Genomic DNA, 121,896 nt, shown 5'->3' on the forward strand with positions numbered 1-121,896 from the left:
TCCTCAGTTCCAAAACACTTACGAGTATTGATAAAAGAAGAGGTGATGCCATACAGTGCTAAGCATGTGCCAACTTTTTGAAATGTGTTGCTGGCATCAAATTCAAAATGGGCAAGTATTTCCTCCAAAACAATAAAATGTCTCAGTTTAAACATTTGATATGTTATCTTTGTACTACTTTCTATTAAATACAGGGATAAATTATTTGCATATCATTGCATTCTGTTTTTATTTGCATTTTATGCAGTATCCACATTTCTTTGGAAATGAGGTTGTATATCTATTTATCCATACATTTTAAAACAAGCTGAAGCGTGCGTACGTAGTACATCACCATGGTCCAGCACACACAAAAATGTAGCCTGAACAATTTGCTCTTCCTAAAAGCATGTATACCATTTGGTCTTAAATATAAACCCCTAGCCACCTATGAATGAATGACACTAATCAGCTTTTGAGAGTGTATATTCTCTTAAAATTAAGTTCAGAGACTCATTGGTTTGATGAATGTATAGTTATGGGTGAAGGAGTAAATACTGTATTAGTGGCTAATGAAGAACTGGATTACAACCAGTTATAATACAAATGTAAATACAATTGACTAAATACTATACAACAATTTAAATATGCACTTTAAATATACAGTATGTAAATGAGATAATGCCCATCTCTGTGCAAGTGGGTGCTGTTTGCAACATCAGCAGTTGTTACAGCAGGGATTATCAGTTTATTCAACCCATGACACTGAATAAAAAGACCCTTCGCCATGTGGGCAAAGGCATCATATCACCCTGACGGCTGTAACTGAAAACCCCTTTAAAAAGTTGGTTTCATATATTGTCTCCCAAGGGACGCCGAATATCTTGCTGTAGTTTGCTGCCTTGATGAAGCTGCGTTGAAAAATGATGCATGTCTATCTTAACATCTGACTAGGTTGAACTGCAATATGATGACACTCATCACCCGAGACATGGAGGCTGATTGTGTCTCTAACTGTATAGCTATACAAACCTAAAAATATATACAGTTATTTCAACAACACAGAAGGTTAACAATAAATAACTTTTCAACATCTGAAATGGACAGAGGTTACGTTTCTCCGCATATATTACACACAGTCCCCACCACCTTTCAGAATTCCCATTTCAAGTATCAGCTAAATAAAACGCGAATGTCGACAACAATGAGATAAACATGTCTACACAAAAGCAGACCATATAAACACTGCTCATCTATTTTTCAGGAAGAATATAGTAAATTTCTCAAATTTAATCACCAAGTTTGAATACTAAGAGCAGAAAACAATTATGAAGGTTCATGAACATTTCCACTGGAACTGATCAGTACAATTTGAGGAAACTTGTCACTGAAACAGAAAGTAACTCTGGCTTATGCTATGCTGTCCAAACTCACATGTACAAAGACAGACAGACAGACAGACAGACGGATATGAAATTCCTCAGAACAATTCCAGAATAAACATCCATATTATGTTTTTAACATAACTGTATGGAAGTGTATGTGTTTGAAGAGATGACCAATGTAGAGCCACTATAGGAGGATAATTGAACTTAAATGGACGGATGCATTTCAGCATGTGGGCAATAGACTTGGAAAGTGAGGGTTCGGAAGTAAAACATCCATTGTTTTGAGCCATAGAGATATTAAATATTAAGGATTCCTATATTACTGTACAATGTAGTCATTCTGTTCTTTGTCACAATGGTGAAACAATTTGTATGTCTATGTAGTGGCTGTGTTGAGAAATTTGTGTTTTACCTTTAGTTCTGTTTTTCTAAGAGAAAACCAAGATGGCAAAATATGGGCACTTCCAGTTTCCAAGTCTATGGCAACAGATCACATTGATGGCTATAACCAAAACGTATATTGCTTCCCAAGAGTGGCTGAAAATCACAAGATTAATATATTTTCTAAAATTCACAATTTGTGGAAAATGTGTGGAGACTACACCTAATAAGAAAACAGTTATTGGAGTATCCTTTATTTTGAAACTGTGGGGGAAACCTGTAAGTTCTTTAAGGAAAACTGTCAAATGGTATTGAAAAGAACCATTTATACTTGTTACTTAAATATCCAGATAAACAACATGGCTGCTCAAAAATCTACCCCAAAAGGTTTTTCAAAGCATACTTCCATTTTACATTTGTCCCTCTTTTAAGAACCTATATGGGTTCCCTCCAAGAACCTTGGCTTTTAGAGAGTTAGAGGACTTACCGATGACACTGAGGCTGACTGTGTTTTCATTTTGCCCACTGTCAGTTAGCACCTCGCATTCATACTCCCCCATGTCTGCCATCTTGGTGTTGGTCAACAACAGGGACACATTAGATGTCTTGTTCCAACCAGGTACAGCAAATTGGAATCCAGGGGACACATCTGTTGTGCCTTTATAGTAGTTCAACAAATCCTTTCCCATCTTCTTCCAGTTCACTCCTATGATGGTCACGTCATCTACCCTACATTTCACTATACATTCCAGCAATGACTGCTGGCCATTAACCCCATAGACTTCATGTTTACAGTCCAATTCTACAAATTCTGTGAGAAAAATCAGAGAGCAGAGGTGACATTTAAAAATATATTTACTAGTCCATTATATAATATCATAAAAGTAGTCAGTGTTTTCATAATTTTACAAATGTTATTATACTTCAAATAATTCCTAGTAAAAATATATTGTTATTTCAAGGTAAACAATAAGATGAAAACAATTAATATAGAACAAATATTATGGAAAACATACTCTCAGATTTGCTGTTACAGGCACAAGGGATCACCAAAAACAACATTGTCATAACTAAACTCATCTTTGGATTCCTAAGAATAAAGAGAGAAATATACAATGAAAAAAGATCTCACAACAGTGTGAAGTAAGTCTTAGAAAGAAAAAGGAAAACAGAAAAATTATTTCAATTGTATGAGACAATGTTTTGAGTTAGAGAAGGTATTGATGTATTCCAAATCTCCCAACTGGCTGGGTAAAATTCCAAACCCTGTTCCTGGTCACGTCTTTCCTTAATGGGATCTGGTTAGTTTGGGTTGACAAATTAAAACGCATATTATAGAGATTTAACTATGCTCGACATGGGGCACATATTGAAGCATTTAAATTAACGATGATATTTTGTAATCTCTGACCTGTTGGAATAAGAAAGTTATTTATGGGAAGGTTATAGGTTTTCCTCAGAAAATTAAAGGAGGCAAACATCGTTACTTAAGTGGTACGTAACATCGCTCGATAATTAATAATCAGTTAATTTTAAGGCAATAGAAAAATTATAAAAACGGTTTTAATTTAGACCAATTTATTTAGGCTAGACAAATTATATAAGACGGGCCTGGACATGCGCTGGCTTGAGCAGGGGGACTTGGCGTGCGCTGTAGGATTTTAATCCATGAGGGCGTAGTGTGTTACTACTGGTTTTCTTTGAGACTGTGGTCCCAGCTCTATTCAGGTCATTGACCAGGTCCTGCCATGTAGTTCTGGGCTGATTCCTCATGATCATTGATACCCCACGAGGTGAGATCTTGCATGGAGCCCCAGACCGAGGGTGATTGACCGTCATCTTGAACTTCTTCCATTTTCTAATAATTGCGCCAACAGTTGTTGCCTCCTCACCAAGCTGCTTGCCTATTGTCCTGTAGCCCATCCCAGCCTTGTGCAGGTCTATAATTTTATCACTGATGTCCTTACACAGCTCTCTGGTCTAGGCCATTGTGGAGAGGTTGGAGGCTGTTTGATTGAGTGTGTGGACAGGTGTCTTTTATGCAGGTAACAAGTTCAAACCATAGACTGTATAAATAATGGACGACGCCCTTTCGCTCTTTTCCATTGGTGAAAAATGAAGCCACCAGTGTCCTGATACGGCGCTGACATCTTGGACTTGCGTCTGCGCAGATAGCGATCTTGGCACCAGTTCTGCGCAGTAGTTATGCGCAGTAGCGAGAAGGAAGTAAAGCCGTAAAGCCGCGAAATCAACAGCCCCACCCCTGTGCCCCGCCCTCACTCTCCCTCGCAGAATGCGCATACCGTAATCAATCGCAAGTCCAAGTACAGTACAACCTTTGCTTGTTAAACCTAGACGATATGTTATAGCCTAACTTACATCATGTTTAACCTTAATTTAGAATAGGCCTAATACAAAAATAATTGGTAACTTCTAGCTAACGATCACCTGCTAGCTATTAACATGGCTATTAACGAGGCTTGTTGTCTTTTAGCTAACGTTAGCTAGCCCATTACATTTATTTACTAATTAAATAGCTTACAAATTTAACTTACCGAAAAAAATTCAAAGATCGATTGGAAATGCCAGATCGGTTAGCACAATGTACTGAAGAACAACCCATTATGTCCGTGTGAAATTATATCAATTATATAAATGTAGAGATTAAATGTAAAGTTCCAATCTCCTCAGTCCTCCGAAGATGGCTCCTCGGCTCAGATAGCTGTCAATCACAGCTGTGAATCACGACGTCACACCACCGTTTTTAGAGCATTAAATAACTAACTAAAAACAAACTTATTTTAAAAACAAACTCTTGAATTTACATTAGCGTGATACAAACTACAGTAAATGACAGAAACCAGCTTCGGAAAAAAGATATTTGAAGGGAAATTTAATTGTTTAGTTGGTCTCGCGTCCCATTGAATAACATGGGGAGGGCGGGGTTTATGACCTATACTGGGACCACTCACCAGGGGGGCGATCGAGACGTTTTGGCTTCACTTTTCAGGGCTTGTGCGGCACGCTTGGTTCAAACAGGTGCAGTTAATTCAGGTAATGAGTGGAGAACAGGAGGGCTTCTTAAAGAAAAACGAACACTGTCTGTGAGAGCCGGAATTCTTACTGGTTGGTAGGTGATGAAATACTTATGTCATGCAATAAAATGCAAATTAATATTTAAAAATCATACTATGTGATTTTCTGGATTTTTGTTTTAGATTCCGTCTCTCACAGTTGAAGAGTACATATGACAAAAATTACAGAACTCTACATGCAAGTAGGAAAACCTGCAAAATCGGCAATGTATCAAATACTTGTTCTCCCCACTGTAGCTCATGAAGGACTTGAATCAGGTATGAAGAGGTTCTCCAAAAGTAAACATGATCATATCATAGTGCTAATCTTCAGACCTCTTTTTTAGATGACACATGACCACTTCCGCTGTGACTGTAAATTAGTTAATTTTCCATATGGTTACAGGGCTCTTTATATTCTGCATGTGAAGCCAAATTAATACAATTTTAAAAAAATCTAAATTTCTGCTGTAGTATTTATAAACAAAAGTTATAATCCACCAACTTTGTTTACATCTCCTGTTTAGCCACATTTTGAAAATACAGTAGACTGCAATAATGAAGGACAGACAGGTGTTGATAAACATTGTTTTTCGTCACTGCTTGATGAAAGTTTTGACATCTTTAGCCAAACTCACCCCAGTATCAGAATCCCTGGCGTTAACTCGGAAATGGAAAGAAATAACACAACTTTGTCTCCCAAATACATTCAAGTAGCCCTTAGCACCAGTCTAAGCAGGCTAAAGAAATCCCAATAGCAATGGGTGTGTTAATGTTTGCGTGGGCGCGCGCATAGCCGCTGATGTTCCTCTCCAACCTATTTCTTTAGACCGTGCTCTCCCCACGCATTATATATTGGATTAGTGTCGCAAGCTTTGCCAAATAAACTGAAAACTGTTCTCCAGGTAATGTTGTGACGGTTCCCAGAAAGGGCGGAGTGCGGGACCGTGCAACATCGCCACCTGGTGTTTGAGTTTAGACAAATCAGACGCCAATAAAGAACACCATTCCAGAGCATTACCTTGCATTGTTCTCTATACAAGGTGTTCAGAGCTGCAGTCAGTTTCATCTCCATTGTTTGGAATAGAGCAATCTTATGGACATTGTGTTTCTGCTCATATTTTTTGTCATGCTGGAGTATGACTGGATTGTCACATTTGAATGTCTGGCCAATGTACAATCTGCAATTAACTTCACCGCAGTATGCAAAAGCTATTGTGATTTGAGGAGTAGATCTACCACTGCACCCCTAATATGCATGTAATATTGCATTTGATTACCCAGCACAACAAACAAATAAACAAGCACCAATCAGATTCCTACTACTTAGTACTACTTTTGTGTTAGAAACATTCTGTCAAAAAAATTAAATAATGCAATAAAATTCATTTCTGTCATAAAATGCTTTGTATGGATTACATTTTAAAAACAAGTACATTTGGTAATTATAGATGAGCAATGAGTTGGTTATCAATGAAAAACAAATATTTGGGAGTAATATGTAAATAGGCTGATGTAAACGTGTAGTAATATGTATGTTTATTGTTGCCCACTGATATTGAGTAGAACGAATTGTATTTCAATTGGCAACAATAAGCTTAAGATATTAAGAGGAAAAACTAAATAACTTACGGTAGAAAAGGCTGGCGTAAGGTTACGAGTCAATGTTTACAGACGGTGATATATTGACAGGCTGCCCTAAAACTGCCTAACAACCTGTATTTGGATAATGAGGTCCAGAAGACAAAAAAGACATACACTCAGCGCCAAGCAATTTATGGAGGAAAACAGCGACGTCTCGGCAGAAACAAGCGCTCTTCAGCTTTGTAACGCGACGGGGGAGGGGCTTGATCCTTATTGGATAGTTCAGAGTAGAGGAGGTGAAGGAGCTGAGGGTTTCTGATTACAATAGGCATGTGTTCTTAAGTGCAATAAGGAGGCGCAATTTAAGATAATTTTATATTGTAGGACAGGCATTAACTTGTTTCCCAACATGATTAAAACAAACGAATAAACTTAATGAAGAATAAATGACATGTTTCGAATTACGGGGGGATTGGGGGTTGAAAAGAGTTAAAAACTACAGGTCTGGGGTATAAACATTTATATATTGTTCATACCTGTAAATAATAGTAAATATCACAAAAGGCTATTGTCAGGTTCAAAACAACTAGTCAGAGGTTGTAAGGCTCTGACCTATTAGTCGTAAATTTAAAGAACCCAATGAAACACTGGAAACAGCGAACTGGTCTTAAGCGTTTATTCGGAGAGCTCTGATTGGAAAACACAAATTGTATACTCTTCCGGAGACAAATCTGAATACTTCCTTGTCCCGCCCTGTCCTATTTCTCCTCCTTCGTATTGGTTACACATGTGCTAAGACTGTTTTTATGTGACACCTGGGTTGCCCTTTGTTTGACCCTTTTCTACTGGCAACATACAGGTGCTGGTCATAGAATTAGAATATCATGAATAAGTTGATTTATTTCAGTAATTCCATTCAAAAAGTGAAACTTTTATATTATATTCATTCATTACACACAGACTGATATATTTCAAATGTTTATTTCTTTTAATTGTGATGTTTATAACTGACAACTAATGAAAATCCCAAATTCACTATCTCCGAAAATTTGAATATTACTCAAGACCAATACAAAAAAAGGGTTTTTAGAAATGTTCGCCAACTGAAAAGTATGAACATGGAAAGTATGAGCATGTACAGCACTCAATACTTAGTTGGGGCTCCTTTTGCCTGAATTACTGCAGCAATGCGGCGTGGCATGGAGTCGATCAGTCTGTGGCACTGCTCAGGTGTTATGAGAGCCCAGATTGCTCTGATAGTGGCCATCAGCTCTTCTGCATTGTTGGGTCTGGCATATCGCATCTTCCTCTTCACAATACCCCATATATTTTCTATAGGGTTAAGGTCAGGCGAGTTTTCTGGCCAATTAAGAACAGGGATACCATGGTCCTTATACCAGGTACTGGTAGCTTTGAAACTGTGTGCAGGTGCCAAGTCCTGTTGGAAAATGAAATCTGCATCTCCATAAAGTTGGTCAGCAGCAGGAAGCATGAAGTGCTCTAAAACTTCCTGGTAGACGCCTGTGTTGACCTTGGACCTCAAAAAACACAGTGGACCAACACCAGCAGATGACATGGCACCCCAAACCATCACTGACAGTGGAAACCTTACACTGGACTTGAAGCAACGTGGATTATGTGCCTCTTCCTCCAGACTCTGGGACCTTGATTTCCAAAGGAAATGCAAAATCTACTTTCATCAGAGAACATAACTCAGCAGCAGTCCAGTCCTTTTTGTCTTTAGCCCAGACGAGACGCTTCTGACGCTGTGTCTTGTTCAAGAGTGGCTTGACACAAGGAATGCGACAGCTGAAACCCATGTCTTGTATAAGTCTGTGCGTGGTGGTTCTTGAAGCACTGACTCCAGCTGTAGTCATCTCCCCCACATTTTTGAATGGCTTTTGTTTCACAATCCTCTCCAGGGTGCGGTTATCCCTATTGCTTGTACACTTTTTTCTACCACATCTTTCCCTTCCCTTCGCCTCTCTATTAATGTGCTTGGACACAGAGCTCTGTGAACAGCCAGAGCTGAACAGCCAAAAGTGTACAAGCAATAGGGATAACCGCACCCTGGAGAGGATTGTGAAACATAACCCATTCACAAATGTGGGGGAGATTCACAAAGAATGGTCTGCAGCTGGAGTCAGTGCTTCAGGAACCACCACAATATTCAAATTTTCTGAGATACTGAATTTGGGGTTTTCATTAGTTGTCAGTTATAGTCATCAAAACTGAAAGAAATAAACACTCAAAATATATCAGTCTGTGTGGAATGAATGTATACATTATACAAGTTTCCCTTTTTGAATGGAATTACTGAAATAAATCAACATTTTGATGAGCACCTGTATGCAACACTTGTCAAATGACCACCTGAACAGTGTTGTCGCTGAAATTCTTCAGTCAACCACAAATGCAGGTGAACGATACGTTCAGGGGAGCTTGAGGTCACGGGGGTTACGCATTCAAAGGTCAAGAAATTGATCCCATTGGGCGATCGCTCAGAAGACGCCCTGCAATACGCCGACGAAAAATTCATTATGGTGAGTAAAAACCCAACAGAAAAACTAAATGTAAATCAATAAGCAAAAAGTTAGTCACCCAGAATTTAGATTTTCTCCATATTTCAGGGAAATTCAAATAACCCCTCTGAGGAAAATATACTGACAACATATCTTAAAAAACCTCTACATATAATACCAATCTGGTAAACTGGCAGCCAAAATGTTTTTTTTAAAGACTCTTTGTTTAGGTCAGATCTTTTTAATTTGATCAATGTAAAACATTCATCAAAAGTAATTTATAAAATTCTATTCTATGTGGTGTGATGTCTTTTGTCTGAAATCTCAATCTGTGATAAAGTTTTAGGGGAAAACATTTGGATTTCTTGAGTGTTTTATCAGAAATTTCAACCCAACCCTCTGATAAGTTAAGAAAATTGATTACATTTATCTCCAATGGCTAGACATTTTAACAATTGTTGATGCACGATTTACAATTTATTTTCCCCTTTTCCTAATTTTCTTAGGCACATCGATGGAAACCACAAACTTGTGAGATGGAGGATGGTGTTACACGGCTGTGTAGATGGTGAAATCCATTTATGTCTTCATTATATTTATTTACCACAAATTCAAAGGGCTGCAACTGATTTTCAGAACCAGTGGAACAACCATGGTCTCTCAACACAAAGGGGTCAAACTCCACTTCAGCTGTGGTAAAGGGGCATAGTCAATAATGTTGGAATGCATAACCCTTGTCTGAATGGTGTTCATGGCATAGACAGTGACTTTGCTGTTGATGAGAGATCACTTTCACAGTTACAGACAAACAATGTTGTTGTTGTTCCATCAATGAACATTACCATCAGTGACACAACAATGGAGACACTTCAGCAGACCTTTGATCCATTGAAGATGATGGAAATCATGGTAATGGATTTATTTGCAACCTTGTGCATTTTCTTGAGAGGCATTCCTAATATTGTAACCATAATGCGGTCTTAAAAAAGAAACCAAACCCATCCAGGAGCTATACTGCATAACTTGACAAAGACTAAGATTATGTTAACATAAATAGTAGAAGCACACAGGATATTTACTTGCTATAGTTGTGTAATATAAAGCAAAACTGCCTTTCACTGCCTATGTGAAAGAACAACACTTTACTTAAAGATAGTTATAAGGTCATGGTATCATTGTATAGTTTATTTATGTTCAAAAAATTGTTACCAAAAAAGGTGAAACCTGAAATACTGTAAAAAACCAGGGTTTTTTCATGCTTTTGGATCTAGAGATCTCAATAAATTGAATTAAATTCTGACTTGTTTTAACATATGTCCTTTGTTGAACAGGATAAAAAAATCTAACAACGTACATTGGGAATCTGCAGAAATGGACATCAAGAGAAACAAAGTAGCACACGACAGAGCAGAAGATGAGAAAAGCAGAAATTTCTTTTGCATTGCACATACAGCAACCAAAAACCAAATAAATAATTAACTAGTTAATAAGAAAATTGACTTCACATGTCATTGTGTAAAATTGTATTAGTCAAAGTACAGGAGTAACAAGAGTCAAGTATAGGGCATCACTAATGAATTTGTCACTAATAAGAGGCCAAATTACAATCTGTCAACATAATGCCAGGGTGTAGATCATGTATGCATGTTATGGGTAGGCTCTGTTCACCCTGTCCCAGCCTGTTTTCCTCTTCCCCTGTTCCTTGTGTGTGTTGTCTGTGTTTGTCTCCACCTGCTGGGCAAGTGTCGCGCTCACAGAGGATCCTGGCCAAGGGGCGTGGCCACTCTCTCCTGCTCCGTTTCCAGCCAGCTGCAGCACATTTCCATTAATCAACCAGCAGATATCAACCTGGGCTGTTCACCTCATCAGCGCCAGTTCGTTACAACATTACCCGTAGTAACTGGGCTCTGCAAACCCTCAGACATCCTAGTCCCTATGCGTTCTAGACAACTTTATTTCAGTGTGCCCTTGTTAACCAGCATCTCCTCTGTCCAGATTCCGCTCTGACATTGCTGCCTGCTCACCTTGCCACACAGCTTCCATTGCTGTCTGCTCGCCTGCTGCCTGCTCACCTTGCCACTCAGTTTCCATTGCTGCCTGCTCACTTCGCCATTCAACTCTCCTCGCCGCTCGCCTTCTGGAACCACTCAACCCTGAACAATCCCTCTGTTTGATTCCGGTTGTGTGAATAAACACTTCAACTGCCTCCCCGAGTCTGTGTGTCTCCCTCAGCATCTGAGTCACAAACCAGAGCCTAACAATGCATGTGTGTGCACCAATGATGGGTTATTATTCTAACAGTACTCTGTAGGTCAATTCAAATGTGATATATCTTACCAAAATTGGCTTTGATGGTCTGAGGTTTAGAGCTTTCGATTTATATACTTTGTGAGTGAGATTTTCATCCAGTTCCTGTCCAGCACGCAGTTTGGGGGAAATCAATCTGTTGCCACATGCCATCAGAAACTCAAGGCTTCTTTTTGGGATCAACGCCAAAATGCATAACGCACATTGTTAGTGATGATTGGACATCAATAAAGCCAATAAAGTAAAAGTGCTTATCTCACTTCAGCAGACAGTTTTTCTCCAAAGGCATCCCTTATTAGTTCAGTGACAGTCTTCTGGTCCCAAGACTTCTGGAATTCAAACCCGTTCAGTGTGTGTCCGTGTTCATGTAACCGTTGTTAAGTACAATGCTTGACGACGACACTGCCTGATGCAAGTATTAAGTCATGTTTTGCAGAGGGGTCGAATACTTTTTTCACTTTTTTAAAATGCAAATCAATTTATAACTGTGATGGCTTTGAGGAAGGAGAAGCAGGAGGCCAAGGCGATGCGTATTGTTTGTTTAATTGTAGCAAAGCGTAACAGTGCTCTTACAAACGGAGAGCGACAATAACACACTAAGACGGGAAGCAGAGGGAACATATATACTGGGGGGGAGGATGAGGATGAGAACCAGGTGCGCTAAACAAGACACAGGTGAAATGCATGATTAGATGGACGGTGGTGTCAGAAGGCCGGTGACGTCGAACGCTGGAGCCTGTCTGCTGCAGGGGGAGGTGAGGCAGCAGAGGGCGCAGTTGTCACAATAACATTTTTGACATGTGTTTTTCTGGATTTTTTGATCTCTCACTGTTCAAACAAACCAACCATTAAAATTGTAGACTGATACATTTTTTGTCCAAATGTTTATGCCAAATACTGGCATACTAGCTTACTAAATACTAAACGGTAACTCCTTTATCATCCACGAAGTACCTACTGTACTTGTATGCAATTTGAGATTCATCCATAGTCTAGGCTTATGTCAATTAACTATTGGCTTTAGAAGACCGTGAAAGAGGTAAAACATGCTTTTCTTAAATTGTTTATTTTTATTGATACTTATCAAAATAAGCCTGGATTTTTCTTTATCTGCTTTGATGGAAAACCCCACAGGGCTGTTGTTGCAGAACAGTGTCTCCCAGCTCAACCGTGGAAGACTAACTTATTTTGAGGTGCCATAGGCCTCTTATTGTCCTACCTGACTAGTGCACGGCTCATCCACATACTCAGTTTTTGAGGATGGTCTGTTCTAGACAGATACACAATTGTACCATTTTCTCATTATTTCAAAATAATGCTCTGGGTGATATTAAATGCTTTTTGATTTATATTTGCAATTAATGATCTTTGACAATATGAACTTTGTGTTGATCAGTGGCAGAAATCCATTTTGATTTTCATGCAGTAACAATAAAATGTGGAAAAACTATGCAGTTTCCTCCTGGAGTAATATAGAGAACTTTGCAAGTGTTGTTTATTGAATACTTAGGCACATTTCTCTCGGTTCCATAGCTGCCACGTTTTCTGGAATAGAGAAAGAAGAAACATTATGTGTGGGATATATATGCTGCTCAAAAAAATTAAGGGAACACTTAAATCACACATTGGGTCTGGAACGAAATACAGTGGGGAGAACAAGTATTTGACACTGCCAATTTTCCAGGTTTTCCCACTTACAAAGCATGTAGAAATCTGTCATTTTTATCATAGGTAAACTTCAACTGTGAGTGACAGAATCTAAAACAAAAATCCAGAAAATCACACTGTATGATTTTTAAGTAATTAATTAGCATTTTATTGCATGACATAGGTATTTGATACCTCAGAAAAGCAGAACTAAATATTTGGTGCAGAAACCTTTGTTTGCAATTACAGAGATCATACATTTCCTGTAGTTCTTGACCAGGTTTGCACACACTGCAGCAGGGATTTTGGCCCACTCCTCCATACAGACCTTCTCCAGATCCTTCAGGTTTCGGGGCTGTCGCTGGGCAATACAGACTTTCAGCTCCCTCCAAAGATTTTCTATTGGGTTCAGGTCTGGAGACTGGCTAGGCCACTCCAGGACCTTGATATGCTTCTAAGCAACTCCATAGTTGCCCTGGCTGTGTCTTTTTTCTATGCACTTACTGAGGGAAGGAGGTTATTGGCCAAGATCTCGCCCCATTCATCCTCCCCTTAATACAGTGCAGTCGTCCTGTCCCTTTTGCAGAAAAGTATCCCCAAATAATGATATTTCCACCTCCATGCTTCAAAGTTGGGATGGTGTTCTTGGGGTTGTACTCATCCTTCTTCTTCCTCCAAACACGGCTAGTGGATTTTAGACCAAAAAGCTCTATTTTTGTCTCATCAGACCACATGACCTTCTCCCATTCCTCCTCTGGATCATCCAGATGGTCATTGGCAAACTTCAGACGGTCGTGGTCATGCGCTGGCTTGAGGAGGGGGACCTTGCGTGCACTGCAGGATTTTAATCCATGATGGCATAGTGTGTTACTAATGGTTTACTTTGAGACTGTGGTCCCAGCTCTCTTCAGGTCATTGACCAGGTCCTGCTGTGTAGTTCTGGGCTGATCCCTCACCTTCCTCATGATCATTGATGCCCCACGAGGTGAGATCTTGCATGGAGCCCCAGACCAAGGGAGATTGACCGTCATCTTTAACTTCTTCCATTTTCTAGTAATTGCGCCAACAGTTGTTGCCTTCTCACCAAGCTGCTTGCCTATTGTCCTGTAGCCCATCCCAGCCTTGCGCAGGTCTACAATTATATCCCTGATGTCCTTACACAGCTCTCTGGTCTTGGCCATTGTGGAGAGGTTGGAGTTGGTTTGATTGAGTGTGTGGACAGTGTCTTTTATACAGGTAACAAGTTCAAACAGGTGCAGCTAATACAGGTAATGAGTGGAGAACAGGAGGGCTTCTTAAAGAAAAACTAACAGTTCTATGAGAGACAAAACTGTTACTGGTTAGTAGGTGATCAAATACTTATGTCATGCAATAAAATGCAAATTATAAAAAAATCTTACAATGTGATTTTCTGGATTTTGGTTTTAGATTCCGTCTCTCACAGTTGAAGAGTACCTATGATAAAAATTACAGACCTCTACATGCTTTGTAAGTAGGAAAACCTGCAAAATCGGCAGTGTATCAAATACTTGTTCTCCCCACTGTAAGTGCCATTACATGATACATTACTCGCGACTTATATTAATGTATGGACCTCTTCGTTGTCTTTGGGACATGCGATTTTAATGGGAGCATCAGTTTAAAAAAAATGTAGCCAGTAATTGTAGAATCTTTAACATAACTACAACACTAAGTAGCCGTCACCAATACAAAGTGCTGGGAGTTTTCCTCCAGGAATTTGTGTGACTTTGAAAAGTACCAGGAAAGAGTATTGGGACACCATTTGAATATTTGCTGGCCCAATCTTCCAAACTTTGTAGGAATAGATTTCAAGGACAAAGTTCCAAAGTGTATCTGAAGTTTCAGTATAAAATGTTAAATATGCTTTAAAATAAATTTTTGTTATTGCTACAGTTCATTCTAAGGATAATCCCTTGTTTTTTGAGTTGAAATGCATTTTAAACATCGACACAAAATGGGTTTTGTGTGGGAAAATCCGGATTCCAGTATCATATCTTTCACACTTCCATGCATACCATGTTAAATTCGACAATGATTGGTCATTTTTTCTGCCAGGCCAAGAGATACATTATTTACCCCTTGATAGCTATACTGAGGATGACAGATTGTTGGTGAATATTTCAAAGTAATGAGTATTGTGAAGCATTTCTTTATTGATGGATTTGATGAATAGATTTATTGTGTATTGATAAAAATGTGTTATATTGGAATTTATATTGTACTGGTGAATATTTCAAAGCGATGTGTATTGTGAACCTTATTTTATTGTCATTTATGAATTTAATGTAAAATGTTATATTCAAGAAATTAAACTAAAGCAAATCTTGATAATATTTGCCTGTTTTTTCTGTAGCAAAAAAATAAACATTGTCCACTTTTAAAGGTACAATCAAGTGACACATTTGTACCTGAAAGGTACAAATAGGCTTGTCACTCATGTGGTACCCTAAAGAGACACATTTTGTCTCTTTAGGGTAAATGTAAAAGGTACATATTTGACCCCCTAGGTACATGAAAAGGTACAATGAACAAGGGTACAACTTTGTATCCATAGCTTTTGTACCTTTAGGGTACCACTCCAGTGACAAGCGCTTGCAGCTTCATAGGGCCTGTTTTGTACCTTTCTTTCTGAGAGTGTACTGAAAATGCACAGGCCAAAATAATATTGACTATCTACACGTGATGCACAACACATGATGCACACAACATAACCGGGAGCTATTATAATGAATTATAAAGTTATTATGAAGAATCAACATCAAATAAGCCTATAGTTAGCTAATAAGGCACATAAAATATGCACGGAAGTTAATACAGCCACAGGTCAGTACCCGTACAAAATAAAATCTATTTTCACATCTGATCCGTAGAGGAGTGACTTGGAAAAGCTCTTGCCAGTCACCTGACTACCTGTTTTATTTTTGTTCCAGACTACTTGTCCCTGACTATTCTTGTTCCTGACTATTCTTGTTCCTGACTATTCTTGTTTTATTTAAGTGGTGGAGCGCATATCTCACTAAAAACTTTCTCCAAAATCTCCATTGCAAGAATGCCAATATAAATTACGAAAAGACCCATTATTTCCATCAGCCTATCATCGGTCTCTTTCCGGAGGATGCGCAAGAATAAACGTCTTAGAACCACTTGAATGTGCTTCAGTGTCAGCAACGAAAGTGTCCTAATGTCAAGGTCTTCATGGGATCACAAAATATATATCTCTGCCGAACTGTATCCGTGACATTACTATCGTATACCCAAAATCTCCATCTGATTGGTTGTAAAATCAATACCCAGCCCGACTGATATCTAAAGTCGGTAATATCCAATCCGAAATATGCCAGGGATGAGGGATAATCAGATCTTTAATTTTTGTAAGATAATTAGGATACCAGACACAAATATGTCCTAAAGACAAAAAGGCTGCATTAAGTCCTATTTTAAAATGTGGAGCCAAGAAGAGTGTGTATTATAAATGTAGATCTCGCTCACCCTCTAATGTGTGGGTTTTCATGTATTTGCTGAATAGGAGCTTGAGCACGAATTAAGCCTACCTGGCCTGTGTACATGTGTAGTCCTACCTGGCCTGTGTACATGTGTAGTCCTACCTGGCCTGTGTACATGTGTAGTCCTACCTGGCCTGTGTACATGTGTAGTCCTACCTGGCCTGTGTACATGTGTTGTCCTACCTGGCCTGTGTACATGTGTTGTCCTACCTGGCCTGTGTACATGTGTAGGCTATAAAGGTGTGTGTGGGGTGTCTGATAGCAGTCTAATTAAAATGAACGTGCTTCAAGGAGTTATGGTGCTTCTACATTATCATCACCTCACACTCATAGTCAACAGTATTTTAGGCTATTCATTGCGATGGAGACTGATACAAAGAATAAACTAGTTTTCCAATTCCTTTACAACAGTAGGCTAGTATAACCACCACACTTAGTAGTTACAAAAAAAAAAGATTACGATCACGTCTTGGCTTCCCGCTATATGCAAATACCTGTCAATTCCTATACCGCGGAAATAAGCAGTTGAAACAATGTTGAGCTCAAACAAAGCAAAGATATTTGGTTTGTTTGAGATATTTGGTTTTGCTACGAGAGATGCATGCAGAAACAAAAACTGTTAACAAACGTCAAATTGTAGAAAATATGTTATTATACATATATCTCTAATTATAATTGTGTTTATATTGTAGGCTATTAATTAACGCTTTCCTATTGCAGAGGATGTTTAGTGGACTATGTACAAAGTGAGATGAGATGTGCGCTCCACTTAAAATAAAACAGTCAGGGAAACGTCAGCAACTGTCAGAACTTTTTCAAGTCACCCGTGAGGATTATCCCGATTCACAATTATCCCGATTATGGAATTTCTCTACAATTTCACGATTAGTACAAAAATCGTCTATCTTCCATCCCTAATCAGGGAATCAGTGAGCTCCTGGACAGTCTGTGACACTACTTGGCAGCGTCAGATGCGATGATACATGACTTACCACAGGTTTTCAAATGGATTCAGTTCTGGGGAACGTGAGGCCCAGTCAATGGCATCAATGCCTTCGTCATTCAGGAACTGCCTACATACTCTGGCCATATGAAGCCAGGCACTGGAGGAACCCAGGGCCCACTGCACCAGCGTAAGGTCTGACGATGGGTCTGAGGATTTCATCCTGGTACACAACAGCAGTCAGGGTACCATTGGATAGCATATGGAGTTCTGTGCGACCCTCCAAGGATATGTCTCCCCAGACCATCACCGACCCAACGCCAAACCAGTCAAGCTGGATGTTGTTGCAGGCAGCATAATGTTTACCACAGTGTCTCCAGACTCCTTCAGGTCTATCACATGCTCAGTGTGAACCTGCTCTCATCTGCTAAGTGTATGGGGCGCCGATGGCAGATCTGCCAATTCTTGTGTTCTCTGGCAATCTGCCAATCGAGCTGCACGGTGCTGTGCTGTGAGCACAGGTCCCACTAAAGGATGTCAGGCCCTCATGGAGTCTGTTTCTGACAGTTTGGTTAGAAACATTCACACCAGTAGCCCACTGGAGGTCATTTTGTAGGGCTCTGGCAGTGCAACTAAGAAATGTTTCTTGAAAAATACTGTTGAATTTGATGCCAGCAACACGTTTAAAAAAGCTGTGACATGAGACTGGACAAGATGTGTAATACAAAAATAATAAAAATGATGGACCATTTCACAACTAGTTATATTAATTGGCAACATGTCAGTAATATGACTAGCTATAAAAAGAGCATCTCAGAGAGGATGAGTCTTTCAGAAGTAAAGATGGGGAGGGGTTCACCACTCTGTGAAAGACTACGCGGGCAAATAGTGCAACAATGAAAGAATATGTAAAATGTAAAATTACAAAGAGTTTGGGGATCTCATCATCTGTTCGAACTGTTGAGTAGTTGCAATCCTGTATTAAATAAGAATGGAAAAACTTTTCACTTTTAAAACTACAGCAATGGGTCTCCTCAGTTCCAAAACACTTATGAGTATTGATAAAAGAGGAAGTGATGCCATATAGTGTTAAGCATGAAATGTGTTGCTGGCATCAAATTCAAAATGGGCATGTATTTCCCCCAAAACAATAAAATGTCTCAGTTTAAACATTTGATATGTTATCTTTGTACTACTTTCTATTAAATACAGGGATAAATGATTTGCATATCATTGCATTCTGTTTTTATTTGCATTTTATGCAGTATCCACATTTCTTTGGAAACTGGGTTGTACATCTACTTATCTAAAGACAGAGTCCATACTTTTTAAAACAAGCTGAGGCATGCATGGATAGTACCTCACCATGGTCCAGCACAGACAAATTTAGCCTTAACAATTTGCTCTTCCTAAAAGCATGTATACCATTTGGTCTTAAATATTAATCCCCTAGCCAGCTTATCAGCTTTTGAGAGTGTATATTCTTTTAAAATGAAGTTCAGAGCCTCATAGGTTTGATGAACGTATAGTTATGGGTGAAGGAGTAAATACTGTACCAGTGGCTAATGAAGAACTGGATATAATACAAATGTTAATGCAAATGACTAAATACTATAAAACAATTTAAATATGCACTTTAAATTTATGAGCCCACCCCTCATGGGAGGAACCGCTGGGGTCGGGTGCGCTGCCATATGGGTGGCAGTGAAGGCCAGGGGCCTCGACGGACCAGACCCGGGCGGCAGGGTCTGGCTCTGGGGACGTGGAACGTCATCTCTCTGTGGGGGAAGGAGCCGGAACTTGTGAGGGAGGTGGAGCGCAGTTAGATCTGGTGGGGCTTACATCCACACACAGTCTCGGTCCTGGAACTGTACTCCTGGATAGGGGATGGGGGAAGACTCTGGACAGACCGGGAAAACCCAAACGGGTAGTGCGAGTGAACTGGGAACGTCTGGAGGAGGCCCCCGTCCGAAAGGATGGGACACTGTTGACCTCAACTGAGGAGGTAATTGGGCGATGGAAGGAACACTTTGAGGAACTCCTAAATTCCACTAACACGCCCTCAATAGTGGAGACAGAGCTGTAGGCTGATGGGGAAGCATCGTCAATCTCTATGGCAGAAGTCACTGAGGTAGTCAAACAACTCCACAGTGGCAAAGCTCCGGGGATTGATGAGATCCGTCCAGAAATGTTGAAAGCTTTGGGTGTGGAGGGGATGTCTTGGATGACACGCCTCTTCAACATTGCGTGGGAGTCGGGGAAAGTGCTTAAGGAATGGCGGACCGGGGTGGTGGTTCCCCTGTTCAAAAAGGGGGACCAGAGGGTGTGTGCCAATTACAGGGGTATCACACTTCTCAGCCTCCCTGGGAAAGTCTAGTGGAAAGGAGGGTTTGGCAGATATTCAAACCTCAGATTGAAGAGGAACAATGCGGATTCCGTCCTGGTCGCGGAACAACTGACCAGCTCTTTACTCTTTCGAGGATCCTGGAGGGGACCTGGGAATATGCCCATCCAGTCTACATGTGTTTTGTGGATCTGGAGAAGGCGTATGACCGGGTCCCCTGGGAGATACTGTGGGAGGTGCTGCGGGAGTATGTGGTGAGGAGGTCCCTTCTGAGGGCTATCCAATCCCTGTACGTCCAAAGTGAGAGCTGTGTTCGGGTTCTCGGTAGTAAGTCGGACTCGTTCCAGGTGGGGGTTGGCCTCCGCCAGGGCTGCGCTTTGTCACTAATCCTGTTTGTAACTTGTAACTCTGGCTTATGCTATGCTGTCCAAACTCACTCATGTACAAAGACAGACAGACAGACAGACAGATAGGAAATTCCTCAGAACAATTCCAGAATAAACATCCATATTATGTTTTTAACTTAACTATATGGATGTGTTTGTGTTTGAATAGATGACCAATGTAGAGCCACTATTGGAGGATAATTGAACTTGAATGGACGGATGCATTTCGGCATGTGGGCAATAGACTTGGAAAGTGAGGGTCCGGAAGTAAAACATCCATTGTTTTGAGCCATAGAGATATTAAATATTGAGGATTCCTATATTACTGTACAACATAGTCTGTTCTTTGTCACGATGGTGAAACAATTAATATGTCTATGTAGTGGCAATTGGATGTAGATGTTTAACCTTTGTGTTGAGAAATTTGTGTTTTACCTTTAGTTCTGTTTTTCTAAGAGAAAATGAATGGGTCACGTGACCCATGGAACCAAGATGGCAAAATGTGGGCGCTTCCAGTATCCAAGTCTATGGCTACATATCACAGTGATGGCTATAACCAAAACGTATATTGCTTCTCAAGAGTGGCTGCAAATCATAAGGTTCATATATTTTCTTAAATTCTCAATTTGTGGAAACTTAATTGGCAGATTAGACTACACCTAACAAAAAAAACAGTTATTAGTGTATCCTTTATTTTGAAACTGTAGGGGAAACCTGTACGTTCTTTAAAGGAAAAATGTCAAATGGTATAGTAAAGAACCATTTATACTTGTTACTCAAAGAACCAGATAAACAACATAGCTGCTCAAAAATCTATCCCAAAAGGATTTTCAAAGCATACTTAGAACCCTTTAACCCTCTTGTAAGAACCTATAGGGGTTCCCTCCAAGAACCTTGGCTTTTAAGAGAGTTAGAGGACTTACCGGTGACACTGAGGCTGACTGTGTTTTTATCATGCCCCAAGTCAGTAAGCACCTTGCATTCATACTCCCCCATGTCTGCCATCTTGGTGTTGGTCAACAACAGGGACACATTAGATGTCTTGTTCCAACCAGGTACAGCAAACTGGAATCCAGGGGACACATTTGTTTTGCCTTTATAGTAGTTCAACAAATCCGTTCCCATCTTCTTCCAGTTCACTCCTATGATGGTCACGGTATCTTCCCTAGATTTCACTATACATTCCAGCAATGACTGCTGGCCATTTACCCCATAGACTTCATGTTTACAGTCCAATTCTACAAATTCTGTGAGAAAAATCAGAGAGAAGAGGTGACATTTATACATATATTTACTAGTCCATTTCATAATATCATAAAAGTAGTCAGTGTTTTCATAATGTTACAAATGTTATTATACTTCAATTTATTCCTAGCAAAAATATATAAAGTTATTTCAATAACACAGAAGGTTAACAATAAGCTGAAAAAAATAAATGTTATTATGGAAAACATACTCTCAGATTTGCTGTTACAGGCACAAGGGATCGCCAAAAACAACATTGTCATAACTAAACTCATCTTTGGATTCCTGAGAATAAAGAGAGAAATATGCAATGAAAACACATCTCACAACAGTGTGAAGCAAGTCTAAGAAGAAAGAAAAATACCATCCATCCATCCATTTTCTTCCGCTTATCCGGGGCCAGGTCGCGGGGGCAGCAGTCTAAGCAGAGATGCCCAGACTTCCCTCTCCCTAGACACTTCCTCTAGCTCTTCCGGGGGGACGCCGAGGCGTTCCCAGGCCAGCCGGGAGACATAGTCCCTCCAGCGTGTCCTAGGTCTTCCCCGAGGTCTCCTCCCGGTAAGATGGGCCCGGAACACCTTCCCGGGAAGTCGTCCAGGAGGCATCCGGAACAGATGCCCAAGCCACCTCAGCTGACCCCTCTCGATGTGGAGGAGCAGCGGCTCTACTCTTGAGCTCCTCCCGGGTGACCGAGCTTCTCACCCTAAGGGATCGACCAGCCACCCTGCAGAGAAAGCTCATTTCAGCCGCCTGTATCCGGGATCTTGTCCTTTCGGTCATGACCATAGGTGAGAGTAGGGACGTAGATTGACCGATACATCGACCGCATTACTGCAGAAGCTGCACCGATACGTCTGTCAATCTTCCGTTCCATCCTTCCCTCATGCGTGAACAAGACCCCTAGATACTTAAACTCCTCCACTTGATGCAGGAACTCTCCACCAACCTGAAGTGGGCAAGCCACCCTTTTCCGACTGAGGACCATGGCCTCGGATTTGGAGGTACTGATTTTCATCCCAAACGCTTCACACTCGGCTGCAAACCGTCCCAGTAAATGCTGAAGGTCCTGGTTTGAAGGGGCCAACACGACAACATCATCCGCAAAGAGCAGAGACGAAATCGTGTGGTCCCCAAACCTGACACCCTCTGGCCCCTGGCTGCGCCTAGAAATTCTGTCCATAAAAATTACGAACAGAACCGGCGACAAAGGGCAGCCCTGCCGGAGTCCAACATGCACTGGGAACAAGTCTGACTTACTGCTGGCAATGCAAACCAAGCTCCTGCTTCAGTCGTACAGGGACCTGACAGCCCTTAGCAAAGGACCCATGACCCCATACTCCCGAAGCACCCTCCACAGGATGCCGCGAGGGGACACAGTCAAATGCCTTCTCCATGGCCTCACCGAACTCCTCCCAGGCCCGAGTTTTTGCCTCCACATCCACCTGGGCTGCAGTCCGCTTGGCCTGCCGGTACCCGTCAGCTGCCTCAGGAGTCCCACAAGCCAACCAGGCCAGATAGGACTCCTTCTTCAGCTTGACGGCATCCCTTACTTCCGGTGTCCACCACCGGGTTCGGGGATTGCCGCCTCGACAGGCACCGGAGACCTTACGGCCACAGCTCAGAGCGGCCGCTTCGACAATGGAGGTGGAGAACATGGTCCACTCTGACTCAATATCTCCAGCCTCTCTCGAGATCCAGTCAAAGCTCTGCCAGAGGTGGGAGTTAAAGATCTCTCTGACAGGAGACTCGGCCAGACGTTCCCAGCAGACCCTTACAGTACGCTTGGGTCTGTCGAGTCTGTCCAGCTTCCTCCCCCGCCATCGGATCCAACTCACCACCAGGTGGTGATCAGTTGACAGCTCCGCCCCTCTCTTCACCCAAGTGTCTAAGACATACGGCCGCAGGTCAGATGAAACGACAACAAAGTCGATCATCGACTTACGGCCTAGGGTGTCCTGGTGCCACGTGCAATGATGGACACCCTTATGCTTGAACATGGTGTTCGTTATGGACAAACTGTGACTAGCACAGAAGTCCAATAACTGAACACCGCTCGGGTTCAGATCAGGGGGGCCGTTCCTCCCAATCACGGCCCTCCAGGTGTCACTGTCGTTGCCCACGTGGGCGTTGAAGTCCCCCAGTAGAACAATAGAGTCCCCAGTCGGAGCACTTTCCAGCACCCCTCCCAGAGACTCCAAGAAGGTCGGGTACTCTGCACTGCCGTTAGGCCCGTAGGCACAAACAACAGTGAGAGACCTATCCCCGACCTGTAGGCGCAGGGAAATGACCCTCTCTTTCACCGGGGTAAACTCCAACACATGGCAGCAGAGCTGGGGGGCTATAAGCAAACCCACACCAGCCCGCCGCCTCTTACCATGGGCAACTCCAGAGTGGTGAAGAGTCCATCCTCTCTCAAGGAGTGTGGTTCCAGAGCCCAAGCCGTGTGTAGAGGTGATTCCGACTACCTCCAGTCGGAACCTCTCAACCTCACGCACTATCTCAGGCTCCTTCCCCGCCAGCGAGGTGACGTTCCACGTCTCTAGAGCTAGTTTCCGTGTCCAGGGATCGGGTTGTCGAGGCCCCCGCCTTCGACTGCTGCCCGATCCTCTCCGCACCGACCCTTTATGGTCCCTCCTGTGGGTGGTGAGCCCACAGGAAGGCGGCCCCACGTCGCTCGTTCGGGCTGAGCCCGGCCGGGCCCCATGGGGGAAGGCCCGGCCACCAGGCGCTCGCATACGAGCCCCAACCCCGGGCCTGGCTCCAGGGTGGGGCCCCGGCTGCGCCATACCGGGCGACGTCACGGTGCTCGAAATGTAACTCATCATTAAAGGGTTTTGAACCGCTCTTAGTCTGACCCGTCGCCTAGGACCTGTTTGCCTTGGGAGACCCTACCAGGGGCATATAAGCCCAGACAACATAGCTCCTAGGGTCACTCGGGTACTCAAACCCCTCCACCATGTTAAGAAAGAAAAATGAAAACAGAAAAAAAAATGTAATTGTATGAGACAATGTTTTGAGTTAAAAAAGGTATTGAGGTACTCCAAATCTCCAAACTGGCTGGGTAAAATTCCAAACCCTGTTCCTCGTCCCATCTTTCCTTAATGGGATCTAGTGAGTTTGGGTGGACTAATTAAAAATGCATGCTATAAGGATTTAACTATGCTCAAATGATTGTTCAAAATGATCTTTGATGGATAAGTGCTGGTGCCTCTACCTCGTCAAGAATAACATTGATTTCTTCAGCTATGAATGCTTGTTTTCTCGTGTTCCATTTTTATTTAAAACAATTAGAATGGATTTTTCCAAGTATGCTTTCTATTCTAATTTAACCAATCATGTGTTGATTGCTATGTAAGTAGCAACCCCCCCCAGACATGTTTTTTATGCGGCGGTATATATGCTTTGTACAACGTTGTGGCGATCCTGCCACACATTAACAGCACAGCTGATGTCGCATTGCGATCTTCCCACTGAAACTCATGATAAAAGTGAAAATACAAATGATAAGTAATGAGGGAGTCACAGCACGGGCCCACTCGTCACCAAACACGGGGCCTCCACCCACCGCGGGCCCTGGTGCAACCGCACTCCATGCACCCCCCATAGCTATGCCAGGGAGGAACTGATGTTGTGCTCGATTTCAGGAGATATGATTGATTGGCTGAAGTCCATCCCATTGGTTGGATATAATGTTTCCTCAACACTAAATTTCACTACTTTTTAGAGTTTTACATTTTCCTATTGCCTAAGTTGTATTAGCATACATCGCCAGTGATATTATATGCATCTGAGAAGTAATCAAGCTCTATCGACATGCAGCAGGCTATAAAACATATTTATGGCCTTATTCCATTCCAAACACCAAAACATGGCCTAATTCCCTTCCAAACGGCACTTTATAAAGAGCAACGTACGTGGTGCTTTGGGAAACAGGCATAAATCCATCGTAACAAAGTCCATCTTAAGGCTACTTGCATCGTTAAACCGTCCTAAGTGCAACGTTATCGGGGAACAGGGTCCAGCTCATTATCAAGTCCTTCATGAGCTCCATCAGGTGTTAGGACAGGGAGAGATCTAAAACATGCAGGGCAGGGGGAAGTCCAGGATCAGGGTTAAGAAACACTGCACTAAGGTATGCTAAAAGGTATTGTCAAGTTTAAAGGGGACAAAAGACCGGAACCTCAATATCGAGCAGAAAGGATATTGGCCAAATGTAAAAAATTAACTAGTTCTTGAACGCAATAAGCTACTTTTCTATTAGTTGTGGATTGTGGTATAAATGGTGCCTGCGTAATGATAGGCTGCAACAGTTGTGGTTGCATTTTTAAGTAAGTGATTGGTCAAAACCACAAAGATGAGATGATTTCAGCCGCCTCCCATTTTTGACAGCGAAACGGCAAGCGATTTCACCGCTAATGTGTGTAAGGAGGTCAGACACCAAGTTCATTGCCTCCACCTGTGTTCAGCTGTACAGATCCACATGGTTTTAGGATACATTCTGCAGTTTTCGTAGGTTTGGTAGGCAACTGCAGAGAAAATCTTTAACCATGTAGACTAAGCAGCTTTCAAAAGATCTAAGCGACAACAGCATGGAAAGACAGATTGGAGGATGGGTATATAATATTTAAAGGCCTTATGTACAGTGGGAAGAACAAGTATTTGATACACAGCCGAATTTGCAGGTTTTCCTACTTACAAAGCATGTAGTCTGTAATTTTTATCATAGGTACTCTTCAACTGTGAGTGACGGAATCTAAAACAAAAATCCAGAAAATCACATTGTATGATTTTTAAGTAATTAATTAGCATTTTATTGCATGAAATAAGTATTTGATACATCAGAAAAGCAGAACTTAATATTTGGTACAGAAACCTTTGTTTGCAATTACAGAGATCATACGTTTCCTGTAGTTCTTGACCAGATTTGCATACACTGCAGCAGGGATTTTGGCCCACTCCTCCATATAGATCTTCTCCAGATCCTTCAGGTTTCCGGGCTGTCGCTAGGCAATACGGACTTTCAGCTCCTTCCAAAGATTTTCTATTGGGTTCAGGTCTGGAGACTGGCTAGGCCACTCCAGAACCTTGAGATGCTTCTTACTGAGCCACTCCTTAGTTGCCCTGGCTGTGTGTTTCGGGGTCGTTGTCGTGCTGGAAGACCCATCTTCAACGCTCTTACTGAGGGAAGGAGGTTGTTAGCCAAGATCTCGCGATACATGGCCCCATCCATCCTCCCCTCAATACGGTGCAGTCGTCCTGTCCCCTTTGCAGAAAAGCCCCAAAGATTATTATGTTTCCACCTCCATGCTTGGTTGGGATGGTGTTCTTGGGGTTGTACTCATCCTTCTTCTTCCTCCAAACACAGCGAGTGGAGTTTAGACCAAAAAGCTCCATTTTGGTCTCATCAGACCACATGACCTTCTCCCATTCTTCCTCTGGATCATCAAGATGGTCATTGGCAAACTTCCGATGGGCCTGGACATGCGCTGGCTTGAGCAGGGGGACCTTCGTGGGCTGCAGGATTTCTTTCCATAACGGCATAGTGTGTTACTAATGATTTTCTTTGAGAATGTGGTCCCAGCTCTCTTCAGGTCATGGACCAGGTCCTGCCGTGTAGTTCTGGGCTGATCCCTCACCTTCCTCATGATCATTGATGCCCCACGAGGTGAGATCTTGCATGGAGCCCCAGACTGATGGAGATTGACCGTCATCTTGAACTTCTTCCATTTTCTAATAATTGCGCCAACATTTGTTGCCTTCTCACCAAGCTGCTTGCCTATTGTCCTGTAGCCCATCCCAGCCTTGTGCAGGTCTACAATTGTATCCCTGATGTCCTTACACAGCTCTCTGGTCTTGGCCATTGTGGAGAGGTTGGAGTCTGTTTGATTGAGTGTGTGGACAGGTGTCTTTTATACAGGTAATGAATTCAAACAGGTTCATACAGGTAATGACTGGAGAACAGGAGGGCTTCTTAAAGAAAAATTGACAGGTCTGTGAGAGCCAGAATTCTTACTGGTTGGTAGGTGATCAAATACTTATGTCATGCAATAAAATGCAAAGTAATTATTTAAAAAATCATACAATGTGATTTTCTGGATTTTTGTTTTAGATTCTGTCTGTCACAGTTGAAGTGTACCTATGATAAAAATTACAGACCTCTACATGCTTTGTAAGTAGGAAAACCTGCAAAATCGGCAGTGTATCAAATACTTGTTCTCCCCACTGTATGTAACAGATCCTACTCAGACTCAAACCCGGGTGAGTCTCATTGCACAGCTCGGTACTCAATGGCCTGTTTCATGTATACATCCTTGGAGCAACGTCAAGATGATTATCAACAAGCAGAAAGTGTATGGAGCAAAAAAACAACATGCCTACATCAGACTGTTCCATTCAAATTGGATGAAACTTTACCAAGAGGCCAATCGCAACTTTGACAGAGATACAGGTTTTCATGGCCAAGACTGGTCAGTGTGCATGTACAAAGAATATCGCCAACACATCAGAAATCTGGTGGAATCAATTAGTCAAGAAAACCATTCCTGAACCCTGTTTAAAATATGCCAATAATCAACAGGAACTCTGTAGCCATGTAGGAAAATGTTTTCTGGTCTGACAAATGTAAAATGGAACTTCTGAGCCTACATGCATATTTTTACATTTGGGACAAATCAAACATGCTACATAAGCCAAAGAACAACATCCGTACTGTAAAGCATGATGGCGGCAGCATCATGTTATGAGGGGGTTTCTTATTGTCAAGGACTGGGGCACGTGTCTGGATATTAGGGAAGTTAATAAAGCAATTTACAGAAAAGTCCTTAGAAAAACCTGCTGCCTGATGCAAGAAAGCTAGAACTAGGCAGAAAGCTTTCATTGCAAGTGCAACAGCCAAAGCTACAGTACAGTGGCTTAGGAAAAAAGAGGTAAATGCTTTTATAAATAAATCCAATCAAGAATTTGTTGCATGATTCTGAGATTGCTGTCCATCAACACAAAGTAGGCAAGGCAAACAAAAAATATGGGTCAGTCAAACTTGATATTAACACACAGAGCTAGACAGGTAATTAGCCAATAAATACAGGTGCTGGTCATAAAATTAGAATATCATCAAAAAGTTGCTTAATTTCAGTAATTCCATTCAAAAAGTGAAACTTGTATAATGTATACATTCATTCCACACAGACTGATATATTTCAAGTGTTTATTTCTTTTAATTTTGATAATTATAATTGACAACTAATGAAAACCCCATATTCAGTTTCTCAGAAAATTAGAATATTGTGAAAAGGTTCAATATTGAAGACACCTGGTGCCACACTCTAATCAGCTAATTAACCCAAAACACCGGCAAAGGCCTTTAAATGGTCTCTCAGTCTAGTTCTGTAGGTAACACCATCATGGGGAAGACTGCTGACTTGACAGCTGTCCAAAAGACGACCATTGACACTTTGCACAAGGAGGGCAAGACACAAAAGGTCATAGCTAAAGATGCTGGCTGTTCACAGAGCTCTGTGTCCAAGCACATTAATAGAGAGGCGAAGGGAAGGGAAAGATGTGGTAAAAAAAAGTGTACAAGCAATAGGGATAAGCGCACCATGGAGAGGATTTTGAAACAAAACCCATTCAAAAATGTGGGGGAGATTCACAAAGAGTGGACTGCAGCTGGAGTCAGTGCTTCAAGAACCACCACGAACAGACGTATCCAAGACATGGGTTTCAGCTGTCGCATTCCTTGTGTCAAGCCACTCTTGAACAAGACACAGCGTCAGAAGCGTCTCGGCTTGGGATAAAGACAAAAAGGACTGGACTGCTGCTGAGTTATGTTCTCTGATGAAAGTACATTTTGCCTTTCCTTTGGAAATCAAGGTCCCAGAGTCTGGGGGAAGAGAGGAGAGGCACAGAATCCACGTTGCTTGAAGTCCAGTGTAAAGTTTCCACAGTCAGTGATGGTTTTGGGTGCCATGTCATCTGCTGGTGTTGGTCCACTGTATTTTCTGAGGTCCAAGGTTAACACAGCCGTCTACCAGGAAGTTTTAGAGCACTTCATGCTTCCTGCTGCTGACCAACTTTATGGAGATGCAGATTTCATTTTCCAACAGGACTTGGCACCTGCACACAGTGCCAAAGCTACCAGTACCTGGTTTAAGGATCACGGCATCCCTGTTCTTAATTGGCCAGCAAACTCACCTGACCTTAACCCTATAGAAAATCTGAGGGGCCTGAGGGGTATTGTGAAGAGGAAGATGCGATATGCCAGACCCAACAATGCAGAAGAGCTGAAGGCCACTATCAGAGCAACCTGGGCTCTCATAACACCTGAGCAGTGCCACAGACTGATCAACTCCATGCCACACCGCATTGCTGCAGTAATTCAGGCAAAAGGAGCCCCAACTAAGTATTGAGTGCTGTACATGCTCATACTTTTCATGCTCATACTTTTCAGTTTCAGGCCAACATTTAAAAATAAATAATCTGTATTGGTCTTTAGTAATATTCAAATTTTCTGAGATACTGAATTTGGGATTTTCATTAGTTGTCAGTAATAATCATCACAATTAAAAGAAATAAACATTTGAAATATATCAGTCTGTTTGTAATGAATGAATATAATATACAAGTTTCACTTTTTGAATGGAATTACTGAAATAAATAAACTTTTTGATGATATTCAAATTTTATGACCAGCACCTGTATATAAAAAAATAACTATATTTAAAATGTCCTTTTTGGTGTATGTTCTTAGTAAAGTCAGCAATCTCAAAACGTTCCCCGCAAACCCGGTGGTCTGCCAAGCGAAGTTGATCGACAGGAGTGTTTACATCAATCCGTTGGACGATGAGTCAAAGTCTCATACCTTCAGGGTCGGAGAACAGAAGTGATCCTTGAGCTAGATGTAATTTTAATATCACAACTGGGAACCGCACATTGTCGAACCATTGTGATGAAATCCCGTAAATTCTGATTGTTGCTAGCAAGTACATTCCAATGTGAGGTCAGCACTGTAGTTGAAAAGTCACCTCTCCCACAAACAGCGCTGTTAGCTCAATAAAATAGTTTGGTTTCACGTAGAACATAACCATTGATACAAGGCTAGTTTTTTTGGGGATAAGTCAGGAGAACACAGACCAATAATATACCCTGCCCTTCCCGTTTTGGAAAAATAAATGTATCATGCATTTTCGAACGCTAAATCAGTTGCCCCTTTCACCTCCATTGTAGCCTGGAGAGAGGCTTTCCTTTAAAAAATCTAACAAACTCAAAACTGTAATAATAAAAAAAATTGTCTCTACGGTCCAGGATTATTCTAGATAATCAGAAAAAATGACCCAGGTTTAAAAATAGAGATCTAATTTTATGACCAGCACCTGTATATGCCATGGTTGATAAGGAATTGTTGGAAAGCAAACTAATCAGTTATATTTGTATTACAAATAGTTCACGTACCCATGATAAAGACATTTCACCAGGAATTCCAACAAGTTGATCTGGGTTGCCAGATCTTATTGACTGGAAACTGGAAAAATCACCCGCGGACGTTGTTTTTTTGGTACAACCCTATTTGTAAATCCCGCGAAAGCCAATTTTCGTCATTAAAATTATCACAATAACTTAGGAAACCGTCCCATCTGCCAACACTGGTGTCAATATAGCTAAATAATAAAAATAACTACGTTTTGCCGTAGCGGCGCGCCTAACGTGAACTGACCATTTAAAACTGACGCGTGCAATAATGACAGAAACACAAATTTTAAAAAAAGCAGTTACACGTCTGGTATGACTCCATGGTGATTTTAAAACATCCTGACAGATTCTGTAGCCAATGCAGATGAAAAATGCTCAGAGGAATAAACATCTGAACAAGGATGGACCTCCCGAGTGAGATCTACAGGAAGGAAATGTTATAGAAAAATTCATATTGATACCAGAATACATGCAATAAGTGAGGGACAAATTAATAACCCTCATATTAATTTAACTAAGCACATTAATGTAAAAGATATCTGATGTAAATATTTAAATTTTAGACACTGAGATGATCACCAAGATCATTAATCAGTCTCTTCGGTCTGGCCAAGTCCCTGCATCTTTGAAAACTGCGGTCATCAAACCTCTGCTCAAAAAGCCCAGCCTTGACCCCGAAGTATTTGCCAACTACCGACCCATCTTCAACCTCCCTTTTTTGTCAAAGGTGTTGGAAAAGGTAGTTTCTGCGCAACTTCACAATCACCTCATTACAAACAGTCTTTATGAGAAGTTCCAGTCTGGCTTTCGCTCTGGCCACAGTACAGAAACTGCCTTGGTCAGGGTCACCAATGATGGCGGCTGATGCTGGATCTCCATCACTTCTCATCCTTCTAGATCTCACTGCAGCATTTGACACTGTGGACCACCATATCCTTTTAAACCGCCTTCACTCTTCCATTGGACTTTCTGACACTACTCTGGCTTGGTTTACTTCATATCTCACGGACAGAACAGAATATGTATCTTTGGGTGGTGCTAAATCGGACACACACTCTGTCACTTGTGGTGTCCCTCAAGGATCAGTCCTTGGCCCCACCCTTTTTACACTGTATATGCTCCCCCTGGGTCATGTCATTAGCCGGCATGGAATATCTTTCCATTGCTACGCTGATGACACGCAACTGTACATCAAAACAAACCCAACCCCGGCTACAGCTCTCTCCACACTTTCCATCTGCTTGGAGGAGATAGAGACATGGATGGCGGATAATTTTCTGGAACTAAACAGTTCAAAAACGGAAGCCATTCTTGTTGGCACTCCACACCAAACCCGGTCATCTACCATCACCAGCATCACCTTCTCTGGTCACGATATCCACCTCTCATCCTCAGTCACAAACCTCGGTGTTAGAATGGATCCCCATTTGACTTATGACGCCCATATTAAACATCTGTGCAAAACCTCCTTCTTTCACCTCAGGAACATTGCAAAACTTCGCCCTACACTTACTCTCCCAGATGCTGAGAAACTTGTCCATGCCTTTATCTCCTCCAGGTTGGACTACTGCAATTCACTCCTCATCGGGATCCCAAGCAAGAATATCCAGCCGTTGCAGTATGTTCAGAACTGTGCTGCTAGGACCCTGATGGGGGTGCGGAAGCACCACCACATCACTCCCATCCTTAAATCGCTTCACTGGCTTCCTGTCCAATACAGGATTGAATTCAAAGTTTCCCTTCTGTCCCATCAGTGTCTCTATGGCACTGCACCATTATACCTCAAACAAATCATCACTCCCCTTTCTGCCTCACGCCATCTCCGCTCTGGACAGGCTAACCTCCTACAGCCTCTGAGGACAAGGCTGCGAACAATGGGTGACCATGCCTTCTGCTCAGTTGCACCAGCTCTGTGGAATGCTCTCCCTGTTCATCTAAGGGCCCCACAGACTGTGGACTCTTTTAAAAAGGGCCTGAAAACCCATCTTTTTAGAAAAGCCTTTTTTGTTTAATTGTGTTATTTTAATGTCGCTGTTCTATGCTTTTAGGCTAGTGCATTGTAGCACTTTGAGGTCATTTAATTGATATAAAGTGCATTATAAATAAAATGTATTATTATTATTATTATTATTATTATGTTCTCGACTTAGATTATCGCTTGCATACAAAATCCAAACAGTAATTGGACAAACTTCACAGTATACTACCAATAGTACAGGGAAATGTTTATTTATGGGAAGGTTATATAACAATAGTTCAGTCAATTAATTCAGTACTTAATCGTTTGGTCAATATTAGCCATTCAGACAAATATATACACAAATGCTGATTTGCGTCAATATTTTTTTTTTTGCATGTTTGCCGGAAGAGAGCGTTAGAAGTTACCCATTAAACATGATTCACCTCTACAATGAATTGCACACGTAGATTCCCAACCACGGACATTATCTACATTGTCGCGTAGCAAAGTGGGATTAAAAGAAATGACACAATTGACACAAAATAGGTTAACGTCAAAATAACTAATCAATACAAAAGGTGACATGAGTGTACGTAGAGAAAATATGGGTAAAATGACCGTCCTAAGCCCCCAATGACCATGGCTAAAAACACGTTAAACTAGGCAACAGGCTACTTGCACAATCAGCAAAACAGTTCCAATGATACAGTAATACTGCAACAAGACTCAAGAAGTATAAAATTCAGGCAGAAAAACGTATTTAAAATTGAACTGACTTTATTATCAGGATCGGGTGCCCGTTGTGTAATAATAGCCAGTTACATTACTTGTAATGCAATATCAATTGGCAACAATGCGCTTATAATATTAAGATAAAATAGTATACATTAGTTACAGACAAAACGTTCTTATCTTACCGCACAATCGTTTCAGGCTGTTCTCATCTGGGTCTGCGTAAATCTGATTGCAACAATTAAGGACAGACTGACATACACTTTCGATTTTATTTTAGGGAACTTTAGGCTACCTACTAGAACGTTTGATATAGGCTAGGCCTACATTTACCCATATCTTACATTACGAAATACTAATCTCAATGTTATGGGCAAGCTACAATCACACCGAAACGCGAATACTTCACAGATTGGTATAAATGGGTGCCAATAAGAATTTAATGGTAGTATTCAGACTGTTCGAGAGTAAATTATTTAACAAATATTTGCTAGCTGAATTTTTAAAATTACTTTATATACTACGTAATGTTAGAGTAAACACCATCAGTTGGAAGTGGAGAGCACAGCAAATGTTATTGGGGTGTTTATAACATATAAGTTACGAATTTGCCAAAATGTATCACACATTTCGATTGCACGTCTTAATGTAATCAAACATCATACAAATCACAAAAACTTCAAGTCAGTTTAAAAGGGAAACAGCATGTCAATCAGTTAACTCCCACGATCTGAGACTTTCAAGCTGTTTGTCAGGTTTGGTGGCAGAGCAAATGTTGAGTTACGTTTTTGTAATAAGGGAGGGGGCCCTGTTCAGGCGATTCGAATGTTATCATTGGATTGAATGGGCGTTATCAGTGGTTATCAGCCTCATTGATATGGGTCAGAAGGGGCCTGCTAGCCTACTGGTAGGCTCAGAAGGCTGTTATCATCCGTTCTGTATACACAACATCTGAAAATGCAAATTGAGCTGGTAGATGCACAGATTGCTGTAAGCAAAAGGACTCCCAAGGATCTGTACCTTGTTATAGAAATCAAGAAGAAAACACAGAGGAAACTGGATCTGGAGATACAGAAACTAGAAAAAGTTAGTGACTTCAATCCACACTAAGCATATCTGTAAAACAATGTATTAATCATGTTTTTCTTTCTCTCTCCCAAGCTCCAAACTGACAAGTGACAGCACTAAAAAAGCTTAAGAAGCATTGTGGTGTTCCCTGTGTGATGAATGTACACTACACTATGCAAAGTTATTGGTTCAATGAGGTGAGATGAAAATTGAGGTTATGAAACCAAAGTAAGCTAATACCAAACAGTACCAAACTGAAGTCTGTGGCTTTTTTTAAATGTATTTTTTTTTATGAAAAAAGGAATCTTGCCTCACTCCCCTACTACAACAGTACAACAAGTAAACCGGAACTATGAAGACATATTCATTAAGGTTGGCAATACACACAGCCATTCTGACCTTATGGCAGATAATATTACTCACAGTATTACAATGCCTTTGAGACGGTAGCTCTGCACCTTCTCAGGCGCCACACCTTGCCGGCGTACTAACTGCCGGTTGGAGATGACCGCAGCAGCGCATTCCAATTAACACACCTGCACCTTATCAGTTATTATCTAGATATTTAGTTCCTTGTTTGTCACCCGCACCTCACGAGTTAATGTGTTTCATGTTTGATGTGAAACCATGTGGTGTGGTGAGAGAAACGAAGCTTTCCGAAACTAAGAGCCAACTGAAACAATCGCAATCAATAGAAAAATTATTCACTGTTTCGAAACACTTCAAACATCACACGCTGGCAACATATGCTGCCCAAATACGTGTAATGGAACTTGAAGACTCCCAGAAAATAAACTGAGTGGGGTAGCGGGTGGTATACAATGGCATTGCGTATAGGCCTAAACACTGAATAACAAATTGATAACTAAACAGTTAAGTGGAGCTAGACGCGGTATCTGCTCATGGCTAAGTAATCCGTGTTCCTGAATATAGATAAAGTACAAACGGTGAGTTGTCGTTTTGTTATTTTCATTTCTGCCTTTGCACCTCGCAGCTATAGAGTAAAATGTCTGTGTATCGCCAACCTTATATTGAATAAGTGAATGTGTCTTCATTGTTTTGGTTTACCCGTTGTAATTGGGGGAGCTTTAATTTGTGACACACAAAAGACGCATTACTGATGTAGGGTAGTCAGGTTGATTGGGACACTTAAGCTCATGGGTGGTGTTGAAGTCTAACACTTCCCCGAGTTGGTTTGTTGGAAAGGAGAATAAAACACCAGGAGTCAGGTCAATTACCGTACCGCATATTCCATTTTATTACAAAAGCTTTTGGAGACAAGTGTCTGAAATTCAACAGTCACATCAGCATTATTTATACTTCAAACACACCTAAAAAGTGCGGGGTTGAATATGCCAAGCATGTGGGCCATTGGTCCAATTTATGTTCTATACCTTATATGTGTAAATGCAGCACAAGCATCATCTTGCCCTTTGTGGTTTCTGTCTCGTGTCTATTCTTAATTCAGCCCTGTTCCAGACTATGTGTGTGTGTTGTTAATCTGTTTCCTGTTTGTCAAAGACAGACATGCTAAATCTTTCTCTGCCCAGCAACAGCCTAAATAAGATTTCCTGTTCTTCTACCTGCACTTTCAGTTTCAGCTCATGCCACAGACACTTAATATTTGGTTTCATTGCTCACAACAGTTCAACAACAATCAGTATATCCACAGTGGTTTGCAGCGTTAATTTTGTAAGCCAGTCACAGCAGTTGTTATTCTGTTGTTGTATGTCTACTGTATATGAAACAACAGATTTGACTGATGTGACATGACAGAAGCGGTTCAAATTGCTTGACACACAGAACCTCAAGGTAAATGAAAATCTATTTTAGAACAACACAGATGATATTTCTATCACTTATGATACACATCTTCTTCCGCTTCATCCGAGGCCGGGTCGCGGGGGCAGCAGTCTAAGCAGAGATGCCCAGACTTCCCTCTCCTCCAGCTCTTCCGGGGGGACACCGAGGCGTTCCCAGGCCAGCCGGGAGACATAGTCCCTCCAGCGTGTCCTAGGTCTTCCCCGGGGTCTCCTCCCGGTGGGACGGGACCGGAACACCTTCCCAGGAAGGCGCTCCGGAGGCATCCGAAACAGATGCCCAAGCCACCTCAGCTGACCCCTCTCGATGTGGAGGAGCAGCGGCTCTACTCTGAGCTCCTCCTGGGTGACCGAGCTTCTCACCCTATCTCTAAGGGATCGCCCAGCCACCCTGCGGAGAAAGCTCATTTCGGCCGCCTGTATCCGGGATCTTGTCCTTTCGGTCATGACCCAAAGCTCATGACCATAGGTGAGAGTAGGAACGTAGATTGACCAGTAAATCGAGAGCTTCGCCTTGCGGCTCAGCTCTTTCTTCACCACGACAGACCGACTGGAGATTGACAGAAAGAGCTGAGCCGCAAGGCGAAGCTCTCGATTTACTGGTCAATCTACGTTCCTACTCTCACCTATGGTCATGAGCTTTGGGTCATGACCGAAAGGACAAGATCCCGGATACAGGCGGCCGAAATGAGCTTTCTCCGCAGGGTGGCTGGGCGATCCCTTAGAGATAGGGTGAGAAGCTCGGTCACCCAGGAGGAGCTCAGAGTAGAGCCGCTGCTCCTCCACATCGAGAGGGGTCAGCTGAGGTGGCTTGGGCATCTGTTTCGGATGCCTCCGGAGCGCCTTCCTGGGAAGGTGTTCCGGTCCCGTCCCACCGGGAGGAGACCCCGGGGAAGACCTAGGACACGCTGGAGGGACTATGTCTCCCGATACATCAACCGCATTACTGCAGAAGCTGCACCGATCCGTCTGTCAATCTCCCGTTCCATCCTTCCCTCACTCGTGAACAAGACCCCTAGATACTTAAACTCCTCCACTTGAGGCAGGCACTCTCCACCAACCTGAAGTGAGCAAGCCACCCTTTTCCGACTGAGGACCATGGCCTCGGATTTGGAGGGGCTGATTTTCATCCCCACCGCTTCACACTCGGCTGCAAACCGTCCCAGCGCATGCTGAAGGTCCTGGTTTGGGCCAACACGACAACATCATCCGCAAAGAGCAGAGACGAAATCGTGTGGTCCCCAAACCTGACACCCTCCGGCCCCTGGCTGCGCCTAGAAATTCTGTCCATAAAAATTATGAACAGAACCAGTGACAAAGGGCAGCCCTGCCGGAGTCCAACATGCACTGGGAACAAATCTGACTTACTGCCGGCAATGCGGACCAAGCTCCTGCTTCGGTTGTACAGGGACCTGACAGCCCTTAGCAAAGGACCCAGGACCCCATATTCCCGAAGCACTCTCCACAGGATGCCGCGAGGGACACAGTCGAATGCCTTCTCCAAATCCACAAAACACATGTGGATTGGTTGGGCAAACTCCCATGAACCCTCCAACACCCAGTAGAGGGTATAGAGCTGGTCCAGTGTTCCACGGCCCGGACGAAAACCACACTGTTTCACTTATGATGTAACAATAAAATTGTGTTTGAAATACATTTAAAACACCATTAATAACAATGAGCATGAAACTGAATCAAATAGATTTATTGCACAGTCCCAATCAACCTGACAGTGTTAGATCAAGTGGGACAGGGCATTTCAGGTTGAGTGGGACAGTTTTAAGGCTAATGCTAGTATGCTCAGTGCAGCCATTTCATGAATAAAACTTACACATTTTAAGTTATTATTAAGATAATAAATGCATTCCAAAACAGATGGCACCCACAAAGAAAGGAGTAGAAAAGGGAGAGAGAGGAGAGTGAAGTGGCTAGGCAATTCAGATAAGTAAAGAACAACAATTTAGGAAGGAAAAAAAAACAATCAGTGGAAGGAAGAAAGAATGGCAGGGGCTATTAATGAATATCAGGGGCACGTGTTCGAAGGACAAAAACCTACATTTTTGACATACATGTCACTCCTCAACCACCTTCAGATGACATGCCATCTCATCTGTGGAACTGTCCTTTGAATGGCAGAAACATGAGGCCTGATAGAAATTACATTTGTTAAATGTTTAATTCAAGTTTACAATCTTAAAATGTCTGCAATAGTTCCAGAAATGCAGTAAAAAGAGAATCCCTACTTACATATCAGTATTAATAGCATTAATTGAATTCATTAATTGAAAATATTTTTGCCTTTATGCTACTTGCAAACATTAATCTTTTAATAAATTATACTTTTGATTATATAATATCTATATTTAATTATCATCATCATTTTCTTCCACTTATCCGGGGCCGGGTATATATTTAATTATATTTACTGTAAACATTAATTAATTACCCTTTTCTGTGTCTAAACCTTTTTCTCATGTGTCTAATATGTCCACTTTACCTAAGTGTCCCACTCAACCTGAATGCTTCCATTTTCCGGATGAGTGTGTCAGCTGGTGTTTAAAGATATACAATTTGTTAATGAAAACATTAATTGGCTTAATTTCACCATAGATGTGTTCACAACAATCTATTTAAATAAAACATATGTAATTTAAATACATTCTAACTGATTTAGGTTGGTTAGAAAGCAGTTTACCAAAAAGTGTCCCACTTTACCTGACTTTACCCGAGGCCTACAGCAAATTCCGGGCAAAAGTTGGACAGCATTTGTGCCGGTATAAATTGTTGTGATGCTCTCTCTCCCTTGTTTGGAGTCCCTCGGTTAAGCTAGCACGTTTAAAGTCATTTATTCAGGCTTAAACTACATGGAAATTTAACAAGAGAAATTTGCTAACGTGTTCCTGAGTTTTGCCATTGGTTAAGGTCGGCAAAAACGTCAGTTACTTCTGTTAAATCTGTCAGAGATTTCCCCTCATTTGCATATTTTCACTGTGTCTATACGCTAGACTAGTCATTAAGAGTAGGCTCTCATCTCCATTCCCCTTTTTTGGGGGGAAACAAACCTGCATTCCTTGCAGACTAGGGATGGGAAAACAAGGGTTTCTGAACCATTAAGGCTTGTTTCAAAAATCATTGCTCAAAGCTTTCCAACACAGTGCACAGCAGAGACATCTGCTGGACCAAATGTAATAGGAAATGTTTAATTTAGATGTAATGGCCCTCATTTATCAAAAGTGCGTACACCAAATTTCCAGCGTACACCTGGCGTACACCCAAAACCACGGTGACTTTGAGATTTATCAATATGGACGTTGGCGTACGGCACTCTCAAATCCTACGCCAGCTCAGGAGGTGGTGTATGTTTTGAGTTAGTGCGGAAATGCGCATGTTGAGTTATATGTTCTCATCATTTATGTTATATTATGTTGTTTAATTATGATACGACTGTTGTATACCCAAAATTGTGCAAGAGTTAATTGCGCGCATGTGTGAAGAAACGGGACTTTTATTTTGACCTGTCTCAAGTAAAAAATGTGTAGCCGTATACTCAGCCCCTGCTGCAGTTCCCTCGTGCACTGATGTTATGCCAGTGCAGAGATGTAAACTGAAAATAAAACAGTATTAATAGTTATATTTGGAGTGATCTTTGGTGGATGGATGACAACAAAATATTGCACATGGACATGGCGGAGAGAAATGAAACCTTAACAGCGCAGAAAAGAAAATCCTAACGCACTGACAAACTAAAAGATGTGATATATTATGACCTACTGTAAAAAAAACATCAACATAATTACAAACTTCAGTGTTTATTTTTGTGCAACATGGACTTCAAGGTTTCATTTGTGTGACTTTACCAAAGCATTTGACTTATATGTATCCTTCAGATGCGAGTCTGTGCGCTTTACATGACGTTTCAGGGTTAGGCCCGGCAGTTGCGCATGGACTGGGTTCAGTAATAAAAGGCTTTGAATTACCAAAATATAATTCAGACTGACAAAATAATAAAAATGACATTCTTCTTCTTTTAGACAATAATAGAAATAATAATAATAACGACATTCTTCTTCTAAATAACAATAAACGTCATTGATAAATATCATGAAATAATAAGACGAATATTACAAATTGTCATGCAGTTATTAATGTGAATGAATGGTACTCCACATCACATCATCATCTTTTATTCCGCTTTTTAAACTGCCAAAGGAAACAATTTTATTTCTTTCTACCTCCCTGGTGATCGTCTCAATCTCCACGTCAGAGAAGTTTCTCTTTTCTGCCGTCTTCCGTGTGTCCATGGCGTAAAATGAGGGCGTGGGGGAAGCGGAGACTTGAATATATAGGGGCGTGTTATTCTAATGACGATCGTTTTCATCCGCACGCAATACTTAAACGGTATTTGGTCATTTGTACACTGTGGGGTGTTGCGTTTCAGTTTGAAAAGAGCTTGGTCAAATGAAGCTTCAGATGTCATCGGTCATGTGATAGTATACTAAAATATATTTCGGTTTTAGTCACATTTAAATAATTTGAATAATGATTGAGCCATTTTAGTCAAAAAAATGCCCTTATGGTTTAGTCTCATTTTAGTCCAATCACAGTTATTGCCTCATTAACCTATAGTAGCCCAAACATATCACCATGTCAAATAAGACTAATGGGACATATCACAATGTTTCACTTACAATGTTGATATTGCCTACAATTAGACCTATTTATTACAATTTTAAGCACAGCGTTGTGCACTGTGAAATATCCAAAATGTAATAAGACAGTGGAAAATGCGTATTGCACACGCATTATTGTTTGCACAGTTTAATTCACATGGATGGAAATATCAGTTTGTAAAAAATGTAAAAAGAGGGGAGAACAGAAGATTCAAAAACTTTTGAGAGTTAAGAACATATTAGGGGACACCCCTCACCAGGCACCACACCACGATCTTTGCCTATATATTATACTTTGCTTTCAGAAGTGTTTTGTTGCACATCTGAAAGTGCATCTTGAAAAAAATAATACACTGAGAAGCTGTTTCTCAATGTCAAGGATCCTTCTGTGGTAGGACTATTCCTTCCAAGGAAGGATCCTTCAGAGGCTAGGCCAGGCTCCTCCTTAGCATTCGAAGAACACGTACAATGGAACAGGCTACCAAGTGCACGTCATTGCGTCATTTCGTCAGTGAAAAGGCCCGCCTTCGTCTGATAGTGATTAATAAAAGAAATGCAGTGACGGCAACCAAGCTAACAACTGTTAGCTAATATGACAGGTCCGGTTCAGTTAGCTAGCTAGCTAGCCTACCGTTAGCTCATGAGGTATCTAGCTAATTATCAATAGCAATTTGTACTGACATTTAAACATTAAACTTTATTTTTATGTACTACCGTTTTAACAAAGGTACGGTAACGTTAAACACTAAACTAAAGATACTTACATTTAAAAGCATATTGCCCCATCACATTTTTTCTTTTTACGAGCTGGCAAAGCCGTGCGCATAGGATTGTGGGTAATATAGGAGCGCGAAGGATACACATATGCCGCCTCGACAGGCACCGGAGACCTTACGGCCACAGCTCCGAGCGGCCGTTTCGACAATGGCGGTGGAGAACATGGTCCACTCTGACTCAATATCTCCAGCCTCCCTCGGGATCCAGTCGAAGCTCTGCCAGAGGTGGGAATTAAAGATCTCTCTGACAGGGGACTCGGCCAGACGTTCCCAGCAGACCCTTACAGTACTCTTGGGTCTGCCGAGTCTTTCCAGCTTCCTCCCTCGCCATCGGATCCAACTCACCACCAGGTGGTGATCAGTTGACAGCTCTGCCCCTCTCTTCACCCCAGTGTCCAAGACATACGGCCGCAGGTCAGATGAAACAACAACAAAGTCGATCATCGACCTACGGCCTAGGGTGTCCTGGTGCCACGTGCACTGATGGACACCCTTATGCTTGAACATGGTGTTTGTTATGGACAAACCGTGACTAGCACAGAAGTCCAATAACTGATCACCACTCGGGTTCAGATAAGGGGGGCCGTTCTTCCCAATCACGCCCCTCCAGGTGTCACTGTCGTTGCCCACGTGGACGTTGAAGTCCCCCAGTAGAACGATAGAGTCCCCAGTTGGAGCACTTTCCAGCACCCCTCCCAGAGACTCCAAGAAGGTCGGGTACTCTGCACTGCCGTTCGGCCCGTAGGCACAAACAACAGTGAGAGACCTATCCCCGACCCGTAGGCGCAGGGAAACGACCCTCTCGTTCACCGGGGTAAACTCCAACACATGGCGGCAGAGCTGGGGAGCTATAAGCAAACCCACACCAGCCCGCCGCCTCTCACCATGGGCAACACCAGAGTCCATCCTCTCTCAAGGTGTGTGGTTCCAGAGCCCAAGCCGTGCGTAGAGGTGATCCCAACTATCTCTAGTCGGAAACCTTTCAACCTCACGCACGATCTCAGGCTCCTTCCCCGCCAGCGAGGTGACGTCCCACGTCCCTAGAGCTAGTTTCCGTGTCCAGGGATCGGGTTGTCCAGGCCCCCGCCTTCGACTGCCGCCCGATCCTCTCCGCACCGACCCCTTATGGTCCCTCCTGTGGGTGGTGAGCCCACGGGAAGGCGGCCCCATGTCGCTCCTTCGGGCTGAGCCCGGCCGGGCCCCATGGGGAAAGGCCCAGCTACCAGGCGCTCGCGTACGAGCCCCAACCCCGGGCCTGGCTCCAGGGTGGGGCCCCGGCTGCGCCATACCGAGCGATGTCACGGTACTCAAAAAATTACTCATCATTAAAGGGTTTTGAACCGCTCTTAGTCTGACCCGTCGCCTAGGACCTGTTTGCCTTGGGAGACCCTACCAGGGGCATATAGCCCCAGACAACAAAGCTCCTAGGGTCACTTGGGTACTCAAACCCTCCACCACGTTAAGGTGGCAGTTCATGGAGAGTACATCCAATACTAGACCTATTCATTACTTCTACATTTACATGTATACTACCACATCTAGTACTACTACAACATCTGATACTACATCTAAAACTATATCTACTGCTACATCTCCTAATATACTTACTTATATTTCTGCCACTACATCTACTTATTTACATTGTAAACACGGTAAAAAGCACTTAGTGAATCTACTTATGGATTACCAAGGTACTCTTACTAGAAATCACAAGAACTCATCACTTTGGTCATTAGAGAATGTGTAATCTAACATTAAAAAAAAACATGTTTCAAGGGAGAACTTGTAAGGTCAGATGCGGAATAAGAAAAGTATAGCATAAACCCGAATTTGTTTATGTTTTCAATGAAAGTGAGAGTGTAGGCATAACCCCTGAGAACTACCTGGAATTAATTTAGTTCAACTATCATGAAACATTTGCAAAATTGTATTCAATTATTTTGATACATGTGGTCTACTGCTGTAAAATACTGGGAAAAAGGTACATCCTAACATCAGTTCCTCACTCTACCACACCTCCATGTTTACTTAATACTTAAATAGTTCTTAAAGATTTCAGGTGTGTTTAATCTCTCTTTCACAGATTCTTGTAGACAGTTGAAACAATGAGAAATTGTAAATTGCTCATTTCCATCATGAATAACTGCGACTGGGTGTGTTTAAGGTTTACTGTGATGTACACTTTACGGAGCACTTGGTGTTCACTAAGTCACTACCTTGCATTAAAGTTGTGTCATTGCAGCCAGGAGTTCAAATTCCTAGAAGTATATTTACACTGTTTACAAACATTGAAGTTAAAGAAGCTTGTTTTTACGAGGGATATTTTACAAGATTAACACTAGATGAGACGAAGTATGAACATATTTGGAGAAAAATGATATTTTTCTGGGTGCCTTCAGAAATGAGTCTCCCAACTAGATGTCCTCCTGGTAACCACTTATGGCTGAGAATAAAGGAGTCAATAGAGAAAATACTCTGTAGACTAGTGTCAAATTATTTATATCAATATCACAGTATGACAGTAGTAGTACAGTTACAGTCTTCTGGTTCTTCCACCTGAGCACTCTCCAGAGTTGAGAAGAATCCAAACTTCTTCTGCTTGGCTGTGGTAGTTGATGAGATGTTGTTGACATCAGTTGTTGAGCTAGAAACGTTCCCAGCACACTGCTCAAGGATGGTAGAACCAGCCTCCATTTCATGGAGAGCAGCAGGGCTATTTCCCATTGAAACCATGTAAGTAGTGATGGTAAGTCTACTTCTCTTGGTAGAGACCACCAACATGGACCATGGTTAGAGGCTGTCCGAGTGGAGTCTTCAAAGTGAGACCCTAAGCCTGAAGCAGATTGGATCAAGTCATTCTCCACAAGGTGACACTAGTAGACAGAACGTTTGCCCCAGAGGTTTGCCCCAGATTGGATTAGCTCATTCTCCACAATAGAAACTGTCCAGTGTAGAGAGCTGTCAGTGGCATTCACATAGAGGTACTCCTCCCCAAGTATCTCTGTAAAACTCTGACAGATGGTCCTACTCTCTGACTCTGGACCAAAGAGGGTGTTGAGTTGGGTCACCTTTGAGAGCCACCGAGAGTAAACACAGAGATGTCTTTAAGCTACTTTTTGAAGATGCTGTCTGCATGCCAACAACTGTGCATATCTCCTGAACCGTCTCCCCGGTTAAATAAAAGTGAAATGAAATATATCTGATTAGTGGCTAGTGGGAGATTCAGCCATATTACATGTACCTTCAAGAGATGATGCGTAAAAACGTGGCACATTCCCATTGGCAAGGAAATGGATAAAAGCACTACAAATCTTTGTTGGACGAGTCTTCTTATGTTCACATGCATGCTTTCATTTTCACTCCAACACTTTAAAGCTCTCAGAACAATGCTAAATATGCTTTTGGAAACACAAAGGAACATGTGTTTATTTAGATTTGTGTCATTTGAATACAAAATATTGTAATTGAAATCTGCATTTCTTGATACAATATAGAACTTGGACTTGTTTTGTTAAACATATCAACCCATGGAAATGAAATTGTACTTATTGAACTACAACTAGGTAGAAATAATATATTATCTTATTTCAACCACACCACAGCAACTCACTTAATAAATGTTTTTTGTAGCAGGAGGGGACAGTACCGTTGCTGAGGGAGAGGTGGACTATGCTTGGGTTTTCTGGACAGAGAGCAGGTATGGAGGCTTCAATCAGGACTGTGGGAAGAGGATCGAGAGAGCAGGTAGTATTTATGTAAGGGGAGTAAACCAGACTGAATGAGGGGAGTTGAGAGTCCAGGGCAGCAGGTGGACAGATTTGGAGGTTAACAGTAGGGAGAGCTGTGGTAGATTGATCAGATAGTGAGGAGTTTGTTGTTGTCATTTTAGCTTTAAAAAATTGTTGTCAAGTTGAGCAAAAGGGCCAGAGACTAAGTCATTGCAGGGCTGAGGTAATATGCTGACAGTAGAGAACGGAGTCCAGGGGGTTCATGGAGCTATTGATTATGTATGAGATGTAGGAGCACCTGGTACCACTAAGGGCATCTGTAAACTGAAAGGTGGAGTTCAGTGTGAACAGTGAGCCACCATTTCTCATGTTCAAGGGGACGACCGACTTGCTTCATGGTACGAAGCTTCGATGTAAACCAGGGGAGGTGAAAGAAACATGTCCAGTTTTTAGTGAGGCCAGAGAGTTGAAGGAGACAGACATAGCAGTGTTGAGGTGGCTGGTTGGTCATCTTCACAAGTAGCGGTGTTCCCGTCTTCTTTGTTAGATCTAAGTGGTTGGGCCTCCGACACGGCTGCCGATAACACCCCTGTAAGTTCTCCATAGTTGGGATAAACAGTCAGAGGATTGATGGCCTCTCCAGCTAACTCTTTAGGTTCAGCAGGTTGATGAGTAAAACATGTTGTCAATTCTGCTGTTATTTTTAGTCATTTTTGACGACCTTCAATTGTTGGTTCTTTCGTTTTTGAGCACCACGCTCATGTAATTATAAGAGATAGCCTCGTGAGAAATATTAAACTTGGCATTGATGGAGATAATTTATTCTCGTGATGGCACAAAATGTATGGGTAGATAAAACAAAAACTCAATTACTAAAATTACCAAGATTATAAATGGTACATGTGTACTTCCCTTAATGAGGCCCCCTAGTGGCATTGCCCTAGACTGCAACCTATGTAGCCAAATTAACACAGCAAAACACTGAAATTATTCCATGGCTTTAAAGTAGGAAACCTGTAAACAAAGCATCAACATTAATTCGTACCACTGCCCTCTTGCGTCTGGATTCCATATGCACGCTCGAGTAGTAATAGAAAATGAAATCATCCAAAGTGGACAGTAGACTTTGTGAAGCACATCCACTTAGAGCAGTGATTCCAAATCCTGGTCCTGGGAACCCAAAAGGGTGTGTTTTTGCAGTAGACCTGTTGAGATAAATGTAGTTTAAATAATGCTGATTTAATAACCATGTATTCTTATGTTTTTGTTTTATTAAATTGTATGCTGCAGCCAGGTTAGGGAAATATGATTGAATACAATAACCATAAAAAGTTTACATTACACTCAGCCACAGTCACTCAGACTTTACACCTGGCTCAGATAGAGAGACAGGATTAAAACCCCACAATTAACATACAAATGAAACTGCCTCCTATACAGCACAAAGAGACCTTCTGTCTCCAGCCCCCTGATGTTCTAGTCTAGGTTAGGACAATATAATGTAAATTACTGTAACCTGGTTACGATTTCACACCTGTATGCAAATAACCTGTTGATCAATGACCGAGAGTGAGAGCACGTCCTTCCTCATTGGATGGCGAAAACCAAGAGATTCGTCCAACAAGGATGGGTTTTACTCACGAGAGTGAAAAGTGACCGCCCCTGTGGCGGGAGTATTAAAACCAATGTTCGATCTTTATTCGGCGCGAATATTTTGTGGAAGCTTGAGGGTTGAGCAAATATTTGACCGCTGCAGTGTATTTCATGTATTTTGACTTATCAATTCATATTAATAAATCTTTGTGCTAAATTTCCATTTGGACCGGATCCTCGTCCTTCTTCAGAAATTCTGGTACACGTAAAATTCTTAACAGACCCCAATCTTTGTTCCAATTCCAAAAACAGATTCACTTTTTTATGTCTAATGGATTTGCATTACCACTAAGATGTATGGTTGTTTTGTGAGTTTACATGTTTGCAGCCGGTGTTAAGAACAAGGTTGCCACATACATTTGACAGTATACGGTCCAATCACCGACGAAATCTGGAAGACTCAACAAAAACCCGGCAAAACGCATTTTTTTCCTATACTGTACAACCCTATCAGTGTGTCTATCCCACTATTGGTCTCAGGAAACAATCCCACCTAGCAACACTGATTAAGAACCACCTGTTGAGAGCCTGTTGAGTTTCTAGCGTGTCGACGAGGGTATGTCTGCAGACCGAAAGTCGGGGGCATAACTTAATATGGGGGTTACTAAATTACGCCAATTTTCGGTTTCCATTGGTTTGGTGTTTTCGAATAAGTGCATGAAGTATGTCAATGACGACGATTTCGGTAAGTGCTTCCAAATGACAACCGCTAGCTATATATTTTGGGATAGTTAACGTGTTCAATAAGATGGCTTATCTACTATAATCTTTGAATCTGAGATTCGAAAAGCTTTCCAGAGACAGACAACACGACAACCCTTATAGCTACGTTTAAAGATAGCTAGCTACGCTACGAGGTAGGCTACTTATTATTTCTGCCATGATGTGGCGCATGGATTGCGATTAATACCTAAAACCTATCGGTAACCTACCGAAGCGTTCCAGCTTGCAGAGCAGCTGCAACTCGGCTTCAATCGAATCCTGGTTGAGGCGTATTGACAGTGCACGAGGCTCCAACAGAGGGTGGTGCAAAATGTACACGGCCCGGGGTTTGACAGGTGGATGCACCACACGAGGCTTAAGCCAGCTCTGGTCAATTACGGTACGTTATAACTAGCTAAAGATGGGTGATGCACCTGTCACTCTATGCAAGCCAGCAAGATCCATTTATTTTGTAGCTTCATATACACTGTTGTCATTATTTAGAAATGTACACAAAATAATAATTTGTCATAGCCATCGTCTATGCAGTGGTGTAAAAAATTGTATTTGGCTGTGTTCACCAGTTTTGTGAAGTTGCTAAGGATGAGCTAAATTACCTAAACAGAGTTCATAACTAACCAGTGACCTTAATTGATAATTTACATTCTTCCTTTTAATTGTATTGATCACTGGTTAGTTTTGAACTCCCAAAATTGTCTACAATTAAACCAAGATAATTGTGAGATTATTGGGTTTGGCAACAAAAATATAGTATTATTATTATTATATTATTAAAGAGCTGGATTCTCAGGCCCTTAAAACCAGGGATCAAGTGCATAATCTTGGTGTTCCTTCCTGGGAAGGTGTTCCGGTCCCGTCCCACCGGGAGGAGACCCCAGGGAAGACCTAGGACACGCTGGAGGGACTATGTCTCCCGGCTGGCCTGTGAACGCCTCGGTGTCCCCCCGGAAGAGCTGGAGGAAGTGTCTGGGGAGAGGGAAGTCTGGGCATCCCTGCTTAGACTGCTGCCCCCGCGACCCGGCCCCGGATAAGCGGAAGATGATGGATGGATGGATATTTTCTTATTGTACATTTTCTTATTATGATGTTTTCATTTGAGTATTTGTTTTGTTATTGTATTTTTATGTATGTTTTTTCTTTTTCTTTGTAAAGAACATTGAATTGTGCTATATAAATTAACTAGCTTGCTTTACCTGGTTGCTTAGATCTTAATTAGATACTTCCCTAAAGTGGAGAACACAGCCGAACCCAGTTGAGTGCTTTTACTTTGTACTTTGTACACCTCTACTTCTATGTGATTGTTGTGATCTTTCATTTCAGTATCATTGTTGAGCTGTGGGATGCTGTTGCCTGGGTAAATACCAACATGGGCCTCTTCTGAGACCAGGTACAAGTCCTCACCCTTGAATGATGAGGAAATGCAGGGTGCTGTGCAGATGTTCAGAGAGGCCTCAACTCTAGAAGAGGAACAATAAGCTCTCTCCCCATTCATGTTGTTGTTTGATAATTCTGAAGACACTGAAACATTCATGGATGAAATAGACAAAAGAGGACTTTTTGAGCTTCTCTGTTAATTATGTTTGTTGATGAGGATACCTATTTGCTGTCTTTAAACCATCAGCTAATGGTGGTTTCCACACAACAACAATTACAAGATCCAGAAAACACAATACAATTTGATGAGACAAAGAGACTAGGAACATCAGTTTTTTAGCAAAAGTAAACTGTACAGTGTTTTGGAAAGGTTCACCTGGCCATACAACATAATAGGATGAAGCCAAAGCCTACATAATCTGGCCAAAGCTGAATACACAGTACATAAAGAAACAGTTTAGTTTTGTCATTGTTGGAATGTAATGTTTAGAATATTTAATGGGGGTAATTAAATGTTTAATTGTCTAACTGGCATATCATTTAATTTTGTATTTTTAGGTTATGCTGTTTACTTTAAGATTTTGGGGCTATTTTAATTGACTTTCAATAATGTATGTTGTGCTCTTTTGGACCTGTTCTACTTGTAATTTATTTATTTTTTGAATCAACTTTTAGGATAAGGGTTAAATTAGACCTGAGAATCAATTCCAAGACATGTAACACTTTCATTCCTCCCAACAATTTTTTAAGTCCATAACTACATCATTACTCTAGAATAAAAAAATATATATTTCCAGGCACCCCTGGAAAAATGTGTTGTTCTGTAAACAGATGTTGACCTGACCTACATGATGCAATTTGAAACGTATCACCTTTCTGCAACAGGCTATAGAAAATTCCACACTTCCAGTTACCAATTTCAACTTTCTAGAAGATTGCTGTTAAATTGAACAGTGCAAGTCAGAGGAAGGAGAAACCATTACAATGATTTGTATGAAAACTGGTCAGACCTACACAGCAGAACCCACAGGTCCCAGCAAAGGACCTTCAGAACAGTTTAGCTGACACTGAAGTTGTTGCTCACAGGTCCACCGCACAATGTACCTTACACATTATGTTCACATTTGTCTAATATGTTGAATCTATGGAAAATACATAAATGGTAATCCTGTATAAACTTGTGCAAAAGGGAGGCCTGTTTCACTTTTTAAATGTATAGCTCAGATCAACTATATTATAACTGCAATAAGCAGCATTCTCAACCATCAACCTCCTATTGATGGCCTACTGTATCACATACAACCAAGCAATGGCTACTCAAAGAAAAACTGACGATGGCAGGCATAGTGAGTATGACTGTGCATGTGTACACTCACCTAAAGGATTATTAGGAACACCATACTAATACTGTGTTTGACCCCCTTTTGCCTTCAGAACTGCCTTAATTCTACGTGGCATTGATTCAACAAGGTGCTGAAAGCATTCTTTAGAAATGTTGGCCCATATTGATAGGATAGCATCTTGCAGTTGATGGAGATTGGTGGGATGCACATCCAGGGCACGAAGCTCCCGTTCCACCTATTGGGTTGAGATCTGGTGACTGTGGGGGCCATTTCAGTACAGTGAACTCATTGTCATGTTCAAGAAACCAATTTGAAATGATTTGAGCTTTGTGACATGGTGCATTATCCTGCTGGAAGTAGCCATCAGAGGATGGGTACATGGTGGTCATAAAGGGATGGACATGGTCAGAAACAATGTTCAGGTAGGCCGTGGCATTTAAACGATGCCCAATTGGCACTAAGGGGCCTAAAGTGTGCCAAGAAAACATCCCCCACACCATTACACCACCACCACCAGCCTGCTCAGTGGTAACAAGGCATGATGGATCCATGTTCTCATTTTGTTTAAGCCAAATTCTGACTCTGCCATCTGAATGTCTCAACAGAAATCGAGACTCATCAGACCAGGCAACATTCTTCCAGTCTTCAACTGTCCAATTTTGGTGAGCTCGTGCAAATTGTAGCCTCTTTTTCCTATTTGTAGTGGAGATGAGTGGTACCCGCTGGGGTCTTCTGCTGTTGTAGCCCATCCGCCTCAAGGTTGTGCGTGTTGTGGCTTCACAAATGCTTTGCTGCATACCTCGGTTGTAACAAGTGGTTATTTCAGTCAAAGTTGTTCTTCTATCAGCTTGAATTAGTCGGCCCATTCTCCTCTGACCTCTAGCATCAACAAGGCATTTTCGCCCACAGGACTGTTGCATACTGGATGTTTTTCCCTTTTCACACCATTCTTTGTAAACCCTAGAAATGGTTGTGCGTGAAAATCCCAGTAACTGAGCAGATTGTGAAATACTCAGACCGGCCCGTCTGGCACCAACAACCATGCCACGCTCAAAATTGCTTAAATCACCTTTCTTTCCCATTCTGACATAGTTCAGGAGATTGTCTTGACCAGGACCACACCCCTAAATGCATTGAAGCAACTGCCATGTGATTGGTTGATTAGATAATTGCATTAATGAGAAATTGAACAGGTGTTCCTAATAATCCTTTAGGTGAGTGTATATATGCATATGTATGTATTATAACTGCCCTCCGCAGCTTTCTAAACCAACAGTGACTCATTCTTGACTGTAACCAAAACACTTACAACTTTTTTTAGAGGCACTTCAGTCATTAAATTAATATATTTCAGTTGTATATTATCAAACTATTTTAATTCAGAAAAAAAATACAATTAAATGTTATTGGAAAATACCATTTTATTTTACATAATTGGTACAAGCGTAATCAGACTAGAGCGCTTTTGCAACATGTAGTCAAAGCAAATAATTTTATTTTTTCTATTTCAGTGCTTGAACCGCTTGAACCTAGTGTTATATCTTGAGAAATTATATTGAATGAAATCACATGGACTCTGAGATAAAGTTGTAATTTTAGCTTACTCATCCTCCTCCATTAGTACACTCAACGTAATGACATCAAACCCATAAATGACACCTAACGTTGAAACGTGTGTCAAACCAGGATGTCCCCAAACTGACCAGTGGCGAACATCAGTGGGTGTAAATTAATATTCAGGAACCCCAATTTAAACTGACCAATGGTGACCATCAGTGGGTGTAAATTAATATTCAGGAACCCCAATTTAAACTGACCAATGGTGACCATCAGTGGGCGGAACTTAATATTCAGGAACCCCCATATTAAGTAACACCCCCAACTAGCAGTCTGCAGATATACCTTATTGAGCGTATTTAGTGACAACCCGGATTGCAGCTACTGCGATATTGAGATGGGGATTCCGCGACTTTGGTAAACCGGGTCTTGTGTGTCAGTTCAAGTATTTGATACACGGCCGATTTTGCAGGTTTTCCCACTTACAAAGCATGTAGAAGTCACATTTTTATCATAGGTACTCTTCATCTGTGAGTGACGGAATCTAAAACAAAAATCCAGAAAATCACGTTGTATGATGTTTTTGTAATTAATTTGCATTTTATTGCATGAAATAAGTATTTGATACATCAGAAAAGCAGAACTTAATATTTGTTACAGAAACCTTTGTTTGCAATTACAGTGATCATACGTTTCCTGTAGTTCTTGACCAGGTTTGCAGACAGTGCAGCAGGGATTTTGGCCCACTCCTCTATACAGACCTTCTCCAGATCCTTCAGGTTTCGGGGCTGTCGCTGGGCAATAAGGAATTTCAGCTCCCTCCAAAGATTTTCTATTGGGTTCAGGTCTGGAGACTGGCTGGGCCACTCCAGGACCTTGAGATGCTTCTTACGGAGCCACTCCTTAGTTTCCCTGGCTGTGCGTTTCAGGTCGTTTGTCATGCTGGAAGACCCAGCCACGACCCATCTTCAATGCTCTTACTGAGGGAAGGAGGTTGTTGGCCACGATCTCGCGATACATGTCCTGTCCCCTTTGCAGAAAATCATCCCAAAAGAATGTTTCCACCTCCATGCTTCACGGTTGGGATGGTGTTCTTGGAGTTGTACTCATCCTTCTTCTTCCAAACACGGCGAGTGGAGTTTAGACCAAAAAGCTCTATTTTTGTCTCATCAGACCACATGACCTTCTCCCATTCCTACTCTGGATCATCCAGATGGTCATTGGCAAACTTCAGATGGGCCTGGACATGCGCTGGCTTGAGCAGGGGGACCTTGCGTGCGCTGCAGGATTTTAATCCATGACGGCATAGTGTGTTACTAATGGTTTTCTTTGAGACTGTGGTCCCAGCTTTCTTCAGGTCATTGACCAGGTCCTGCCGTGTAGTTCTGGGCTGATCCCTCACCTTTTTCATGATCATTGATGCCCCACAAGGTGAGATCTTGCATGGAGTCCCAGACCAATGGAGACTGATCATCATCATCTTGAACTTCTTCCATTTTCTAATAATTGTTGTCTTCTCACCAAGCGGCTTGCCTATTGTCCTGTAGCCCATCCCAGCCTTGTGCAGGTCTACAATTTTATCACTGATGTCCTTACACAGCTCTCTGATCTTGGCCATTGTGGAGAGGTTGGAGTTTGTTTGATTATGTGGACAGGTGTCTTTTATACAGGTAACGAGTTCAAACAGGTGCAGTTAAAACAGGTAAGGAGTGGAGAATAGGAGGGCTTCTTAAAGAAAAACTAAAAGTTCTGTGAGAGCTGGAATTCTTACTGGTTGGTAGATGATCAAATACTTATGTCATGCAATAAAATGCAGATAAATTATTATAAAATCATACAATGTGATTTTCTGGATTTTTGTTTTAGATTCCGTCTCTCACAGTTGAAGTGTACCTATGATAAAAATTTGACTTCTACATGCTTTGTAGGTACGAAAACCTGCAAAATCAGCAATGTATCAAATACTTGTTCTCTCCACTGTACATCGTTTGACATTGCATACTTTTCCTATCAGTTAAGTATTCTAAATAGTCTCGCTATAGCCTAGTCAGAACACTGAATGTGTTTATTGGCACGAAAAACATGTCACTATCTTTATACCCAGAACTCACGACTACTGATCCAGAGATGGACCCTATACACGCCAACTGGGAGGAAGTACACTATAACTCTGAGGTAAGACTGTAGCCAAGATAAACCAGTCATTGAATGTTACCAATATGATTGGCATGTTGACTGGTTATGGATCTAATGGATAAATCTTCATTGCAGAGAAATATCATGAGACAATTTATGATCCTGCAACAAGAACAGGAGGTTCCTGTGTTCCTCACCATGAAGCACTTCACCAATTGGCTCATGACAAAGTGGAAGTTCATGGATGAGTGAGTCAAGCTTTAAATATGATCTGCAACTAAGCAATCTTTCAGTTGTTTATTATAAAGACAATTTACACATCAGTAAAATTAGGAGGTGTATCTGTATTCTGTAACTTTGTTAGGTCAATATGATAGGTTGATTTGATAGACAAATAGATATGAGTCAGACAAGAGTCTTATTATGTTTTCATATTCACCTGAAGGTATCAGGGATTGATCACAGAGAGGACAGAGTGGAGGGAGCTCTTATTCTCTGAGTTGGTAAGGGCACAAGTAAAGGCAGTGTAACAGGACAGTGGTTGTCATCTCACGGACTCAGGACCCAGAGTATTAATGGTTTTCATTCTAACCCTCTAATGAAGGACTCTGAGTGACTACAATGAATGAGCAGTTAGAAAATATACCCAGCAATACAATTGGGCCTCAGGCCCAGAGTTGAAAACCACTGCTTTAGGACAAATGCACTAGGATAGACCCACCCCCTGAAAGCGAAACCCATTCATTTGTTCCCATGTTAGAAAAATGCTTTTAACCACTTGAGTTCACTGTTGAATCCAAAGACTTAACTAAGATGATGCTTTTATGCACTGATCTGGCAATCAAAGAGGCTTGAACAGTATGACTGTATGAGAGCTAGACACAAAGCACTGTCTGTCTTTGCGGTTTGGCAGAAAGGTACTACTACATTATAATTATTCTTGCTATTATCTAATCCAGATATACCAGAGAGGACCTTATTGATTTCATTTCCATTCTTTTTGCTCTTCTTTGAATGTGACCACAGAGGGGCTTAAAATTATGCTGGAGAAGGTCCAACTAGCCGCAGATCTGGAGGTCAAGTTGATCTTGGCCACCTTCCCTAGTAATCTGCCTTACCAGTCAAAGGAGGGGCCTACAACGTTTACTGAAATTGCTGGAGCTTTCAGTCCAGAGATTGTTTACTCCACCTTGAGTAACATCCTCCAGGACCCTGAGGCAGAAGATGGGTTGGTCAGACACCAGATGTCAGCCATCAGGGAGGTAGCCAAGCCGGTGGAGGAGACAGCTGCCACAATCTTTACAGAAGTGCCACTGTCCATTCTTGGCACCATGCCCTTTAAAGTAGCTGTGGACATAGTGGACACTGTGTCAAACAAGCTTGAAGAGGGAGTGAGAACCTTCGACCTTCTGGGGTTCGACAGCACGTTGTTGGATTCCAAGGCTACTGTTCTTGATGCCCAGATGGACATTCAAGCAAATATCCAAATGAGTAACCTTCCTGTGAACCCGAAGCAGCTTGAGGTGTGTTGAGAAAAAGGGCAGAGTACAGGAGGTGAGCCGAGGGTTTCGGGAGCAACAGCCGACGACGGAGACGGATCAACAATCTACACCAGGACATGAGATGGATGACGTACAACTACCCCTCTCCCCCTTGGTGTTTGTGTATGAACCGAATGACCCCAGTACAACAGAAAACTTTCAACAGCTCTGTGAAGAAATGGGGAGGGCCTACATCGACCCCAACTAAGGACTATGGGAGGGGTGGTAAAGTCTGGGGTCATGTGATTGTGATAAACCAATAATTATACAATGTTGTATAATATGTATATCATTCATACATGAGGTAAACCAATCATTCTAAGGTTACATAAATTGTATGGTTACATAAAGGGCATGATTAAAAAACATTATAAAAGGGCCTGGAGGGTCTGAAAACGGCACGCTTTTTTGCTGTTGGAGCGAAGACTCGAGAAGAGTTGATCTGACTCTTGGTTATTGGACCCTTCCGGAACCCAGCACTGTCTGTACTAGTGATTGACTAAATAAAGGTAGGAACTTGTAAGAGCTCTGTCTCCTCTTGGTCTGTTTGTGTGGTTGTCAAATGTTTGATCATAAGAGCCGCAGCCCTGTTTTTACTATAGATAGTAGTCTGTAAGATTCTGCGTTCTCCATAAATCAACCTTAGACCTTGAGACGATATCAGTTCCCCGTCCAGGTCCCTTGCAGGCAACTGAGAGAAAGGGATAGATGCGATCGTCGGTGAGAGTGTGTTTGGTACTGGTCTGCTCCAAGGTTGGGTAAAAACTACATTAATTCCTTGAGGTGTTTGTTCTGGGTTTAATAAGGTAAGTAATTGTAATTTTGATAGAGTATTTTAGGGCAAAAGAAGTGGGTTGATTCAGGATTTGTTCCTGAGAAGTAGTATGATCCTTGATTCCCCGCCATAAAAAAGATCTGACCTCTGGCCCCTTTTGAGCAGGGAATGCCTGGACGGACAGAGGATCAGCATTAGTTAGATAAGATTTTTCAAAAAGGGTTTGTGAGTTATAGCTGGGAAATACCCACGCCTTGGAGAAAACCAGAAAAAAAATTTTAAGGACCATAAGGGGACCTAAAGGCTATATAAAGCCAACGCAAGTACGATAGGGTCCACTCTCAGTACCTCAGGCTCGGTGAGTGAACCGGTTCTAAATAAGCACAATTATAAATATTCTTGAGCGTTAGGAACCGCCGGGTGGCAACATAAAAAGTTCCTCTGTCGGAGGATTGATCGATAGGACGGTTCCAGATCTAGGACTCGTGTCATAAGCCAGGGTGGAAGTTAACTGACCTTGCAGTGGGTTACGCCTTACGCTACATTCCAGTGCCTGGTAAACTGAGTTTGGTGTAATCCCTCCAAAGACTTAAAATCTAACTAAAAAGATCCTAGGGCAAGTGTGAAATAACCAAAGACGCTTGGCGCCGTCACCCGATTAAAACGGAGGTCTGATAAATAACAGGAGGTAAGTTGATCGGGTGATCCCAGAGGTAAAGGCCACAAAAGTTGCCGGCTATAACAATTAGCTTGATCCTTTCCCAAGTCCATTGCTCATGCCAAGTAATGCAAGCTTCTGCCAGCAACGTGGGTAAAGCTCTTAGGGTCTTGCCGTGGGTCAGCGTGACGGAGCAGCAGGAATTCGGGAACATCCTACTCCAGTATTCCGATGCCTCCAATGTCATTGCCGACATTCTCTTCAGTCAGACGTTTATCAGAAGCTAAAAAGTACAATGAAATGTCAATAGCTTAATAGTGAAATAAATAAAACTGCCATGTAATTTCATAAAGGTTTTTTACCTGATTGTAGAGCCAGCTCCTCGACCTTCTCTTCAGTCAGCCGCTTGATCTTCTCCAAATGTTCTGAAAGTAAAGACCGACAGTTAATTATTCAGTCCTAAATATCTGGTTATTTTACAATCGGAACTCAAATCGCAGTGTCCGCCAAAATGTTCATTCTTACCTTCTTGTGCAGAGCTTCCTCCTACTTCTGCCTTCTTGACTTGAAAAATAAATTGAAATGGACAATTAAAATTGGAAGCAACATGCTTTAATAACAAGCATCTGGGTTAAGTGAATGAACCCACACAGCAATCCTCTACATGGTGGCGTGGAATATCTCGCTGGAACGATTTTCACTCCTCTGGCATACACACGTCCGGTCTCTCACGTATCTAGGAAAAGTTTAGGTTTTGTAAGCATTTACCCAGCAAAACATTTTCATTCCAAGTTTCAAATTGTTATTACGTTTTCAAATTCACCTGCATGCTTTACGAGCTTATAAGGGACATTAATCGAATGTTAATATAATGTTGCAAACAGTCCTTGTTTAATACAAAACCGTCATTACGTTCATACTCAGTAACCTAAAAACACTTAACGCTAGTTAATTATAATATCGCAGAACAGAACTCACCGCTATGTAGGTGACTCGGCGTTCAGTAATTTTCAGTCTGATGACCAAAAAAATACTTGATCTTCGTTTGTTTCGGGGTTTCATCAAATTGTAGTAAAACAATGTCATAATCCACATGTTGTATTGTCCAATTCAGAGCATACAGCTTATATGTTATACACTTTGAACAAGAATTGTTTCTGTACGAAAGAACCAAGTCACAAAGTGATCCTACTAGTTTCAAGGTACTATCAGTGTTCTCCTGACAGCGTTGCCTAAATATAGTGTCCTTGTTTTTACAGTTTATTGATTAATTTAGGTGGTAGCTAGCAAGCTTACCTAACGCTTCTGTGGCGAACAATATATTTGTATCCAGTACGCATGCATCGTCGTAAGAGTTTGGAAGGAAATATGCTGCGGGATCATCTCAGTAAAGTCGATTGTCACTTGTGGGGGTCCTCCGCCGGTCTGAAACTTTCCCCGTCTTTCTTCTGCCGCATCTTTTGTGGTTTTGCCTTTAAGTTTTTCCAGCAGGCTTTAAATTGAGACCTGTCCCTCTTCTCCTTAATGCCAGTTGAGCAATTAATTTGCTCAGCTAACAACAGCCAGGTCTCGTCCTTCTTGTCCACTGAATTGCTATCAGTTCGCTTGTCCTCAATTAATGTGCCAAACTCTTCCATTAGCTTAGTTAGCAATATCTTTTCAAATGCCGAAAAATGGGAACTCCTTTGCCTTGCCATATTGTATAAATCTACTGAAAGTCTAGTTGGTCAGCAGTGATAACAGTAATAATAACGGCGTTTATTTGAAAAAGTAGCAGTTGAAGCTACAAACGCCATTCAAACATTATAACTTGGGGGGCCCCCAAGTGGTGAAGTGATATAAGTCACTACCTTGCATTACAGCTGTGTCATTGCTGTCAGTTCAAATTCATAGATGTATATTTACAATGTTTACAAACACAGAAGTTAAAGAAGCTTGTTTTTTATGAGGGATATTTTAAGATTAACAATAGATGAGACGAAGGATGAATATATTTGAAGAAAAAGGATAATCTTTCCGGGTGCCTTCAGGAATGAGGCTCTCAACCTCCTTAAAGAGTACAGTAAAACTAGCAGCAATATTGGTGGTGGAATTGAAATTATAGATATGGCAAGTTTGGCAATAATAATGTATGTAAACTAACAATTTATATAAACTATGTAATGTCTCATAGCAAGCTAACTGTAGCACTCCCTTTTCTCTGCATAAGAAAACTCCCGTATATCTAACTAAAGTATTTTCTTGGCTGGTGTCGTCTCGGTGCTAGCTGTGAGTGAGGTGAAAATAGTCCAACTTACTAGTAGACTGCCAGCTATCAAACAAAACGTGAGGTAGCAAGCGAATATACATTTTGCAACTATTGTTCATATATATCGTTAGCTAACTACTCCATGGTAGCCGGTTTTAGAAAAAACACTCTGATAATCTAAATATCTACCTCATGCATACGTGACGGGAGGTAATTAGCTAGAGATAATGTCAGCTAGATAACCAAACTTTCCTGAGCCAGAAATCATAGTTGCTAGCAGCAACGGTAGCCTCTACTCCACTACTGTAACCAGACCTATCGGTAACTACCTCAAAGCAAAGTGCCTGCATGTGGTCCTAAACATAGATAATAGAACAGCTTTATGTCTATAGTCCTAAAGTCAGTTAATTAATGTTCAGACGGTATATTCATGAGATTGATCATAACAATTGGGGGGTTAGCAGCAGTGTTTTCAGTCTGGCTCTTTGAAACATATACCTATGAAATCAATAGGTTCCTATAGATACAAATATCAGAAATTATAAAAATATACCCTGCCTGTAGGAAATATTCAGACATTCTAAATTGTTCGGTGTAAAATTTTTTTCAATTTATTGAAAACACACTATTATTCAGAACCTTTTGTATTCAGACCCACCTTCAGCAGGAATAGCAACTTTAAGTCTTGTGTATGCCTCGACCAGCGTTGCACACCTGGATTTGGCCTCATTAATGACATTTTATTTGTGTGACTGACATGAGAGAAATATAAACATACATCACCCTGAATGGCTGATAGGATGGTCTAGACCAAGATGACCACTCATTGGTCTGTACAATCAGAACTTTTGCGTTATCAAATTCCATCCTACATTGTCATCTCAGGATTTTATTCTCAGCAGCTCTTACACAAAAAGGCACTCATAATTTTCACAAGTTCTATGTTACTTTAACTTTGTGTGAAAATAAAAAATAGAAATGCTGTTTTTGACTTTGCCAATCCTTAAATAGGTATTCCCCATCTGGGGGGTGGTCTTGAGCCACAAGGGCTACTTTGCCACAATAATGCAAAACCTTGCTAAAGTGACAAGTGTACCTTCCAGTGACATTTGACATAAGCAAAAACATAAGGCAAACATATACACATATACTGTATTTCATCCACCGTTTCCTCCCCAAAGCCATCATGACAGGTAGTCCTGTAGCAGGGTGGCACATTGCCCTGGATGATGGTGGCTTGAGATGTTTAACAGCGTTGGTCTTCGTCAACAGCTTGTCACAAAAGGTGGTGCAGTGATGTGTTGATTGAACAAGGAACCAGGTGCAGGCAGGTGTAGTCGGTGTGGAGACTTTAATAGACAAGAAATAAACAAACACCGAGCACAAACACACAAAAGCAAAGGGCTGACTAAAGCAGCAAAAACGACAATATGAAATAGCACAAGTACTTACAACTACGGCAACATACACGACACCCAAACATGACAAGAACAATGAGCCACAATGTGGGGAGCAGAGGGGAAACATATATACACATACAAACGATACAAATTGGGACCTGGTGTGAAGGATTGAAAACATGTGACAGTCCGGGATGTGTTTGTGAGGTATGGGAACTGAGAAACTATGGCACGGTGGCGCAGCTGCTCACCGCACCATGACAATACCGCCCCCCAAAGGCCCGGCCACCGGACGGGCCAAGACGAACCCCAGCCCAAGGGAGGGGGGGTGGGGCAGCGCAGAACCCCCATCGGCACAAACCCGCCGAGGGGGCGGAACAGCCGAGACTAACCAGGGCGGCGGAGCCGTCGGGACAGGCCGGGGAGGCAGAACCGGCGGAAGATCCGGAGCCGGCGGAGGGTCAGGGGCCGGGAGAGCCGGCGGAGGGTCAGGGGCCGGGAGAGCCGACGGAGGGTCAGGGGCCGGGAGAGCCGACGGAGGGTCAGAGGCCGGGAGAGCCGACGGTGGGTCGGTAGCCGGAAGAGCTCTCCCGGCCTCTGACCACTCCTCCTCGGCCTCAGGCGGCAGAGGCCACTCCTCCTCGGCCTCAGGCGGCAGAGGCCACTCCTCCTCGGCCTCAGGCGGCAGAGGCCACTCCTCCTCGGCCTCAGGCGGCAGAGGCCACTCCTCCCCACACTATGGAGGCACGGGATGCCGCTCCTGGCACGTAGGAGGCGCTGGCTGCTGCTCCAATGCAGCAGGGGGCGCTGACTGCCGCTGCTGGCAGGTAGGAGGCGCTGGCTGCTGCTCCAATGCAGCAGGGGGCGCTGACTGCCGCTGCTGGCAGGTAGGAGGCGCTGGCTGCTGCTCCAATGCAGCAGAGGGCGCTGACTGCCGCTGCTGGCAGGTAGGAGGCGCTGGCTGCTGCTCCAATGCAGCAGAGGGCGCTGACTGCCGCTGCTGGCAGGTAGGAGGCGCTGGCTGCTGCTCCAATGCAGCAGAGGGCGCTGACTGCCGCTGCTGGCAGGTAGGAGGCGCTGGCTGCTGCTCCAATGCAGCAGGGGGCGCTGGCTGCCGCTGCTGGCAGGTAGGAGGCGCTGGCTGCTGCTCCAATGCAGCAGGGGGCGCTGGCTGCCGCTGCTGGCAGGTAGGAGGCACTGGCTGCTGCTCCAATGCAGCAGGGGGCGATCGGCGCTGTGGCGCAGGGACAGGGGAAGGAAGGCCGCAGAGCAGGAAGCAGTGCGTGCCTAATGGCCAGCCTACAGCCTGGCCAGCCTGCACGGGGTCGAGGAGGCACCGGACATAGAGGGGGCGCCGTCGGGGCTTCCCTCGGGCACCCACTCAGCCCCCCCCTAAAGTTTTCCTGGGGGGACCTCGGACCGAGCGTTGGGCACCTCGCCCTCTTCTTCCTCTGGGCTCACCTGCGTCCTGTCCTTCCTGCCTCCTGCAAGTCCTGCAGGAGACCCTTCACCAGCTCCCCTTGTTCTTTGGTGAGGGGCTTGACCACTCCGTACTGGTCCATGCCCCACAGCGGCACTCCGAACCCGTCTTGGGGCAACCCCCAGTACTGCTCCCCAAGGGGATCCTCCTCCACTCTCTCATAGACTGCTTCTTCCTCGTCCGATGAGAAGGAGTCAGACCCCCAATCGCCCCTCCAGGTATATTTCCTCTCTGGAGGGACTGCCTGCTGGTTCCAGTTGAGGTGGCTCATTCTGTCACAAAAGGTGGTGCAGTGATGTGTTGCTTGAACAAGGAACCAGGTGCAGGCAGGTGTAGTCGGTGTGGAGACTTTAATAGACAAGAAATAAACAAACACCGAGCACAAACACACAAAAGCAAAGGGCTGACTAAAGCAGCAAAAAGACAATATGAAATAGCACAAGTACTTACAACTACGGCAACATACACAACACCCAAACATGACAAGAACAATGAGCCACAATGTGGGGAGCAGAGGGGAAACATACAAACGATACAAATTGGGACCTGGTGTGAAGGATTGAAAACATGTGACAGTCCAGGATGTGTTTGTGAGGTATGGGAACTGAGAAACTATGGCACGGTGGCGCTGCTGCTCACCGCACCATGACACAGCTGTTCAGTTTGTTGAGCCTCATTAGCCTCAGTTTCATTATCCTCAGCTTCATTAGCCTCAGTTTTCAATGATAATGACTTACTGATCACCCCTTGCCAGAAGCCTCCTCCGCCACAGGTCTGGCTGAAATACGCAGCCAGCCTCACAAGTTGACGTTTCTTCCTGCAAATCCTGTTCTCCTTTACTCTGGTCGTGGCGTTCCATTCATTTTTTCATCCTTCTCATGTTCGCCTCAGCTGAAATAAAACAAAACAGCTTTTACTTTCAAAAAATCTCTTTCCATTGACCAGTCATATGAAAATCAGCCTGGTGAATTCTAAACATGGGCAGATGGTGGGTGGCTTTCTCACTGTTGTAGTGCTGTAGTAGCATGGGCTGTGCCATGACCTCTTTCAAGGCTTCTATCCACTCCCTCTGGTCTTCTTCTTGGTCACACAGGAAGACGAACTGCCTGCCTGGAGTATCCAGGGTGACCCCGAACTTCCACCTGCCTCCACGGGCCTGCTTGGGCTGGCACTCCCTCACGGAGTAGCCATGGGCTTCTGTCCCGATGAAGACGGCTCCCAGTTCCAAGGCGTCCTGTGAACCAACAGACATGCACGGACACGCATACAGACAAGTCCGTCCAACCGATTAAAATAAACACACGCCATAACAAAATTCTCCTCCGCACTTACAAAACGGCAAATGTACTAAATTAAAATCCTGAGCTGGGTTTTCATTACCACTGAAGTTTTGAAGTAGGACAGCTTTCTGTCTGACAGGTTAAGGATGAACCATCTCTTCTTGAATGGCTCCCATTGCTGCGTACAAACACAACAGGCACACGAGGTGAGACGGTGGTGCGGAGACAAATTACACATCTCTCTATACGATTTCAGCATGTACAACAAAGTTCACAGGTTACTGACCGTTGGACCCGTTTTCTCCATGTAACCTTCTTTAATGTTACTTCTGGTTATCAAAGGTACAAGCTGCACAAACAGAAACAGAAACAGAGACAGAACGGTACAGGGGAGGTCCCAGGGGTTAATGTCACCTGGGAAAGTATGCCAGTACAAGACTGCTACCCCAAGAAATGTTGTACTCACAACACTGTTCCTGGCATCAGGGTAGATCTTCTTCAGGTAAGCGTATCGGGTGGCCCGAATTGCATTAAACCAGGACACGATTTCCTAAATGTAGGAAAGAGAGATGAAGGCCCAATTTAATTGGTTGAGATTCAAGCACAGGCCCATTTAATTAACATCTTAGCACAGACCTGTTTATTTCATTCAGATCTAAGCACAGCTTTGTGTATTTCACTGAGATCCAAGCACAGGTCCCTTTATTTCATTGATGTCCCTAATGTTAGACCAATTATGATTTTATAACTTTTTTACTGAATATGGAAAACACAGACTCTGTTCTGTCTGTTCGCTTAAAAAAGTCCACTACACCAGCGGATTGTAAAAAATCCCTGCCCACAAACTTTTCTTAGTTTATATTTGTGTAAACTTAACTCTCTTTTTTGTAGGGTAAAAACGCTTTTAGAATGAATACTCAACTTGGCACACTCCTGTCATGTTATCATTTAAGATCAGATGGCCGATGACATAACAGACCTCTAGATAACACTCAAACACTAATCTTTCTCTCTTCACTGAAATCAGCCCCTCTCAAAGCACCTCAAATCTGATCATTCCTTGTGTGTGAAACAAATCCAAACATCCCCGTCCCCCCGATAGAAGCTTTGTCTTTGGTTCTCACCAGACTCTTGTCATGATATACAAACAGGTTTCTAGTGCGTTCTTCCTCGAGGTAGGAGATCTGTAACCCATGGGCATGGTCTATCTTTTCTGGCTGGAACACAACATCGATGTTCTTCATGGAGATAACTGCTTTGGGCTTCTTTGAATAGAGTAAATAATGCAGATGTAATGCCAACAGCATAATGCCAGCTAAAATGGAAAGTCCCTTTAAACTTCTATTAAACCCAGGGGGACTTCCCAGAACCCATTCTTTTTAATTATGTTTGCTGAACTGAAAATATGGAAAGTAACTACTTACATCCCCCTTTGTAAAGTATCTCAAGGTGAAGTCTGTTTTAGAGAGCACAAATCTCCTTTTCAGGAATTGCTTGTTGTCTTTTCCTTTCTTCCACAGAATTCCTTCATAAAGGTCTTGGTGGGATCAAAACAACACAAATTCTGGATTTAGTTAGTATTCCTTGTCTCAGCACTTTGATGCATTTGGACCTGTCTCACCATGTAGATAGAGTGGTATGTAAATGTATCGTGTTACAAAACATGTTTAAAAAAGTGACTGATCCATTAGGGCTTCTCGATATTTGGCAATTACCTGCACTATAAACTTGTTGAAGGAATTGTTTCTCTCCAGTGAATTCTCTCCTCTCGTATTTAGCACGTATCCACTGATCTTTAAGAATGCTGCCAAGTTGGCAAAATAAAAATATGATTGTTTACAAACTGCTTGAATCAACACATGTAACACAACAACAAAATTGTGCTTTTTTGACTAACGGGAACCTTAAGAAGATTTAGCTAGTATCCCCATAACCATTAATTCTGCAACACTAACCAAAAAATACCTACAACTTTCTTCAAACTGCTCACAGAGACACAGAAAATGGTATCAATGAATCCAGTTGACTTTGTGTAATAGGAAATTATCCAAAATAGTATCCCTTTAACTACGTACATACTACGTACATACTAACTTCTGATTAACATAGAATAGTCCAGCCGCCAGTTGACAGTTCAACAAGTTTCAGGTGAATGAAAGACAATCTTGCTGGTGACGGCGTCCTACTTACACACAGTCATGCTGCTGTGGGCGGTAGTAATATGCAGGGACACACTTCTCAAAGAAGGCATTGGATGCAGCGTTACCCTTCGTCTTCATGAACTGCAGTAGGGAGATACAAGATACAAGACATATGTAATATATGTGTAATAGAGATATTTTAAGAAACCGCAATGAAATGTATGTTTAGAACATAATACCATATTATCTTGTAACATTATAAACATGAATATAACTGTACCTCCACCAGGGAATCATCCCAGAAATCCAAATGTATAGACTTTATTCGGCTGATGTCAGGCAAATCTCGATGCGTACCTGAGCAGTTCACACATACAAACACACCCAGTCTGTATGAGGCCCAGTCAGGATCTGTGAATTACAGTCATATGATATCAGTCAGACACCAGTGTTTGCATACCCTTGAACCATGTTGCTATAGTGCACAAACAATGCCGTAAAACAGCCTTTTGCACTTGTTGCCTTTCAAGCCTTGATGTGTGATTTACTGTAGCTCATGCGAATGTTGTTGAAAGTTACTGAGAAGGAGGAACAGGTGTAATTATGTAATGACTAAATTATTTCTAACTTCCCCTTAAGAGGCTATTCAAAAAGTGCCATGGTCATACAATTAGCCATACTGTTCACATGGGCAACATAATCAATATTCTTTCAATATTTTTATTTTAAATTACATTACATGGCAGTTTCAGTACCCCCCAAAAATCTTAACCATTATGTTGCCATTGTGCCTATAGTAGTGGTAACACTAAACTGAAAAAAAATAATATATATATGTAAAATTTTGCTAACACTGCTATTTCCTTTCATTGAAATGTACCAAGTGACACTTCGAAATTATTAACGGATTCCCTAAATATATTACCCACTAAAAGGGGTTAATAGTAATGTATATACATGAAATAACTTATTAATAGTTTTTACCTAGAGCTAAAATCAAGGCAAAGTATTTACTATCGTTATTCAAGAACACCCCAAATGCAAATATAATGTACTGCTTTAGACTGTCAGTCTTAATGAACCCACATTCTATTAATAACAACACGCTTTAATAGTCAATTAACTCAAATTAAATGCGTAAAGGTTCTGATGTAGCAGGCATGTAACATTTCAGTGTAAACTTGCGTTTTTAGTTAAAACCTGAAATAAAATGTATTCCTATTCTAAAACTATTTTTGTAAGGCAATGGACAATGGTTTATATTTGCCATTTCAATATCACTCACCTGGAGCCCCACAATCTGCACAGTGGTCGTTGCTAGGCTGTTTTACCATGTCAAGCAGGATTTTTTTATTCCTTTCACTACTTGCCATAAGTGAGCCAGCTATTAGCCTACTTTTCAAACAATCAAGTCCCAATTACCAAATGTATAACTTTTTTTCAGAGTCCATTTTCAGAGTTGGCGTGATTTTCCCTTTGTTGTAGCTCTGTCCGCATTCACTGACATAACATTTCCTCTTTACTCAGTGCCTGGCAACTGAGTGTATTGTCTTCTAGAAAAAGACGCATCATAAAATAACAAAGGATAGTGGAACTGAAAAGGGCGTTTCGATGATAAGCATAATTTATTAACGGACATAGAAAGAGGCCTTAAACAGGAGTGAGAAAAGAACATAGCCTAGCCAAACTATATGGCAGATATTCTAACAAACTATATCGACTTTTCGATTATATCTTGCTAATGCCACTAAGATAATTAGTATACTATTAAATATAAAATTGAAGATGTTTACATTTCACAGAAAAGTGGCCTCTGACAAGCAGAAAAAGCCGGAGATAATGTGGGGAAACAAAAGTACCTAGGAACCCAGATACATGATCGTTGTTTCCGCCCGGATGCGAGACGGATACTCATCTAAAGGGCAAAAGCTCTTTGAAAGAACCTGCATTCTTCTGTAGAAGATGAATTAGCTGTAAAAACAGATCTAGAATGTGGGTTGCCCGGCGATTTCTGTCCTTAGTCGCCCGGAGAGGTATGCAGGTATTTTTCATTAAAGCGGTTTAGTAATTTCTAACTTGAATTGCACAGATTGTGTCACTTGTAACATAATTTCTAATCAATCTCTGGTTCTTTAACTTCCAGGGAAATATGGTTTATTCTGCCGATCTAAGGGCTTACAGTCCGAGCTTGAATTTCGATATTTGAACTGCACGTGCTGCTGGAGGAGTCGTATCCCTGTTGCAGGCTTTGAAACACTAAATGGCACTCTCTCTTCTATTACTCCATGCGACGACCACAAGTCGCTAGATGCCTACTACACTTCAGAGCAGCGAGCTGTCATTCTGCAAATCCTCAACAATGCGACTGAGTCGGAGCTCGCAGCTGTAAAGCTGTTGCGTGGCCGAAAGTCTGTCAACATTGTGGATTACAGGACTAGACATGGGCCATTTAAAGATCTGGAAAGCGTAATTAACGTGCCGCTTCTGAAGCACAAGAGTGCTGTCACTGTTTTCAATTCGATTCTCAACCCCTCACAGAAGACGGAGAAAAGAAAACTTAGGGTCCAGCTAGCCAAGTTCATCAGACCAGAGGTGGAGAGAACTTGGCTAGAGGTGAGTTTGTTAGCACAACTACTAGTACTCCTAGAGCATCTGCCAGTGCCAAGAGGTTTGGGCACAATCCCATGTGCAACGGAAGAGGGTTGATTTGCTAACTTTAATAGATTTTATTATGCGACAAAGAAGATCAATTTCATGACGCGGTAGTATGTCCCAATACTGGCATACTTGCTTAAGATAGACTTAATAGTAGACTACGTACTTTACTACGTACTTTTCACTGGTGCAGTACGTACATTTTGTATGCAGTACGAGTATGCAAATTGAGACTCGGCCTCTGCTTGTCTTTTCAACCCAAGTCACCACTTCTTATCATAGGTCTTCAACCCTCTTCTCTGGGACACCTAAACATTCCCCAATTATGCTTTAGCCCTAAACAGGCCCACCTAACTCAATAGTCAAGGCCTTGATGATTTGCTGACAAGTGAAATCAGGTATACTGGCTCTGGAAAAGGTCAAACATATCGGATGGCTGCGGGTCCCAGAGGAGAGGGTTAAAAACCTCTGCGACGTACAATATCCCACTGTTCCTTCATCATAATCTTCTCATTTCAGGAAGCCAGTTCCATAGTATCCATTGTGTGTGGAGTGAATAAAATAGCCTGGGCACATGTGGATCGGGGCATGAATGTACTGGAGTGGAAACATGAGGATTGCCCAAACTTCCTGAAAGGAACCTATATGGCTTCAGCATACTTGGATGATGTAAGTAATTTCCTTGCACTATTTCGTCCTCTCCGGTTATATCTGTGGCTAGTGATGGCCATTTGAGGCTTCATTGGTGTTACTTTAGCAGCAGGATATTATGCTGTCAACACTCAGATTTTCTTTATCACAATAAAAGCCACCATTGAAATGTATAAAGCAATATAAGAAACAATCTAGTCTGTGAAAAAGAAAAGACAAGAATAACACTGGAACGGACATTAAACATGAAATGTATATTTCAATGATGGCTTATTTTCGAAAAAGATAATCAGAGTTAGCACTGCTAGCATAATATCCTGCTGCTAGAAGAACAGTAATGAAGCCTCGAATGGCCATCACTATCTGTGGCCCTTTCTTTTAGAACACAACTCCCAACTGATTCCCCAGATTTTAAGATTGCATCAAGCGTTTCTACTTTTTTTCACACTGCTCGGCCATGTGGAAAAAAGCTCATTTAGGTTGTCTAGAGGAGATTAAGCAATATAATTAATTTATATTGAGTCTGACGAAGTAAGTAATCGTGTTTGTTCCAAGACACATGCCCATAGCTAAACTTGTCCCCACGCTATTATGCACAGCGCCTACCATTCAAAGTTGGTCTTCGGGAATGGGGCTGTATAACCCTTTTACATGTTAAATGTTCACAAACATTGCTTCAAGAGGGCGATGCACTAGTCAGAAGTAACTAACAAGGTGTCGTTGGTTTCTGCTTTCTTTTGCCTCCAAAACACGCACTCATCCCTGCTTGAAGTCAGTTTGACGTCACCTGGAAAACCGTCTGTAGGAGTGTAAAGTAGTTCTCATCTTTTAGCTAGTCAAAATACTGCGAAGGCTGAGCCAACCACTTCATGCTACCAACAAATAGCATACAACAGTTTTTTGTGTCATAAGGAACAAGTTGTAATGAAGTAAGAACTTTGTTGTTATGCTGCTGGTCAGAGCTAGTGAGACTGCTCAGCTGCGCTGCATGAGTACACTGCGGTTCTACAGCAATATTATATGTGATGTAGCGATTGGTGTTTCTGTGCACAAAAACAAAACTGTTGTGGGAGATGATTGGTCGGTGGAATCAACCAATTAAACCATGCCTTAGAATGTGACAGTCGTCCCCGGAATATTTCACGGCTTTCATAATGCCTGACGTTGGTCGAAGTGCTCATCCAGAACTTCTGCAAATGCTGGCAGGAATGTCTGGGAACAAGATTTGCCTGCATCTAAGACACCTTAACTGAATGCAACCTATGAAACCGTATTTCCGTCTTGTCAACAGATTTCTACTGTGGTTTCCCACCTCCCCAAGACTGACTTCTTTGTGGTGGAGAAGCCGTCTATCTCATTGCAGAACACCACCCTCTACCCGGTGATGGCCCACATGCGGACGGTGGAGGCAATGCTGTTTGCCCTGCTGGAGCCCCGCCACACCCATCCTGACGTCACTGCTCCTCCTAAGGTGCTAAACATGATACGCACCGCCACTGGCCGCCATTTTGACCTCATGGTGGGCGAATCACGCACTAGCGGAGCCCAGACGGTTCGAAGGATGATGACCGAGTCTGTGACCCAGAAGATTTCAAGAGTGAGGTTCCCACACGACCTGTTGGTGAAATACCGGAACTCTTTCCAGATGAGGGGGCGGGACAACGGGGAGGAGCTGTGTGATGCGCTGTTACAAGCAGTAGCGTTCTACGAGCTGCTCTGTGATTCCAAGTAGCTTGTTACAAGAACGGACGTCTTTAATGCTCTTGCTCTCATCAGAGATAAAGACTGGTAGGTTAATGAACAAATGTATACGACTGACTTAGTGATGTGATCATATTGGAGGTCTGATGAAGACGAGTGTTTGGTGTGTGTATACTAACTACAGCCCTTCCAACCTGTTCACCCAGACGGTTGCATTGGAGGTGTATATTTGTAATGGAGGCAGGAGCATGTGATATGACTACAGACATGTGCTTCTCATTTTACTGTGAAAATGAGGCCCCCCAATTCCTGGCACTACCGATTTTTTGTGGGTAACAAGGAAGTGGGTGAGGATGTAGTGCATGTGAAGGGTACCTTTTCACTTAAATTTTCATGTAGTGAATAAAAACCAATTTCTACCTATTTGAATTTGTTACCTTCCCATTTTACTGGACCAACAGTTTAGTCACAAACGTTAATTTGAATCCCAGCCCCTGGTCTCTGGTCAACACCATGGGTAGACGACAAGATTAGAATAGATTGGATAGGAGGGAGATTCTGTTTGTTAAATAGTGTCCTCAGTTATTGGGACAGTATATTTTTGGGGATTTAAAAATCAAACATACAATCAATTGTCAGTTTTGGATAGTATTTTTTAACATATTGAACATTTGGAACATCAGAGCACTGGTGGGCTCAGAAATTGCAAAGGCCTAGTAGGCCAAGGAAGACCACTAAACCGGATGACCGAAGAATTTTCATATTGGCTCCAAACATAATTCTATACCGACTACAGTGTTTTTCATTGTGAAAGGGTAAAATGTTTTTTGACTGACTCAAATCTGATTGAACATGCCTTACAATTGCTTAAGATGAAATCTAAGGCGAAAATACATCAAAACAAACAACTGAAGATGGGTTCAATACAGACCTTAACAGCATTAACAGAAAAGCCACCTAGAGCCTTGTGAGTGCCAATGGCATCAATCATGTCACCAGAATAATACCCTTGACATTCTAAATATTTAAAGAAACAATCAGCTCTTCCCTGTTCTATTCACCACACAGTTGACATAGTCATAACTTATTTAATCAGTAGCCAAATAAAATAAGGCTTTCCAGAGTCTGAATGGGAGGATGATAACATCATTGAGATTTCAAATGGATTTAAATTATACAATTATTTTATATTAGCATTAAAGGTGCTTTATGCAACTTCACGACACTTATCGGCAGTGAGTTGTATATCGGTTCTATAACTATTAGGATCTGACATTGTCATTACAAACTATGACCATACTGACCTGTTTGAAGCAGTGTCACTTCCAACCATCAATGCTGGAACAATGAACACAGACTTTTATTTTTAAATGGGGTTAAAGTTGATGGCCCTTTTCCATAACCACGGAACATAGAATAAACAAAGTAAACAGTTAAACCAATCAAAACATAATCTGGGCTATGTATTGCGTTGCATCGACATATTTCAGAGACTCGTTGATGGCTATCTAACGAATATGAAATCATAACTGCTAGTCTGCGCGTTATCTGGAACAATAATGTGCGCACTTCGACCGGTTTGCACAAGCTTAAATCTAGCTAAAAGGCAAAATAATTGCTTCTTCTGAGCAATGATCGCTTATGCATAAGGTTTAGTCAAACAACCCACGATGCATGCATTATTTAATTTTGCAGATAACACCAGGTTGTAACGCTATTTTCCAACAATAAATGGAATCAAGGAGTGTCTGCTCGGACACAATTTAACTCGTTAGCTTATTCTCTCAACCAAAAACGTTCCTAAAACGTATCTGCGTTCATACAAATAGAATAAACAAGAACATCGAATGATTTTATACGTAGTATTGTTTCTCCGTCATCATTACACATATATATTTCCTTGACTATCTAGCCAACTAGCTAATTGAGGCGATATAACCTACTTGTCAAGTAGAAAGGTAGCCAACTCTGCATCACTGTTCCCACAAACTTCAGCACTCGCCATCAAATGAAAAATTTACCCTCTTTTATCTTCTGCTTGCGTTCCTTACGTATATTTTCCTTTCTGGAGCGTTCAGTGTAGGCTACATGAACCCAAACAAAGCTTGTCATTGGCCGTCACCTCACACACCTTCAAAAAAGTACACCCCTACAAACGTCCTTTACGTTCTACTTATAACCATGGCACTGGGGGTAGTGTCAGTCCTGACACTCTGCCAGAGACAGTTCTTTAACGTTTGACTGATGGTATGTAACGGTTATTATCGGATATTTTAAATGTTAAATGATGCATAAGGCACCTTTAAGGCATTGTCACATCAATTTCTCACTTTGAGGTCCCCCTCAAATTAAAAGATTTGTTTCCATCACACCTATTACAAGTAGAATTTTTTTACACAACCATGACTTAAAACAGAAACAGGCTCTCTCTTCACAAATGTGCAATCTATTATAATTTTGTGTTAATTGTTTGTGGCAATGGACATATATATAATACCTTCCAAAACAGCAATACTACAAAACACTACAGCGTTAAATGTTTTTATTTGACAAAGCATAAAAATCTAAGTTAGATTTTATTCATTTGCATACAGTAGAAATGATCAAACTTCACAAGCATGAATGAATGTACAACACAGGTATATACAACCCCAGGAGTAAGCAAAGCTCTGTGCTCTATGAAGTCCAGTGGACATGTCAAATAAGTGTGCATTTCATGACAGTGTACCAACTTTGAAAATCCTAAGACATTTAAGATTGGAGGGAGTCTGAGAAGCCTGTCACTCAACAGGTTTTTTTATTTTTATTTAATTACTGCCATTTGGCTTTCCTCTAAGAACATAATTAGCTAAATAGACTCAAAAGCAATACCAATATCTACCCTCTAAATAAACCCCACAGATGATAGAAATTGACAACCATTTTTAAGTTATTTTGACCATAGTTCTGTGTTAACAATTCAGGGGAATTTGTGATAAAGCCACAAAATTTCACACAGAGCTAGGGAATATCTGAAAAAGTACTGATGTCCAAAATGCTGCCTGAACCCCTTGATTGAAGGGTTCATATTCAGCATGATTCTAATAACTTGCAAATATGGCTTGCATAATAAGTAATGGAAGGCTTATTGTCATGTCCAGTACATTCCTTAAATGATCAAATGCATGATTCTAAGTATTGTAATGTAAAATAAAGATATATTTAAGGATCAGTCATTTGGGTAGAATACATGTCACACCGAATGACACATATGGCATACTTCCCAAAACCCCTAAAACATTTGAATCCATAATTGGGCTACATGTAACCATTAAATATCTTTGGAAATCTAGCCATAAGTCATGTCCAATATGGAGCTGGTTGAAAGCCCTCTTGGAAAGAGATGCAAGAGGGGGTTTTGGGCTAAATTAGAAACTAGCTGTTTGTAAATATTTAGTAGCTTTATCAAAAGTTAAAAACATTTTAATGTAGCTGGACTCGTCAAAATGACCCCATTAAGATCTTCCTGTATTTTATAATGAGTATAAGTCTGATCTGTGGGTTTACATTTTTGGGGTACCCTTACCAAGTCATTTCTACATTTATGCAGGTTTCTCACTCATTTCTTGATATTCAGTTCAAAATTAAGGCCCTGCTTCATCGCATAAACTCCCAGTGGACTCGAGACCTTTGATGTGGAGATATGTCTTCTTAAGCACATTTGATGCAGTTCTGGTTCCTGTCAACTAGAAACTCTATACCAGAATTGCAACTTGCCGGCATAGATGCACTTTCCAGTGTTCTACTTGGATTGAGATCACTGGAAGCCAAGCTGCCACTTGAACACAATGCAACTGTATTTGATAGCTTACCCTCCCAAAACCAGATTTTCTTCTATTATGACAGTTTGGTTGACTGACTACGTCAGAGAATGCCTCCAATCTTTAAGTGTCCAGTAATTATAAAGTTTGATAATCCTACTGTAAAATGCACAATCTCCGTACCAAGTTTGATAACCCTATCAAATGCACAATCCTAGGTTTATTTGGTTCTTCTCCGCTGGACTAATGCACTTGTAGAAATCTGATTGGATCTGACCGGTGTCAATCTCAGATTGAGCCTGTAGCATTTATCTTCTTCACATGCATTGTAACTACAATCAAATGTCACGGGAAGTCCTCAGCAAGGAGCCGCAAGCTAGCCTTAGGGAGGCTGAAGTGAATACTCCTGAGGTAATGCAGAAACCTAGTAATGGCAAGACAGAGTCGGACTAAATGAGCACTCATTCAACAAATCTCTCATTCAACAAGTCATGCAATTAAAGCCTCAATGTAATCATAATGAAAGCAATAATAAAAGGGATTCCAATCGGTTTTGGTCCAACTGTATTTCTGTTGTGGACCTGAGGTTACACACACCTCCTCCACATGTGGATTGGATTATCTCACCTGCCGTTACGTGGGCTCTGCTCCCGGGCCCTCTCAGATTGGCAGATGGCGCGAAGGACCGGCAAGTAGTCCACAACGGCAGCCTGCTTGTTTCCCAGGGTGCAGAGGGCTTGGCTTGAGAGAATGGTCCTGATGAGGTCATGTCTCCTTTGGACCACACTGGAAGACAGACATCAGATCCCTCTGTGACTCATCAAAGTAGAGCTTGGTTCGCGGCCACACTGGGACAGATTTCATTTGTCTCCGTGATTTCCAGCGCTTTCACAAACAGCGGCGTACGTTGTAGGAGAGTGGAGATGACGTGTGTGTCCCTGTCTAGGAATTGCTTAGATATTTTCTCTGACGCCTATTTCTAATTAATACCGATCAGTTTGAATCACATTGTGACTGCACATGTGGTAAATATGAACTGGACAATGTGGCTTAGAAATTAACATAAAGATAAAGGACAACAACAAGCCACTGAACTACTCACCCAGGTTCACAGGGAGTAGTCTCACAGGTACTGAAGCCCTGTCTGTGAGGGGCAACCGGGAGCGTGGGTTTCTCCACTGTGCTATCCTGCTTCTCCCCTCTCAGCCCCTGGGTACGAGTCAACCCATTCCAAACCCCAGCCAGGCACCTCTGGAAGCCCAGGACCTCCACAGCAGCCTGGATCTCCAGAGTCCTCTCCCAGCCCCACGTGCTGCCATCCTCCTCCCTCATCTCATCCTGTAATCCATCCATTACCTCGGCCCCGGTCCAGACCAGCTCCTCTGGCCTGCATGGGCCAGCCTTAGGCGCTGATAGAGAGGCATCGGTGAAGGACATGAGGTCCATGAAATCAGCTATGGCTTCTAAGCGGTGAGACGTCAATTTATCCACTGCCTTCTCAGCGGTATGTTGGTCATCATTAATATTCAGTGTTTTGAATGACCTGGAATCGGAGCTTTGCACCCGGTTTCTCCTCCTCAGCCTGGAGCCAGAAGACACCTTAACTGAGCCGGTCTGATCCTGGATCAGTGGGATGGGAGGGTTGATGTCAGGTGGTGGTGTTTCATCCTGGGGCCTAGGGTGAGGCACTCCCTGGGGGCTGAGGGCCGGCTGTGCTTTGGTGCTGGCTGGGAGGCGAAGGAGAAGCTCCAGGTTTGAGTGCAGGAGAGCTACGCCTGTCCTCCAGCTCTCAGTCAGGGTCTCCATCAGATTGAGAATGTCTGGTTCTGCCCAGGGGTGGCACTGAGGAATCAAAGAGAAAGAAACCTCATTTGTTAGTCTTTCACTGACTGTTCTACCAGGGAAGAAAAGCATTCAATGTCCACAAGACAAAATGCACATCTGGTCTAAAACCCTCTTGGGATTTGTGAAGTCCTGTGCAGGTTTTCGAAACCCTTGTTAACACTAAATTGTTTAACTTCCTATCAACGTTATGACTAACACTATTGAAGGGGGACAACACAAACTGGGTGGCCAAAATATTACTGGAGTGGTCTGCAGGTCCTGAATGGTTCCAGTGTTCAAACCCAGCATGCTTTGGGTGCAGCTCATCGCAGACGCCGGGCCTCCTCCACTGCAGGCCCAGAGCTGTAGCTGCAACACACTCCGTCGGATGTCCGCCTTGTTCAGGTTTATCAGAGAGGTCACGCTCTCTGGACCAGCTTTGACGTTCTCAGCCAGGCACAGCAGTTGCAGGTAACTGCAGACGTTCAGCTGGGAAGGAGAACCAACGGACACAAAATGGAGTACCGGCTTCGTACTGTCAGCTGGAAACAGGACGCTATGGTGTCAGGATGCTCGACTCACCACTGAAGGTGTTTTGAAAAGCGCCGTTTCGAAGTCGCCGTCAAGCTTGAAGTAGGGATCTGGAGAAAGTTTTTTGAGTTAGGATTCAACCTTTCATTATTCAACTTTTCATTATGGATTGATTGAACATTGTACAGTACACACCACTCGTGGTCAGTATCACAGGTCTCTTGGTGGTCTTCATGAAGGTCTGGATTGCTGTGAGAAATCCGGCGTCGTCGTTGAATATGACATCAACCTGAGGGACAGTGGGCTGAGCTAGGTCACTTCATCCAAATGACACATTGTGCAGTCCAGTCTTTGAGCAGTGGCTGGTGTGCTACTGAAATAAAACATGTGACGTCCATGCTCGGTACCTCCTCAAAGAGAATAAGTGATGTTGCAGTCCTTTTAGTCGTTTTACAAGTTGGTGGGCCTTTATTGTCTGGTGACAGTTCACTGAACTGAACCTCCTTCATAGTCCCTGTCTTGATAGATCTAACACCTGTGGAAGAAATGAAAAGATCAACCGTTACGCAAAAGGTTAACCATATCCATTTACTGCAGTCTCTGTGTGGTTACGTGAACATGCAAGGTGTTTCCTGTTTTTCTTAACTGTTTGTTTGCTGCTCATGTTTCGTCGTCAATGAAGGCCCGTCTAAATTCATGATCTCCGGTTTACTCTTCATCTTGAAGAAACTAGACAGCGTGACGCAAGCCTCACTGCCGCCGCCTCTTTTGTGGCGGGAAGTACGAGGAGGCGCTCCCTTTGCAGAAGACGATACAACCTTTTTGGGAAAGGGCACTTTACCTAAAGAGAGCCCGACATAGGTTGCACACGCTGCAGTGGGAACTCCTCTACTTACTGTAACCTTTAATGAGGTCTGTAGTTTGGTCTTCACAAGTGGGATTTGCTTACTAGTTGCTGGGTAAGATTTTGTCGAGCTGGTGTTGTTGCAGCTACTGAGGTAAGATGGTCTGAGAGTGCTGCTCTCCTGCGTTTCCACCAGGTGAGATTGGGTGGCCTCTCTCAGTTGAGTCAAGACATGGTGACCACTGCGCTGGGAGGAAGCGTTCACTTCAAACACCTGCAGGGGCCAAGGACACAAGCAGCCAAGATGGGCATTTGGTAATGAAATCACCCAAATACTGCACACACAGGTTTAACGCACACAACAGATCAAATTTGTTTCTTTTAATGGTTTGACCCTAAACACTTATCTAATTATCCACAACCTCCAGTTAAATTGTGACATGAAGTAAAGCATACAGGAAGGTCTCTTTATCATACCCTACCACCAGTTGGTAGGTCCTGCGTGAACGATTCTGCCAAGTCTCCCAAGTAGTCATAGACTGACCTGAAAGCCCAGCTCCTGGGAACAGGCGTATACTGAGGCAGTCTTGCCCACCCCTGGAGGTCCTGTGATCAGCATGGTGTTACACAGATCCCCCTCCTCAGCCACGCCGGTCTCTCCCTGGAAGTCGCCACAGTCCCAAGTGTCTGCACAGCCAAACCAGAGGTTGACGCTTCAATCAGTGATCTTCATCAACAGTGATTTTTGGATCCTTTATTATTGTTACACAAGACACTGGTCTTAAGTTATGGTCAACATTATTAGATATATTTTTTATTTTACCATTGCTGTTAGTGTTTTCCGCTGATTTCCTTTCTTGTTCTTTTCTCCTCTCTTCAGAGTCAGCCCTCAGTTTCCATTTTTTTAACCAACTGCAATGACAGAAATTAAGGAAATACATTTATGATTAATCAATATCATAATTTTTTACTTTGATCTTGAAGGACTAGTGTTGTACAGATCACCTGTGTAGCTTCTTTACAGAGGACGAGTTGTCAACTATCTCGCTTGAGTGCTGAGGTTGGTACTTCTCTGTCCACAGCACATCCTCAAGATAGTGAACTTGACAGCAAAAAATAAACCACAGGTACATATTTTAGATAATAACAACAGATCCAAGTGCACCTGTATCGTCATATACCCGAAAAAGTTGAAGCTTCAGACCAGTAACTGAAAGGCTGCTTGATTGAATGCCGGAGCTGGCATGGTGACATTTAATATAACTCTTATTGCTCCCTTTGAAAGTAAGTTACATGGTAGTTGGACCGTGTGTGGAATTGACAACTAAAATAATGTATTATTAGGTATTATAAATCAGGTGGTTTGAATCCTGACTCGCTGAAAGCAGTGGTATATGAAACCCTGACATCACGTAACCTTTTACTGTTATAATTGCATTTGTTATTTATATTATTGCCTTATTATAAGGCATCGCGGGTGTTGGTGATGTATTGCCAATACATCACAGCTGAATTAAGACACTATGATGCATTGTTACAAGGAACTGCTCTTCGCTGTGGTATATTGGCCACATACCACAGCCCCTCATGCATTGCTTAAAAACCATTGGTTTGGGGAATAAAGATAGGACATACAACAAAGGATAAATAGTTTGTATTTTAAAAACATACCTGTGTTTAGAATCATTACCTCTTTTATGGCATATCTGTGTCTGGACAGGATAGGCCGGAGGAGATTCTGCTTGGTTTGGTGTGTTAGGTGTCTGACCCGGATGCATCAGACATTCAACCTGCCCCTTTTGCTGCTTGAGTCTGTGGGTTCGGCTCAGCCTGCTTCTTCTGGGCTGGGCCCCTGACTTTTGACACTCCTTGACTTGCTGGACTAAAGAGGGACAATAACCAGTCAAGAAGGTCTCCTCTTTCCCCGGGTTACACCTTTGACGCTTGCATTCTGTTGAAGTGTCGCCCATCTCAATTGGATGTTTCCTCTTCTCTCTTACAGGGCTTGGCAGAGATGTAGCACTGATGTCTTTCTCTAAAACAAAACACCAATGAGAATGAATCTGAAACAGGAAAATGCTCCACAGACAATACATATGACAGTAAAAACATGACACAGAATATAATTGTCTAGTCTCTCAATCTTACCTGGGGTTTTAGACGCCTGTAGACTATCTGTGTATTTCTTCAGCAACATAGCAAAGACTCTTCTGACTGGGAACAGTGGATTGGACGCTTTGATTTCGTCAAGCAAACTCTTCTGTACCGGCAATGACAACTCATCTCTCTGCCTCTCAGTCTGGCTGCATTTAAGTGTTGAGCTGGACTCATTGAGTGCCAATTCATATTCCAGCTTTCCAGCGCTGGAGCCACACAACTCTGAAACCACTACGTCTTTCAAAGGGTCCTCGATAAGGCATGTTGATGTTTTGCGGTGTGTGTTGCGCTTTAGTCTGTGCAGCCTAATGGCTGGCCTTGACAGTGAGCGATCGGGCACCTCATCACAAGTCCCCCTAATGTGCCACGGTGAAATCTTAGGTTTCTCTTTATCTGCCACATGCTCAGAAAGGACGCTCTTCTTACTGACTGGCTCATGACTTAAGTACTTAGTGATGTCTGCGCATCGTCCGCACCTAGCCTTCTCCATTGCAAAGCAGTGTTGACCAAGACAACCAAATTGTTCTCTACTAAAATCCTTTCTGAATACGTTATCAGTACTGTCAATAAGGCGTGATTTCATTGGAATGAAAAATAATTACTTTAAACGTTTTCGCTTTGACATAGATGGCAGCAAATGCTGGATTAACTCGCTAGCTACGAAGAAGTTAGCACGTCACTACTGTAAACGTTATCCTATTGTTACACCAATAACTAGCTTTAGATATCTACTGCACCTTTACTTCTGGCGGCATGGGCTGCATAAGTTAGTTGATAATCAAACACGTAACTTTCTGAACAACTAAAACTGTGTTTACGTTCTTGCAATCATTTTCTAAATGTGGCTTTCTGAAAAGATTAACCAGCACACCCAGCCAAACGTTTAAATTTTGTGCAACCTACCTCTTCCGAATGTTCACACGGATCGGCCAATCAGATGCTTGGGGGTGGCGTCCTTAAATCTTAATTTTTTATGTTCTTAGTCATAGGTTTGCATGTCGCTTCATATGTTGTAGCAAAGGTATGCATTTTCTTAGGATATTTAAATTATTTATATTCCCTATGATTTATACTAATATCACTTGAATAAAGAAAGCGGACAAGAAATGTCAAATGTATTTTATTTTAAATATAAAATCCCCATATCCAAAGTTTATAACAGTTTATGACTTCAAGGGTGGTTTCACAGGAGTGATGAATTGATTGTTTTCTATCTATATATCCTGGCGATCAAAAACGTGCATAAATGTATCAGGGATTTAACAACTGGTCCATAGAGTTGAATGTGAATGTTTGACAAAGCACCAACACTTCTGCTTTTGTTCAATTTGTGCACTCACAATGCAACATACAGCTAAGGCTTTAACAACAACTTAACATTTCAAGTTATGAAATGAGATGCAAAAAAACCCAAAAAACATTTTATCGCATAATTGAGTCTTTACTTAAAATCCCCCTCCCCTCCAAGAGCCTTTGGCATTCAAACAGAACCTAATAGTAGGATAAACAACTCAACTACCACCCAATTCCCATGAACAAATAGCATATTGCTTTTCAAGAAAAATTCTACATGTTTATAACCAGTGATAAGCAGGTTCACAATGGGATATAGCTAGATATTGACATTATTACAATGTATACAAAGTGTCTGTAAGAAGTGTTTTTCAACACTTCCTAGCTAACCCATGTTTAAGCAAAAAAATGAATATATATATATATATATAAAAAAATGTTTTGAGTTTCTAATATCCCCCAAACCTATTAACCATAATACAGGTTCCAGCATGTCAGATGTCCATTGGTTGGTAGTCCTGGGGTTTATTCATTAACGCACATCACAGCAAAACACTTCACTGTGGAACACATTCTGCAACGAAAACACATTTTTGTTGGATAAATTCAGGTAGGTCCCTGCCCGTTTCATCCTGTTCGCTTCAGCTATGTTTTCTAGTGAATACACCCCTGCAGTAGAGATAAAACAGTCTACATGGAAGGGCTGGCTGACTGGCAGTTTGTCTTGGCTTTATAATCCTTTGCCTACTGATGCAGAGCAACATCCTCTTGAGTGGAAATATCAGGGCCCTCTGATCCACCACTCCTCAAGGTATTATCGACAGAAACAATCATTCAAAAACCAAACATAAATCCCGATGAAATAAAGAAAATGTTGCAGAGGATTTGAGACAAGAGGGTGCAATTGATGCAGTTGCACAGAATAAAAACAAAAAACAACCTGGTGATTCAACTCAAGTTTGAAACAATTCACTATTACAGATTATTATCAAGTGCTAAAAAACAAAAACAAACAATCAGCCTAAAGGATCCAAGACCAAAACTGACCGGGTAATGGAATACAAACAGACAATGAGGAGTGACAATGTTACCAATATGCAGTTTGTTCTCAGTTTCTGATTACAATATCCATTTCAAGTGATTCCTCTGGCTTCTCCAAACCCCAAGAATCACTAAACTGGCTCACAGTGCATAATGACTTGGTAAAACCTCACAGTACAGTGAGTATTCATATGCCTGCTTTGTGTGTTGTAGCTGTATTTGTATCCCATCAGTCAGTTGAAGACAATCCTCCATTGAAATCTCCCTCTCTGCCTAACTAAGCACCACGCGTGTTGGTTAGTCGTGAAAACGAGTGGGTCCGATCAACAGCAGCCGTGAAATGTCCTCAGTCCGTTACGGAGCTTTTTGTCCTCTTGCCGTGCTTGGTGCCGCCACCTCCAGGGGTGCAGGCGATGGCGGTGCCATTACAGGCGCCCTCAATGAGAGCACGTTCAGCCTGGTCGTCGGCGCCGGCGTCGGGCAGCTCTTCCTTGATGTCGCGGAGCCTGGACATGGCGCGGTCGATGGTGGCCACGGACACCAGGTTGAAGTCGTGCATGCTGACCAGGTGCAGCAGGAAGTTGCGGCAGAGGTTGCGGCGGACGATGTAGGCGCCGCACTTTTCCACAAACTGCATGCTGGCCTGGTTCATCTGATTGTCCGCGATGAAGCTAGATACAGAGGAGACAGAAGGCGACAGGAGGAGACGAGGTCAGGATGTGGGCTCACTAAGGACAATGACAGAACAAGGACAACCACTTAAACACTTCATCCTATGTCATTTCCATCCTATGGCAGTTCTCTAAGTGGCATGGCATTATGTGTATTTCCAAACGATCTACGTACAGTAACTGGACTTTACGACTGCCTAGACAGAACATTTTGTAAAACGGGTCTTCAAGGTGATGCGGCTGTATGTGTATTTCTAAGTTATTAGATATAGTGCCGTAAGAGGCTAGTGATTAGAGATACATACCCACAGCTTTTAGGTACATACCCATGCTTCATGACGTGCAGGTTCCACAGCTTCATCACCTCCTTCTCGCCCTCATTGACATCAGTAAACTCTTCCAGTTGCTGTGGGCGCAGTCAGACCAACAGACAGTTTTCAAACATTAGCTTCCACATTGTCATACATATCAACATATAATCAATGCTGGTGGCTAAAAATGTGTCTATGAACAATAACAGGGAATGGTTCCTGTATGCTGTAATGTTCCTCTATAATGTTCCTGTATAATGGAAAAGGAACAGAATGTATAAAATAACATCTCTATCATTTCATATTTGTCTTAGTGGCTCAGTAGATGAGTGGATCGGAGTGGCAAAAGAAATCCCTCTCATTGCCCCAAAACGCTCCTTGCGTGCACACTATTCATTTTTTCCACTCTGCTAAAGATAGCTCCACACTCACAGAAAATAATCAACTATAAAAACAAATTTACCAAACGCCCAAAACACAGTACATTTGGGATAATCTAGATTGCCATATGTTTAATAAGTAGGCTAAGAAGCATCACTTCAAATCTAAAGGGTAATAAAAAATGCTGGGCAGGACACGCCCAGAGCTGAAAGTTGAACACTATCAGAATTGCCCAGGACAGATGGCCAAACTAGAGGCACTCTGAGTGGCGTTATAAGCAGGTTGCGTGACTGACCGTGGCAGTCTTCTCTCTGAGCCACTCGGGGTCTCTCTCGTCCTCGCTGTCCACTTCCATCTCCTGGGGTCTGAGGGGCATGCAGCTGTCACTGTGGAAGTACAGACGGTTGTGTCCGCTCACGTAGGTCCTCTGCTGCTCCAGTTCCCCGTCCTCAGACTCCAGGAACTCAGACAGGCTGGGCTTCGTCCGCTTGGGCCTACAAGACAAACGGTGTCATTTACATGCACAATGGCTATCAACACCAACGTGGGTATGTAGGAGATACACAAAAGACAGAACACATTCATACTAGGGGTGGGAATTGCCTGGAACCTCATGGTACCATGTTATACTAACACGTGGATCACTATACGAGAATTCTCAGTTTAGCCATATACCGAGTATATACTTGGAAACCTTCCTCAGATGCAGTAATTAAACAAATAGCAGCCAATAAGAAAATTGTGTAATGTCTCTCCAATAACAAGTAACTTGGTATATTTCTGCTTTATTTCCCAAAACAGCTTGAGATCTGAGTAGGCCAAAATATCACAGGACAGACATTTTCAGCTGCAACCGAAAGGAGGTAACCACGGTAAAGGAGAATAAAACAATTTTGTCTGTCGGAAATTGCTAGCTTGAATCTGACTACTCTTTTAGTAAGTCTAAACAGAAACACACTGAAAACCCACAACGTGAACAAAACCATGTAAACACTAGTTTCAACCGTAACTACAGTAGCTGCACTATCTACTCTGTAGTTGCAAAAGGTTCTGTAACCTGATAAAAAAAGTGAATGACTTCACTAATGGCTCTGTCAAAGGCATGTATATAATCTCTATATAATCTTTACAAATTCAAATTACCATCCGGGGGATTGAATTTAATCCTCAATATCAACAAAGTAGTCAAATCTGTTTGGTCTCAGGTAGGCTACTACAATAAACAGATTCTCAACCAGAAGTTTCATGATGTCTTCTATACTCACCGAGTTCATGTTTAAAATGCAAGATGTATTTAGGTCAACAATGTATATTCAAAAAGTATTAACTAAATTAATCCATTGTTTTTCGTGAAGGTACGGAAAAACAGTGAGTGCAGATGACGTAATGAAAAGAACAAAATAAAAAGATGCATTCCTAGTCGCGCTACATGGCAAAACAATTATTCATCGCCTTCAGAGGTACATACACACATATTGCAGCTTAAGTAAATCCGACACTGAACCAGGTTAAAGCGTATTCCAACATACAATCCTGGCCACCAAATGCGTTTGGGAATAGGGATGACCTTTACCTGCACACCAGGACATGTGTAACGGCAGTCCTCTTGACCGGGCCATTGCGGCTGAATGCGAAGCCCGGCTGGCTGTGGATATCTTGGGGGTTGCCCACATACGAGCCGTCATAGCACTCATTGATGGACACGTCGATCCCAGCACCTTTGGGGTGAGGCTGGAGAAAGAGGGGACATTCGTTTTAATTACACGTCACTTCATTCTCATTACACCAGATCACTCCTATTCAGCATATGCCAGGTTTCCAGCAGTAGGCAACTGCCGGATCCCTTTGGCGTCCGGCGACCCACCACGCTGGGCCTGGCTTAGCGGCTCTCGTAATACATTAAGAGGAAACTGAGGGTGGGGAGGGTCCGGCCGTTTACCACGTAGTTGAAGATGAAGCGGCTGTGGGACAGTTTGAGGTGCTTGAGCAGGCTGTAGAGATTCCTGCAGTTCAGGGTGCACCAGGGACAGTGGAGATCGTCTCGGGCCTCGGTCTGCTGCCGTGTGTTGTTGTTGTACAGGAACTGGTACGGAAGGAAAACCCGCAGTTGGCACCAGTTAATTAACGACACTAATTTCCGAATTAGTACAGAGATGTGATGTGTACTGATGTATGAACGTATATGAAGCCATTCCTGTCCTCTGCTTAGAGAGGGATTGTGGAAAGGAAACCGCCGCGATCGCAAGCAGTCAAAGTGTATGTCTTTCAACTGAGACATTTGTGCTTTAAACCTACCTGGTAAAATATGCGCAGTTTCTGTCTCGGCTCACACAGGATCTGTTCTCTTCTCATCTGGATGTCTGTGCCAACAGAGTCCTTGACGGCTGGGTGAGACAACAATTCAGACGTTAATACAGATAAGTCACTAAAACATGTGCTCGTTGGTTAGTAGATTCTGCAACACACTCTCATGTCCTCATTCGGAGAATGGCGGTTTGTTACGCGAGTCCGGTGGAGGAACACGGACGTGGGGCCCCTCTAAGCTGAGGTTTGTATCGAATGTCTCCTAAGTGTCTTCATTCCATTCTTACCCAGGGGGGCTGATTTGAGCGCACTGGGTCGGCTCTCGGCGGGGCTGGCCCCGTCAGAGTTCCGCGTGGCCAGGGGCTTAGCCACGGGGGCGGTGGACTTGTCGCTGGCGTCGCCCGTCCAGCGCAGGGTGAACTGGAGCGTGGGTCCCTGAGAGAAGGTCTCGAACGGTGGAAGCCTCTGCGGGAGCACAACCAATTTTTTTTTACTATTAGTAATCGGCCCACGCGGGGGGCGGTGTTGGTGGAGATTACTCGCAGTGAGGGAGGGGTGGTCGGTGTGGGAGAGCTGGTACTGGAAGCATTTGTTCCAGTATTCCATCACGATGCATTTATGCAGTATTGTGTACTCAAAAGATGAATCACCTTTTATTCTTTTTGACTTCCCCTCTCGAATTGTGATGTGCTAAGTATAGAGACAGTACACACAAAGGATGAACTCATCTTTTTTTGGGCCAACTTGGGCCAAAAGCTGTACTGGTCTAAAGGGAAGTCATGACATCTGCCCCCCTCTTTAAGGAACAATAGAGAAACCATCGGCAGCGCTATAGAGGCCCCTCCACCATCTACATGTATGTCACGACTTCAACGGTACACCTTCCTGTGATGAAATCTCATGTTAAACTGGGTGAAAAAAAGTGCCACTTTAACCAGGCTTATTCGCTGCTGGGCCAGAACAAAATGCTGTACCTTTTTAGGGTCAGGGTTTGCAAACACCCACCCACACACCCACCCACAGGCCTTTGACACACTCACCTTCCCATCCAGAATGGTTTCCCAGGTGGCTCGTTTCTTGCTGACAGGGCAGTCCTCCATTCCCTGCATGGACACTTCATACTCCCCATCCAGCAGCTGCAGTCTCCTGCACACGACCGAGAGCACGCATGTTTACCGTGAGAGCCGAGCGTTGCGTTTAACACACATCAGGACTGTCAGAGCATGAGGCGCTGCCACGGTTTTAATACGGGAGAGGGGGGAAGCGCATGCAACTCATACAAGAAGCTAAGATATCCCTCAGGTCAGTGGAGCTTCAGCAACCACTTACAGTGCGAATCCAACGCCCAGACTTACATCGAGGACCGCTGTACGCTGGGTTTACCTGTTCTTGTCGAAGACGGTCATCTGTGCGACAAATGTCTCCGTGGTCTCTCCATCTTCTCTGTGGGAGGAACTCCTCTTCTTTCTGCTGGGCGTCTCGGTCACATCTAACAGAAAACAACGGGTGTAAGAACGACGCCACGTCATTCAAACAAAGTAGCTGACAGACGTACGAGTGTTTCCCTGGCTACGACTTCCCGGTTTCCCTCCAAACAGACAGAGACTGACACTTTCTAACGCGGAGTCATCCAGTGTCCCTGGGAGTGGTTTTCCAATCACTTGCCTATGTTTTCGTTGGCTTCGCCGTTCACAAGGCCATTCATGTCCCTCCTCCCGATTCTGGAGACCCTGAACAGGAGCGAGTAGGACTTGACCATGTGGCTGTTGCTGGGCTCAAACTCGTTACTAGACACCAGTAGGGAGGGCAGGGAGCCCGGCTTGGTTTGGTTGCTGCAGTCCGGATTCAAAGGCACCTGTTTTTTACCTGTAGGCACTTGCTTAACCGGGCAGCTGACATCCTGAGGACAGAATACCAGAAGCTGTGAGAGGATTGAGGGGTCATGAGTGACATTCAGGTTTCATTCGAAGTTGCGTTCTGTGCATTTACCTTTCGTTTTTTATGGCAGACTTTGACAAGTAGCACCTCTAGAGAGACTGAGTTTTGTTCATTTTCTGAATTCTGAGATGGCTTTTCTGTGGGAGGGGGGGGGGTTAACATTCTTTGGTCGGTATATGTACAATAATCACACAAGACACAGATGAAATACAAATAAATTGCATCTTAATGACCATGGGCAAGTGCAATCCGTGTAACTTCACCAAGGTGCTTAAAGCACTCGTTATCAAGTTGGAAATAGGAGAGTACTGCTGGGCATACCGTCTTTATGGAAGAATCCAGTAAAGGTAAGCTGCAGATGTGAGGATAAACTAGAGAAACAAATAGTAATACAGTTATTATTGATTCGTAACCAAACTATTTTTATTTATTATTTCAGTAGGTGGGTACCACACCTGTACTGTGCTGTGAATGGACAAGTGATTTACCTTTGTGATTCCTGCTCTCCTTTCATCTTCTCCACACGAAGCAGCATGTCATCCACCTTGAAGGTTTTCCTAATCGCACAATTTCAAACGTAGCATGAGTTAGGAGTGGTACCTTGAGAGTGGTACTATTTATATAGGGCTGGGTATTCGCAGGAATGCCACAATATGATAGGACAATGTTACATAGATCACAATTTGATTCCGACATTGCAAAAATATGTAACAATACTGATATCTCAGCCAGTCCTAATATACAATGCCATCTCTGATTAATGACTTACAATCATATAAGAATCGGATACCTTTCAGATCAATGAGTAAACAATATTTCACCTTTTGGCATTTGTTCGACTGTTTCTGTGGGCCATAAAGGTGAGAGTCCTGTGCAAGAATATTGGCTGAAATAGAAACATCTGGATGTTAAACATTATTACAATAGACATTTAGAAAATTAAATAAATATGTATAAAATATTTGCTTACTGCAATCAGGTTCCTTGTGCGGAGAAATCTGTAGATTTGTGTTGGCTCTGAACAAACACACATAACTTTGACATCAGTTGTCTTTTCAACATGTAATGACATTTCAAAATCAAAAACTAACCAGCAAGAAACTTTAGATGTGCCCGTAATGTATACTGTATTCCCCTTATAACTGGACTAGTAAATATTGGAACGTTGGAATAATGGTAAATAAGTGTGTTGCGATGATGTTATATGAAATTAGTAAGCTTTTTGGGTGATACAGTTTTTAGGTCTAAACTTGGACCCCAAAACTTGGACCCTGATTTAGAAAATGGTCATTTTCAATTTTTACTGAAAACTGATATTAAAGTAATGCACATAACAAAAATATGTTATAATTTTTTTTAAGAGGTCAAGTGGCACGTTACCTTAAGAGTGAATAATTACATTTAATTACATAGCTTTACACATAGCCTTAACTGTATTCAGTTGAAAGTAGAAAAATATAATAAGTAAATATGAAAATATATGCAAACTAAGACCACATGCATGTCCCTACATTTCCAAACCCACTTATCTGTACACTAAAGCCAGTATATTTTGTAGGGCTTGCTTTTTAATCATTTCAAGACCACAGGTGGTTGATAAAAACTATTATTTCGATCCAGGGAATACACTTGCATGTATGAACGCAGCTTCCTTGATATTAATAAATTAGGTACTCAAAAATAAAGACTTTAAAGATCATAGGGAAAAATAGTTTCATTTTGGAAATTATTGTTACTTTTGCATGGTCTTCGTTGACGTTTGCGTGGAATCACATATTAGCAGGCGATTGAACGCAAGGGTGTTAGAAAAGTACCAACAGAGCCACCGATACATTTATGGGTTGGACTAAATCTTAATTTATACAAAGATATTACTCACTCATTGAGTCAAATCTTTGATATTCTTAAAAGTGGAAAGGGCTAATAAAATGAAAATATTTTTTATGATTACATTCATTACTTCCTGGTAAGTAAAAAGTAATTCTACTCACTTTCAAAGGCCTGTAGGAACAACTCATGGTCGGCTTGAATCTGCTCCATCTTCGGCTTCTTCACCGTGCTCATCACGGTCGTTGAGGCCGGGTACACGGCGCCGTTCGCTTTACAACTGGTCCCACTCATGACTTCACCTGAATGCTTTACATTACGCCATACATAAAGACAGGAAACAAATAATATCACGGTTATTTTCAAAACAAAGGATACATCATATCTGTTAGCTGGGTTAGCAAGCTAGCTAACCTACTTTAGTGTTGGCTTTGTATAAAACTAGCATTCATTTATTTCCACTTCAGCGTCCCATAACACAGCTTAAGACAATCAATGTAACTACAAAGACAAACACCTAAATACATTAAATCAATAATTAGCTAGCTAACTACAGTACCGTACAATACCGTAAAAAACAGCATCTGGATGTTTTTAAGCTAGTTAGCCAGGCTAACCAGTAAGCATTTAAAAACCTACAAATGTCGTCAATTAGCTATAACCCGGTACATATTCAAAGTATGGAATTGTAAAGTTAGATATTTGAAATGGATAAAACAACAATATTATACTTTGCTTTCCGACAGTACAGTGAAGCACGCTAACCTGGTTAGCAAAGACCAGCTAGCCAGTCAGCTAGAAAGACTCACCAACACAGGCAACCCATGAAATTATTATATGGCAAATGAAGCAAGGTACGCTAGCATAGTTGGCTAACGACAATAAATCCCAAATGTTGTTGTCCAGTATGCCCTCCAACACTTTACACGAAGTCGACTGGTAAAGTACATAAATAATATTTACATACAAATGATAGATTATTTTATTGATTCTATGAAAAACATGAAAACTTCCGATGAGCTACACGTTATGCTAAAATACTGTGACTTTACTCTACTGGCCACCTAGAAATACTTCTAATCCAATAGAAACGCGAATAAGGAATTAACGATTTGTGATTGGCCATACACAAACGTATTTGACTCAAACGAGTTCGGTAGAGAACACAAATTGCCGCTCGCGTTCTGTTGCTTTCAACGATTTTGCGGGAAATCTTTGCACTGGTCAGAAGCTTGTTTACTTTTCATAATATTAGTTTTTGAACATTTTGACATTTGAAAATTTCTGTTGTGGAAAATGAATCAATGCACTCACGTACAGAAACTGCAGTTGTCAAATATGCTTAGTTCTGAACTATTTTCTGGAAATATGCTTCTGATGTTTATTTTTATTAATATACATCCAGAGAACTAACTTGAACAATTGTTCATATAAATGTTTTTTTTTCCATTAACAAGAAATAAATAATAAAAACCAACAAAGATTTGCTTCGGTCTAGCTTTTCTGTAAATTGAACATTTCTGCACGGACCCAGTTGATGCACGGAACCGGACGTATGGCGAGCAAAACTTCCACACGTGTAAAATGTGAAGCCGGGATTATTTATATATCGTGAATCTTTGAAAATCCATTACAGCAACATTATTTACAATAGCACTCATTCTTAATTGAAACACCAAGAAAGTGACGATGGCTGAGATAGTTCAACAGCGGATCGAGAATAGAATCCCTGAGTGGGAACAGTTGGAAAGAGTGGGACTGTTCACCAAAAAGGAAATCAAGTAAGATAAAACGTACAGTAGCTAGCTAATGTTTTTATCAGTCACGTTATATTTGAAGTTGTATTAATTAGACCAATTTCTGAATTACAGATCCATGCTAAAAAGAGCGACAGCTTTGGAATACAAGCTGCATCGATTAATCATATCCAAAGTTGACTTCATTGCATACATTCAGGTGAGGGACAAATGCTAGTGAAGGTGGAACATGTATGTATATGTGGGATATTCATACAATGCAATAATCAGTGTTTTTTTTTTTTGTCAGTATGAAATCAATGTGTTAGAGCTGATAAAGAAGAGACGATCAGTAAGTTTTGAACCTTCTATGTTTTAATATCCACGTTCAGTATCCATGCCAAGTCCTGTCAAGTTCTACGAATATTTGTATCCGAAATATATTTTTGTCTCACATACCTAATTTTCAGCGCATCGGCTATACTTTTAAAAAAGAGGAGATTGAATTTTCCATCATCTCGAGGATCAACAACATTTTCAAAAGGGCCACCACTAAATGGAAGGTATTATACAAGCATATGATGGATTTTATGCTTTGCTAATTTTCATACCCACACTAACTGGACAGATCGATAATATACACATTTCTTTACCCAGAATGATCTACAGTTGTGGCTCTCACATGTTGCTTTCTGTAAGAAATGGGTGAGTTATCTTGGGTTCTAAGCGTATGAAACGTTGTGTTCTGGTGGTTAAAGAACGTTGTTAGCTTTAAGAACGTTGCATTCTGGTGCTGAAATTATTTGTTTGGTTACTTCTGCAAACAGAACACAAAGGGTCAACTCAGCAAGGTGTTCTCCTCCATGCTTGCCATTCACCCCGAGAAACCAGGTAGATTTCTCATCTCTCTCCACCTGTCATTGGCCCACATTGTTACACACACTACACACAGTCCTACCATTGGTTTGGCTGATTAACTGGGTGACGGTGTCCGGTCACCAGAATCAGTAACTGTCTCTCCTTTTGCCAGCTGTGTGGATTATGGCTGCCAAGAGCGAAATGGAGGACAGAAATTCACCTGAGAGCGCCAGGCAACTGTTTTTGCGTGCCCTGCGCTTCCATCCAGAAAGCCAGAAGGTCTACCAGGAGGTAAGGAGTCGAGTGGGAGGGGGTTTGCTTTTAAAGTAATTCATACAGTCCTTAAATTTTTTATATTTTTACATGCTCTGCAAATATTCATACAAGTCAAACATTGTACCTCTTTTGGCGGACAGTATTTCCGTATGGAGCTGTTGCATGCTGAGAAACTGAGGAAAGAGCAGAAGGAGCTGGAGAAGGCTGAGATTGATGTGGTGAGTACACAAACACACACACCCCTGAGCTTCTCCATAATGCATTGTGTCACTGACTGTCCTGCTCTATCTAACCTGCAGGGAGAATATGAGTTCCCCCTTGAGATTATGAGTGGCAAACTGGCCGAGGTGGTGTACAGAGATGCCACTACGAAAATACAAGGTATGTCATTTTGTGTTGTTTTTCATTGTGTAAGTCAATATTAGTCAGAGTAGAGATCATGGTTTTCTCTGTGCTGTTGCAGGAGCTGATTTCATCCTATCTCTTTTGAACATTGCTGCCATCTTTGACTTCACTAAAGAACTGCAGGCCACCATCATCCAAGAGTAAGTCTGTTTTAGTATTGTATGAAACACCGTTCAAAGTTGGCCTTAGTGAAGGTGACAGTAATATTCTTTGGGAGGGGCTGTGATAAATTAAGCGTAGCCTATGGTCCGAAATTATTTTGGTAGATTGACGTGTGGGTGGGCTTTCCTACTTTATGAAGTGTTTAGAATTACAGTCAGAGGAAAACATTCCACAATCGCCGTCATAATATTTGAAACTGAGCCTGGGCATGTGGCATGTAAACATGAAGACTGATGGACACTGACCATCCTGAACGACCACTCTCAGCCTGCAGGGCAAGTATGCTGACCATGAAGTCACATGGGACTTCATGGCCAGACGGGAGCTGGATGCGGCGGTGGGGGAGGAGCTTCAGTCAGCCAAGGGGCGGGCCTCAGACATTGCCAGGAGAGAGGAGCGCTGCTGCCAGGTCTATGAGGAGGGCCTCAACATGCTCAACACAGGTAGACTCAATGCTGTTGGAAACAAAAATACTTGCAACTCAACACAACGTGCAACTCAACATGTAGACAGTACTGTACAGTAGAAATGAACCACGTGGCCCTCCAGAACTGTCTGGGACCTGGATTGTGCCTGAGTATGTGAAGAGTGGTGTCCTTTTTTCCGTTCCAGAGGCCATGTGGACGTGCTACGTGTCCTTCTGTCTGGAGAGGTTCAAGAGAAAAACCAACGTCCATGAGCTGAAGGAGAAGGTCAATATTTCAACGCTATATTAAGTTTGTCACTGAATTCCGTCTTTAGTGCAGAATATTGCTTTTGAGAAGTGGGGATCTAAGTGTTGATGTCGAAAGGAGGGTGTTGATTGAAAGGTTTCACCGGTCTATGTTTGCACCCCTCAGAGGCAAGAGAGGCTGCTGGCTGTACTTCAGCGAGCCCACGACTCCTCACTGCTGAAAGAGGACTTCTACAGGAACTGGGTATGCTTGGAATGTAAATCTAGGACTTAAACAATGTAAACATGTAAATTACATGTATTACATGAACACTGTATTAACAGCCTGTAAACAATGTATTACATGAACAATGTATTAACCGCCTGCATATTATGTATGTGGAGAACGTACAGCATCCAGCTCAATACAGTGCTCGCCAATCAGGACTCTTGTCTGTCCAGGTCCAGGTTTTACTCACGTCAGGAGGCTCTGAGCAGGCCGCCGCAGTTGCCATGGCAGCCACCCAGCGCCACAGCCAATCGGTGGCTATGTGGTGCCTTGCCCTGCAGACACTGCTTGATCTGGGGAGTGGCACCATGGGAAAGATATTCCAGGACGCTCTGACACACATCAATCCCAAGGTACATATGAATGCGCACACACACACTCAAAACTGGTACTGTAAAAGTAGGCCAGCTTCCATTCTGTCCTGGTTAACTTCCTACAGCATATTATTAACTTATGAAATGACTGCTCCTCTGCTAAAAAAAACTAGAAACAATTGTGTTAAGTTTCCACTTAGTGCTCTAACTCTTTAGTCTATAATACTGTATTTATGTGGTAGTTGTGGCTACTACCAGATAGACCTTATCCTCTCAGGTAAAAGTTTCCAGAAAAAGTCAGCATTCAAATTTCAAATTACTACCACAGTGTTCTCGATTGAACCCATTCAGTTTTTTTTATCTTTTTTTTTTTTTTTTTTACTCTCCTGAGTCCTGTGTGAGACCCACACTCTTCGCTTTGTAGTACAATGTTACTAGGTAGTCATACATTGTTTTGATGGGTGTTCCATAATGTAGAGGACAGAAGAGGCTCACTGTTCAGGTGGATCATGTCCAACCCTCCACTACATTATGTGATTACTCAGTCACAAAGACACCGTTGATCCAGGGTGTATGTTGGGAAATAATATTGGCCTAGTGGGATTGCGTCTTACATGTCAAATAGTTTGACCAAGATTTATGACTATGCTTTGCCTTAATTACCCGCAACTGTTCTTTTGGCTCAGCAACCTATTGAAAGGGAGTTTGATTAAATGTGTAAACGCATCTTACCTGACATTAACCAGCCCGGTCTTGTCTGCTGACAGGAGAGTCTTCCCCTCTGGCAGCTTCAGGTGGAGTGGAGCATGACATCACAGACTCCGGAGGAAACCGAGGCCCTGTTTCAGGTACAGAACCGCGGAGGCCTAACATCTCCTGTTACACCGCGTTGACACGACACCGTTTGATAGGACACCACCAGTTCACACATGTCATAGCTTAATCCAGGTGTTGCTTTTCTCTACGATTCACATCAATCTTGTATCCCAGTGTCAAAAATGAAATTTGTTCGCTACACACCTGACTACATACAACTTTGGTGGTTTGCGTGATGTTTGTCATAAATGGCCGTTCTTCCTCTGCTCCCAGAGAGGCCTACGGTCTGCAGTGCGTGCCGTATCCATGGACATAAAGGAGAAGTACCTTGATTGGTCGTACAGGGTCGGGGGTTACAAGAAAGCCAGAAAGACTTTCACAAGGTAATCAATATGAGCATAATTTTTGTTGTTTCTTGTGTACATGAAGGGCAAATCATTACAAAGACAAATCTTATTCATAGAAGTTATTTCGTACAACATATCCTTGTAGACAATCAAGAATGTAGCCTAGCGGTTAGACCATCTGAAACCGAAAGGTTGCTAGGTCAAATATCCAAGCCAGTAAGGTGCAAAGAATATATTTAAAAAAACGCTAATTACTCCCAAGTCATTGCTATTAATGTGATCTCAGTCAAATCACCTTATTAAATATATATATTTTAAAATAGTTCATGTCTTTCTCAGTTTGCATGAGAGCCGGCCATTCTCCAAAGCATTTTTTACCCGAATGATCCAGATCGAGAAAGAACAAGTAAGTCTGCCAAGTCACTAATGTAATGAATGAAAGTCCCTGGTCAGGCAGGAGGCAACCAGCTAAAGGCATCGTGTCAGAACAGACTTTAACAAATATTGGGGCTTTATGTACCAAAACATCTGTAATAAAACAAGTATTTTGGACTGTATTAAGGTTTCAGCTAAGATTTCAGCAATCAAAGAATAGAAATGTTTTATTTAAAAGAAACCCAAGTCAGAGTCCACCCAGGCTAGTCGCCCCCGTGCTCCATTGTAAATCGTGGAGTTGAGTTTAGTCAGTTAAGCCAGTTCCATGAGTGCCAAAAAGACAGCGTGAACAATCGATTTCAGATCTGGCTAGGTCTAATTACTATTTGAAATAATGTGCCGGTTTCTTTTTAGGAGACTCCCAAGATGACTAACCTGCGAGACTTCTATGAGAGAGCGCTGAGCGAATTTGGCTCCACAGATGATGGTAAGAGTGCGGTTTTCTGAAAACGCATCCATATAAAATGACAGCGTATTTACTGTAAATGATAGCATATCAGTTACTGTTCCACCAAAAGAATCAAAGAAATGAAACATTACAATTCACAAATTGGGACAAGGCCGCTGTCGTAATCGGTGCTTCCTTTTTTGGGGTGATGTTGAACCTTCTAAGTCAGGCGAGAAGGTCAGAACCGTATGTGGCTGTTTCCCTTCAGATCTGTGGCTGGAGTACATCAGAGAAGAGCTTGGTCCCAGAGGCCAGCCAGAGAACTGTGGAAGGATACACTGGAGGGCAATGAAGATCCTGGAGGGGGAGAGTGTGGAGAGGTTCATTACCCAGTACACACTGCTGCAGACTGGACACATCTAGAAAACACTGGTCCACCTCTATACAGGTCCCAGAAGTGGACGGGTCCAACAGTGGCGAAACCACTGCATGTACGTCTGCAGTTATCAGATAAGGAAGTAGAAGTTGCCTCACCACAGGTCTGGGGTCAGATCTGTTGGATCTTTCTGATGGTACATGTTAGGATTGGGGATAGAGGAATCTGATTGTAGATCTGTGGTTTAATGGCAAAGTCTACCTTGAGATGGGGAAATCAACCCTGTGCTGTTGCTGTTTAGTCATATGGAGCGTTACGTTGTATTTGAGATTTCCTTGCAATTCGTATGCCACATGATGCCAAGTGACCGTAAGTTACCAACTTTTGGAATTGTTTCCTTTTATGTTCAGACCCATTGCATTCATTGTACGTTTACCAAACATGAACTTTGTGCTGTTTGTTGTTAGTCTGGTTTATAAAGTGTAAGTCATATAAAGTTTCTTTTCTATTGTATTCCACCTGTTGAACAGTATATTACATTGTATTACAGTAGCAGTTCCAACATCCTGCTCATCATATGACTGTAGGTATAATTATTATGGCTTGGACCATAATAATTGGCCTGGACCATAATTATTATGGCCTGTACCATAATAAAAAGGCAGGGTTATACAGTAACCCTGCCTTGCTTCTTCTGAAGCCAGTCAGTGGGTTTTTGTGCTATAGAAAGAAGACGACAAAAATGCATTGAAATCCTCTCATTACTTAGGTAAGAAGATATGCGTGCATTTTTGGAGGAATACAATACTAAGCAGTGAAGTTGGCCGTTGGATAGTCAATCTGGTCTTAACTCGTTCTTCAGATCTTGGGCAGAACTCTCTAGTAGCTGCTAGCTAGCCTCGTTGTAAGACAGTCGTTTCTTTATGGACAGTGAAACGGTAAAGATTTGAAGCGAGAGAAAACTCCCAGACGGATGACTACGGTTTCTATTTGCTACATTGACTAAAAGTTAGCTATAGTCATGCTGCCGCATGCATTTCAGTTTTGTGAATAATTACACAGTTAGCTTCATAATGGGTTAATATTTAAACTATAGAAAAGGGCAAAATAGCGTACTTTTAGCAAGATGACGACAAAGCCTAAAAATTTCACTGACAAAACTTTTTAATAAAATGTTAAATAGTAATAATATCATTAATTTCAATAACTCAATTTATTTGCTTTATATAATTCCAGTACATGTTCAGTTTTGGAAAATGGTTTTGATTTAAGTATTATGGGAATAAATATAATAGATAGGGGCTTCAGTAATAAGGTATTTATTAAATATTTTCACATTACAGTACAAGTATTTTATTACTAGTTTTCCTATTAGTAACCTCTTTACCCCGTTCTTTTAGCCAACCTGCAGGAAAACACTGAGCAAGTGATTTTGATCCAGAATAACTTAAATGTGAATGATTTCATAGGAAATTGACATCTGTAAAACAAAGGAGTGTTTTACATATCCTTGGTGAACTTGTAGAATTTCAAGAAATTGTTTTGCAATATTATCAAGATAGGGAGGGGCCTCTTATTTCATGTGGGGGCCAATGTTGCTTATCCACATCCCTGACCATGCCCACCACCTAAGCCCTTTTTTGATCCAGAAAAAACCCTGGGAGTAATTCCAATAATGTACCTGTAATGGCCATAAATATTGCTGTTGTAATGGCCAGTTATATTGTCTCAATCATGTAATTTTTAGCTTCCTGACCAAAGAGCTTTCAGAAATGACTGTCTAGATAGAAAACGGCAGATTTTGCAGTAAAGGAACTGAATGTAGTTACTACGTTTAGCATTTGTTTCAGTGGTGTGCATTGAAAAACATTCTCGCAAAGACATTCACTTCTTAAACAAGACCTATCTACCTGTTGAAAATAAACCCTCCTGGCATATTTGCAGACATCTATCCTGGTGATAAAATGCTCTTTGGTTACATTGAAAGCAATTAATTGCCACCAGTAAGACAAAATGTACTTAACATTTGACCTGCATTTTGACAATCTGAAAAATACGATGAAGCCAATCTGCCAGCTTACATATATTGTGTCAAGCAATTTAAATGGATTATAAAACATATAATGCCATACAGTGGATTTGGAAAGTATTCAGGCCCCTTTACATTTTCCCAATGTGTTATGGACTGAAATCATAATAAAGAAATTGCTATCAGTACCCCGTAATGACAAAGTGATTTTAGATTGTTCTTTTTCCAATTTATTGACCCCCCCCCCAACTAATGTGTATTAGTTGATGTGGTTACTTAAAGGGGGAAATTCAGAAAACAGGAAAGGCACACACCTGTTTATATAAGGTCCCACAACTTCACTGTTCATGTCAGAGCAAAACCAAGCCATGAAATCCAAGGAACTCTCCGTAGACCTTGTAGATAGAATTGAGGGAAGATTATTTAAAAACAAATGCTAAAGAACCGTAAGTTCCCAGGACAGTGGGCTCCCTCGTTTTGAAATAGAAAAAGGTTGGAACAACCAATACTCTTACTGGAGCTGAAACTAAACTACCTGGGGAAGACAGGCCTTGGTCAGGGAGGTGAACAAGAACCCAAAGGCCACTCTAATGGAGCTTCAGAGTTACTCCGCAGAGATTGGAGAACCTGCCAGAAGGACAACCATCTCTGCAGCACTCCATTAATCAGGCTTGTATGGTAGTGGTTAGACGGAAGTCTGGCAGAAAAAAACTACATCACTCATCACCTGGCTAATACCATCCCTACGGTGAAGCACGGTGGTGGGAGCGTCATGCTATGGTGATGCTTCTCAGCGGTAGTAACTGAGAAGTTGGTCAGGATTGTCGGAAGGATGAACAGACAAAAATCCAGAGGTTCTAGAAGAAAATCCAGAGTGTACAAGAACTCAGACTGGGGTGAAAAGACATCTTTGCATCACAGCAAACCAAAGTACACAGTCAAGACAATACTGGAATGGCTTTGGGACATGTCCTGAGTGCCCCTGGCCAAAGTCCATTGTACATCTATGTTGACAAACATTTCTATGAATGTGTTTTCACTTGGTCATTATGAGGTATTGTGTGTAGACTAATGGCAGAAAACATTAACAATTATTAATTCAGTCTATAACACAACTGAATCTGGAGAAGGTGAAGGGGTCTGAATACTTTCCAAAGTCACTGTAAGACCAAACATGTGTATAAACCTTTTAAAGAGATAATCTAGCATTGTACACAACAGCATTCTACATTTTTTTAAGGACACTTCTATGTACTCTTTCCAGTCCAGCAACCTCAGTCTTAACTTCCATAACATTAAAATGCCACTACAAAGTCAGCAATTCAGGATGATTCACGATAATCATTCTAAAATCTAATCAAATAAACTAGTAATTGAAGCATACTGTACATTCAGAAGAAGAGAACACTAAATTTAATTTAAAATGGACATTACACTGGCCTAGAGAAAAGCCTAGTTGCTTCCTAAAGTCTCCTCCTTCAACAGAGACTTTCATAGGAGCCCCTTGAGGCTGGATTTTCTACATCTACTAAATGAAAGCTCTGTTGAGAATACATTCAGTCTGTCCCGTGACACATCCTTCTAACTTGTTCTTTCTCTGGGTCATCTACCCTATGGGTAAACTCTGTGGAAGATATCATCCAATACCCTCACATAAACAACTCGGAAGTTCAATTAAGTGGTATAAATTCCAACTGCATTGGATGTGGTCCAAGATATTCCCAAAATGCAACTCCTCCATGCATCATGAAGGCAGACCAAACAGGGAATCATTTTGTGTGAGCAGAAGTGAAGTCTTTGACAGTTAGCGTTCCTTTATTTAGCAAGCGATTACAGAAAGCAGTTGAGGCATAGCTGTGGTTTTGACATCCCAACATCATCCTCTGTCGTGGCTGCAATGGAAGTGAAACCCTCAACTCGCTGAGAAGCTCGAACTGTCAAGAAAGACCTCCGCAATACATACAAGTCTGCCAGTCCACCTTCAGGCCTAATAGCCCAAAACCTGGCAAGTCGCCAAATCAAGTCCTGCTCCATCTCATCTGATACACGCCGGCCAACAGTGTTGTCCTTGCTCAGCCTTGCCTCCTGGGACCTGAATCACTTCTCCTTCCCCCGCTCCTCAGTGCTTCCTCAACAGTATATATGTGAAGAGCACCACCACGCCGGCGGTCAGAGCAGCGATGACACACTGGTGGATGGTGATGACCGTCTCCAGGGTGTGGATGCGCTCCTCCATGGCGCTGGTGTGAATGTAGTCATAGACAGAGGCGACGATGCTCCACACGGCCCAAATGGCGTCCACCAGTGCCTTCATGGTGGGGGAGACCATTGGGAGGGCCGCAGGGCGCCGCTAGAGCTGGACCCCAGCTGCATCTGCTGCCCACAGGCCACACTACACTGCTTCCCCTGAGGGAAGAGATAAAGGCACACACAAGGCTTAATATGTTGATCTTGGACCGGGAGAATGAAACAGTAAAGTGGCATGCTCTTTGAGACATAGTATTCCACACGGGTGATATCTGTGACTGTCCTGATAATTTATCAATATCCAAAACATGTTATGAATATTATTTTTTTCTATGGTACCCTTCTCATCTTTCTGTTGCCTAGACTACCCACCAACAGCATGCTGAGATAGCCTGCTGGTTCCTCCCGGCTTTTCTCACCATCGTCAGGTAAGTAAATAACGGACATTGCAATGGAATAATACGATTCTTGTGTTTGTGACAATTGATTGTTCACCGCGAGAAATGCATTCTGGAGGGGGACCGCGGGAGGAATTTAAATATCCTATGTGCGCAAATCGAGGCGCCATATTTCTTACCTAGCTGCAATGGCCTTGTAGGTAATGACACTTCAAATACTGAACAAGAGAGGATGGGTCGGATAAAACAATAGCTCGGTGAAAATGTACATAGTTAATCATAGCTTTATTAAAACAGCATCATCAACTTCTTCGGTTGAACTCGGTTGAAAGTTCGCGAGCCACATACTACGGGACAAATACGCACATAATGATTAATACTCACCAAGGGATTGCCAACGTTAAGTAAATGGTAGTTGGAATAAGAATGAACATCCGTGCCGCTTAGTTTTAAGAAAATTATTATACAGTGTTTAGAATAAACCGGTGGCGACGTCTCCGTGTAGCGACTGTGACAACTACTGCGGTGTAAGAGCGTCATTACGCACAGAATTTAGGGCGTGTTGTAATCTATTCGTTCTTGTTACTACAATATTTTGTTCTTATATCCTTAGAAAACAGCTAAAAAAAATACTATACTATAAAATACTATAATTCCACTACAACCTTGTTCACCGGTAGCATATGTTATAGAAGCATGTTATTTATATAAAAAATACATCCAAACTAAAAAGTAATACATTCTCACTGTACGGTTTAATTTTTTTGTAGCGATATATATTTTTTTTAAATGCTTGATCCTATCAAGATCTATATTATCTCTAGGCCTATAAAACTACGATAAAAAATGTTTTGCCACCAGGAGTCGCAACACACCACCGAAAGAAGTGAGAGCAGAAGAAACATGATCTAAGGTAATAATCAAATCATAATACAATTGCCTAGTCCTGTTACCATCATGAATATTTTCCATCCCAATTGTTTCTTAATAACGGCCACTACATGTTTACACTATGTCAATTTGCCAAATACATGTAATTAATAATTCATTTAGTAATGAATATACAAAACCACAGGAATATGTCCAATTCTCTTTCATTGGGATATGTATGTCCATTCCATCAATAAGTAACCTATCACAATATAAGTGAAATCACTGCCCTATACCTTGGCAATGGAAACCTATAACTTGGAGCCAAGCCGAAGTGACGCGCTCAAAATAACCAGGTTACCACTAGCAGAAGTCCATTTTGGGGAGGTCCCAGCACGAGGGCGCAACACCATATAACAAAAATCTTTCCAGGTCTTAGCGATGTCGTGGTAATATAACCTACATCATGGCAATAACCTCAGCATGTCCGTTTCAAGAATGGATCTTTTGAGGACCGTCGGCGGTGCGTGCGCACCAGGGTCGCACAGTGGAAACATTGCATTTATCTATTTCAAACAGGCTTTGGGGAATCACTGGCACGGTGGCACGAGTGCTACACTGTTGCGTCTGGCTTCTTTTTGAAGAAACATCATTCCCAGATATTTCAAAAAAAGAATTTGCTGCAATTTGTCCCAAAGGATAATCTTTCAAAATGTGTGGATCGTGCGATAGCAGCATAACTGATCAAAAAGAAGGGCGGCGGTGGTATGGTGAGCAGCACACAGCGAACTTCAACTCCATACGCAGCTCCATTCTCTTGCATACAGTCCTCATCAAGTGAGGGTCTCGCGCTAGGCTATGTCATCTTGCTGACGGAGGGATGCGGACAAGACATCACGGATCCTACGGCGTTGCGCGTTTATGGTGAAGAAACATGTTTGTGGCATACATTGGAGAACATCAGGTAAAGACAACCAATGTAAGCTCACTTTGAATAGCCTATAATGGTTTTAGCTATTCATGAATTGATTGCGCTTTCTTGTCTGGATACGAAGTAGTCTAGAAAATTGGGGCAATTAATTTGTGACAACTACGTTTTTTAATGTGATATAATGATATACCACACCTGCATTTTGATAATGTTATGCATTATTATGCATTTATTGTATACTTTATGTACTTTTATAAATCTAGCTTAAGTGAAATGTAATTCCTCAAACAACTAGGTTATTGAGTGCTCTGAAATAAGTGTGTGCCAGAGGGTGGGTCTTTGCGGGCAAGGTGAGTCCTCATTCATTCAACTGGCCTACAAAGTCCCAGTTTCTGGCTCATGTGACCAACAAGTTCAGAATTTAGTTCACTTGGATATACAAAGTAGTTTCTGTACTTATAAACTATTATGCACTAATGCTATTTGGGAAGACATTCCCAAATACATTGGGAAGACTGATCAGAACTTATGCAACCAAACCACGTAACTTTGGGACATTTAAAAAAAAAAAGCCCTCAATTTATGAGCTTCAGAGGAATTTGAATGTATTGCCAATTTTACCAATGTTTTGTCATTATAGTAAAATAAATCAGGGAGTTATTGATATTTAGTAGACTCGTACATGTTTTGTAAGGTGGTCCTAGAAACGATGAGTCAGCAAAAAAATATATTTATAAACGCGGTAGCCTACAACAATGATCTATTGCCCCTTTAAATAATATATAATTTGAAGTCCATTATGTTCTATTGGCTTTAATCTCTATGACAGGCCTGAATGTGCAACATTAACCATGAATATTAGAATGTAAGAATGTATCTGGGAAATAGTTTACTGTAATCTTGAAATGGTCAATGAAAAGCATCGTAATTTAAAGATGTATACAATCGGTTAAAAGCTCACTAAATAATAGTTTTATGTTGACGATTCAAGTTGAATCCAAGGGAGCGAACATTCGTTCATCTAATATGCTTAAACCAAAGGAGCGTGTTAAAGTCATAAAAGCAGCACTAAGTCAGTTACCAAATTAGTCTCGGACGTGTTTTCAAAAGCCGAATCCAATATACTACATACCACACTAATGAATTTAGCATCTTGACCCTAAACGCTTTATGTAATTAATATTAGGCATGCTCTTGGTGACGTCTACATGCTGAAATTGCACGTAGGTAAGACATCTGCTGAAGCATGTTTTAATTAAATATGAACCGAAATAATATTTTAAATTAATACATTGCAAATGATTATTGCCATATTGAAGAGTATAACCTCCATTATTTTATATCTAGATACTACACAACCATCTGATAAGAAGGAATGGGATACTTTCTTTATAAGACCATTTTATGAGTTAAGGTGGGCGATGTTCTTCTCACTCCTGTGCATTAGCACATAGAAGTCAAATTCATTTGTTTTTACAAGGCTATTTTAAGCTACAGTTGAGATAAAGCTACATTTGACAGATGTATGTCAGCTGAACTGTTTAACTATTTACAGATTCGTGTCCTATTTTGAACACTTAATTAGCTTGGTATTTAAGTGCTAAAGAAAATAGAGCTATATACTGCCCTAACATGCAAAATGCGGTAACCGCTCATGAAGAGGAAGTGAGAAAAATGTCTTAAGTTATTTTTATTGTCCAGAAACGTTTATTTTAGGCAGATCTTTGAAGAAGTGGGGATTTGTTGTTTTAGTGTAAGTACCTTTATTTTTAATATTAACCCTGACGTCTGACATGACCTTTGACAATTATACAGCTGTTGCTGACTTCTCCCATGGCATTTATATGCAACAAGTGACTTGGCAAAACCACATCAAATAGCAGTATCTGCCATTTTAATTTGATAGTTGAGTATATTTCAAATGTATTCTATTCATTAAAGAGAATACATTTGTGTTTTTAAAGAGAATACATTTTTGTTTTTACTAGGGTTGTAACTGAGGTGAAACTGCACTCCTGTGTCTTTCACTAGAGATCAGAAGCAGTTACATGGAGATGTAAGTAATACGTGTCCCCATGACCAAGCATGTATTTAATAAACTTAAAATGGCAGTAACACATTTTTGCCCAAATGAGGCATTACGGCCGTTTGCTTAGTAGGGCTGCATAATATTGCCATTTGTCAAAATCATTATAACCTGTTATATTAAGTTATTATAAGTTAATTTATGTACAGAAATAAAATAGTTACCTCAACATAAAATAGAGATACATTGCGCTACAAAATGCATTGTGCGACAAAATACTGTGAAAAGGTTTTAAACAAGCCAAAAAGTTGGATAGCATTCTATTATTGGGTGATAAAAATGACAGCATTATTAAATGGGATGGATATCGCCATAGTTCTACAAATACCTTTTAACATGTCCTAATGACACAAAACAAATAGGCCTGGACGTTAAACTCTCCAAAACAGCATGACACGACAAATCCTCCACACAGACCAGGCAAAAAGCCGCTGTGATTGTGAGAGCGTAGAGAGAGGGACTAACTGAGAAGACCTGGGAGGCTAGTAACGTGGGCCTGGTTTGAATAAGCACCATGACTATGTTAGCTATCTGGGATGTCCACCAAGAGTGCTACCGTATGCCAAGCCTTTCTCAATAGCTTTTTACATTGTTCCAGGTCCTGTCTGGCTCATCGTGTCTCGTGTAATCACTTTCACCAGACCATTTCAGTATCTAACGCGGGCTGTAGCTGGGCCTACAGTATTTGAGTGCATATGCCAAATAACTATTGTTCAAAGTACTGTATGTCAGGTCATTGAGTTTACTTATAGAATTTTCAACTTTAATACTACAATATGAAAGCCATTACAAAGGTAATGTATTGTCATGGCATAATTATGCATTTAACAATGTCTACTAATAATTCCAACCGATTGTTCTTGTTTCTAGCATGTCTGCTACAGTAAAGTTGAAGAACAAGACCAGGGGTCCTCCTTCTCAGAAACGCTATAACTCTGAACTCATTCAACCCCTTTTAAAATGTCTGCGCTAATCCCATAAAACGCTGCCATTGTAAATATACAATTCATAAACGCTGGCAGGCACTCTTGCTTTGTGTGAAATATGCGACCCCCCCAAAAAACTTTGTCTTATGTGTTGGCCGACTGACCGGCTGGTTGGTTCCAACTCTAGTGGTTGTTGTTCTGAATGATCCATCCGCATTTCTGTTCAGTGGGTACTCCAGCAGATCTTTACTCTATGTAAGAGTCAGTAAATGCCACAGTTTGATCTCACAAAGCATGGAAGGAGGCATATGAAAGAGGAGGCAGAGAGAAAAAGGCAGCAAGAAAAGTGAGGGACTTTTAGGGGCAGCTGTGTTTTATTAACCCAGTCATAATGCCCCTAAAAATCCTTATTGCTCTTGCAATGGTCAACAAAATCTCCTGTTCGAACACCAGGCTCCTTCGGATACAACGGCAGCCCTGTGAAATCCATTGACCACATTGCCAAATCTCCGAAAGACGTTCAGAGAGTCTCGGAGCACGTTGGAGGGCATTGAAAGTTGAATGCTTCTTTGTTATTTCAAACCGGAGCATTTAAATGTTACGGGATGTCATCCGGGTGCATTCCTAACTCGTCCATTAGAGCCATTACTAATTAATCAGATAGATCTAGTTAGATGCTTTGCCTTTCAGAGGTTCTTCAACAACATTCGCTACTTGTCCAAGGTTGAACGTTACCGGGCGTGAGATGGGTGTTACTGTTAGACAGCAAACTTTGCCTGGACAGGATGAAAGTCATCTCTATCTGCGCTAATGTACCCAGCAGCTAGGGATATGATTATCTCTTTTTATGTGCACACCAGTCCTTCAGCGCCTTTGCACCAAGGGCCAGACAGAGGGACAGATAGACAAGGGGAGGATTCTTATCCGGGTGGGGGTTGGGGTTGAAGAACTATCTCATAGAGGGCACCGGCTGGAGGAAAGGAGACTGAGAGGAACGCTCCGCTTTGGGAGTGAGTCATTGCCTTTAGTCTATTGAATGAGTTTCCTCTTGGAGTATTGGAACCATTGGTCACTGTGAGAATCCTCCATCCTCCTTAACCCAGTCAGAGAGGGAAGGGAAGGGAAGTGTGGGGGCCCAGTTGGCTTATGACTCAGGGCCACGCACCACACAAAGCAAGGGGGAGGGCGGGAGGAATTACTCATCACAGCATGTGGAATCTCATACGGCTATCACAGGACAGACCCTGTGCTTCCCCTAAGGCTCCAACACTCTGTAAACGGTTGTTCCTTAGACCAATGCTGAGGCTGGTGTCTAAAGTATGCCAAGGGCTATTAGTTTCCGTTGAAGAGGAACAGACCAGAGTAAGATCTTCCTGTATAAAGAGCCTTGCAATAACTTCACATTCTATAAGAAAATTGTGCCCCCAACCTCACTGGATGAATTTGGGTTTTAAATTGCTGCAAGTTGGTGCAGGTTTGCAGCTTTGAACTTGAGCAGAGGAATTAAGCATTGCATGCTGTCAAAATCTTTCATCGACAAAGTCGTTAAGATTTTGGAAATGTCTCTGATTACTATCTAGGGTGAGACGAGGGAAAATTGGGCAGTTTAAAGTCCAGTTCTTCTCTGGAGTGGAGATGGTTCTCCGTCATCGGACGAGAACTGTTATAAAAAAAAACAACGCTTTACTGAGTGATAAAAAAACACGATCAGATAGTAGCTGAGTGGTGAGAGAGCTACCTGCATGACATGCACTATGAACTCTATGTAAGGGCCCATTCTAGCGTGAGTCCCCAGACCTGAAGACACTGAGCTGGGGTGAGTCAGATGTTGACAGATGGCCATCGATGGAGGGCTTCTTGGCCAACAGGTATAGCTGGTGTGTGTGTGAGTGCGTGTGTGTGCGTGTGTGTGCGTGTGTGTGTGCGCGTGTGTGTGTGTGTGTGTGTGCGCGCGCGCATGTGTGTGCGCGCGTGTGTGGTATTATGTGCTTCTGGAAGGGGATTTTGGTGTGTGTGGATGTGTTTGTGTGTGTGTGTGTGTGTGTGTGTGTGTGCGAGTGAGCACGCACGCGCATGTGTTGGTGGAGGGGGGTGGCTATTGCGCAATAGATGACTCAACAGTAGGGAGGGGCACACCCGTGGGACGAGCCCAGGCTCCCCTCACTGGTGGCAAGGGCCCAGCTCCCACTGAGGGTGCCATGATTAGGGTGTGGGCCTAACTGACAGAGCTTCCACCTCGGAGGAGCCGCTCAAATCCCTCACAAAGACACCGCCACAAAGGCGGAGAGGCAGGACGAGAAAGTGGAGCAGACAACCCCCCACCCCCCCCCCCCCGCTCCTCCACCGCATCCCCCTTTAGAAGCTCAACCCGACCCGATTTTAACCGACCGGCCTGTGAGGGGCTGAGACCTGGGACCGTTTTGACCGGACATCTCTGAGTAGAAGTGCTGATCCAGGATCAGTCCCCCACCTCGGTCCATTCAGGGATCGTCGTTTGGATCTGAAAGGTCCTGTGTATCCCAGATCAGCCCTCCTGCTCTGAGCTACATTATAACAGAGAGAACTCAAAGAACCCCTTAACTGTGACCTAATTATATGTTAAACCGGAACTTAAACAAATCAAAAGTACTTTAACAGTGGGCCACTATTGGAACAGCCTTTGCTCCATATACTCCTATTGTAAACAACTAAGACACAGGCCAATTATGCACAATGGGCCAACGTTTGAGGAGTTCGAAGATCAAGCAAGTACTCCTCCCTTCTTTCCCGTTTTTTTCAAACAAGTCTGCTGTCTATTTTTATCTCAGTCACATCTTTTGACTTATGGCTGTGTACTCTAATGCTGCTCTTCTAGGGGCTCTTTAACCCTTCCTTTGCTTTATTTCGTATGGACCGAAACACCAAGTTGCTTGTTGGCGTTTGGCCTTGTGTGCTGTGGTCCTGACAAATGGATTGAAGGCAGAGGGCAGGCTGATGGGCAGGACTTTTGCAGTGTTTGCCGTGCTGAGTTTTTTAACGTGTAAGCATTCTTCATATTCAATGTCAGAGATTTTTTAGTCGCATATGGTGAATATAGATCCTTTAAGACTGAAGTGGTCCAGTTTCAGAGAAAATGTCCTTGTTGAGCACACATTTTTGGAAATCATTCTGACACTTTTCTTCACGACTTGTCCTCGCAGTCCAGCTATGGTTTGGGTGCTGAGAGATTTGTAGTCGTTTTTGGCCAACATGGGGGCAATGATGCGTATTAGCAAACCTTGCTGGCTTTCTTAGTTCGCATTGCAAAACTGGGGGGCCCCAGTGCACATTGTGGAACGATTGTGAACACGTTGTTCCATTGGGCGTTTGGTCTTTGTCTGATGATGCTTCAGCTGTGAATTAAAATTTCAAAGTAAACTGCTTTGGCAGGAACACACAAAACCCCTTTTACTCAGTTACTGAATAGAATACTTTTTATGTAAAAACAGACTTTCGCTAACTAAGAAACAAATGCTCATTCGTTGAAATCTCTGCCCGTAACAAAGCAAAGGATAAAGAAGTGACCCTCTCCAGTGGTCTCGGGCAGTCTTCTTAAGGAAACTAAGTGGCTGGTGATTCTAATGAGATTTCCTAGCAATTCAGGGGTACTTGTGAGTTCTCTCAGCCACTCAAGAGCACAGCGTGAAGTTGAATTTTGAAGACCCACATTCTCGGCCTGTCTACCCAGCCTGCCTCCGGTAATAGGGAAACATGACCGCAAGGGGGAAATCCACCGTACTCAAAAACCCTCTAACATGACATTAGAAAGGTTATCCGCTCCAAACTATCCAAACTGTCAATGGAGCTCCCTTGAATAGCTGCAAAAACATGATCGCTGCCTTTGGTCTTTATGTTGGCAAACCATCTTGAAGGCAAAGAATTATCCATTCATAGTCTGTTTTTCGGGGGAAGTCAGTGTGTAGCACAGTTCTACAGACTACAGGGCGAACAAAGGGCTGTTTTAATTTGCACCTAGATTGATGTCTATGGAGCACAGACCTCAGAAGATCTTTGCCCAGCAGATAGATATGTGACCTCTTGTTCTTGGAGCCCCTGTCTCATTCCTAGCTTTGGTCTAGCCATCCTTAGAAAACAACAGGAACATATTTTCACATATCTTTAACATGTGTAACTGAAAATCCAATTTGGTTTCACAACACCTTTTTTCTTTGGCGGAAAGCATCTTTGGTTGATCCGAGCCTTTGTCTTGGCCAGTTCCCTGTGTACATAGCCCTGGGAGATGAGATGCGTCACACACTTTGTTTGACGATGGTTTTGGTCATGTGAAGTCTTGGGTTGACGCTGGCATACATCCCTGCCTGTCTGTTTAATACGCCAACAATGTAAGTAGGAATTTTCTATTTTCCTTTTTCCCTTTTAGTTCCTAGGGGAGACAAGGTCCTTCACAGTAGTCTAGGTGCAAGAGACATTTCAATCTTTGTCTTTGGAAATGAGAGACTTGTACCCAGACTACCTAACATAGCATTTCAGTCATTTAGAAGTCAATCTTATCCTAAGCAACTTACTTTTAGCGCATCCATTTTAAGATAGCTATGTTGGACCACCACAAAACCCAGTAATAGTAAGTGCATTTTACTCAGTGAAGGAGATTTCAAAAAGTAAAAAAAAATATAAACACTACCGTTCAAAAGGTTGGGGTCACATAGAAACGTCCTTGTTTTCCATGAAAACATACATGAAATGAGTTTGAATAGGAAATATAGCAAAATGAACAGGAAATATAGTCATTCTCAAGATTAGAAATAATAATTTTTCATTGAAATAAGAATTGTGTCCTTCATACTTTGCTTTTGTCAAAGAATCCTCCATTTGCAGCAATTACAACCTTGCAGACCTTTGGATTCTAGTTGTAAATTTTTTGAGGCAATCTGAAGACATTTAACCCAATGCTTCCTGAAGCACCTCCCACAAGTTGGATTCCCTTGATGGGCACTTCTTACATACCATAGGGTCATGCTGCTCCCACAACAGCTCAATATGTTTGAGATCTGGTGACTGTGCTGGGCACCCCTAATTGGCCTGACTTAGATTCGTCCATCCATAATACTTTTTCCCCCAATCTTCCTCTGTCCAATGTCTGTGTTCTTTTGCCTATAGTATTGAGACATTGAGACTGGTGTTTCGCAGGTAATATTTAATGAAGCTGCCAGTTGAGGACCGGTGACATGTCTGTTTCTCAAACTAGACACTCAAACGTATTTGTTCTCTTGCTCAGATGTGCACCGAGGCCTCCCTCTCCTCTTTCTATTCTGGTTAGAGCCAATTTGCATGATTCTGAAGGGAGTACTACACATCGTTGTACCAGATCTTCAGTTTCTTGATAATTAAGTTCTCAGAACAAGTATAAGACTGATGACCAGGGACGTTGCTAGGCATATTTTAGGAGATTTTAAATATTAATTAGCCCCCCCTAAATAAATCAGTATATCAGTCAATATACAGCTCTGGGAAAATATAAGAGACCACTGCACCTTTTTCTTTCCTTTCCAAAAAAGTTGAAAAGGAAAGTTTTGGTTGAGGAACAGAAGCGTTCTGTTCCTCACTCAAAACCTTACTTGTTGACTTGTCATGGAAATTACTATTTGCATTTCGTGAAATTAGACTTGCGTTTTTTTGTTTACCCGAAGGCAAGAAAGCAAGCTACAACTTTCTAGTAGACACTTCAGAGAAGACTAAGGTCTGTCATCTGTCATACAAATAAAAATAAATTCTAATGTAATTCAACAAAATATTAAGGTGGCCAATAATTGGGGGTTGTATTTCTTTAGCAACAACACTAACGAACTACTGAAAATATGAATTTCCCATTAATGAAATGCTAACAAAAATGTGTTTGTCACTAAGCTAATAATCATAAAGAACACAGTTGCAAAACTGTGCGTGTTTCACAGATTCATGTTTGTTTGGGTTTGAAGGTAACGTTGCAGCATATTCAGTTCAGAGGAAGGGAGATCCGTTTGTTAAATGTTTCTTTTTTAATTATGATAAAAAATGTATTACTTTATTCCGAGGTGAATGGGCTAATGACTAAACCTGTTTTTGAAATGATTCAGAGAAATCTCTCTTAGAAACAGAATATACTGTATGTCGATGCTAATTTAATATAAACTATAGCTGACAGGAGTTTTTTGGCTACATAGTACAGCCGTTTTTGTGACTTTTGTTGGTGTTGGATGAATGAAGATAGAGTGGACTGAAATGTTTCTATTTTGATCAAATTTAAGTCATATTAGATCAGTGTCTAACACAAACTATGAGATAGGTATAGTTTTAGCCAACCTTGACCAAAAATGATCTTGTTTTGATCATTTCACACCCGTTGGCACTCTAAAAATACATGATGAAAATATGTTTTGGGGAGTATGCCCAGACCCCCCCAAAACGAGGCTTAGCCACCCCCATCCATGATTTTCTAGTGACATCCCTGCTGACGACTTTCAGATGAAAGTTCTACGTTTCTGGCCATTTTGAACCTGTAATCAAACCCACAATTGCTGTTGCTCCAGATACTCAACTAGTCTAAATAAGGCCAGTTTTATTTAACAGTTTTTAGCTGTGCTAAAATAATTGCAAAATAATTTTCTAATGATCAATTAGCCTTTTAAAATGATGAAACTTGGATTAGCAAACACAACGTGCCACTGGAACAGAAGACTGATGATTGCTGATAATGGGCTACAATAATAATGGGCTACAATAATAATGGGCTATAATAATAATGGGCTACAATAATAATTTTGCAACATTAACAGTGTTTTTCAATTTGATGTTATTTTAATGGACAAAGAATTACATTTGCTTTCAAAAACAGACATTTCTAAGTGACACACAAACTTTTGAAAAATGTATTGTTTTTATTTACAGTTATACAAAATAAAAACAGATTGATTTACTAATCTTAACTTATTCCACATTGAAATCCTAAAATATCCCAGACAATATTTTTTAACACCTTCTAGAAGCAGTGATTCTCATTAACTTTGGAATTTAACTTACCTGAAAATTACTAATTCAAACATTTTGAATAGAGAAAATTACTAATTTTCAATGACTGTTTTGTATCACTGTGTACTGCAATGAGCATGGAGAAATCCACAGAATTGTCTGAGAAGGTCAGGCACAAGTTGTAGCAAAGAATTGACAATCTAAAAGCTCCAAATCCATCTTCAGAGACCATAATGTTTCTGTTTCCATCATGTAATCAAGAGGTTTAAGTTTCATGCCACTGTAGCCAACCTCCCTGGACATGACCCCAAGAGAACGTGATAGAAGATCACAGTGAAGGATTGTCTGAATGGTGGAGAAAGCGCATTGATCAACTACTACACATATTCAAGCGGACCTTAAGACATAAGTAACAACAGTTTCAGCTCACACCATCTGTTGCCAACTCAATGAAAATGTTCTGTAGGTAAGAGACCTAGGAGGACCGCACAACTGAGACAGACAATAAAGTCAGACTGCAATTTGCCAAAACACCTGAACATCCCACAATCCTTCTGGGGCAATCTCCTGCGGACAGATGAAACCAAATTAGAGCTTTTCAGTAAAGCACATTCCCTATGTTTATAGAAAACAAAATGAAACCTTCAAAGAAAAGAACACCTTCCCCCACAGACAAACATGGAGGAGGTACAGGGATGTTTCAGGGTTGCTTTGCTGCCTATGGCACTGGGTGCCTTGAAACGTCTGCATGGCATTATGAAATGGACTGCAATGTTCCAGCAGGACAATGTTCAACACCCAACACACTTTACAAAGTAGCTAAGAACAGTTAAAGACAAAATTATTTTCTGTGCTGAGGTAGCCAGCAATGAAATACAGATCTAAATACCATTGAAAACCTGTAGACAGATCTGAAAACAGCAGTTGGGAGACACCCTTTAATCTGGGAGAACAAGAGCAGTTTGAACAAGAAGGTTGGGCCAAACTGCCAGTATAGAAGTGCAGGAAGCTCATCCATGGCAATTGGAAGTACCTTATTGCCATTATTTTGGCCAAAGTCAGTGCTACCAAATATCTAGGGAGTCAATAATTTTGTCATTGCCATTTCCGTTAATTTTCTCACTTGAAAGTACATACATTAGCTTCTGAATTGAAAAGGTATTATGTGTTATGTCAGCTGTAAACAATTGTGGAAATCAAATACAATTGTGAATTTCTACTTATTTTTAGAAACAACTGGGACGTATTTGAAGAAAATGCAAGGGTGCCAATACTTTTGGCCACAAAACAAATAAGACACACACACGTATATACATAAAAACTCAAGTAATTTAGCAAAAGGAGCAATTAGGGTTAAGTGCCTTGCTCAAGGGCACAGATAAATGGACACCATGTCAGCTCAGGGATTCAAACCAACAACCTTTCTGGCCCAACACTATAGCCACTAGGCTACCTTTATTATAAACTGTGTTAAGCCCTTTTATATCTGTGGTTCCCATCAGAATGCTGCATTTGTTAACTGACTTCCCTAAGGCTAGTATACTGTAGCCATGGTGAAAACACACTTTTGAGTTTGGATATAAACCCTTTCCACTCCCTTGTAAACAAGATTACCATCTCAATGGGACTTGACAGGTTAAATAAAGGATATGGAATATACATAAATAAAACATAGACTTCCCGACTGCGGTTGACAGTGGTGTGGAGCGCGTATGACAGGGGACGGCTGGGTGAGATGCACTCCACCAGGGTCACACGCGGGCTGGGCGGAAGTGCTGCTCGTCTCTGCTCTCCTCCGGTTCAATACCGCTGCCTGGTATATGGGTCACACCGTGATTTGGTCTGTGGTGGTTTGTCGATGTGGATGTGTGTGTGTGTATGTGTGACCGTGTGTGTGTGTGAGGCCAGGCAGGGAGACATCTTTAAGTATAACACCCTGACCTGGCCCGCCCGCTTGCCTCGCTCGTGGCCGTCAGGAGAATCGGCCAGGCAGCAGGGAGGCAGGATGTTTTTGATGAAGTGGAGGGCTTTATTTAGGCCCAGGCATTCTCAGTATCTGTCACCCAACTCCAACAGATCACCGGGCGGTGTGCTGCCCTGAGGAAGTGTGTGTCCGTGTTTATTCCATCCGTGCCTGGTTTAGGTTACCATGGCTTTGAGCTGAGCCCAGCAAACTGTATATACACAGTGACACTTGCTTTACTTTCCTGAAGCTTTACAACGTTTCAACCGCTGACCTTTTTTAACATTTTAATTGAAGCACATGGGCCCGAACACCTCAACCAAACCCAGCAACCAGTGTAACGTCCTTCTGTCCCAGTGTGAGCTAGTTGATTTCATTATTAATTTGGGGCCAGGTTGAAACATGCACAACCTTTAGGTCGCTTGCTGTAATTAGCCAGCTTGACCTGGAGATAAATATTGGGTTGGTGTACCTTTCTTTTCTCTGGATCTTTGTGGAAAGCTGACTCATACAGAATCATGTGTATCTCTCCTGAGGATTAACACACAGATAAAATGGGTAATCCAGTTAGTTTAGTTTTCTTTTACTAATATCTCCACGTTCATCTTTCAGTGATCCACATGGGTTAGAATGCTTGTGTTAACCAATGAGCAGAAGGGAGAGGCGGGACCTGAAGCTCGTCAGGTGTCTCAAATAGAACCAGTTTTTACTAGTTTCTAATATGCAGGTGCATATTCAAATGAAATGAGTGCCTTAGGGAGTCCTGCTTTTACTTTCTACTAAGTTTGAGGAAGGTTACAGTTTAACTGTAATCCATAGAGTTGTTTGGATGGACTTTAAAATCCTTTTCTTGTTCTGTCCATCTACTCTGTTAACTAGAAAAGCACTTTGAATATGGTGATGATTAGGAAAACCCTGTGGTTGGCTTGTGTATTCTTGAACAATGACATAAACCTATCTGCCCTATTTAGAACGCTTTGCCAGATGGCTTCCACTGAGTTTTTCAACCTCCACCAAATAGGGAATTGCTATTGACAGCAAGTACATAACTTTCCGCCAATGAAAACATCATAGGAGCTATCTTTGGTAGCGAGTGTCTCTGCTACACTCCAAGGCTAGAGTTATGACAAGGTAAAACATTATGCTCCTTACACTAACTCCATTCCAAAACCAGATTCAATTCATACTTTTATCCCAAATGAAAAATTAACCCTGAATGGATTCATGTGCACTTGTCAAGCTACTATATATATTATTCCTATAGGCTGGGTTAAAGGTCATGAAGCATCCATTGACAGGGGGAAATGAAGACCGCACAGCTTGGAGATCAGGTTAAAGCCAGAGGACGTACTGAACGTGTGTGTGGGGGGGAGGTCATAGTTCAGCCTTAAACCTCTCTTTCCAACTAGTACCCCTTTCTCTTTTTCAAGTACCCCTCTTTGTCACGAGACATTCCCCCCAAAATTCCTTCTTTCCCTCCATCCTGCTCTTGTTCACCCCCCCCCACCCCCCCTCTGTTACACTTCATCCCCCCTCTTCTTTCTCCTTCCCCCGTGTCAGACAGGCTGTTGGTTTCTCCGTGCGTTTTGAGGCCGTGTGCTACCTGAGCTGGTGTGTGCTGTGTGTTTGTGGCAGGTCTCTGGCATGGCGCCCCGCTGATCGGTGGCTCGGAGGTGTGTTTGACATGGAGAAGGGCCCACCAGCAGCGCAGACTAACCCTGCGGAGGCCAGCTCTTCAGCTGTCCCTGCCTGCCAGGGCCTCTGCCTCCAGTCAACGTGAGTTACGACCCTCGCACAACACACACACACACACACACACACACACACACATTCGCTCAAGATACATGCTGAAACAGGCACGCATAGAGGTTAATACCCCCCCTATTAGCGCTAACAGAGACGAATACCTAAACACCTAGGATCCCCCCCACCACACACACACACACACACAGACACTTTCTGAGGCAAGACATAGGTCTACCAGAATCCTAGGTCCTCTCTGAGAAAGCCCAGTCCTGGTGGGCTCATTAAACACAGGCCATGTGGAAAGAGTACCTTTAAATCCCACACATCAAATATGGGGCCAGTGTAGCGAGGCGCTAATGTCTCTGTGGTTTTACATTTTACAGAGGCTAGGGGCTATTCACACACACACACACACTCCTCAGAGGCCACATCCACTGTCCCTCACAATCACAGTCCTTAATGGAAGGTGTCTAACATTGCTGGCATACTTATGTTCACAGAACAAGCCAGCTCATCCAGCAGCAACCTGATCTCCAGCTGCCATGATCTACGTCTATGAAGATGTGTCATGTCTGCGTCTGTGAAGATGTGTCGTGGTCTACATCTATGAAGATGTGTCATGGTCTACGTTTTTGGAGATGATTCGTGGTCTACATCTATGAAGATGTGTCGTGGTCTACGTCTGTGGAGATGTGTCGTGGTCTACGTCTATTAAGATGTGTCGTGGTCTACTTCTGTGAAGATGTGTCGTGGTCTACTTCTGTGAAGATGTGTCGTGGTCTACGTCTATGAAGATGTGGCGTGGTCTACGTCTATGAAGATGTGTCGTGGTCTACTTATATGAAGATGTGTCGTGGTCTACGTCTATGAAGATGTCATGTTCTACTTCTGTGATGATGTTTCATGGTATACGTCTATGGAGATGTGTTGTGGTCTAAGTCTATGGAGATGTCATGGTCTACTTCTATGAAGATGTGTCGTGGTCTGCGTCTATGAAGATGTGTCGTGGCCCTACGTTTATGGAGATGTCGTGATCTACTTCTATGAAGATGTGTCGTGGTCTGCGTCTATGGAGATGTGTTGTGGCCCTATGTTTATGGAGATGTGTTGTGGCCTACATCTATGAAGATATGTTGTGGTTTATGTAAATGAAGATGTGTGTTTCATTTTTATCATTTCATTTATTGTTTTCCCCATTATCGGGCAGATATTTGCGTCCAGCTTCTAGCAGGACAATGTTGTGAGAACGGTTATTGGTTTTCATAACCCCACCAGTGCTCTAGACTGAGACCCTTTTGTATTAATTAGTCACTTTAATTTGTTTTAATTGGGTTGCATTGTTTTAATTAGGTTTTTGTATTTTTATTAGGTTGCATTGGTATGAGCTGCACATTCTGCACAGCACCTCAATTCCCAATCAACACATCATGTTTTTTGGAGGCTAACATCTGGATTCAGGTCAAACATTACAGCGTATTATCCTCATGATTCATGTATTAAAAGTATCTGTCCCGGTACTTGTTTCGCTGCATACAGCCTGTAGCATTGTAACGAGCGAGCCACTCTCTCATTTTTCTTTCCTGGTGAAAACAAATGCCCCAGGAGAATACGTGCTTTGTGATTGTATAAAACATTCAAACCCAATTGCGAAGAGAACACAGCCATCCCTTTGTCACAGTTGAGGAAATTAGGTTCTCAGTTTCATGTGGAAATGCTTTTTATTTCATAACTCTACATTATATTTTTACAACAGATGTATATTTCTTTTACAACAGATTTTGGAAAGACCACCAGCAACAATTTATAAACATCACATTTCAACATTACATTTACTGTTGAATACATATATCAGTGGGTATTATAATAGAACTGGTGAGCAAGCTAATGTGTTTTTGGTTTCCATTTAGCAACTTGGGGAATTAAATCCAAATAATTAGCCTGGGATATCAGTCCACATAAAGATTCAAGTAAATTTATGTTTGTTGAACAAAAGCCACAATTCTCAGGCCATATAATAATTTCGAACAGGAACAGCCTAAACATCAACTGATAATTGATGACAATCCCTGGATCAGGTTGGACATATTTTCAAACACCACACTGGTATTTCTACAATACCATCACAGTAGTCTGCCACTTACACCGGAAGGTAACATCTGCAGTTGCTTCATCCATTTCAGGACTTAAAGGGATAGTTCAAACTTGATTCATAGTTGGGTGAAATTATGCTTAACCTGACAGTAATCTGTCGCACTAGAATCACTTTCTGGAATGCATACTGACAAAACAGCTGGCAGAATTTAGCGACTTCAAACTGGCACTGCGGAACCGCCACACCACCACTCTGTTGTTTGGCAACGAAGTCCTCGGTATCTAATGAATGCTAAGTGGCTGTATATGGAGATACATTAAAACGTCTTCTTCCTGAAGAAAACCCACAGTTCTATGGCATTTGTGAACAAAACTGACCGGTAAGCACAGGAAGTCTAGTGGATCCGTTTAGTTGCAGTGTCATGAGTGGAGGAGCCGGTCGCAGGGGTTTGAGGAAGAAATTCGTTTTATTACTGAAGTTCAAACGCCGTATTGTAAACAAACTGAGCATGGTGTTATTGTTTATTTTACTACCAGAAAACCGTAACCGGGAAAACCAAATGGCGATGATAGTTTACTTCTCCCTCCCCATGTGAGCCGCTCCGCTTAAGTCCTTGGTACCAAATGTATAGTGGAAACAAGTCTGGAGCCAACAGTAGCATAAATCAGCCCTGGTACTGGGGCAAAGCACCAGTGGAAACGCGGCACAACACCACTAGCCTTAGTTTGTAGTGTTTTGGAGAGAGTTTCCACTTGCAATACAGCTTTTGTGGTTCAGGACGCACAGTTTCAATTTGTGAATTTGGACAATGCCAATAATGCAAATTTCACCCAAATAGGAATCTAGGTCAAACTATACCTTTAATAAAAATGTTTTTATACACAGTGATTGTTTAAAAATAGCCGAATAAGCTTTGTTCAACAGCAAAACCCTATAAGAACCCAAAATATATGCTTGTCTCACGGTTTTTAAACAACATACATTTTTATGTCATTTACAACAGGCTCATATCCAGAGCGACTTACAGTTAGGGCACTCATCTTTAGAAAGTCACTGTAGGTGGGCCAGTCACAAGCAAATAGAAATAAACACTATTTAGACTCAAAACCTGGTTAAAACTCGTGAAGATTATTATACATTTTTCTTTTTACGTGACACTGCCAAAAAAACATTGGTGGCTCAATCATAAGCCAACAGCAGAAAATCTCTGGCACACTGACAAATCTGGAGCTCTGACTACAGTCAAGTGATTGAAACACTACAGTTAAAAGATAAGCTTTTGTCTTGGTTGTGTGTATGGTTTTAGTGTAGGTTGCTAGTGGTTTTTTTTGTATGTTTAGTGTGGGTGTATGTGTTTTTAGTGTGGGTTTTCAACTGTGAGGGTGTGTGTGTAAACTACGTTTTTAGTGTATATGTGTGTCTGAATATAGTAGGGTGGACAGAGGATGGAGGGAGGCGTGGGTGTAGATGGATAGCACCACTGAGTGGACCACTAAAAGCTGGTTACCTAGACTTTACCCACCCACTCAGAGAGACTGCTCTTGTCTACTGCTCCCACATGCTAAAACACTTATTGGATACAACACACACACACACACACACACAGATTGCAAAAGTTCCAATCTTATTAAAACTACATTCCAAGGCAGACTGACGAGCAGTCAGAGAGACGTGAACACATCCTTGTGTGTTGTTGCCATATGCGATGGTGATGAGCAGCGCATGACCAGAACCGGAGCGTAACGTCTTATCAGACAAAGTCGCTACTCAGGGCAGGAGGCTGATGTGTCTCAGACAGCAGTCATGAGGTCTCCGTCGCATTTGACACGCAGGGTCCCGTGGGTAAGACATAAAAACAGAGAGCTACACGCCCCCTCACACACACACACACACGCACGCACACACACACCAATGACATTCACTTAAAGGATGAGTTGAGTAGGTCCAGACAATTTGTTTCACACACTGTTGATGTGACTCCGTCAATTCACTTAATTTTGACCTCATCTGTAGGTGTTGACCGAAACATTGAGTATTTCAATGTTTTATATGCCTGTGTAATTCTGACAGTTATTTGTTTACTACCTGTTTCCTACTAAGGCCAAGTTATTTAATACAGAAGCAGCTCTCTATGACTCAACAAGAGATCATAGGTCTCATCACTGGTCCCCCTTTTTCAGGGTACTGTTCCTAAATTAAAGACATTTACTGTTAAAGGTTGAATCAGTATTGTGAAGTTTGTCAACTCCTCTTTTAACTCTTAAAGAAGTCTGATTGACTGGCTGCATGACCGGCTGCTTGACTGACCATCGGGCTGATTGTTTGACCGGTTGTTTGAATGACTGGCTAGTCACAAGGTGGTGTCATTAGGAGAAAAAGCTCCAGGCTAGTATCAGAACAGCCACACCAGAGCACTTGAAATGTAATGAACACTTATGAAACTGTACAGAGGACTGGGTTCACCTACCTCCTGATATGAAAAGACCCGCTTGTCTGTGTGGCAAAATAGGATTGAACGTGCCAGGAAATACTTCTCTACACCCAACTATTCAGGCAAATTGTGATAAACGTGTAGGGATCAAGTGAGCGAATAAAGACGTTGGAGTCAAGTGTGTATAAAGATGAAAGGCTGTGTCACTTCTCCAGTTTTACTTGAGGGGACAGCAACTTTCCTCTCACAGTAACACAAGTTGCCTCTGAAGTTCCACGGGCAAATGAATTAAGAGTGGAATTATCTTATGGAGTTACCACTTAAAGCCGATCACACGCGCACACACGCTAAGCTCTGA

The 121,896-nt window shown here is 42.0% G+C and overlaps 6 protein-coding genes and 2 long non-coding RNA genes across 14 annotated transcripts; 4 read left to right on the top strand and 4 right to left on the bottom strand.

Annotated features, from left to right (window-relative positions):
* The first annotated feature begins 54,203 nt into the window (after nt 1–54,203).
* Nucleotides 54,204–56,395, top strand: LOC117594900. Its single transcript, XM_034294425.1, has 5 exons — nt 54,204–54,368; nt 54,465–54,577; nt 54,775–54,832; nt 55,177–55,246; nt 55,356–56,395. Exons 1-5 carry the CDS (start codon nt 54,276–54,278, stop codon nt 55,859–55,861), a joined length of 840 nt encoding a protein of 279 aa, XP_034150316.1. The 5' UTR covers nt 54,204–54,275; the 3' UTR covers nt 55,862–56,395.
* Nucleotides 56,396–57,828: 1,433 nt separating this feature from the next.
* On the bottom strand, nt 57,829–58,317 carry LOC109616075. The gene is made up of 3 exons (XR_002197139.2): nt 58,282–58,317; nt 57,953–58,039; nt 57,829–57,867 (listed from the first exon to the last, which is right to left on the bottom strand). It is a non-coding gene; the product is annotated as an uncharacterized LOC109616075 (long non-coding RNA).
* Nucleotides 58,318–63,014: 4,697 nt separating this feature from the next.
* LOC105012265 (arf-GAP with dual PH domain-containing protein 2) lies at nt 63,015–72,973 on the bottom strand. Of its 2 annotated transcripts, none has more exons than XM_029121881.2 (11): nt 72,803–72,973; nt 66,133–66,263; nt 65,902–65,993; nt 65,427–65,515; nt 65,136–65,248; nt 64,836–64,976; nt 64,178–64,261; nt 63,998–64,060; nt 63,812–63,889; nt 63,437–63,665; nt 63,015–63,322 (listed from the first exon to the last, which is right to left on the bottom strand). In XM_029121881.2, the coding sequence occupies exons 1-11, from the start codon at nt 72,831–72,833 to the stop codon at nt 63,291–63,293; spliced, it is 1,083 nt and encodes a 360-aa protein (XP_028977714.1). In that variant the 5' UTR covers nt 72,834–72,973; the 3' UTR covers nt 63,015–63,290. The 2 variants fall into 2 exon arrangements, with proteins under 2 accessions (XP_028977714.1, XP_019905223.1); XM_020049664.2 differs by lacking the exon at nt 72,803–72,973 and adding an exon at nt 67,138–67,535.
* Nucleotides 67,699–71,282, top strand: tefm (transcription elongation factor, mitochondrial). Its single transcript, XM_010872962.5, has 4 exons — nt 67,699–67,885; nt 67,996–68,465; nt 69,027–69,176; nt 70,450–71,282. Exons 1-4 carry the CDS (start codon nt 67,843–67,845, stop codon nt 70,888–70,890), a joined length of 1,104 nt encoding a protein of 367 aa, XP_010871264.2. The 5' UTR covers nt 67,699–67,842; the 3' UTR covers nt 70,891–71,282.
* Nucleotides 72,974–73,396: 423 nt separating the features above from the next.
* On the bottom strand, nt 73,397–80,941 carry atad5b (ATPase family AAA domain containing 5b). 4 transcript variants are annotated; one of them, XM_020049479.2, is made up of 14 exons: nt 80,919–80,941; nt 80,007–80,072; nt 79,549–79,893; nt 78,864–78,960; nt 78,682–78,770; nt 78,403–78,545; nt 77,661–78,132; nt 77,422–77,549; nt 77,210–77,303; nt 77,066–77,124; nt 76,745–76,972; nt 75,762–76,501; nt 75,287–75,445; nt 73,397–75,083 (listed from the first exon to the last, which is right to left on the bottom strand). In XM_020049479.2, the coding sequence occupies exons 2-14, from the start codon at nt 80,053–80,055 to the stop codon at nt 75,005–75,007; spliced, it is 2,682 nt and encodes an 893-aa protein (XP_019905038.2). In that variant the 5' UTR covers nt 80,056–80,072; nt 80,919–80,941; the 3' UTR covers nt 73,397–75,004. The 4 variants fall into 4 exon arrangements, with proteins under 4 accessions (XP_019905038.2, XP_010871262.2, XP_010871261.2 ...); XM_010872960.3 differs by lacking the exon at nt 80,919–80,941 and having other exon boundaries at nt 77,661–77,855; nt 77,964–78,132; nt 80,007–80,905; XM_010872959.3 differs by lacking the exon at nt 80,919–80,941 and having other exon boundaries at nt 77,661–77,811; nt 77,911–78,132; nt 80,007–80,905.
* A 181-nt stretch (nt 80,942–81,122) lies between these two features.
* suz12b (SUZ12 polycomb repressive complex 2 subunit b) lies at nt 81,123–90,851 on the bottom strand. 3 transcript variants are annotated; one of them, XM_010872958.5, is made up of 17 exons: nt 90,591–90,851; nt 89,946–90,090; nt 88,925–88,971; nt 88,776–88,840; nt 88,443–88,511; nt 88,276–88,325; nt 88,006–88,091; nt 87,682–87,916; nt 87,400–87,505; nt 87,057–87,162; nt 86,304–86,481; nt 86,008–86,096; nt 85,652–85,795; nt 85,286–85,443; nt 84,008–84,206; nt 83,347–83,426; nt 81,123–83,020 (listed from the first exon to the last, which is right to left on the bottom strand). In XM_010872958.5, exons 2-17 carry the CDS (start codon nt 90,073–90,075, stop codon nt 82,696–82,698), a joined length of 2,067 nt encoding a protein of 688 aa, XP_010871260.1. In that variant the 5' UTR covers nt 90,076–90,090; nt 90,591–90,851; the 3' UTR covers nt 81,123–82,695. The 3 variants fall into 3 exon arrangements, with proteins under 3 accessions (XP_010871260.1, XP_010871257.1, XP_010871258.1); XM_010872955.5 differs by having other exon boundaries at nt 83,326–83,426; XM_010872956.5 differs by having other exon boundaries at nt 83,326–83,426; nt 90,547–90,851.
* Nucleotides 90,852–90,996: 145 nt separating this feature from the next.
* Nucleotides 90,997–97,348, top strand: utp6 (UTP6 small subunit processome component). The gene is made up of 19 exons (XM_010872954.5): nt 90,997–91,562; nt 91,653–91,737; nt 91,828–91,869; nt 91,988–92,080; nt 92,175–92,222; nt 92,345–92,408; nt 92,548–92,666; nt 92,792–92,869; nt 92,951–93,032; nt 93,115–93,196; nt 93,486–93,661; nt 93,831–93,910; nt 94,058–94,135; nt 94,333–94,512; nt 95,241–95,321; nt 95,563–95,672; nt 95,976–96,042; nt 96,426–96,498; nt 96,728–97,348. The coding sequence occupies exons 1-19, from the start codon at nt 91,471–91,473 to the stop codon at nt 96,880–96,882; spliced, it is 1,785 nt and encodes a 594-aa protein (XP_010871256.2). The 5' UTR covers nt 90,997–91,470; the 3' UTR covers nt 96,883–97,348.
* A 5,504-nt stretch (nt 97,349–102,852) lies between these two features.
* On the top strand, nt 102,853–118,659 carry LOC105012259. The gene is made up of 3 exons (XR_828141.3): nt 102,853–103,343; nt 116,905–117,045; nt 117,516–118,659. It is a non-coding gene; the product is annotated as an uncharacterized LOC105012259 (long non-coding RNA).
* The last annotated feature ends 3,237 nt before the right edge of the window (nt 118,660–121,896 follow it).

Source organism: Esox lucius, chromosome 9 (genome assembly GCF_011004845.1).
Source record: "Esox lucius isolate fEsoLuc1 chromosome 9, fEsoLuc1.pri, whole genome shotgun sequence".
NCBI lineage: Eukaryota > Metazoa > Chordata > Actinopteri > Esociformes > Esocidae > Esox > Esox lucius.

Excerpts from the sequence above, each read along its gene's own strand:
- utp6 (XM_010872954.5), top strand. The coding sequence starts at position 91,471 with ATGGCTGAGATAGTTCAACAGCGGATCGAGAATAGAATCCCTGAGTGG. Across the intron at positions 92,667-92,791 it reads GCCAGAAGGTCTACCAGGAG|TATTTCCGTATGGAGCTGTT; the intron begins GTAAGGAGTCGA and ends TTTGGCGGACAG. Across the intron at positions 96,043-96,425 it reads TCCAGATCGAGAAAGAACAA|GAGACTCCCAAGATGACTAA; the intron begins GTAAGTCTGCCA and ends GTTTCTTTTTAG.
- LOC117594900 (XM_034294425.1), top strand. The coding sequence starts at position 54,276 with ATGTCACTATCTTTATACCCAGAACTCACGACTACTGATCCAGAGATG. Across the intron at positions 54,369-54,464 it reads AAGTACACTATAACTCTGAG|AGAAATATCATGAGACAATT; the intron begins GTAAGACTGTAG and ends TCTTCATTGCAG. Across the intron at positions 54,578-54,774 it reads AAGTGGAAGTTCATGGATGA|GTATCAGGGATTGATCACAG; the intron begins GTGAGTCAAGCT and ends ATTCACCTGAAG.
- suz12b (XM_010872955.5), bottom strand. The coding sequence starts at position 90,075 with ATGAGTGGGACCAGTTGTAAAGCGAACGGCGCCGTGTACCCGGCCTCA. Across the intron at positions 87,917-88,005 it reads TCTGCCATAAAAAACGAAAG|GATGTCAGCTGCCCGGTTAA; the intron begins GTAAATGCACAG and ends TTCTGTCCTCAG. Across the intron at positions 83,021-83,325 it reads TATGTACCTAAAAGCTGTGG|CTTCATCGCGGACAATCAGA; the intron begins GTATGTATCTCT and ends CTCTGTATCTAG.
- LOC105012265 (XM_020049664.2), bottom strand. The coding sequence starts at position 67,225 with ATGGCAAGTAGTGAAAGGAATAAAAAAATCCTGCTTGACATGGTAAAA. Across the intron at positions 65,516-65,901 it reads CCACAGCAGCATGACTGTGT|CATTCTTAAAGATCAGTGGA; the intron begins GTAAGTAGGACG and ends CCAACTTGGCAG. Across the intron at positions 63,666-63,811 it reads CCTACTTCAAAACTTCAGTG|GACGCCTTGGAACTGGGAGC; the intron begins GTAATGAAAACC and ends GTTGGTTCACAG.
- atad5b (XM_020049478.2), bottom strand. The coding sequence starts at position 80,598 with ATGAAATCACGCCTTATTGACAGTACTGATAACGTATTCAGAAAGGAT. Across the intron at positions 78,961-79,548 it reads ACAGATATGCCATAAAAGAG|TTCACTATCTTGAGGATGTG; the intron begins GTAATGATTCTA and ends TTTGCTGTCAAG. Across the intron at positions 78,546-78,681 it reads GGAAAACACTAACAGCAATG|ACACTTGGGACTGTGGCGAC; the intron begins GTAAAATAAAAA and ends TTGGCTGTGCAG.
- tefm (XM_010872962.5), top strand. The coding sequence starts at position 67,843 with ATGTGGGTTGCCCGGCGATTTCTGTCCTTAGTCGCCCGGAGAG. Across the intron at positions 67,886-67,995 it reads GTCCTTAGTCGCCCGGAGAG|GGAAATATGGTTTATTCTGC; the intron begins GTATGCAGGTAT and ends TTTAACTTCCAG. Across the intron at positions 68,466-69,026 it reads TGGAGAGAACTTGGCTAGAG|GAAGCCAGTTCCATAGTATC; the intron begins GTGAGTTTGTTA and ends TTCTCATTTCAG.